The sequence below is a fragment of the Amborella trichopoda genome, chromosome 7 (genome assembly GCF_054954075.1).
Source record: "Amborella trichopoda isolate Santa Cruz 75 chromosome 7, AtrichopodaSantaCruz75HAP2 v2.0, whole genome shotgun sequence".
Taxonomy (NCBI): domain Eukaryota; kingdom Viridiplantae; phylum Streptophyta; class Magnoliopsida; order Amborellales; family Amborellaceae; genus Amborella; species Amborella trichopoda.
The window spans coordinates 2697901-2837998 of record NC_142342.1 but is presented as its reverse complement, the minus strand read 5'-3'; the positions used below and the strand labels follow the sequence as shown (position 1 = coordinate 2837998).

At 34.5% G+C, this 140098-nt stretch overlaps 6 protein-coding genes, 2 non-coding genes and 1 pseudogene across 26 annotated transcripts; 5 read left to right on the top strand and 4 right to left on the bottom strand.

Moving 5' to 3' along the window:
- The first annotated feature begins 15927 nt into the window (after positions 1-15927).
- Positions 15928-21387, top strand: LOC18447144 (NAC domain-containing protein 21/22). Its single transcript, XM_006857246.3, has 3 exons — positions 15928-16356; positions 16607-16872; positions 20883-21387. The coding sequence occupies exons 1-3, from the start codon at positions 16191-16193 to the stop codon at positions 21189-21191; spliced, it is 741 nt and encodes a 246-aa protein (XP_006857308.1). The 5' UTR covers positions 15928-16190; the 3' UTR covers positions 21192-21387.
- A 20343-nt stretch (positions 21388-41730) lies between these two features.
- PKDM7D (Transcription factor jumonji (jmj) family protein / zinc finger (C5HC2 type) family protein) lies at positions 41731-55712 on the top strand. Of its 2 annotated transcripts, none has more exons than XR_016059451.1 (13): positions 41731-42223; positions 47282-47375; positions 47501-47781; positions 48944-49015; positions 49112-49189; positions 49579-50100; positions 50414-50638; positions 50762-50923; positions 51267-51635; positions 52126-53608; positions 53783-53968; positions 54369-54560; positions 55080-55712. XR_016059451.1 is itself a non-coding variant. In XM_006857244.4 (13 exons), exons 3-13 carry the CDS (start codon positions 47506-47508, stop codon positions 55422-55424), a joined length of 3828 nt encoding a protein of 1275 aa, XP_006857306.3. In that variant the 5' UTR covers positions 41731-42223; positions 47282-47375; positions 47501-47505; the 3' UTR covers positions 55425-55712. The 2 variants fall into 2 exon arrangements, 1 of the variants encoding a protein (XP_006857306.3); XM_006857244.4 differs by having other exon boundaries at positions 53783-53886.
- Positions 55713-63637: 7925 nt separating this feature from the next.
- LOC18447141 (uncharacterized) lies at positions 63638-70574 on the top strand. Of its 9 annotated transcripts, none has more exons than XM_006857243.4 (6): positions 63638-64022; positions 65697-65901; positions 66279-66392; positions 69754-69824; positions 69911-69973; positions 70095-70574. In XM_006857243.4, exons 2-6 carry the CDS (start codon positions 65826-65828, stop codon positions 70365-70367), a joined length of 597 nt encoding a protein of 198 aa, XP_006857305.3. In that variant the 5' UTR covers positions 63638-64022; positions 65697-65825; the 3' UTR covers positions 70368-70574. The 9 variants fall into 9 exon arrangements, with proteins under 9 accessions (XP_006857305.3, XP_011628098.2, XP_088728375.1 ...); XM_011629796.3 differs by having other exon boundaries at positions 63701-64022; positions 65622-65901; XM_088872249.1 differs by having other exon boundaries at positions 63738-64022; positions 66279-66434.
- A 1206-nt stretch (positions 70575-71780) lies between these two features.
- Positions 71781-72520, top strand: LOC148781180 (putative xyloglucan glycosyltransferase 8 pseudogene; annotated as a pseudogene).
- Positions 72521-75192: 2672 nt separating this feature from the next.
- SYP81 (syntaxin of plants 81) lies at positions 75193-96842 on the bottom strand. 4 transcript variants are annotated; one of them, XR_016059449.1, is made up of 8 exons: positions 96754-96842; positions 96573-96664; positions 85760-85843; positions 85316-85420; positions 83009-83158; positions 79602-79810; positions 79353-79484; positions 75193-75537 (listed from the first exon to the last, which is right to left on the bottom strand). XR_016059449.1 is itself a non-coding variant. In XM_011629795.3 (8 exons), exons 2-8 carry the CDS (start codon positions 96648-96650, stop codon positions 75394-75396), a joined length of 933 nt encoding a protein of 310 aa, XP_011628097.1. In that variant the 5' UTR covers positions 96651-96664; positions 96754-96842; the 3' UTR covers positions 75193-75393. The 4 variants fall into 4 exon arrangements, 2 of the variants coding, with proteins under 2 accessions (XP_011628097.1, XP_088728373.1); XM_011629795.3 differs by having other exon boundaries at positions 79602-79841; XR_016059450.1 differs by lacking the exon at positions 75193-75537 and adding an exon at positions 77289-77655.
- LOC148781179 (small nucleolar RNA U19) lies at positions 88112-88204 on the bottom strand. The gene has a single exon (XR_016060056.1). It is a non-coding gene; the product is annotated as a small nucleolar RNA U19 (small nucleolar RNA).
- LOC148781178 (small nucleolar RNA U19) lies at positions 93070-93162 on the bottom strand. The gene has a single exon (XR_016060057.1). It is a non-coding gene; the product is annotated as a small nucleolar RNA U19 (small nucleolar RNA).
- An 11003-nt stretch (positions 96843-107845) lies between the features above and the next one.
- CDC5 (cell division cycle 5) lies at positions 107846-121248 on the top strand. The gene is made up of 4 exons (XM_006857239.4): positions 107846-108267; positions 109019-110746; positions 118077-118358; positions 120063-121248. The coding sequence occupies exons 1-4, from the start codon at positions 108091-108093 to the stop codon at positions 121131-121133; spliced, it is 3258 nt and encodes a 1085-aa protein (XP_006857301.2). The 5' UTR covers positions 107846-108090; the 3' UTR covers positions 121134-121248.
- A 1089-nt stretch (positions 121249-122337) lies between these two features.
- Positions 122338-128803, bottom strand: LOC18447136 (low-specificity L-threonine aldolase 1). Of its 7 annotated transcripts, none has more exons than XR_016059448.1 (10): positions 128629-128803; positions 127363-127821; positions 124909-125020; positions 124232-124282; positions 123917-123988; positions 123702-123844; positions 123183-123241; positions 123010-123107; positions 122657-122723; positions 122338-122554 (listed from the first exon to the last, which is right to left on the bottom strand). XR_016059448.1 is itself a non-coding variant. In XM_006857238.4 (10 exons), exons 2-10 carry the CDS (start codon positions 127803-127805, stop codon positions 122513-122515), a joined length of 1077 nt encoding a protein of 358 aa, XP_006857300.2. In that variant the 5' UTR covers positions 127806-127821; positions 128629-128803; the 3' UTR covers positions 122338-122512. The 7 variants fall into 7 exon arrangements, 6 of the variants coding, with proteins under 6 accessions (XP_006857300.2, XP_020530962.2, XP_011628096.2 ...); XM_006857238.4 differs by having other exon boundaries at positions 123702-123834; XM_020675303.2 differs by lacking the exon at positions 128629-128803 and adding an exon at positions 128527-128614 and having other exon boundaries at positions 123702-123834.
- Positions 128804-140098: the final 11295 nt, after the last annotated feature.

Here is a 140098-nt window from a genome sequence, read left to right as displayed (position 1 = left end):
CCCGAGTATGAACAAACAATGTGCCCATTACGGTCTTTTATCAATCCACCAAAGCTAGTTGAACCCGTGTTTCTGAAAAACTTCCATCAAAGTTCAATTTGTTTGAATTAGGAAGTAGTGGTGTCTAGATAACAGCAATTCGATTCAAAGTTCAATTTGTTTGAATTAGGAAGTAGTGGTGTTTAGATAGCAGCAATTCGATTCGATCTAGAAGCAAACAGACAAGTCGCCGCCGCAAAGATAAGTAATGATTTGGATTTTTGGGATGAATCTACAATCCTTGTGTCAAGAAAACCAATTCGCTGCCAAAGCAAGGATGAAATGTCCGTGCAGATCCTATCAAACTCCTTTTTATTTCTTTCCTTCCAAATACCACACAACACGATTACATCTCCAGATATTTGCGCCCACCTTTGAAATACCCGGTGTCATCCAATGGTCGTATCTCCTTGTATCTGTAGGGAAATGTTTAAGCATTGAGGAAAGAATGCTAGTTATATATATCTTATCTATATAATCTAATTCTATTCTAATTCTAATTTAATCTACGCAAAAGAAATACCTTAGGAGGCTTGTATTAGAATATTAGCTAAAACAAATGGAAAATGTTCCTATGCTTCCCCTACAGGATAGAAGTTCTATCCTCTCCCTACCTTCCAGCCGTCCAATTTTTATCAAGAGAGTCACTCACCATTTGATCTTAGATCCGACATCTCAAAGTATTTTATTTTTAGTTGTTTTTTATACAAATTGTATGAATATGAAATTTGGTATGTGTCAACTTCTCATTGGGGCGCACCTATAAAAAATATTAAAAATAATTTTTCGATTAAATATAATGATCAAAATACCCCTTAAAACTTTCAAGGGTATTTTGGTTATTTTATTTTATTGAAAATATCTTTCTTATATTTTTTCGCTAGTGCGAGTTTAATAGAGGAATGGACGTCCAAAATTTAGCATCAAAATAGTTTATAGAAAAAAATTAAAAATAAAATAGTGTAAGACGTGACATTGTGATTGAGGCAATCTTAGCCCTCCATTCAGAATGGATGGTTGGATAAGGGGGAGGATAGAACTTCGATGCTGTAGGGGTAGCATAAAAAGCTTGTCCAAAACAAATACCTCAACAGTTACATACTCCTTGGAGGTGTATGAAGAGGTGTGTGATCCCTAGGGTAAAAATGTGCATTGGAGTAGCTCAAATTTTAGGGATTGTCTTTATCTCCTTGAAATAAGGAAAAATACATAATGAGATTATTTAACTTTGACACAAATTGGTCACAATTAATCTTGACCATTGGTCATGAAATTGGGTGCATGCATTTATTCTATTGATCAAGCTCAAACTTCAGATTGGATAATTGTAAGTAATTGTGACCACCAATGTATCAAAAGTAGCCGGTCTTATTGTATGCAATCCCTTAAAACAATATTGACCACCCACATGATAGTCAAGAAAAACAAGTCCTAATATTGACAATATACTTTTTGGATAGTTAGATTTAAATATTTAGATATTAAAAAATTATATATTTTCTTAAATATATCTCTGGTCATTCTTAAGTGATCACTCAATTTTTTATCTAAAAAATACCTCACTGGGGAGTAATTCTACACTATGAATATGCGGGTGCATGTCATAAAGCAAACTTTTGACATTCCAGTAAATGCAATTTTATGGGTCGTACAATACACCAATAATTTTCATGCTATTTTTATGCTAAAAGACCATAACATCCTTTGATACATTGATGACATAGTTCATCAAATTGTTTGCACACACCACTTCCGGTGGTCAAATTAATATGTGAGCTTAAAAATAAAAAATTATTTATTGTAAAAGTGACTGGCCAAAATTGCTTTCATTAATAAAATTTGAATTTTGAATTTTAAAGTTGTATGTAATTTTAATAGCACCTTACAAAGAGAATAATGAAATATTAAATTTTCAGAGTTTCAAAAATTTTGTGATTAAATAACAATTGAAATCCAAATATAACAAAGTTTGCAATTATTTTATTAATAAATTGGGAATTAGTATTAGTTCAAATTAATTTTTAATTTTAATTTAATTTTTATATAAATTAAAATGGCCATGATCACATGAAAATTGTATTTTATACATTAAAAATAAAACAGAGCATTATTATGATTGTAGATTTGAAAATGATGTTTTCATTCAAAGGCATGATACATTACATTTTATACTAATAAAAATTCAAAGTATAGTTATTGAATTTATAAAGTAAATTGAAATATAAAATTAAAATTATTCTCATCAATAACATGTTAGACTATAAATCTTAATTGACCATTTGCACTTATAATACCACCTCGCAAATGGATCTTATAAATATTAGTTTTTTTTGTGTTTTAATAATCGTTTGTAATTCAAAATAGAATCATAATTAAAATGCAAAATAATTGTTGGTATGAAAATCAAATCTTTACTCAAACATTAAATCCTATACTTTTATACTAATAAAATTCGTAAAGCATCTCAATAAAATTAGTTTTCAAGTTAATATATTTAATAGACATGTAGATTTAAACTTATAGTTTTGAAACCCATATATAACTATGTAAAAGAATAACTACTTTTTTAAATTTATATGTTTAATAAAAATATAAAAGTAAACTTATTTAAAGACCAGTTATGGTAATGCAAATTTCAACCAATTATTTATGTGTAAAAATTCCAACCAATTTTAGTAACTGTTTTTGAAAACTCATCTTAAAACCAATATTTATGAGTGAAAAATTCAAGTAATTTTTGTTGTCAAATGTTTTGATATCTATCTATAAATTATATATATTAAATAATAATTAAGGGTAGGGCACACGACATTCATTTAAATGAGATACCTAATGACAGAGAGAAATTAGGGGAGGTTGATTGCAGGCGAAATTATGGGAGGTAGATTATAGGCATTCTATAAAGTTTTACCCAGTTTAGAGCGATATGTTAGGAGATTATGGTGGTTTATCTTCCCATTTTATAGGAGCTATGAAATTGATATTTCTAGTATACATGAATTAGAAAGATTAAATTTCTTATCTAAACATTTAAAATCATGTTGTATTATATGTATTGACACTCCCCAAAAAACTCGACAATTACTTTTTATCATCCGATATAAAATATGATAGCTTGGGTGTATTACAAAGTTCGAGAAAACATTTTTTGAACTTTGAGATTAATCAACGAAATAAATACAACCACCTAATTTCACATCCCATGGTCAAGATTAATTATGACCACCTTGTACCAAGGGTATATGATATCATTATATACTTTTCCAAAAATACTACCTATATTACAAAAAGGCTCACAAGTGTTAAATTTAAACATTGCGAGTCTTAAATGCATTTATGTTCTAATCTTTTTTTTCTTAAACTCTTTAATACCATTAATTACTTTCACTTTCCATAAGATGTACAATATGAAAGCAAATGGCCATTTTTTTTCAAGATTTATTTTAAATCGAGGCATTATTTTTTGGGGAAATATTCTCATACCGTCTATTTTTTGTTTTCATCTCTGAATAGACCCAATGATTTAAAATAGATATCTTAACCCCTTGACTAACTTTACTTATTTTTAACTATTTTTCTAGCTTTAACAAATATAAAAAAGACATGTTCATTCTAAACCCTTCATCTCTTTATGTGATATATTCTTCCCAAATTTCTCTCTTTCTCTCTCTTTCTTGATATTCTCCCAAACCCTTTCTCTCTCTGTATTTTCCCCCACTTTCTCTCTCTAGGTCTCTCGCTCTCTCTACCCCCTGTTTTTCGAAACCCCTCTCTCATTTTGGGTTCCAAAAACAGGTACAATTTACATACAATTAATCATCCATGCGAATAACATCCAACCAATCAATAAAAAAAATCCACAAAAATCAAGTAAATATATAAAGAAAAATAAACCATGGAGAGAGAGAGTGTGTGTAAAAATAGGGAGAGAGAGAGAGAGGTTTGGGAAAGGTTATGGAGAGAGCGGTTTAAGGTAAAATCACGTGAAGAGAGAGAATCTCATTTTGGGTTCCAAAAACAGGTACAATTTACATACAATTAATCATCCATGCGAATAACATCCAACCAATCAATACAAAAAATCCACAAAAATCAAGCAAATATATAAAGAAAAATAAACCATGGAGAGAGAGAGAGTGGAAAATTAGGGAGAGAGAGAGAGGTTTGGAAAAGGTTATGGAGAGAGAGGTTTAGGGCAAAATCACGTGAAGAGAAAGAAATGATGATATTTAGAGAAGATATATGTCTTTATTATATTTGCTTGGGGCAAAAACTTAGATTTACAGGAGATAAAGTTAGTTTAAGAGGTTAGAAGATGCAAGATTTATAATTTCTATGACGCAAGATATGTTTTGAAACCTTGGGTTTGGTGATATATAAAACTTAAAAATATGAGATATGAATATAATTTTCCTTATTATTTCTTAAATTTAATACCATTAATTACTTTTACTTTCCATAATATGTAGAATATGAAAGCAAAAGGTCATTTTTTTTCAAGATTTATTTTAACTTGAGGCATTATTTTTAAAAAGCTCAAAGAAAATACAATTTATTAGTATTAGTATTATTATTATTATTATTATTATTATTATTGAGTATAGCATATGACTGAGGAAGTTACATCCCCAAAATTTAGAGTCTAAAAAATACCCTTAAATTGGGTTTTGCCCCAAACAATTAGAAAACAGTATGCTCCCTTGGAAGCATGCACATACTTTGAGCAGGTTATTTTGTTGGTTCCGCCTCCCTTGAGGATCCATAATTTCACGGGACTATCACATTGACATTATTGATCACGGGTTTATTATGCATCACCTTGACTATCATGATAAGGAATTTTATTTAAAATAATAATAATAATAATTAATTTTTGACTTATAAAAATTCTCCATATTTACTTTTTTTTTTTTATATAAATTTAATTTCAATTTTCAAAAATAATAAATTCTTTGGAAAATTACGTAAAACCCCTTTCGCCGAGTTTCCTACACATTGGCCCCTCCATAATTTCTGTTCCCATCATAAACCCTGTTGCTTGTATTGACCCCGATTGAAATTTTTGATCATTTTGGATAAAAATATCATTCTCTATGAAATAAAAAATTATAGTTTCTATATAAGGTTGGCACTTTAAAATGTAGTACTAATGTGCACTTCTAAAATCTATCAAAAAATGTTGTTTTGATGTTGGAAAAATATCTAATTGATCATCTCGACATTGAGATGTATAGATATAGCGAAGAAATGATATTTCAAAGTCCTAAAAATAGTATATCTTACAACGTATTATCCAAACTGTCTAGTTTCAAGGTTCTCATGCATATATCAATCTGCTTGATTTGAACAGTCTTTAAATTTTAAAATTTTATAATTAAAGATAAAAATAGATTCAAGCACCATCCTAAAAATTTTCGACACTAAAATTACATCTCATGACAAAGTTTGGAGGCGCACTTTAATTTGACTGTTTAGAGTTGCAAGCTTGTACAAACCACACTAAAAATTATTAAGTTTAAGGCCGGTTTGACTCTTGGAGAGCCAAAGCAACATGGACTCCTGGAGCTTACCCCAAGGTTCAAGTAGCCTTAATTCTTTTTGTATTTGACAAGAGAGGGGTAATATGTTGTCCAAAATAATCTAAAAACTCCTCTGGGGGCAGCAAGGAATGCAGTACTAAAGTTATCTAGGGCGGTAATATGTTGTCCAAAATAATCTAAAAACTCATCTGGGAGCGGCAAGGAATGCAGTCCTAAAGTTATCTGGGGTTTTTTTATGTGTAGAAAATTCAAGATAGGTGGATTTATATAATTTTCCCTTAAGGTTGTTATGTCTCACTCTCTCCGTGCTTTATTGCTTTTTAGGTTTGCTCTTTCTCCCCCAACCTTCTCCAACCGTCCGAAATAAACTGTGATCAACTAGGACTCCGACACCTCACTGATATCTTTTGTTTGTTGGGTTTATATGGCATTTAAAAGCCTTATGAGTGTGTGTAAAATGAAATAATATAGTGGAACATAAATTCAATGGGAGTGCGTCCCTCATGGACCATACTAAGCAAACGATGTTTGTTGATACAAAACTATGTTTTGTATGGTCTAGGCCAGTCGGTTGGGAAAAACCCATGTTACTTGGGTATAGAATATCAACCGATAAGGGTTCTAATGGGTCACCCCTTGATGAGGTCGGAGTATGCCCGGATGAGTGAGCTGAAGGACTGTGCAACTCATGTGTGATGAAGGCTTACAAAGACGGGGGCCAAAGCCTTATCTATGTACCTTCACATGGCATGCATATTGATATACCGTTTTGATAGAACAATCCACCTTTCAGGATGAAGTGTATGCATGCGCGAGAGCATAGGAACTGTGGGCGCATCAAGTCTAGGTGACATTGACTCGTCTTTAGGGGATGACCTGAAATCCACAGACTGGGATTGCGACCCTTTGGCTCATCGGCCAAACTTTGGTGACCCGCAAATGAGCCCTTGCTTGCACTATGGGTCATGGGAAACATTGGGTCGGTTCATAAACAAGTATGGCCTGTAATATACAGTTGAAGGTGGAGTGCCCCATGATTGTTGATTTAATTCCTTAGCCATATGGATCAATTTCCCATCAAATTAATTTAATTATGTTTATTTTATGATAGAAATTATTTTAGAATTATTATTTGAATTGTTATGAACATCTGGATCTTTTATTTATGAATTTTGGATTTGTAAAATTAGACATATTGAATTTACAATGGTTTAAATATTCAAATAAATATTTTGAAATTATTTTTAAATATAAAATAAAATAAAATTTCATGGGAGCTCATTGTACATATGGGCCCGCCATGTTCTAAAAGGTGGAGCCCATGCATGCCTTCCTTGAAATGGCACGCCCTTCCTCTTACCACTTTCTATTTTATGTAAAGATTTTGTTTTGTAGTCCATGTGACCTTATGTTATGGTAATAGTCAATTGTGATATGTGGTCAAATGTGACTTGGAAATATATTGACCATATATTGACTAAATATTTAAGTAAATATTGACTTGATATATTGTTGAAAATTTTTGTAAAAGCATGAGAATGATTATGCTATTTTATGGTACGCATAATATTTTGATTGGTTTTAACTTGACTTAAATTTTATTGATGGGAAAATAGTTTGGGAAAGAGGGATAATGGTTTATGCACATTCCATAATGTTGATGGCCTATCCATAGAATGGATGGCTTAGTTCTCTCACCCCACAAGTCACCCTTGATAGACGGTCCACATTCAATCTCAATTAAAAGGCAAACTATGTGAAACTCTAAAAACCCTAAACTCAATTTTGTACTATAAATAGGGTTGTACCCCTCCATTCTCTACAAATCTCTCTTCTCTCTCTTTAAGGGGCACACCCCACTCTCTTGCCTCCCTCTCAAGATTTTCTCTCTCCTACCTCTCTCTCTAGAACCTCTCTCTCTCCTAGCCTATCTCTAAAGGGGCACAACGCAACCCTAGGTCACCTCCTAAGTCTCTCTCTCATCTTGAATAGCCTAAAGGTTGTGTAGTATAAGATATACCAAAATAAGTCTTGTGGTTAAGATCTAGGTCTCATCAATTCTATAAGGGCTCCATAGAATTAGTTTGGCTTAAACTTACTTTTCCGGTTGATATTGAAGCTACATCGTCGATCCCTCACCATCGGATGGTGGTGACTCGGTGTAGGGTGTAATAAGTCCGATTGAGGTAATCTCCGGCCCTCTCCATTTATTTCTTACAATTTAATCTTTATATTCTCAAGCATAAGAAGTGACATCAAGTTTTTTAAGATCTTGGATTTGTTAGTTTTATTTTATATGAATAAAGAATTATTGTAGTAAGACTATTTATTATGATCTTTGTCAAAAGAAAAAGAAAGAAAAGAAAATGGGTGAAAAGAAGAAAATAAAAATATATATTCCCCGACAAGATCACATTAGCCTTTCTTTCATTGTTGACATCTAGATATTTGATGGCCGGGAGAGTTATGGAGACCCAAATTTTAATGGGAAAGTTTTCTGTTTAGTATGATCAAGTGAGACACTAATCGTTTAATCTAGATCCGATGTTGCAGAGTATTGTATTTTTTATTTTTTCTATAAATTGTATAAATTTGAAAAGTACGTGCCATCATCATATGGGTAGAGTATCTTTTGCCACTTAATATCTCAGATCCTCTTGTCCCATGTCAGCTTAACATATTGGCTTTTACAAATATGATTCTAAGACTCTGAGTTGACAAAATTGTTACAAGACAAACAAGTCACTCCAGAAGATTCAATGGCAGATCTTAGATCACATGAAAAAGTCCCTAAGTTTGTTAGACATTTTGTTTCTCAATAATATCTTTGGTGGAAATTATACAATAAGACAATTTACTTTTTGGAGAAAGTAAGAAATCGCGCGAGCCATTAAATGTGAAATCAGATATATGGGGTGTTCCATTGAGTACATTTTAGGTTTGAGAAAAATTTCTTGAATTTTGTGCCTAGAAATGTGATATTCCTTGTTGTCCGATTACACATTTGATGGCCAGTATTTCAAAACTCAAGGATTCTAAACTAGAATAGTTCGGGACTTCTTGACAAGTATTGAGAATCGACCCTATCTCATCCTTAAAACTCCATTTTGTTTTTGCACCTTATTCATTGTTATTCAACCGCAACCCCCTTATTAGGTCTATGGAAGCTTTCTCCTTTCATTTTTTTTTTTTTTTTCTTTTTAATTTTGATTGGGTCAATTGCAAATCCAACTGGTCTGGATTATGAACTAGCCAATCCAAATCGGCATGAGTGAATGATCTACTCTACCGATGCATTATAAGACAATGGTTATGTGTGAGTGTAACGATCTTATACAAAAAATAAATAGATTATCTACAAAGAGACCATGTACATGGAGGTTACAATCATTTCTACTCATTAGATGTCAAATTGGGTGGTTTAGGATGAGCCACGAAATTCAATAATATTTCTTTTAGAAATTTGTGTCTATTTAATGATACTCTTATAACTACCTGTTTTGAAATTTAAGGGACAAGCGCGATTGTGACCTCCATATATAAAAGATAAATAGTTTCTTTTTAGACAATCCTAAAATAAACATCTTTACATTATAACATACTCTTCAACTTCTCTTTTTTTGCCACAAAGGCTCTTATTTCTTTCTATCTATTTTTAAATTCTAACTAAACAATATACAATAGTAATTTGTATGTGCTTCTTGGACCTGTGAGACCAGCATTGAATTGGGCTCCTTACATATATGAATTTTGTGTATTGCCTGGCTTCAAGAAGACATTGGCTTCTAGAAAATCCTGCCCATCTTGAATTTTATGCTTTCATAATTCATTATCAAATCTTTATTTCAACAATGAAATTTGGTAATATTGTTATAAAAAAAAAAAGAAGTATCAAATCTTTTTGGAAATTACAAGGCAGAAAACGATCGCCCTCTTCGATAAACGCATTTCTCTAAGAGTTTAGAACTCACATTTGCAAGACTTGCAAACAACAATTTCATACTATGTTAAGTAAGAAAACCATACCACCCCCAAATATTAACTTGAACTAATGAGCTAAAAAACAATAATATTATTATACTTGTATGAGCTATGGAACAAATGCATCATTATCCAAAACCTAAATAATTGGCCATCTTACCCAATGGTTGCCACCGTGGCAACTACGACAAAGGAAACGACACGTAACACCTCGTACGATACGCCACGTGTATTATGAATACAATTATTGGGTGCTCAAAACAATAAGTAAAAAAGTGTGAGAACATTCATAAAATTTATCAAAATTGACAAAAGTAACATTGTATTGTTTTGTGATGGATAGAAAATATTGCTACAGTATACTCTCTTATAGATCATGTCATGGGAGGGCATGATTTTTATTACTTATTAAAGGTCATAAACGAAGAGAATTTCTCTGGTGATTAATATTTCAATAGAGTTACTTTGAATAATAAATTGTCGGAATGGCCCTTAGACCTAAGGGATCAAAGTGGTAGGGTGCCATGACATCTAGAGCTCTATTTATATCAAGGACTGAGTTACTCTGTATCAAAAGTAAATGGTCTTATTGTATACAATCTCTCTTAATAATGGTCCAATTAAAGTAGTAGATGCATTAATGATCCAATTTACTTAGTACTTTTTAATAACTAATGAGGACATTTGTTTGAGATTGCATATATAAAATCATATAAATTTGGTATGAGGTCACAATCAATCTTAGCTAATAGATGAAAAATTCAAAAGGTTTCGATTTTGAATTTTGAACCTGACCAAATGGTACACCTCATCCGCTTCATTTTAGATCTATAAAAATTATATCAAAAGTAAATAGTCTCGTGTACTTGTTCAATTTTCCCCTTGATTCCATATATTATCTTTCTACATGATGATGATATTTAAAATTTGGAAGAAAATAATTAAAAAAAAAAATTCATGATATTGAAGGTAGTCTAATATTGCTCACGCAATTGACAAAAGAACTCCATCGGACATAATTGATGTACGAAGCGTGTGACTTGTAACATCGTTACCTTAAAGGTCCCACTCCTTTCGTATCCTTAGACGTGAAAATAAAATGAAATAAAAAAATAAAGTGAAATTTATAAAAAAAAAAACGTAGAAGAAATTATTTCAGTCTCTACTCATTTGCAACTATTTTAACTCAAGATCATGTTTATTTTTTATAGGCATTTTAAAATCCAATAAAAAAATATAGGTAAGATGTTAAATTATTCACCGTTTATGGGTAATTTAATAAATTTCCCTAAAATTAAACCAAAAGATTACATGGTTCCATAAGAGTAAATTGAACATTCACTCCCTCAGCTAGAATCCTACAAGGACATGTTATCCAAACTGGATCGTAGGGTGGGCAATAGGCCTAGTGGTCCAGTCCGGCCCAGATTTGTGTTTTCCCTTGAGTTTTCTGCTTTTTTTATATCTATTAAACCAGCCAGTCCTGGAGAAGTCAGGGCCTCTTCCACTTGATTTAGGCCCTGCTCAACCCTATAGGGACCTAGATCATACCTGGGCCAGGGATGGCTTGGCCCAGGACCAACTAGATGCCAGTCTCATTAGACAGTTCATGAAACTGGTGATGCATTTCGTTTAGTCAAAACCAATTAATGATAGGTCGAATCAATTGGACTAGATTAAAAAAAAAGAAAAAAGTTTATATAAGGATGCTACCTTATAATGTAGAACTACGGATGCCCCTAAAAAATCCATCAGAAAAAGGTAGTTTTAATGTTGAAAAACCCTTTGATTGATCATCTCGACATCGAGATGTATGACTATGAAAAATAAAAAGAATTTAAGTTTCAGAAATAGTGTATTTTACAACATATTATCAACACCGTCCATTTTCAAGATTTTCATATGTTTATAGATCTACTTGATTTTTTCCATTTTTGAAATTTAAAATTTTATAATTAAATATAAAAATGGATTTTGAGATAATCCTAAGAACATTTTACATCAAAATTATATACCATAATAAAATTTGAAGGTGCACCTTACCTCTACACCTACGAATGCATCTATATGGTAGTTTAAAAATATAAAACATGTTGTCCAAAAGTTACCTAATACTCTTTAGTTGGCTAAACCAGTCAAAATTTACTAAACATTAGTTTTTATCAGTTTTCAATCAAATGTAGCATTTTATTCCAATCAAACTAGCCAGGGCATCGGTTGGCCATCAGATAGGCCAAATCGAGCGATCCGGCCGGGTCTTGATAACTATGTTACCATATTTGAGGAATGGAACCTCCGTAAGCTAGCAACCCTTTGAGAAAGAAAAAAAAATCATCCATCACTCTTGTTTGTGCTTCATAAATATAATAACCTAAAATTGAACAAAGACCTCGAGATTTTTAACCATTGTATTTTAAATTTGAAGTAGTCACGGTTTTGGTTCTTTGTGATTCTAAAGTGAAGCTCTAAATTTTTATTGAAGAAAAAACTCCTAAATAGCTCTTTTGCCTGATAGCTTAAGTATACAAGGTGCTCCCTAAGGAGCAAGCCATGCAAAATGAAAAAAAGAAGAAAAATAGCCGAGCAATTGAGGAGAGATTGCAAAACAAAATGCCACCATCCATTCAGGAATATGACTTGACAAACAATCACAGGTTCCTCCCTAGTAAAATGGACTGCAATTAACTTGCAATCTTTACTCCTTTTGATGGAGATTATTGCATCTCTCTCTCGGATGAAATCTATTAACTTGCACCCTCTCTCACTTTGAAATTTATAAACATGCAATGTCTCTTTGCATATATCTTTTACTCTCTCTCTAGACTTACAGCATAAGTTTTTTCAGAGTAAATCAGTGGAGATGATGAGCCCTTTATCCAGTAATTTTTTTTTTTTTTTTTTTTTTTTTTTCAGAGAAGTTCACATGTGGTTACATGTACAAGCATTCACAACCCTTTCAAGGGGGATATGCTGCATGTGCTTGTGAACAGTTGTCTATGCTCTTTAGAGAGAGAGAGAGAGAGAGAGAAGGCATGTCTGTTTCAGGAAGGAAGAGACATAGAGACCATGGCTGAGGGACATCCACTTTATTATGTTGTTCTCTCTCTAGCAGAGGGAGAGACAGTGGTATACCTTAGGCCTTAGAATGGTAACCCTTTTCTTGTTCTAGAGAGAGTGTGATCCCTAACGCTATGGTGATGGTGAGTTGGCCGCTTTTGATAAAGGATAAGGTTTGTATAAGGTTGTCTCTGTAACATCTATAAAATTTATTTAGAGATGCCGTTTTTATGTCGAAAACTGTGGAAATCTCTTTTCATACCCACTTATAAAATTTAAAATTTCAAAAATTATATAGATCAAGTAAAGCAAGAAACATTTGAAATTCTTGAAAATTTAAAATTTTAAAAATTATATAGATCAAGTAAATCAAGAAACATTTGAAATTCTTGAAAATAGATGGTCTAGATAACTTGTTATAAAATACACTATTTTTTGGATTTGGAATTTTTTTATTTTATTTATGCTCATTCATCTCGATGTCAAGATAATCACTTGGCAGGTTCTCCTACACCGGAACAATCTCTTTTGTAAGACTTCTGAAATCCACCTTACTTCAACAGTATAAAATTGCAGCCGTATATAAACTTTTTCGTTTAATAATTAAACAGTGGAGAACTAATTAAATGCGTTTGTACCGTCATCAGGTGGCACTTTCACAGCATTCTTTATAACTCATGGCCTACTTTCCCATATATTTTTACTCTAAAAGATTCCATGTGTTTCACCTCCTCAAAAACTAAAATGAAATCCATAGGCGTGCACCTTTTTTAGTTTTAAAGGGCTAAAAGATAATAAATAAAAAAACTACAAGAGTCATCATCATCATCATTATTATTATTACTAATTTACTAATGTTGCTATTACTACTACTATAAATCATAGAAATAGAAAAATTGGTGATTATTATTATTACTATTGCTATAACTATATAGTTTATTTAGTTATTTATTTACTACTACTATTATCTATAAATGAAGGTAGAGAAGTCATAGTAAAAGTGAGTGTTATTTTTTCTTACGAAGGAAGCTAAAAGTCATAATTTACCATAAGATAACTATCATCTAAAAGAAGATGGAGAAATGCTAAAAATAGTAAAAGTGGGTGATATTTGTTTCTTACAAAGCAAGCTAAAAGTCATATTCTATCATCAGACAAGGAAGCGCGAAACAAGGAATGTTTCTTAAATTTTGTTATCCTTCCTTCGACCTACATCATCATGCATTAGGGTTAGATACCATTTCAAAGCTACAATCAATTACTATTCATGCGCATTAAAAAATAAATATATATTTTAAAAATAAAAAAAAATCACGGACATGAGCACGTGACACATGTCGCATGATTGGCGTAGTGTTGTCGAAGCTGACGGCTCTAACTCGGCATATTCTACTTACCAGAAAAATTCCCCGATCCATATAAAACTAAGAGATTGGCTATTAAGAGGCCATTTATTTTTATTATAATGAGGTCACAACTATTCCCACTCATTAGATGTCAAATTAGATGGTTTAGGGTGAGTCACAAAGTTTCATATTTTTTTTGGAACTTTTTGTCTATTTAATGACATCTTTTCAACTACCCATTTTGAAATTTAATAACAAATGTGATTATGACCTCCTTATATAAAAGATAAATGCATAGCAAATACGGGGTGATTATGACAATCCCTAAAGTTAATATGATTTATTGCATAGCAAATACAAGTTTTTGGCAAGTGAACTGAATCACGCATCCTCCCTAGTTTTTTAAGGATTTGAAGACCCAAAACACATTCCAAATTATCGTATTTCTGCCGCATGCCATGAATTTGTCATCCAAAAATAGTACAGGTCTCATGATATCTTAAAAATTGAGGAATATTATACATGTATTTCCATCACAAATCCAGATATTTAGACCTCCAAATATTGCAGATCTAATAATCTCTAAAGAATTGAGATGACCAATAAAAAAAATAGAAAATAGACCACTCCTAAATCCTTTAATTTTCTTCTTCAGATTTATAATTATTTTTTATTCCAAAATCCATCTCCAAAATGGGTTTTTGGGAAGGGATCCAATCCCTATCATTTATTAGAGTGACTACCTTTCATTATGAACAAGTGGTCCCATAACTTATGAAGGCCTAGATTTTCTTGCTATATATTATGACATTGCATTTAAACCATTAATTTGAGGACACACTCTAAATAGACTTTATTCTAAAAGTGGAGAAGTTTTTAATTGAATAGCACGCCACAATCGTCCCTTTGCAATTTAAGAGACTTCTACTAACTCTATAGAGGCCCTTATATGCCATTGGTTGGCCTTGGATCCACCCCCTCTATAAAAAGCCAAGCCAAGAAGAACAAGCAAAGGTACCCATCAAAACCTAAGTATATGGATATATAATTTCCGTTTAATATCTCTTATAATGGATGAAATTTAAAAAATGTCACACATTTAATACATTTTACACTCATTTCTCTTTTTGTGTGTGTATGTTTTTTTTTTTCTCAAAATACATATCTAGGAAATATTGGTTCTGGACCATTTTGATTTTTTGTAAAAAATCTAAATGGTTTGGATCTGGACCATTTTGATTTTTAGTAAAAAATCTAAATGGTTTGGAACTATGAGTGCCGGACCGCTTTGATTCAATGAGCGGTTGAGAAATAATAATTTTGGATCACTTTGATTCCTTATAATGAGCTATCTCAAACGGAGAGTTCCGGACGACTTCTATTTCTTTAGTCCCAAGCCACTTTGGATTCCTTACCGTTCTGGATCGCTTTAGTTCCGAACTAACACGCGAGTGTAAAATGTAACAAATAGAGGATATTATTGAATAGCGTTTGCAAACTTGGCTAGTTCCAGCTTGGAATCGGGCACTGGCTGATCTAGTTAATTCACAAAAAATATATAAAATTCCAAAAAAAAAAAGGATTTGTTTGAAATGTATTTTTGAATTTTTTTTATCATTTTAATAAAGATTGGAAAGCGTTTTGGACATCAACACTTACTTTTACATTTTGTCATTTTTTTTGTAAAATTTCAAATATACCTCTAGACAAATCGATTTTTTAAAATATATTTTTTTAACTACTTTTCAACTTCATTCGGATGTGGTTTGTTTAATCATGTTTTAAATATAATGTTTATATTTTTAAAAAAAAAAATTATATTTTTTATTATTTTAAAAAGTAAAAAAATACTTTTCAGACCGGCTAGGACCTAACCGGTTAGACCGGTTGAACCGCCCGATGTATTGGTTACTCAGACCCAGCCCTTGCCCGGTTTCTGAGGGCATTCAAATTTTTGAGCAATGTTATTGAATATCACAAAATTAGGATATTTTAACAAATTTCCCTAAAATTTGTCTTATAATTTATTATGTGACTATTATATTATCAAGATAGTCAGATGCATAGCAGTTATTTATAATTAAGAGCTATAATTCCTCAAATCTCAAACCTTAGTTAGTACTAGGAAGCAATCTTTGCTTTTACAACCTATATTTCTTTGGGGCTCTGCAGTTGAAAAGCGTCTTTTCTCTCTCTCTATTTCTACCTAGGAAGATTGGAGTAGACGATGAGTTTGAAGGGTATTGAGGGCAAGCTTCCTCCAGGGTTCAGGTTTTACCCTAGGGATGATGAGTTAGTGTGCTACTATTTGTGTAATAAGGTTGAGAAGTTGCCATCCTTGTGCACCATGGTTGAGGTTGATCTGCACAACTGTGAGCCATGGGAGTTGCCTGGTATGTTCTCTTACATGCCTGTTGCTCTCTCTCTCTCTCTCTCTCTTTCTCTCTCATTCATTTTAGAAGATTTTGAAAGTTTTTATTCATCATCATCTGCAATCACCATCATCGTTGTTCTCAGAGTTCTCTCTCTCTCTCTCTGAGTAACATGTATCACATAAAGTCATACATGCGACCCGAATAGGAACTAAAACAATTGACATGGCCGAATCGAAACATCATATATTACACTGCTTCTCTGTGATAGATGCTGCTGAATTGAGTCCAAAGGAGTGGTACTTCTTCACCATCCGTGATCGAAAATATGCGACCGGCTTCCGCATGAACCGGGCGACTTCAGCCGGATACTGGAAGGCCACTGGAAAGGACCGACCCGTGATTGAGGATGCAACACAGTCTCCAGTCGGGATGAGAAAAACGTTGGTTTTCTATCGAGGCCGAGCGCCGAATGGGTGCAAAACAGATTGGGTTATGCATGAGTTCCGGCTCGACAACTCAGAGTTCCCTCCTAAGGTTATTGCTAATAACCCTTTAACTAGATACATACATATATACATATGGGATTGTATACAATACGACCATTTGTCTTTGGTATAAGGAGGTCATAATTACTTATAACTATTTCGTGTAACTTATAACTTATTGGGGAATGATTTCATGCAAAGATTGTCTAATAGTATAATACAACCGCACCTCTAGAAAACTATGTTTTTGGCATTTGTATGACCCCAAATTTTGTTCACACATTCTTTTCATCCTCTTAATCATTCTTACGTAGAAAAAAAATTCAATTTGCACCCTAGATATGGTCAAAATTAGTACCCTCCAACAATGAATTTCAACAGTCCATTTGGTGAATTTCAAGATCTAGACAAATTCAAAATCACTTTTTTCTTTTTTAGCATTGTTAATTTAATGATGATAAAGCTATTTAAAAATTTTGGGAATAAAAAAATTCTTATTAGGACTATATCTAACCATGTCATAAAATGGACAGCTTATATTAATTGAGCTAGAAAAACACTTTCTGTGACATTTTTTTTCAAAATTTTCCTTCTTGTGATTGTTCTTTAGATTTAAAAGAATGTACATTTAAAAATTTGTATCAAACAAATGTCTCTAACATGGTATTTGAAGATAGTTGCATTATACTACTATACAACTGTTGCATTAAATCATTCCCCTATAACTATCTCATGTGATCACAAATTTTGAAAACATTTATTTTGAACTTTGAGCTTTGTCAATAAAATAAATGCAACCACTTAATTTCAAATCCAATAGTCAAGATCAATTGTGACCGTGTTGTACAAAAAGTAAATAGTCTCCTTATATACTTTCCCTATATATATATATACATTTAAGTTGTTTGTTTTTGTTAAGTACATATGTGCATAATTACATGGGAAATTTATGCGTGGACTTAAAACAAGATGTGCTACTATAAAGTGATCGATATTTTGAGTCATTTTATTGTAAAGTCTTAAATTTGCAACTTTTTTATTTATATTTTGCTTCAAGTTTGAAAGTCCAACTTTTGAACCACCTAAAATAACATAAAGGCCTTGTTTGAAATTTTCAAAAAGTTCAACTTTCAAACCATCTAAATACTTCAATATTTTTGCTTTTTGGGCAGTCAAGGAGTTGGGTTTTGAATTAGGGTTAAAATAGGACTAAAAAAATTGAAAATTTAGAACAATCACCCTAAAAAGGCCCAAATATGGATCAATTTATAAATCTGCATCTTATTTTGGGTCAGTATGTAAATATACCTAGATACATATATACATAAAGAAAAATAGTTTCATAGGGTTGTGGCCCTATTAAAATAAATAATGACTTACCTCATAACTCATCAAAAATCGTGATTCAAACATTGAAAAATGTTTACATTGATCATCTTGAATCGAACATTATGGTTGTGAAAAAAAAATTAGGATTTCAAGCTCTAAATATAATGTATATTGTAATAAATTATGTAGACAGCCCATTTCGATCTATTCGGCGTATACCAGTTATGCAACAGTAATGTGAGGGATGTATAAGACACTTGTAAAACTAAATAGTGGGCATTTATTAAATATAACGGTTATTAGGCAATAACGTAATATCCGTTTTGCCATGTTCTAACTATCCAAAATAACGGATGTTGTTGTGCTAACCATTTTTTCCGTTTGTTGGCGAAGAATGGCTTGTTTATATATTGTTTTTTAGGATTTAGATAAAGGAAAAGATAAAAAGCGACCACTTACTTTTCAGTCAAGGAGGTCAGAATTACTTATATTTGGCATATTTTGAATGGGGTGGTTGCAAGTGTATCATGATCGTACGGTGAACTTTGGACGGTGATAAGCGTAGGTGAAATCACTATTCTAACGGTTAAGAGTGATTGTAATTTTATTGGATATGTGTGATGTCGGTTTTATCCATTAGCTTTGTATTAATGTATGGTTAACAAAAGGTGTCAACCTTAAATAATCAAAGTATGGCCACTTTCAAACTCGGCTAGGAGATGTTCTAGAGCTAGAAATCCCTATAATGGCTTGAAAATTTATTTCATATCTAATTATAAAATTTAAATCTCCAAAACTAGTATGAATTAAATATATTATAAACTCTTAAAAATCTTGAAAATGAACAATCTAGATAATATGTTATAAGAAGCACTATTCTTAGGACTTGAACTCCTTTTTATTTCATATCCATCAATCCGAACTTGAATGATCAATCTGAGAGTCTTCCAGCATCATAGCAACCGTTTTTTATAGGTTTTTATGGTGCGACTTACCTTTGTAGAACAAGGTTAATGCCTTCTATAAATCTTTTTCTTTCAAATACATCACTACTTTTGTCATTGAAACCCACATTTTACATTTCTTATGTTACATACTAGAAACGGCCTTTGTGGCCATTATGTACCGTTGTAACGGACTTGGAAACCTCGATACTATGCCGATACAGATCCATCCATGGTTCAATGAACTCAAGCATAGAAATTCATATAATTGAATATGTGCACTCATGAAATTCATATGCATGTCCGAATATGCATGCAAGCATGATGCGGATTGTATAGAGCCGAGGCTCTAAACAATCACATTAGAGCCCACCTTCAATTAGTGTCAAGACATGTGGTTTCAACACTGGAAATATATGACTAGCCTTAAAATATATTTTTATATTTAATTATAAAATTCTAATTTTCAAAAATAGCGTAGATCAAGCAGATCTATGAAAACTTGAATAACTTAAAAACTGACTGTCCAAAACTTTGTTACAAGATGCACTATTTCCAAAACTTGAAATTCATTTTTTTTCTCAAGCCCATGCATCTTGATGTCAAGATGATCAATTTGAAGATATTTGAGCATCAAAACAATATCTTCTAGTGAAAGTTTTTAGGTAGGCTCTAATTTGATTGCTTAGAGCCTAGGCTCTATATAAACTTTTCCCCGTCAATAATTGGTTGCGACTTGTGAGATTTCAATTATTTGCCCTTGGTTCTCCTTGCCTAAACCCAATTATATCACATATTATATAGACCTATATATATTATTTTTCTATTTTTGGGGTCTTCTCAAATGCTTTTGTTTCATTGATCCATGCCTATTTAGCATGGACAGGTCTGTTTATGGTTTTTATGCATGTCGATGTATTGAAGAAATGATATTTATGACTGACGTTTTAGAAACTCAAATATTCTTAATTTATCTTTTTTTTTTAATCGTACAGTAAAAATACTTTATATCACTTAAAATCTCACAATTTTTTTTTCTTCGAATAGTGTCTTGTCTAAGAGCACAATTTTACAGTTGATGTTTCAAACACTTCTATCGATGTTGATGCTAACTCATGTAATTTAAGGGCTGCAAACCTCTAGGGACAATATTTTGGGTGTGCTTTTTTTGGGTAGAAAGTTTGATTTCAGTATAGGAAAGTATAGAATGAGACCATTTACTTTTGATATAAGGTGATTACAATTAATCGTGACCATTATATGTGAAATTAAATGATTGCAATTATTTCATTGATCATGCTTAAACTTCAAAACAAATTTTTTCAAGTTTTGGGGACACATCCAACCAATCAGATTTCATATCTGATGGTTGTAAGTAATTATGACCTGCATGTATCAAAAGTAAATAGTCTCATTGTATGCAATCCCTTATGTTTAATGGCTGCAAACCCTATCTAGGGTTTTGGGTCTTCTCTTTTTGAGGAGAAAGTTTCTCTTGGGTATTCTCAAAACTCAAATGCTTTTCTTTTGGTTATGAAAATTTCAATGCCCAAGGAATCGAGCTTGAGTAGTTAGCCGTTGTGGCTTCCATTTCTATTGACAATTTTAAAAACCACTAACTAATTCAACAACAAGTAGGAGCTTATCATCCCTACTTAATTACCCAAAAAGAGTTCAATTGCTGCCCCAAAAACAAAAACGAACCAGGAAGGCGCCTAAAAAACAGAAAATGAGACCATCCCTTGAAGTTCTTCTTCTTTTCTAACTGACTTTGCATTTGTGGCAGGAGGATTGGGTTCTATGCAAAGTGTTCCACAAAAATAGAGGAGAACATGTTAAAGTTAGCATGGATATGGGAAAGGGAAATGGACATATGGGTTGCCCTTGCATCCCTGGGTACTCTTATTCATCTCCAAATTTGGAGCAAGATCTGCTAAACCTAGATGGGTGTCACCAAGTCTCATGCTTCTCCAATCTCTCATGCCCACTAGAGGAAACTCCAAATACCCAGCTAAATTTAGCTGAGCTCCACTATAATTTCATGGAGTTTGCACAATTGGAAGACCCAATGCTATGCAATGAGATAGTCCCCTAAAATGGACGCAAATTCTAGTTCATAATATGGGTTTCTCTGAAACTACCAGTCCTGGCTTTAGTTAGAAATCATCTTCTATATTTTGGAGGCAAGATTGGCCTTTGTACATAAATTATTCAATTATTCTGAATTTGGTGTACATGATGCCTTGTTGTAATGAGGAAAAGAAAATAAGTGTTCATTTGTGTTAACAATATAGGAAATTGTAGAGAAGGAGAGATTCTTATGTGATATCTATCATCTCATCCATCTCATTGGAGAGAGAGAGAAAGAGAGTTTAGATCAGTGTTCGAAAAATTGAACCGGCCTCGGAAACGAGCCAATTGATTGGGAGGTTTTGAGTAACTGGTAAACCGGGCAGGTCTTGATTGGTCCAAAAAATTTAAAAAATATAAAAAAATCTAAAAAAATACGAAACTTATATTTAAAGTATTATTAAACAAAGCGTTGAAAATGAGTGAAAAAATGGGTTTTAAAAAATCGATTTGTGCCTAAACATATTTTTAAAAATTTTCAAAAAAATAGAAAAATGTAAAAATATGTAATCATGGTCAAAACACTTTCCAATCTTTGCCAAAATGATAAAAAGAAAAAAATTTAAAAATACATTGCAAACAAATGCCTTATATTTGGGGAGTTAATATAAATTTTCAATTTTTTTAAAAAAAAAAAACCTGCCGGGCCACCAAAAACCAAATTGGCTAGTGCCCGGTTTTGGTTTGACAGGCCGGTTCTGAGTTGGACCGGCTGAGTTTGCGAATTACTAGTTTAGATTGCCAATCTAGAATGAGAGAGAGAGAGAGAGAGAGAGAGAGAGCCCCTACTCAGAATCCTATACAAACCTTCACATCATTTTATGCTTTTCCATAATCGTGACCTTGTTTCAAGCCGAAGAAAACTACAAATATATCAGTTCCAATTGAGTTGTAATAGAGGGTTAAAGACTTGAGTCCTGTTGTTTAACTTTTAAACATTAATTTGAACTTTCTTCCTTGGGTAGTAAGAGGTTCAACACCTCAAAAATAGGTGTTGAAATAATGAGCAGCCTGTAGAATAATTAAAGGGTGCTGAAATAATGAGCAACCTGCAGCATAATTAAAGGGTATGGTTTCTATAAGGTTGTAACCTTAAACAATCCAATTACGGTGCACCTCCAAATTTTATGATGTAATTTTGGTGTAAAAAATTATTAGGATTATCTCAAAATCTATTTTCATATCTAACTACAAAATTTTAAATTTCAAAAATAGTTAAAATCACGTAGATCTATAAACATATGAAAACTTGAAAATAGACTTTTTAGATAATGTGTTGCAAGATACACTGTTTTTAAGATGTAATTTTTTATTTTTTTTTTCATATTTATATATTTCGATGTCGAGATAATCAATTAGAGAATTTTTCAATATTAAAATAACTTTTTCCGATGGATTTTTAAGGTGCATCCGTAATTCTACGTTTTAAGCTTTCAACCTTATATAAACTTTTTTCATAATTAAATGTTTAATTCCTTCTTCAAGCTTTGGTATAAACTTTCTCTTACCTCATTTCTAATTTGTGGATTACTTTCTAATTGGCTACTTTGGTATCCTTTGTTTCCTGTACTTCGTTTTCTTCCTTATTATTTATTTATTACTTTCTTGTCATGCTCAAGTTCATTTATTCTCCTTTGGGTCTCTATGATTTTCTAAAACTTATTTTTTATTTTTCATTTTTATTGTCTTTTTTCATTTAGTCATGGGTGGCAATGGACCTAAACCTAACCTCGGACACGAGGGGTAGACCCGATCAGGGTCTAGTTATGGGTCTAAAAATTGGTCCCAGCATGTTAGGTCCAAGTCCAAATCTTGGACCCCAAACACTATTCGAGTCCGGGTCCCTGTCCGATGGGGTCCAGTCAGGTTTGGGTCTGATAATATTTTTCAGGTCCCGATATATGAATGCATTTAAATATAATTAAATACATATATATTTTTATTTTTGGGTTGGATCCAATCGGGTCCAGGTCCCACACTATATTTTTGGGTCCAGGTTAAGGTCCGGTGAATTCAGATCCGCATCCGGGTCCGCCACTCCTAGATTTAGTGCTTTTGTTTTCTATATTTCTGAAATTTTTAGTTTTTGGATTGCCGTGCCTCTCTCTCTCTACCTCTCTCTCTCTCTCTCATGAAACTCTACATTGATAGGTGAGAAGTCCTTTCTAAAACGACCAAAGGTAGCTGGTAGATAGCTTTAACACAATTATTATTAATCTTATGTGGAAAGAATACAAGGAAAAAACAAGAAAGGGAAGTAGTGACAATAAGAATGTTTAATCTCATAAAGAAATTGCAAGTGAGAATTATGAGGAGCTGGGACCATAGTCACCTTATTTTCTATATAGTTTAAATATCATTCTATTATTCATGAATGTGATCTTCTTTTTTTTTCCTTTTTTTTTTTCTTTTTTTTCCGTTAATTCGAACTTGGGATGTTAGTGTTGCAATTTCAATTCTTTAAGCAATCATTCTGAACCCTAAAATGCATTGACAAATTAGGGATTATCTATAAAGAGACCATTTATCTTTTACACATAGAGGTCACAATCATTATTACTTATTTGATATCAAATTGGATAGCTTGGGGTAAGTCACGAAGTCCAAAAATTTTTTTTTTTTTTTTTTTTAACTTTGTGTATATTCAATGATACTCTTACAACCACCCACTTTGAAACTTAAGAGACTCGAACGATTGTAACCTCTATGTACAAAAGATAATGGTCACTTTGTAGACCATCTTTATCTGTTAAACCCTATGTAGGAGTATTCTTAGGACGCCAAATTTTGAAAATGGAACCTCCTCAACTGAGCACCAACTTCACAAAAAAACAGATATGATAATTGTCAAGTTGCTCCTAAAATTTAAAATAAAAAAATCTTCCGAAGTATGCCGTTTTCCACGAAGGAGAAGAGTGTAATGTGCTCCCATGGAGTATACTACACATGCTCCACTTTAAAATACCATCAAGTTAACTTATTTATTATGATTGTATACTATGCTCAATAAAGAGCATGCAGTAGTATGCTCCTAGCGACTGTGTACAGACCAGTAGACCATTATGGTACCTACATAGGGTATGTGATTGTCTACGGTTTCACTTATGGAAAAAGTTTATATGACGTTGTAACCTTAAAATATAGACGGAAAAGATTGTGTTAATGTTGAAAAATCTTCTAATTGATCGTCTCGATATCGAGATATAAGAATATGAAAAAACTCAGATTTTGAGTGCAAGAAATAGTGCATCTTGCAACACATTATCTAGACCGTCTGTTTTCAAAAAATTTATATGTTTATAGATCTACTTGATTTTAACTATTTTTTAAGTTTAAAATTTTATAATTTAATATGAAAATAGATTTTGAGATAATCCTAAGAAATTTTTACACCAAAATTATATATTATAATAAAATTTAGAGGTGCATCTTAATTGGATTGTTTAAGATTGCAACTTTATAGAAAGCACACCCTTCACTTATTCGTATTTCAAAGTTGTCAAAATGCCCTAGGTGATTCTAAATATCATTGGTTCTATGTGTGTACGAGTAGGTGTACGTGTGTGTGTGCATGTGCGTGTACGTGTGCGTGCTCATCTATATCTTAGCGCCTGCGTATTTGTCAGGAGTGTATGTTTTAACCCCGGTGTAAAAGGCTGATGTCATATCGGATATAGCAACTGATATGGCCCAGCATTTCACAATATCATGATGATTTACTTCGCCAAGAATGGGCTATATGGTCGAATATGTAAGAGAAAAGGCATAAGGATTATTTAACATTTTTATCTTTTTTTTTAAGTTAAATTATTTGGGAAAGCTTTGTATGTTCTCCTTACAACATAAAAGTTCTATCCTCCCTCTACTATCCAGCCATCTATTTTTTTTCAAGAGAGGTGCTCACCATTTGATCTTAGATCCGACGTCTCAAAGTATTTTATTTTTAGTTTTTTTAATACAATTTTTCTGTATATGAAATTTGGTACGTGCCATCTTTTCATTGGGGCACACCTATAAAAAATATTAACAATAATTTTTTGAAAAAAATTAATGACCAAAATACCCCTGACATTGAAAATAATTTTTTTATATTTTTCGTTAGTGCGAGTTTAATAGATGAATGGACGTCCAAAATTTGGTCTCAAAACAGTTTATAGAAAAAAATTGAAAATAAAAAAATGTAGAGACGTAACATTGTGATTGGGGCAATCTTCGCCCTCCATTAAAAAATGGATGGTTGGATAAGGGGGTAGGGGGAACATAAAAAACTTTCCCAATTTATTTAACATATAAAAAATCTAATGAAAATACACATGAGTTGGAATAGTTGGGAATGGGTGAAATGATAAATAGTTAAAAAATTAGGTATATTTTGATAAATTTCCTATAAAAGGCCGTAATTTTAAAGTATATTAGCTTATGCAAGACATGATGTAAAGTCCAACCGAATGAGATTCAAAAGTTTAAAATGAAGGATAAAATAATTTTTATGTATGTTATAGTTCCATCTATTTTGTTATTTCTAATAATATCACTTATTAATCTCAAACATATCACTCAATACTCCCTTCGTAATTTCCTCATTTTCAGAAGATGTGAATACCTATTCAACAAATAATAATAAAAAATGGCTTTTCAGAGAAAGGAAAATTGTTTCATAGGCTGAACTGCATTCTACATGTGTGGTCTAGATTGTGTAAAGCATTCATCTTAAAGATGGATGCAAGTAGGTGTTTCATTTTAAAACAATGGAAACTAACGGTTCAAATGTTTTCTTACTATAATCATTATCTCTAGTTTTTAAATTTTATTTATTTATTAATATTCGTGATCTCCATATTAGAGATTACATATCTTTAAAAATTAAGTCTTAAAATCCATTTCAAAAATAGATTTATTAAGAGTCCCGCATTTCTATATATGCGGGCTTGGCCGCATAGAAACCAGGTCCTAAGTTATGATACCGGATATTACTGTGGGAGAGGACGGTGGAGGGGCCATTAGCCATATTTAGGGTTGGCAATGGGCCGGGTCGTTTGGATATGAGGTTATGCCAGGGATGTCCCGGTTTCCCCGGCCCGTCCTCTTTTTTTGTTTTTCTTCATTTGTTTTTGGCCCGGCCCAAACCAATTGTTTATTAAAAGTAAAGTTTTACATAATGTCAATCTAGACATAAGTTGCTTAATCTAGATTGGTTTTTAGGGGACCGGTCCGGCTCCCTCAGTATATCAGCAACCGGACGGTTCCCGCTAGGAACCAGATCAATCAGTTATGTTAGGGAACCGGCTTATCCAGAGCCACATTTTTATTTTTTTCTATTTTTATTTTCTCAAATTTTTATTTCTATTAGCCGATTCTCTCGACAAATTTGTCGATCCAGATTGGCATTAAATCCTCAGAAGGACAGTTCACCTTGCTGATCTAGGTTTTTTAAACATTGCTTAAAACAAAGTAACTCTTTGAATAGGATTATATATGGTATATTTTAAAAGGATTATATACTATTAAAACTATTATTATTTTTAGTAATTGTGACCTTCTTGTACAAAAGATAAATACTCATATTATATACCTTTCTTTTTTAAAATATCCATATTTTATAGACGATCTTCTTTTTTAAGCAAAAATTTATATGAGGTGGCAACTTTACACTATAAAACTAATGGGCACCTCAAAATTTCACGAAAAACAAAAAAAAACAAAAGGTCACTCCATTGCTAGAAAACCTTTTAATTGATCACCTCAAGATATATAGATAAAAATAAATAAATAAATAAATGAAATATTTCAAGTCCTAAAAATAGTACATTTTATAATACATTTGACTGTGCATTATTAAGATGTCTTAGTATTTCTAAATCTGCTCAATTTACAATGTTTCAAATTTTGTAATTAGGGATGAAATGGATTTAGAGGTTTCAAATTGGGTGGCTACATTTATTTTATATACCAAAATCAAAGTTTAAAAGGAATTTTTTCGAACTTTGTAATACACCTAAGCTATCAGATTTCACATTGATGGTTATGAGAATTGTAACTTTCTTGTAACAAAAGTAAATTATCTCATCGTCTACAACCATTTTATATAAACCATGCCTTTTTTTAATTTACATAATGTAATGCAAAAATTTAAATAATTTTATTTCATGGGTCTTGTCAGTATTGGACAAAGCCAGCTTATTCGGGTCTTGACCTAGACCTAGTCTAGGTCAATCGAACCCAGACCAAACCCATGTTACAAAGAAAAGTGGTTACATGCTTGGGTCAACCCCATGGGTCGTCAGATCCACTATGTTGGGTTTCTATGACCATTAAAGGCCTTACGAGAGCATGTAATCAATATTTGATATAATAGAATATAAACTCAGTGGGAGTGTGGTCATTTGTGAACTATGATAGGAAAATGATATTTGCCGATACTCACATTTGGCTTGACGAGCTAGGCTAATCGAGTTGAAAAAACGATAAAATCGATGAGGGCTTATGGGTTATCTCTTGATGAGGTCGGAGTTGCTCAGGGGAGTGAGCCAAGGAACTAAGTAACCCTTGCGTATGATGGATGATTTCTAGAGACTAGAGTCTAAGCCTCATTACTAACCATAACACGACATGTGCATATGATAGTTGTATCGGGAAAGCAAACCACTATTAAGTGTGCAACATGCACATGTGCGAGAGATTATCCCCATGCACCATTGAGTTGTAGTTGTACCCAGTCTTGGTGACCATGGGTTCATCTCTAAGAGATAACATGTATTTTGATAACCTAATCATGAATCTCTGCAGTGGTCTGTGGGACATGGGAACTGCAGGGACAATTTGATAAAACAGATGTGGATTATAATCCACAGTAAAAGATGGAGTGCTTCAGAAATATTAATTCCTGGACTTAGAAGGATCTTATTCCCATCAATTTTATTTGGTTTTATTTATTTTGATGTTAATTAGTTTTTAGAATGATTATTTATATTTTTGTAAATCTCTGGATATTTTATTTTTTTAAAATGAATTTATAAAATAAAAAAATCATTTTTCAATATTTAAATAATTAGAAAAAAAAATTTATTTCCTAACTACTAAAAATCAATTTTCTTATTTTAAAAATTAATATAATAGATGAGGGCCCATGGGGGCCATGAAGACCTCATTGGGATATGCGTGGGGCCACTATGGGAACCCTAGTTGGCATGCCCCACTTAAAGTGGAGAATTCTCTTATGGAATTCTAAAGAGATTAGGATTTCTAGAAGTAATATAAATAAACAAGATATATCTTATGGAATCCTAAAGAGATTAGGACTTTTAATATGAATAGATATCAACAAAAAAGATCTATACAAAGATAAATACTTTTTATATTTTATTTTTGATGAAATAAAAATTTAAAAAACTAAAGGATAAAGTTCAGCAACATCATTTAAATCATGATGGCTTAGATCTCTTACCCCAAAGGTCTCCTATGATTAATTGGTCAGATCAATCTGCAAGAATGGTTAATTATGTCCTCCTGAAACGTCTATAAATAAAGGTCTCCTCACCTCTCATTTATCAAAAATTTCTCTCTAAACTCTCTAGGGTGGCACACTACTCTCTGAAAAGTTCTTCTCTCTCTCTCTCTCTCTTTCTTAAAAGTCTCATCTCTCTAAAGAGAGATAGTTGGAAATTATTTTCTCTCTTCCTTGAAGGTCTCATCTCTCCAAAGAGAGATAGGAGGCATGTCCCCATAAGAGACTATAAAGGTGGGCACACCCAACTCATAAAACTGCTTATAAATATAAGCCCACCCACGCATAAATTGCCTTATGGCTTTGAGGCTTGGCTCGATCAAATAGTTCTTACTCTCATATTTTTGTGCTTTCCCATATCAAATAGTTCTTACTCTCATATTTTTGTGCTTTCCCATATCAAATAGTTCTTACTCTCATATTTTTGTGCTTTCCCATATCAAATAGTTCTTACTCTCATATTTTTGTGCTTTCCTATATCAAATAGTTCTTACTCTCATATTTTTGTGCTTTTCCACATTTGGAAGAACCAAAATTGCCCATATTTGGAAGAACCAAGATTACCCATTGATGATATTCACTATTGATGATGTTCACCATTGGAGGAAGAAACTCGGTGTGGGGTGTACTAAGTTTGGTTGAGGTAATGTAGTAAGTCTGGTTGAGGTAATCTTCCGATATATGTGGGGTACTAAGTCTGGTTGAGGTAATGTAGTAAGTCTGGTTGATGTAATATTCCAATATCTTGTTTTATAGTTTTCAGTAATTTATTTTTTATTCCCATAAAGCATTGTGTTGGTTTTATTTAATAAAAGAAAGTTGTAAATAGATACAGCAAGTGAGAACTGATTCATTTATTTATTCTTTTCTTTTGAATTGAATTTATTGTAATTGGACCAGTGTAAGTGTTCTAGTCGATAAAAAAAAAAATTAAAATTAAAATTCGTATATACCGTGCTAGATCGCCTTTATCCGACTTTCACACTGGACCAAATTGAGTGGCCTAATTGGGTACCCTATATTTACCATTAGAATAGAGGTATTTTTCGTATTTATATACTTGATTAAATATTATTCTTTATTTAAAAAACAAATTTTAGGTTTTTAAATACCCAGATTTCATTATCTTTATGGGTATTGAACAGCCCAAAATTAATCTTTTCTGTCTATGTTGAACATGACCTTATTTGGCCACTTCAAATTTAAAGGGCACCCCACACTAAATGCATCTCAAATTACCTTGTTTTGTTGGAATGCATTATTTTAACTAGTTTTAATCAATGTCATTCTACGGACATAAGGATGTCTGATATTAGGCCATTAACCCTTGTTTATTTTTGAGTGATTAACAAATAGACCCTATTTTTTAAAAAATACAAAATGCTCTGTATATCGACAGAAATTACAAAGACGGTGGGTCAACAATTTTTTTTTTATTTTTCTAAAATTGCCCTTTGGTCTGATGATGAAATCTTTGGTCCGAATTTTAATTTTTTTTATTTTATTTTTTTCATTACTAGGGCAGTGCCTCAAACTTTAGGGTAGTGCCCCTACTAACAAAAAACTAAAATAAAAAAAAAAATTAAAATTAAAATTCAATTTCAATCTAAAAATATCCCTGAACCGAGGGGCAATTTTGAAAAAAATAAAAAAAGTGGGTTGACCTGAATTCTTTGTAATTTTCACTTATAATTTTATTCAGGCCAAATTATAGATTTTGTTAGAATAAAATACCCCCATTTCAATGTACATTTCCCACTTTCTCTCTCTAAACTGATACGGCATAAAATGTCTTGGACTGTCACAACTTGAATATAAAAGCCACTGTAGTACAAAATGTGCTAGAACTGCCAAATTACAAATTCTGCCATTCCAACACATTTGTTTATCATAAGCTAGTCCGACACATTTTGTGTCAAACTGACACTGTTTGGTAAAAAATTGATTTGTGGATCCGATACGTTTTTGTGCCGAAACAGCATATGTTGTTGGTCACATTTTGGGAACATGGATTAAAACAAAAGGGGTTATTTTATTAAAAAAAATTCAACTTTTTTTTTCTTAATTGGTGGGTGCAAAAATAAATAGCAATGGGAAAAATAACATAGTATTAAAAGCATTTTGTTTTTTCTTGGAACGAGGGGGTGGGGTGGGTTGGGTTTCCATGCAAAGTACAAATGGGGTATCTATAATTTGGAAAATTGTTTCATGTGGGCTGGACTACATTTCTATATGTGCGGTCTAAATAGTGTGAAGAGTCTATCTTAAAGATGGATGCAAGTAGGTGTGTCATCTAAAAGCAATGAAAACTAACGGTCCAAATGTTTTCTTACCAGAATTATTATTTTTAGTTTTTAAAATTTATTTATTTATCATATTCATGATCTCCATATTAGATATTATATGCCCTTAAAAATTAAGTCTTAAAATCCATCTCAAAAATAGATTTATTAAGAGGCTCGCATTTCTACATATGCGTGCTTGGACGCATAGAAACCGGGTCCCTATAATTTTCCCTTTTCCTTTTAAAAAGCCCTAAAATATACAAGGCTTTAGTCATTGCAATAAGTCCATTTGAACTTAACAATATTTCCTATTAGATCCCTCCATTTTGAATTTCCTAGATCCTTTGTTTTATGGAAAAAGTTTATATAAGGATGCAACCTTATAACGTAGAATTACGGATGCACCTAAAAAATCCATCAAAAAAGGTAGTTTTAATGTTGAAAAACCATTTGATTGATCATCTCGACTTCGAGATGTATGAGCATGAAAAATAAAAGGATTTTAAGTCTAAGAAATAGTGCATTTTACAACATATTATCTACACCGTCCATTTTCAAGATTTTCATATGTTTATAGATCTACTTGATTTTAACCATTTTTTAAATTTAAATTTTTATAATTAGATATAAAAATAGATTTTAAGATAATCTTAATGATATTTTACATCAAAATTATATACCATGATAAAATTTAAAGGTGCTCCTTACCTCTACAGCTACGCGGGCATCCATAGGCCAACTGCACCCTTGTTTTATTTATGTATAAATGCATGATTCACATTATATTGTTTAAGGTTCACAATCTTGGGTATGAGGTGTAACATTGTTGTGAAATTGTAGAGGGATGGTAATGAGGAGATTGAAAAAGAAAGTTGTGACCCTTAGACCTTAAAATGCCATGTATTTTGCCAAACGCCTCGACAACCTTTTACCTTGCACTACTCTAACATACTTTTCCATACAGTACTAGACCGATGCCAACATCAAATGATATTATTTTGGCCCATAAATGGCACACTACCTCAATTGTGACCCTAATTACAAGGTACCCTGACATGGGAAAATATCATTTACAGGATCATTAAAAGGCTCAAAAGATCACATTTACAATTGCAAGGTTTATTTTTAAAGTTTCCTTTAATAAAGTTACCTATTAAAAAAACTCATTCAATTTTGCTTTAAATTATCCATATTTAGGGTTGAGAACCCTGAACAATAAGGGGCAATAGTAGTTTTATTCTTTTAAGTGGCTCAAGCCAAATTATGAAGCTCAATTATGAACTATTTTTAATTTTGCAAGTTTGAGAACACAAAATGGCAAATTATGAAAAGGGAAAAGTTTATATAGAACCGAGGCTCTAAACAATCAAATTCGAGCCTACCTCAAAAATTTTATTAAAAGAGGTTGTTTTTATGCCCAAATATCCTCAAATTGATCATCTTGACATCAAGATGCATGAACAAGAGAAAAAAAAATGGATTTCAAGTTTTGAAAATAGTGTATTTTGTAACGCATTTTTGGACCGCAAATTCCCACGCTTCTATATAACTAACTCTGAACAACTATGGTATTTTGGTTATTTAATATTTTTATTTTCCCAACCCTGACTAACTATGTATTTCTAATTTAGTTCTAGCCACTTAAGTGGGCAAAATTTCCAAAATGAAACTAGTCCTTTTGAGTTCCCAAACTTATGGAGGTAGTTTGGAAGTTCTTGAATAAATCGAAGAGGTACCTTTATAGAATGAAACTTAAAAGTAAACCCTATTATAGTGATAAATGTCTAAGGACGTTAATCATTTTGTAAAATAGTTTGCGTCCTTAGCTGATATTTTTCTCTCACAAAAAAAAGGGTCCTTGAGTCGGCTATACATACATCAATCAAGGTTTTCGAGGGATTTAGAACCCAAAACACATCCCAAGTCATCTAAGTTACATAATTTCAGAGCTCTTAAAACCATGTAAATATGATGATCTTTGAAGAGTTGAATAATAGTTGTGAAAAAAAAGTAAAAAGTAACTCACTTTTATGTTAATTTTTTTTTTAGATTCTTGATTGTAGTAATCGAAATCCTCCAAGATGGAGACAGATTGTGAACTGGTGGATCACCGCAATGGGTGAGACCAGTTCCTAAGCCATTATGAAATGGTCATTCTCATGAATATAATAGTTGCTATTCGATGTTACCCCTGATGTTCAAAGATTGGCTCAAGCATGGGCTCGATCAAGTCTGAATGGACTCGGTCACCTTACAAAAAAGAAGAAAAAAAATAAAAAAAGCAACGTAGGAGACAGTAACTCGGCACATGCGTAAAGGAGAGAGCCTTGGGGACATGGCCAAAGAAAGAGAGAGCATGGGCCCTCCTTGGCCATTTCTCTCTCCCCCCATGGCCCCTTCTCTTTCTCCTCTTGGCCACATCCCTCTCTCCCCTCATGGCCACTTCTGTTTCTCCTCTTGGCCACATCCCTCTCTCCTCCCCTGACCACATCTCTCCCTCTCTCTTTGGGCCCTCTCTTTTTGGCAAGCGTGTGGGCCCACACACACACACACATATATATATATATATATATATATACACACACACACACGCACGTGCATAAAGGGTGTAATAGAGGGATCTATTGATTGAAAAATACTTGTGTCTATTTTAAAACAACAACATGGTTTTGTGGTTTCTCCGAAGTTATATTTTGTATGTATTTTGTATAGAGAGAAAGTTGTAGGTTTTACGTCTCACATTAAATAAGAGAGTTTTATGAGCAATATTTAAGAGTAGACATTCACATGCCTTATACTCTTAGCACAAAGGTGCTAGAGATGGTGCACGTGTGGAGAACACGAAGCGTGCGATGCACACAAACAAGTATGGATGTGAGGGGGTAGGCGCTTGATGGCACACTCAATATAGGACAGCCAACCGTCATCTAGTTGTTGATGAAATGGAGTCAAAAGTAGGCTGTAACGGTCAGCTATCAAGTGAGTTAAGGAGGTACATGCAACTTGTAGCTGCTAATGAGACAAGTAACTACCACTATAAGTGAGTTAAGGGGTTGCATATAACTTGTAATTATTGATGTTGCATGTAACCACCACTATAAATGAGTTAAGTAAGGGGTTGCATGAAAATTATTGTTATTGATGGTGCATATAACTACCACTATAGTAAATATGCAACCACCTGGTATTTCTATATAAAGGGGTATCTCTCCTATACGGAATGGGCACTTGATTTTGCATCTCTCTCAATACATCTTCTATATCAAATGACAATGAGCTCATCTCTCTTTCTCTACTCGTTTTTTCTCTCTTTCTCTCTCTAAACCTTCAAAAGATTTTGGTGTTTAGTGTGTGGGTTGTAAGCTCAGATGCATAGAGCTATGGAATATCAAAAGATACATCTTTGTTTTCTTGTATCTTGAAGACAAATGCCTTTAAACAAATAAAGTACGAATGTGACAAATATCATTTTAAGATAGGGCTCTTGTGTACCCAAAACAAAAAAGAATGAAACTTCGATTTTAAGAAATTGTGCCAACTTTTTACCCCTTTTTCAACCACTAATTTTCCAACATGGTTGGGATAGGGAGAGAGATGGAAACAAGCCGGGGCGGGCGATGGATTTCCACCCCCTTCTAGATAGAGGTAAAGAAAGGGAGTATATTATTGTCCACTATTAAAAGAGAGAAATGGAAAAAAAAGGGGCAGAAATCCACCAAACATAAGTACAAAGGTGCAACTCATGTACGATTTCTCCCATGACTAGAGACTCAAAGACGCTGGAGAGAGCAAAGAAGAGATGTAAAAAACGGGTAGATTCCTACACCCACCCATTTTAGAGAGAGAAATGAAATGAAGGGGATAGTGTCCCATTTAATTCTATTAACAATACTCGAATACAGTGTTTTAAAAATCGGCGGTTCGACTCGAAACACGCATGACCGTGCCGGTTTCAACCGAAAATCGGGAACCGCCGGTTCTCATCCGGTTCAGCCTCGTTCTAGAGTGGAACCGCCGGTTCCCATCCAGTTCAGCCCGGTTCACACACGTAACACATGACACGCACGTGCGAGCGTGCCCCATGCACACTCACACGCGCACACGTGTGTCCGAGCGCACGTGCGAGCGTGCCCCACGCACACTCACACGTGCACACGTGTGTCCGAGCGCACGTGTAAATGTACCTCAAGCACACTCACACGTGCACACGTGTGTCTAAGCGTACGTGCGAGCGTGCCCACGCACACTCACACGCACACACATGTGTCCAAACGCACATGCGAGGTTGCCTTAATATTTTTATACACATTTTATAATTCATATTGTATAGGTATTTATATACCAAATTTGAATACCCATCTTTCGATATGGGATAATTCCCAAACATCATTAAATGAAAACGAAATGTAAATATAGCCTATTAATCAGCAGTTTATAATTACATGTACTTAGATGGCTTGATGGTTATGACTTTGAATTTTTTACTTGTGGTTGGTATAAATATAAATATTTTTGTTGTGTATATAGTGGTTGGTATAAATATAAATATTTTTGTAAATAATATAAAAGACATAAAAAAATGAAAAATAAAAAATTTAATTTTTTATATAACCGTTAATTTTTGTTGTATATATTGGTATAATTATTTTTGTAAATAATATGAAAGGTATAAAAAAAATAAAAATAAAAAGTTTATTCTATTTGAAATCTCTATCTTTCTACTAACAATCTCTTTTACTAAATTTATTATAGAAACCTAAAAAAATAAATTTTTGAAAAATTGAAGTGTTATTTCAAAAATTTGTACGCATTTTATTATTTTTACATTGATAACCAAATCTTTTATTTTATTTATGAATTTTTACATTATAAATCATGTAATGTACTATTTTTCTTACAGTTGTCAATAATACATTTTAAATTAGATAATATTATAAAATATTTTTAATTTGTTATTATTTGTCTAATAAAATAATTATAAAATGTAAACTAATAATTATAATTTTAGTATATAATATTATAATTAGTGAGGTTGTAATAATTTTGGATTATAGTTAGTTAGGCTGTAATAGTTTGGGTTTTTTTAGCGGGTTAGGTTTTTTCGCCAAAACGAGATTTTAATGGCCATTCTTTCATTGATTAGTCTACTCTTTATAATAGTCCATATATAATTATATATTTTATCCATGATAATTCTATGATTTTTCTTTTATGTGATGCAAATTTAATAGTTAAAATAAATTTATACAAGAAAAGAACATCTCAATATTCACAAATTGATAAAAAAAAATGAAAGTTAATAATGTAGTACCCTCATTTTTTATTGGATTCCTAAAAACAACATTATAATGAATTTTAATAATTTTTTCGAATTTTTTTGAAGCTTTAATCCGACCGATTCAGTCAATTCCCGATCCGAATCGGTTTTTGAAGTGCCCGATCCGGGTCACTGATCCGGTTTTTAAACCATTGTTCGAATATGTTGGGGGTTTGTGCGGCCATTAAAGGTCTTATGAGAGCTTGTATGAAAATTCTATATAGTGAAATATAAACTCAATAGGAGTGTGGTCCTCTTGTGGACCATACTAGGCAAATACGATTTGCCAATACTCGGATTAGGCTCGACATGCTAGGCCAACCGAGTTTGGAAAAATCTAATGTACCTAGACATACAGATCTACTGAGAAGAGTTTAGTGGATTAGCCCTTGATGAGGTCGAAGTATATCTATAAGCGAGCCAAGTTACTGTATGACCCTTGCGTGTGATGAATAGCCTTTAGAGACAGGGCTAAAATATTATCGTTATATCATCACATAGCATGTATATAGATAGTCGTTTTGAGATTCGTCAATAAGGGTGAAGCATGTACATGTGCGAGAGATTACCCCTGTGCAACATAAAATGATGGGTACATCATGGTCTAGAGGACCATGATTTTTTTGTCTCTAGGGGAGAACCTGAAATCCATAAACTAGGATTGTGTTTCTTAGAATATTAGCTGACTTTGGTGGTCCAATCATGGGCCTCTGCAGTGAACTGTGGATCATGAGAACTGCTGGGTCAATTTGAGAAAGTTAGATGAATCGTAATTCATAGTTGAAGGTAGAGTGCTCCCGTATATTGATAAATTTCTAGATTTAACAGATCTAATTCCCATCAAAATTAATTAGTTTTAATCAATTTTATGGTATATGATTCTTAAAATGTTTATTTAATTTTTTTTTTAATCTTTTAATATTTTATTTTTATCGTTGGATTTATAAATTAAGAAAAATTAATTATTCAATGTTTTAAATAAAATATCATATTTAAATATTCTAAATACAAAATAAAATATTTTCTAAAATTATATGGGACCCTTCATAAATATAGTGACCCAATTTAGAATCTGTGGGATTGGGTGGCCCAATTTAGAACACATGGGATTTGGGTGGGCCCACCTATAATGACTAACTTGTTATCCAAGATTTTGTGATAGTTATCTGTTGTTTGTTGACTTATCTTTTTAGTATAGCCAACTTATGTGATAAGGTTGAATATTTGAAATATTTAGTAAATCTTTGAATCAAGATTTTTTGATCCAAGAAATAAGGATGGGATATATTAAAATAGAAAGTAAGATATATACTTTTTCATTATATTTATTAAATCTTTGAATATTGCTTGATCCAATAAATAAAGATTGGATATACTAAAATAGAAAGTAAGATATATATTTTCTTTATTTTGATTCGATAGGAATATATATAAAAAAGAGATGATAAGGTTGTAGCTCATCTTTTTTAATCTTGATGGTGGATCAAAGATATGGATGACTCAAATCTCTCACCCCACAAGTCTTCGTAGATCGACGATCAAGATTTGACCATACGAGCAAACCCCAAGGCTACGAGCAAAGGCTCTCCCACCTCATAAAATCTCTAGACCTATTCTCTCATCTCTGTAAGGGTTTATCTTATATCACACCCAAGTAATCTCTGCCAAGCCAAGGGGGCATGCTCAAGTCATCTCCCTCGTATCTAGGTGGCACGCCGAAGGTAATGTTAGCTTGTAGTGATTTGATTTTTTAGTAGCAAAGGAGAGAAGACTAATAGATATCTCCCTCTCTCTTTGACTTATCTCTTATCTCTCCAAAGATCGGGCTTGCGCAAGGCTAAGACATTGAGTCCTTAGGTAGTTGGTTTTAGATCGAGATCCAATGTCATTGAGACGGTTTTGCTATATGTAGGAGAATCAAAAGACCGATTATAGATCCCGAGCACCATAAAAAAGGGGAGACTCGGTGTGGGGTGTACTAAGCCCGGTGAGGTAATTTCTAGCAATTTTACTTTTTTAAATCTTTATTTGTAATTTGATCTTATTTTCCCATAAAACAATAAGCTAATGTTTTGATTTAAGGAATTGTATTCAATAGTGGTAGGAAGAGAGAACCGTGTTTCTTTTCTTTTATTATTTATTTATTTAAAGAATTATTTGTTTGTAATTGGACATTGTGAGTGGTCTTGAAAGTGTAAAAATAAAAAAAATAAGAAAAAATTTAATTTATATACAACATGATTGATCACATAGTCCAACTTTCATAATGAGTATGAACAATATTCACAAGAGTATTGTTTACCTCACCATGTACTTAAAGAGGTACATGGGAACTTGCCTTGACCATAGGCCGAGGCCGAATTAATCGGCTGATCGGGCTGAGTTCAAGCCAACTCGGTTGAGTTACTAAGCAATGGCTAACCCTCCTTGATTTAAGGGGTTATTAGTGTTAAATGACTATTATTTCCATTGTAACGGCTTCTTCTCAAGCTATTCTTAAATGAATAAATAAACTGAAAAATATACAACGGGTCCATTGCCCATCTACCAACCTCTATCCACCATTTTGAAATCTTTAAGAAAAGTTGAGGAGATCATGGCCACTAATACACACATCATAGTGATGGACGGTAGTGATGGCATGGTGCATGGGTCCCACACAATGGTGCCCCATTGTATTTCTATTTCAAAGGAGGAAACCTTTCCTTACTTTTGGAATTCAAGTTTGGTCACTCAACTGACCCTAATATAATTTCCTTGTAAACTTAAATTTTTCATACGAGTATAGTCTATGAAATGTCAAAGAAGTCTGATTGCCTAGAATAAATTAATTGGTCAAGGCTATTGTTGTTTAAAGGGAAATTTATCAAAACAGACTTAATTGGTCAACTATTTAACATTTTCTTGATTTTCGACTATTTCAACTCATGATTATGCGAGTTTTGATTGGCTTTTTTAATTTAAATAAAAAAATATGGTAAAATATTTAATAGTTCAACTTTTAGGTACATTTTGATAAGTTTCCCATACATCAATATTTTATGGCCAGTGTATTTTTCTACAAGGTATATTTATCAAGATGTACTTCTCTTATTAATTATTTATAAAATTTTACCCATTTCAACTTCTGACTCATGATCATGTGTATTTCGATGGTCATCTTGAAATTGCATAAAACTAGGAAAAGTGTTAAATAACTCATCTCTTCGATGTATTTTGATAAATTGCACTTTTTTTAAAAGGAATTATAAATAAGAAAGTTATTTGCCTCTAATAGTAGAAGATCACAATCATTCTTACCTATGAGGATAAAAAATTCGGTGGCCAAAAGAATATGCAATCATATAACTAAGGGTGTATCAAAATGTCCAACAAAAATTTTCTTGGACATTGAGCACGACCAATAGCTCACTTCCAATACCCTAACTTTCCGTCTAAAAGCGAGACATGACTATGACTTTTTTGGATTAAAAATAGGGATTGTATACAATGAGACCGTTTAACTTTGATACAAGGCGGTTACAATTCCTTACAACCATTTGATGTGAAATTTGATTGTTTAGATGTGTCACAAAGTATGAGAAACTTTATTTTGAAGTTTGAGCTTGGTCAATGGAATAATTGCAGCCACCCAATTTCACATCCAATTGTTAAGATTAATGTGAATAGCTTGTATCAAAGGTAAATAACCTCATTTTATACTTTCTCTTAAAATATTATGTACTTTTCCTTTTTATTTGAAATGGTAGTAAAAAATATCATACAGAACCTTGTCTAGAAAAAGTTTGTACAGATCTTCAGCCAAAAAAAAAGTGTCTGTACAGATATAATCCAAGGCCCAATAAATTTATTCATGCCTCTTATTTTGGAATTTGGAGCTAAATAATGGTTTTTTATTTTTTCTTTTAAAATCTATAATTATCGAGGTAGAAATGATAAATTTGTAGAATTCTTGGACACCTGTTTTCTGGACAGATTTGGAGGTGTTGTCAATTGCACTGCAACTTCACCCTTTTAATTCAAGACATATACTCGTGCTAGAACCCATAAAAGAAGATCATCATCCTAGAAAGAAATTGAGATATTTTAATCATATGTGGAATATTTGGAGGACACTTTATCATTCTTCTTTTAAAGATGGGGTGTGCGAGACATACAAGGAATATTTTGGACAGTGCTGGCAAGAGGCTAGTTGGTTTGACTCGGTCCCTAAAAAATTAGGGCTTGGGCCTCAAAATGTAGCATCAGGGATGGGCTGGGCCTAGGGCAGGGCTGCAATAGGGCCAATCCAAGCGGCCAAGCCTAGGCTTCTTTTTTTTTTTCCTTTTTTTCTTTTGTATACTTTTATTGTTTTTGCCTTGGCCTAGGCCTAGGCTAGGGCCCCAATGGCCATGTCAAGGGCGAGCTGTGATCAACCTGACCCTATAGGGACTAGGGCCAGTGCTGGCCAAGCCCATTGCCACCCCCGCTTGGAAGGCACTCAAATAGTTCTTATTTTTAAAAGGGTGCGGTTTGTATAGAGCCTAGGCTATAAACAATCAAATTAAAGCCTACTTTCAAATAGTACTGAGAAATGTGGTTTCAATATTGAAAATCATTGTGATAGCTTTAAAATATATTTTTATTTTTTTATATAAAATTTAAAGCTTAAAAAATAATGTAGATCGACCGATCTACAAAAACTTGAAAATCTTGAAAATTAACAGTCCAAAAATGCGTTACAAAATACACTATTTCCAAAACTTGAAATCAATTTTTTCTCGTGTCCATGCATCTTGATGTCGAGATAATCAATTTGAGGATATTTAGGCATCAAAACAACCTTATATATTGAAATTTTTGAGGTAGGTTTTAATTTGATTGTTTAGAGCCTAGGCTCTATAAAAACTTTTCCTTTTTTAAAATAGGGTATTTTGGTCATATGAAAAATACTTTGAGACCATCATTCTAGTTTTAAAGACAGGGTATTTTGTCATCTAAGGAATAATTTGGAGGGCACTCCTATCATTCTTCTTTCAAAGGTAGGGGTATTCTAGTCATATGAGGTAAATTTGATCATTCTTCTTGACTAAACTTAGAAGCCTAAATCCCCTAATCAAGAAAATATCATAAATGCATAGAAAGCAACACCACATTGCTTTTTTTGTTTGCCTGGACTCTAATTTTAGGGTACCCTACAAAGATAAAAAGGTACTCCAAACTCTTAACCCCATTATTCTTTTCTGCTACCCTTGTCTCTATCTTAGGGCTTAGGCTTTATTATCTTACAAAGAAAATTCAAAAATCATATAAAATTGCATAGACATTTTTATTTTTTGGGTAAGCATAAGAAAGAAATTTTTCCTTTGTATCAATTGACAATAATTTCGTATTATGTTACCCTCGGTTCTAAATCTAAAGGGTTCACATGAAACTATGAAAGGGTTTCTAACTTTTTATGACTTTCTTTTTTTTAGGCCTCTTTAATCATTAGTTTTCTTTTTTCTTTTCTTTTTTAAAAGAAGTTAGTTAAGTTTTTATCACTCAATCATTCTTTGTTTGTATCGGATAATTTTTCATAACAAATGAGATAAAAACCTTTCTCCTCTTTGTTGAACAAATTTAAACCTAGAGTTTTGCAGAAACCTCATGTTTGTTTCATCTTCTGAAACCTAGTTTTGTTTAATAAAGGGGAGTGGGGACTTGGAAAGCTGGTTAGAGTTAGATCTAAAGAGGGATTTTTTTTATCTTTTTTTTTTCTTCCCTGAATTTTCGGAATTTTCGTATTTTTTTATTTATTTAACGGGGGGATATTGGCGATTTTACTTAATTTTTGTATCATCTGTATGTCACAAAATCGAGCACATTTGTTGGCTGCACAAAAGGAGAAAAGGCGGACTTTGTAATTTGGGGTAAGATGACAACCCTAATTGTCTTCAATATATTGCGATTTCATTTCTTTCTTTTTATTTATCTGTATTTGTTTAAATTATATGGATGTATTTGTGTATGCTGTTTGATTTATTGTAATTTATTTTTATTTTGGTCTTAAGGTTTGGAGTATTTTTTATTTTTTTGGAATGTAATAATCATGCAAATATTATGTTAATTTAGGGTGAATTTTGACTGATGATCTGCATTTATTCATAACATATATTTTGGAAGTATATCTGCTGGAGATGGAGCCATGGACTATTAGGGCTTGGTGTTTGAAGTACAAAACTCAAGTATCAGGGTTGAGATTCACAATCTGAACAGAATTTAGCAAGTTCTTGTCAAAAACATTTGAATTTTGAAATTAGTTATTGGGAATCTACATAATATGGGAGGCTGGTTTCTTAGGTCTTCTAATGTATACATCTTCATGGCGTCGGGACTTTTAAACCTAACTCATTCTTAGTCTGTTTCATAATTCATGGTGGGTGACATGCAGCTTAGTTTGGGAAAGCAATCTAAAAAATATTTTAATCTATTTATTTGGTTTGTAAACTCTACCATGGTCCCAAGGCGGTCATGCCGCTCCCAAGACCAGAGAAAGGCGGAGAGTTGTGTTAGGTTGGCAGCTGTCATGAATCCCAATCCTATGTTGCATGCTCATGCTAGGGTGTTGGTTTGACTGGGGGCATGGCCCATGATAGAAGAGGATTCATATAGCCTACCCCAAATAGTTGGGATAAGGCTTGGATGATGATGATGAATTTGGTTTGTAAATTTTGTTTACAATTTGTGGTGGTTTCCTGTGAATTATAACAGTATTCTTTTCCAAACAAGTTGTTATCTAACTTGTGTGTATAATTTACATAATAAGATCAAGTTAAAATTGTCTCAATCTATTTATTGGTTTGTGAATTTGGTTCAACATGTGGGGATTTGCTATGAATTGGATGAAGATGTTTTTCCTCTCAATCTGTCCTGTAATTTGTCAGTAGTCAGTGTGAACTAGTGGGTTGCCTTATATTTAATTTAGGGCAATTTATGAAAACACACTTAACATTTGAACTATTTAATATTTTGCCCTAGGTTTATTTTCATAAATTCAAAACCCATTTTGATGTGTCATTTGATGACTATTTGAAATTTGATCAAAAGAATGATGGACAATTTCAAATTAGATAAGAAAAAAGGTATGGGCAAGTTGTTATATAGTTCAAGTCAAAGGTGTAGTTTGATAAATGTCCCTTTCATTTGTATAGTTTTGCGTTTCTCTATCGAATCGTAGTTAAACAACGTGAAATACTATGGGATTTATGGATACTTTTAGAATTGCATGCGTTTGGGTAGTTGTAGCTTCTTCTTTTTTCATTGGCCGGTATATTTGTTGTGTCACTGGAATGACTTCTCTTGCCAAAATATTGGAAGATTGGGTCAAGTTGGAAGATCGTAAACCATATTATGATCTAGAAAACGACATTCACCATTGATTGAATTTGGACTGTTCTTGTTAAGGAGTAGTTCCCGTTGTTAGTTATTTCTGTCAGTCATCCTCTTGGTCAGCATCTAGTTTTCTAGGCTAATTGAGGTGTTTTCCTAATGCATGGAGAGTTTCTTTTTTTGACAAAGGGAATATTATCAATCTAGATTCATTTTGTAGACAATTTTTATACCAGTTTGGGTAGTATGAAGTTAGATTTTAGAATGATGGATGGGGTTAGATATGTACATTTAAACTACTTTATTTTAGTTTTGATGATTCCGTTCAATGTATTTTATACATGTTTTCAATTCTAATTTTTTCTTGGTAATAGATAGGTAATAGTTAAAAGTTTATAATGTTGAGGGTTCTACCACAAATATTAGAACTAGCGGATTTTACGTGATGTGATCTTATTTGATTCCCTGAGATCGTCCATGTTTGTCTGCTCTTTAGATTCGGTTTCTCTATGCATTGCTCAAAAACAAAAAACAAAAAACAACAATTTTGATGTCAAATGATAAATGTTTCCTAAAAAGTTTATCAAAATTCATATGGGTGTTTCCTAGTTTGGTTGACATCTGAAATTAGAAAACCTGAATATTTATAAACAGTGTCCTTTATGAACTTGGTGTATCCCATTACATGCTGATGCAAACCCCTTCCAGAGGGCATAAATTTCACCTGGGTGTTCATTTGGGGTGATCCAAATGTCATTTTCAAGATCTGTTGAAAACCTAAAGTTACTATTTCTATGGTTTTATCCTGATTCGGCTGTTTCAGGCTTCAAATTTGGCTAGAGTCTTGATGACAAAATTAGTGGCAAACTTTTGGTTTAACTAGGTTGCAGCCTATGTGATTCACATGCAAGCACACAGAGAGAGGAGAGAGATATTACATTAGATAGATAGAGAGAGAGAAGTTGGGGGGGGAGGGCGGAGAAATTAATTGTAATAGATAAAATCTCTAATAATATATGTATATCTTTTCTCTCTCAACCTTCTAAATTTGATAGTTATCCAATTATTTGGGAGTTATGAAGTTTCTATATGTGGGATAAAGACAGATTTTTGTATAAGTGTCCTAAAATTGGAGTTGTCAAGAACAATATGGAGAGCTATGGTCAACCAATTAGGATACTTATTAGAGGGTTACCAAAAAGAGAAGGCAAAAGGGGTATCACATATTGACTTTAACATGTGGCACCTGGATTAAGTGTGTGACGGAGGGACAAACATACACACCACACTTTATAAAGTAGTATAAGGTTAGGTTTAAATCTTAACTCAGAGTTCTAAGACAATACTAAGATAGTTGTTTTGGGCATGACACAAAACTTGGTGGGGTCAATCCCGAAGTCGCCTGTTTGACTCGACTTGCTATGCCACCTAGGTGACCTATCCTCGACCTGCTTTTAAAACACTTGGACTGAATCTTATTGTTAAAAGAGGGTTTGATGTTTTATAGGAAATGCAATATTTACTACTCAGGTTCATAATTTGTGGCAAGTGCCGACATGTTTCTGCTATGTTTTGACGTCCTATTCTTTGGATACATTCTGAAGAGTAAATATCATTTTGTACACCATATTATGTTGGTTTTAAAAATTAATACCTGCTATTCGATATTAGGTTGTTTGTTTCTGACTAGTCTCTCTCTTTATCTATCTATGTTGGTTTTAAAAAAAAAATTTGACAAAGTTACACATAGGAATGGAACTTGAGACGTTAGGCTATGAAAACCCAGCCTCTACCGTCTCTTTATCTATCTATGTTGGTTTTAAAAATTAATATTTGATATTCCATATTAGGTTGTTTCCTTGTTACGTTCTCTCTCTCTCTCTCTCTCTCTCTCTCTCTCTCTCTCTCTCTCTCTCTCTCAGTTTTCTATAGTTAACACCCCATGAAATCCTATAGATTATACAAAGAATGTGAAGAATCAAAACTACTTTAGTTAACCTTTTCTTATTCCATGGCAGTAAAACAAAGAAGAGAATTTTTGCCAGTAAAAAGGATGTTGTTGATATTTTTATTAAATGACGAGGGTAATTATGAAGTGAAACTCTGGATACTTAATTAGTATAAATGCCTCTGTCTGCTAGTGAAAATATCAACACTAACCTTTTTATGACAAAATGCCCTTATTCACTTCATAGCCATGGAATTCAAAAAGGGGTGATTAAAGTAATTTTGATGGGTCAGCCCCTTTCTAAATGCAACCTATAGGATTTCATGTGTTGCTAACTGTAGAAAAACTGGTATGTGCTGGTTTGCGTGCACACACACAATGAGAGAAGGAGAGAGGGGTACAAACACATGCTCTCACATATATCTCACACACAAAAGTAACACACATGCAAACACATACACATGCATTCCTAGTCATTCAATGTGAGTTGATTCCTGGTCATCGGGTCCGGTGAACAAATATGTATGTCAAGCCTAGTGTGAGACGCGAGTTTTTCAACACTGATGTTGGTTTCCTTATTTTCTTTCAGCTTCCTAAGTTAGTTAGGGTCCTTTATGCTAAGTTGGCTTTCCTTTTTGTTATCAGAGTTTTGGTCAAATTGGGTTTACTTGCAGTCCAAGTACAATATGATTAGGAGTCCAAAGCTCTTATATATGCAAGGGGCCCCTGCCAGATAATGCTTTTTGTTTTTTTTGACAAGGTTACATAGGAATGGAACGTAAGACGTTGAGCTATGAAAGCCTAGCCTCTATCGTCTTGACCCAAGCCCGTTTCCTTAATTGATGAAATTGCTTCCTTGCAAGCTTTGATGGTGTTGATTCCATCTTCTTTGGGGTGCTTATCCAAACCCTATTTCTAGAATGGTGCCAATTCTATACTATGCTAGGTCCTTTTATCTTCATCCTAATCCTTCATTTGTATGGTTTTGATTCCTTACAAAGTTTAGGTCCTTTCTCTACCTGCGTTTCACGCCACCTTCTTTCAGAACTAATTCATCTTTAAACAAGTCATGCGGTAACCATTTCTTAAGACCTAGCATCCCCTGCTTCCTTTGCTTTGCACCTCTATGTTCATCTCAAATCCATCTGAAACTCTGTATCCATCCATGGCTCCAAGCAACCCTAAATCATAGATCATCTATCCACACCACCTCTAAGAAAAACACCCAAGTTGTAGATCAGCTATTAATGCCATCCCTAGCATCCCTCCAACCAACCACACTCAACCCTCCAGCCATACACACTAATACCTTTTCACCCTTCCCAAACCCTAACCCTATTTGAACAAAACTTTTCACGTAGTTAATCAAATTTTTGTAGTACCAAACCCCATATATACTTGTGTGGGATCATCCCTTTGTGTTTGAATGCTTGTGTGTTCAGTATGCATGATTTCGGTGTGTCTGTATATGTTCCAGCCTATCGTCATGATTTACCCTTTTTTTTATTTTTGATGCAGTCGTTTTTTATGCAGTCATGATACCCTTTTTTTCTATTTAAGAAATAAACATTTCATCAGTTTTCATTGTGGTCCTCTGTCCATCACATAGGAAGAGCTGAGGTTGATGTTTATTTCCTTTTATCATTACCAGTGCAGGTGAGCCTCTTAATGGTTCTTTGACATACTACCATCTTGGAGTTCTGCTTTGAAATTCTCTGGCCAATGTCGCAAGTTTTGCTTGTCAGGTAGTTCCCACTCTAAGCAGGGAGGTTTTCCTTGCCATGGTTTCAGCAGATGTGGATTTTAGAGTATTTCAGAATTTTAGATCAAACGATAGAGGCAATTTCTGTTTTATCTTTTTTCTTTACAGTGTTGATGGGGACAGTGTACACGGGAACTTTGTCTAGTGATGGAAAATCTCAGAGACCTTCATCGTCGTGTACTTCGTTTACTTTGAAGAGGATCCATGATCCAATGAGTTCGGTGCAATCGATGGATGCTTCTGCGTTACCACAGATACATATGGATGGTCAAAGCTGTGCTGATGATGATATTGACATTTCAAGGTCCCTTAGGCGCAGAACCTCGGTAAATTATGGGATGTTTGATGGGAGCTCAGGGGAAGAATCAGACACCGAGGAATTTATTAAGGTTTTTATCACATACCTAACAATTGTTTCATAAGCTATTTACAATCAATATTGTATGTTTGTTATTACCTAGGCATGCAATGAGCAACCAAATTCTATTCATAATTTCTAGGGCGAGTCTACCTAGTTTTAAAAAATGAAAAATAAAGGCAAAAAGGTAAAGTATATACAATATAGCTTTCACTTTGTGCAATGTCTTGGGTTCAATTCCTCAGCTGGCACTATTTTTTAACACCTGAAAAAAATAAAGAACAGGTTTGAAAAAGGAAGGCAGCATTTGTTGGCGGGATTTGAACCCCCACCATAAGTCAAAATGACTGTGTACACTACCAGTATGCCCTTTGACCGTATTTGAATTAGAAATGATACATTATTATAAATAACCAAAAAATATTGGCATACATCAAAACTCGCCTCTCCCATTTTGGTGAAGCTGAATAACTCGGCCGAGTTCGAGTGGACTCAGCTGAGTCCAGATACACTGACTACAACTGACCAATTTGTTTTGGAGTTAAGAAGTCTGAGTGGAATCAGCCGAGTCCAGATACACTAACTACAACTGACCAACATGTTTTGGAGTTAAATATACAACAATCCAATGAACTGTGATATACATATTGTCCATGAGGTCATCACTTTTTCCGTAAATAATGGATAGTGATTGGGAGAGATTGGACCCACCAAAATGAGACATTGCCCCAATGGTGGGTCGCACATCTCTGCCCATCATTTCATTGGACAAGGATGGGCCCAATGGAGTTTGTTTTACGATTAGCATGTGTGTTTTAGCAATCCTTGGCTGTGTTCTATGGGGAGACAAGTCTACGTTGCTTTGATTATTCCAATGCATATGCCCCTTTGTATGTGAGAGTGAGAGGACGGGGCCCTGCCATGGAACTGATCAGGTGTTTTTTCCTGAAGAATGATACTTTTGTAACTTTATTTTACTGGAGGTAATTGTGTAATATTTTGGAAACCACTTTTGGAAATTTCTTCCATAGAACACCTAACCCCTTTCTATGTAATATTTTCTGAACCAATGGCATTTAGCGCTTCACCCCTTCTATTTTTCATTCACTAGTTGTTTAAGTTAAGAAGGTTTGCACTTGAGGCCTTCTGGTGATATGAGAATTGCTCTTGTGACTTCACGTTTCTGAATGCAGGTACAATCTTCGCAAAGGTGTTTGCCGAAAGGGGTTACTCGAGGATGCATAAACTGCACTGACTGCCAAAAGGTTTAACTGATTTTAAGATCATATGTGTGCAAATGCCTCTTCTTTTTCTCAAAATATGTCTCAAAATGTAAAGTTATATTTGATGTCTTCGAACAGGTATCTGCTAGATGGCGTCCAGAAGAGGCACTAAGACCTATAATCGATGATGCTCCTGTTTTCTACCCAAGTGAAGAGGTCATTTTTATTACTTTTGAAGCACCAATCTAGAGTCAGAGTTAATAATTAAACTTACAAAAGTAGGAATGATTGTTAACAGAGGTTTAAACTAAATTCTTAGCTTTGAGCAATTTTTTTTTTTTTCAAAACATTGGATTAGTAAAGATTAAAATAACCGCGAAAATTTGGGCTGACTTTCCAAGTTATGAAATTTTTTTAAAAAAATTGTATTTAAATTTTGGAGAAGAAAATATATGGGATTACTATTGATTCTGTCCAGTGACTGATCCAAATTATGTACTTCTTTTATTTGGGAAATTGCTTATAGAGTGATTGATGTTTGTCAAATATACTTTGTTAGTGCAGTATTTTATTTCTGAAGAATTTTTCCTTTGCTTTCTCACCAGGAGTTTCAGGATACTGTTGCATACATTGCAAGCATACGTGAGAAGGCAGAAAGATATGGCATTTGCCGTATCGTTCCTCCTCCTTCATGGAAACCTCCCTGTCCCTTGAAAGAGAAGAACCTGTGGGAAAATTCTAAATTTGTCACTCGAGTCCAACGAATAGACAAGCTTCAAAACCGTGAACCTATGAAAAAAAGCCATATGAATTGTGGCAAGAGGAAACGTGGGAGAAGTTCGAAAATGGGGATGACCTTTGGGCCTAACAATTCAGACACATCGGCTGACCAACAACATGGATTTGGTGATGAGGGTAGATTTGGGTTTGAACCAGGTCCAGGCTTTACTCTGGATGCTTTTCAAAAGTATGCTACTGATTTCAAGAAGCAGTACTTTGGTATCCAAAATGGAGCTACAAATACAAGCCCTGGAGAGAGCGAACTTCAAAAGAGTTGGGAACCTTCAATGGAAAATATTGAAGGTGAATATTGGAGGATGGTTGAGAAACCAACTGAAGAGATTGAGGTAAACAAGAGAAATGCTATATACACAGAAAATAACTTGTTTTTGTTGTCTATGTCATTTGTATATGCTATAGGTGTGGTTTATTTATTTTGTTTGAAGTATTCTATTTTTCTATTAGTTTATTCTATAACATCATTATGTCATAAACATGTTGGAAACTTTTATTATATGGATTCCTATATTTTAAGGCCTCTGGGGTTGTCAAATGTTAATATTTGTGCCTATGCAGATCAGTACTTTATATCTGAAAGTCAATATGCACACATGAGTGCATTAAGTTCTTTGTGTCTTGACTGCATGCCATGTGTTTCAGGTGCTCTATGGGGCTGATATAGAAACTGAAGTTTTCGGAAGTGGATTTCCAAAGGCATCCTTGGCAACAGCAGATGCCGAATCTTGTCAATATGTGCAGTCAGGCTGGAACTTAAATAATTTCCCAAGGCTTTCGGGTTCTGTGCTCTCTTTTGAGAAGGATGATATTTCTGGTGTTTTAGTGCCTTGGTTATATGTAGGAATGTGCTTTTCATCATTTTGCTGGGTAGGTGGTGCCATATAATTGGTTATGAATGAGATCAATGCTTTGCAATTCCTGGATAGATAACTTTGTCGCTGCATCATGTTGCTCACACTTCTTTATTTTTGTGCACTTTAAATTTGTCAGCATGTTGAAGATCACCACTTCTATTCGTTGAACTATATGCATTGGGGTGCTCCAAAATTGTGGTATGGGGTCCCAGGAAATAGTGCCTTGCAGCTGGAGAAAGCCATGACGAAGCATTTACCACATTTATTTGAGGAACAACCCGACTTACTTCATAAACTTGTAAGTTCTCATTTGCCCACATTTTGAGGACGTGTGCATATGCATATATGAACACACATGTTTCTTTAAGTAAAGTATATAATTTAAAATACTAGTGACATCAATCATGGCCAGTGGCCTTTAACTCCCACAAAATAAGTATGGGGCATTTTTGTCAGTGCATTGTTCTTCCTCAAGAAAAATGCAAGGTATTAGGGCTGAAAACTGTACTCATTAGTGTATAAATTTTGAATTGCACACTTACACAGGTCCAACTAGTCACTGAACTTCGGTTGAGATCATGATTACTGTTTACCATGCCCATCTACCATGGCTTATTCAGTCATAATTCTTATTTCGACAGGTCACTCAATTGTCGCCTTCAATTTTGAAATCTGAGGGTGTTCCGGTTTATCGCTGTGTTCAACATGCTAGGGAGTTTGTCCTCACCTTTCCTCGAGCATATCATGCAGGGTTCAATAGTGGTTTCAATTGTGCAGAGGCTGTAAATGTGGCCCCAGTTGATTGGTTGCCTCATGGGCAGAATGCGGTTGAGCTTTATTGTGAGCAACACAGGAAGACATCAGTGTCCCATGACAAGCTGTTGTTGGGGGCAGCGAGAGAAGCTGTTAGGGCACATTGGGAACTTCAATTGTTAAGAAAAAACTCATTGGACAACTTGAAATGGAAAAGTGTTTGTGGAAAGGATGGAATATTAACCAACGCCCTTAAGGTATATGTCTTCATCTTTGTTCACCCTTGAGAATGAGAGTATTCATACATGCATTAACAAAGATAAAGTTTCTCATTTTGTACTATTCAGAATGAGAGTATTCAAATGCCTTCACACGTTTCATGCGAAAAAATTTCTTCCAGAAAGATCTTTGATTTGACTCAGTATTATTTTTGCCAGGTTTTGGTACTTGCTTTGGGAAACATTCCCCACAAATTATTATTCCGTTTGTGGTGGTAAATACTTCATGTGGATATAAATTGTTTGGTGTAATTATTCACCCATTTACATCCAAGTTGCACACTATATATTGATGATCCAAAAAGAAGAAAAAATGGAAGTCAGACACTATTGACTGGCATTTCTGTGTGTGTATGTGTGTGTGAGAGAGAGAGGCTTGATGGATAAGGGGATTGGAATCTATGCAACATTCCTTATATCTTAAAAATTGAATTTTTTTTTTTTGGTCGTTTTGTTTTTTTATGTGTAGGATCGTGTTGAGTTGGAACGTGTAAGGAGGGAATATCTTTGCAATACTTCACAAGGGAAGAAGATGGATGCCAACTTTGATGAGACAACCGAGCGAGAATGCTTTACTTGCTTTTATGATCTGCATCTCTCTGCCGCAGGATGTGAATGTTCTCCAGAACGTTTTGCATGCTTGAATCACGCAAAGCAACTATGCCAATGCCCTTGGGATAAGAAATTCTTCCTCTTCCGCTATGAAATGAATGAGTTAGGAATACTTGTGGATGCCTTAGTAGGGAAATTAAGTTCTATATACAGATGGGCAAACATGGATCTTGGCCTGTCCTTGAGCTCCTATGTAAATAAAGATGTCGAACCTCAAAAATCTAAACCGCAAACTACTTCAGAAGAAGCACAACATAAAGATGTATTGATCGTGAAAGATGAAAATTCTCTTTGTTCCCGTGGTAAGGGAGAAATTCCTGAAATAAAGAATGGACCATTGGTTTCAAGCTTGAGCTTACAAGAATCGAATACATCCTCTTCACCTCTAAGAGCAGGAGTAGAGAATCAAAACTCCAAGTCCGTAGAAAAGTGCTCAGGTGCAGATCAATCCTATGCAGAAGCCCCAGTTTGTGGGCCTTTACAGGAAAACTTATCACAACCGGTTGTGATGCGAAGCAATCTAGAGAACCCAGTTAGTAATGAAATAATGGTAAACAAAACTTCGTTCTCTAGGAAAGTTGATCTTATACTTATTGATGATGAGGGAGGAAGTGAAGAGCAAGATAGCTCACATATGGACTCAAAGAAGGTCCCCCCACCAATGAAGGTTGCAGAGCATTCTGAAAGGTTGATGCATTGTGACAATACTGTAGGTTCTACTGATTTTAAATGCAACCTAGTTGCTTATTCACCAGGAACTAATGCGTGCCCTATGATCAAAGAGGAAGTTGAATGGCTATATACTTGTATGCAAAAGCTGAATGGTTTATCACATCGAAAGAACATGGATTTTGGAGGCCAAATAAAAGATGGAATGTACAGGGAGAATGATTGTATGAAACCCAATCATAGTTACTCGTCTTTCCCACAGAAACTTGGCAGTGATCAAATTTCCTTTCAGTTTCCTCCTGAAAAGGATGCAGATGGATTTTCACCCATTAGAGAACCCAATTATAATTATAAAGTTGGCATGGGCGTTGGTGAAACATGCCCCCATATTCAGCCACCATATGTCTTTGCAAAATCAAATGAAGTCGGTAAACGTGAAGGTACGGCGTATAACATGTGTTCGAGACCTACAGATAATGGACCAAAGGCGCAATCTTCTGTTGGGCCAATCCCATCCTGTGTGATGGACGATTCAACAAGAAGTTCTGGCCAAAAGGGTCCTCGCATAGCTAAAGTGTTGAGGAGGAGCAATTACAACATTGAGCATTTGGATTATGGAGTTGTGCTACCTGGAGATTTATGGTGTTCTAGCCAAGCTATATTTCCTAATGGTGAGGGAATATTCAATTGTTTTGAGAACTTGATTGATGCATTATCCACTCCAAGTTTCACGCGAGGCCAATGTTGCCATGAAGTAAAGGTTTTTATTTGGCTGGAGCATGTTTGATGAATCTCAATACCTTCCATTTTTCATTGTTCTCTTGTTTCTCTTATGACTTTTGCAGGATTTAAAAGCCGAGTTAGATTTTTAAGTGTGTTGGATCCAACAGAAACGTGCTACTATGTTTCAGAAATTCTGGATGCGGGAACTGATGGGCCTTTATTTAGGGTTTGTAGCCTTCCAATCCTATGTAAATAAATACTCTGAGAAAGACAGAGATAATATTGGACAAATAACAGAGAGAGAGAAAGTAAGTACTGCTGAAAAAAATGAAGGATTTATGTACCTTATTGGCATTTTACTATGAGAGAGGGATTATAGTTGGAGAAATACGTGAAGGGTTTATAAACTATACTGATGTTAAGACTTATAAACAGTTTGGTAACAGCTCCTCAACCATCGAATGTCAATAATGGATGGTTGAGGTATCTTGTTCCACAGCTCAATGTCTGTCAATTTTTTTGATGGACTTGGTCAAAGTCAATCAAATTTTGGCAGACTTTGTGCAGAAGAATGAGGCGAGGTGCCTCAAGTATCCATCTTTGAGATTGGACGTTTTAAGCATACGATTTTAATGCCATTATACAATTTTATAATTGAAAGCTAGTAGTTAAATCGTTGTGTTCTTATTGGTCATTTCTTCGAATCAGGTTACAGTTGAGCACTGTCCAAGTGAGGCTTTCATACATACATCTCCTGGAAAATGCTGGGACATGGTGATAGAAAGACTGAATCAAGAGATTATGAAGCATAGAACCCTTGGGAAGACAAACCTCCCCCATTTACATCCTCCTATAAATGGACTAGACATGTTTGGCCTCTCCTTTCCAGCCATTGTTGAGGTTAGTGGGTTTAGCTGGTATTCATTGCTGAAGCAAATTCACTCTAGTGTTTTCTTTCTTTTGTGCTGGTGACGGATACAATGAAAATGTGGATTCACTGAGGAATGAAATTTATAGATAAGTTGACTAAGAAAAAGAAATTTATAGATAAATAGATACTAGTGAGGAAGAAATGAGCGAAGAGAATAATAACAGAATATTATCAATAAAAGTACCATGGATATTTAATATACTAGTGAGGAAGAAATGAGCAAAGAGAATAATAACAGAATATTATCAATAAAAGTACCATGGATACTCAATATAGATGAATCATCTGTTCGATAAAAAAATGACATAATGCCTTCACTATTAAGATTTCTATGAAATCCCCCTTGTACCACTGTGAAATCTTTAATATTTTAAAACTTTATGTTTGGAATGAACATACATATGTATGTGTCGCATGCAAGTGCATATGCGGGAGAGAGAGAGAGAGAGTCTCAATTGTTCTCTTATACTCTAGTTATTATCTGACAGGCCATAGAGGCACTTGACTATGATCGTGTGTCCAAAGCGTACTGGCGTTCAAGGTTACATAGGGACCAAGTTCCGGAAAGAGTAAAAGTCCCTGCCGTAGCTCCTAAACATTTAACCCCAATCTTAAACTACGAACCAAAGAAAGCAGTTAGGATTGATGTCAATAACCAAGGAGGCCTTAACCAGCCCTCAATGGATCCTGTTGAAATCATTTGTAGTAACTTGTTCAAGAAAGCCAACATGGAAGAACTACAGATGATGAAAAGCGTGCTTGCCAGCGAATTTCGAAGCCCGAAATGGAAGACTGCCTTTTTAGCTCTTATGAAAGAGATGAAGAGAAGATAGTGCAGTTCCGGTTGGTCACTTCAAGGTGATCATTTCACAGGGAAGCTGTCCTCATAATTTTTTGTCGTCTCAATAATTTTTTGTAACATGATTTTGTAAGTGGAGCATCATTATGCTTCTAGCTCATGTTCATAGCCTTCACCTTGTAAATTAGTTCTCTCTTATAATGAAATATCCATTGACAAAGAATAATTGAAGCAGCCATGATTGGATAACGTATACTATGCTGTTTTATTTGTGGAACAAGGACAGTTGCATAATTAAAGAAGCCATGTTTGGGGTTACTTATACTATCCTGTTCTATTACTGGAATAAGGAGAGCGTGGTTCATTTCTCTCTCTCTCTCTCCCATGTGTGTTGTGAAAGACTATGTTCATGGAGAGAAAACTGTCACCCATGTAACATAGACACGTGTGTTCTAAGTTTTTGTGTTTAGTTTTTTGTGCAGTGATAACCAAGAACGATATTATTGTGTTTTGTACTTTACACACCTAGTGATGTCATCTTAATTTTTCTCTTTGAAATCTCACTATAAAAAGTACTTAATGTCGTTTAAAGTTTCATCTCAGATGGGGTATGAATGTGTGTATCCTATATATCATTTTTGCTAACTTCTTGTATTTGTGTAGGACATGAAAAAGTTGAGTGGGTTAGAAAGTTGTGGGTGAGGCCAGGGAAAAATAATGGCTTGAAAACAACAAACAATTATAAAGAGAAAGTGTTCTATATGCCACTAGGCATAGTGAATTAGATCAGAATGAATGGTTAGGACCCTTCAGCCATAATATCATAAGTGAGCCCTGATTTGTCTAAATCTAGCGACGTAGAATATTTTATTTTTAATTTTTTTCGAACATGAAATTTAGTAGGTGTGATCATCTCAAATGGCGCACCTAAAAATATTAGAACATAATTTTCATACAAATAAAATGACTGAACTACCCTTAGAATATTCAAATGTGTTTTGGTCATTCTTTAAATATATTTTTAAATGTTTTTCATAAATAAGATTTCTATAGAAAAAATAAAAGGATGTGGTTTTTATAAGGTTGCAACCTTGAACAATCCAATTAAGGTGCACCTCCAAATTTTATCATAACATGTAATTTTGGTGAAAAAAATTCTCAAGATTATCTCAAAATCTATTTTCATATTTACGACTAAAATTTTAGACTCCAAAAATGGATAAAATCAAGTAGATCTATAAACATATGAAAATCATGAAATTGTACGGTCTAGATAATGTATTGTAAGATGTACTATTTTTTTGACTCAAATTTTTTATTTTTATTTTATATACATACATCTCAATGTTGAAATGATATATATATATATATAACGATCCTATGAGACCCTCCCACACCCATGTCTATAGGACCTTAAAGGATTACCATTAAATTTGGCACAGATCTTTAGAAAAGTCAAGTCCCACACCCATGTGATAACTTTTTTAGAGATATGTCAATTTAATGATGATCTTTTGGGGTCTTACACACATGGGTGTGGGAGGGTCTCATAGGATCATTACTCATATAGATATAGAGAAATGATCATATAGGACTCTCTTCCGCCCATGTGTGTAGGACCCCCAAAAGATCACCATTTACAGATCTCTAGAAAAGTCAAGTTCCACACCCATATGATAGCTTTTTTAGAGATGTGTGTCAAATTTAATGATGTTCCTTTGGGGTCCTACACACATGGGTGGGGGAGGGTCCTATAGGATCATTACTCATAGATATATATGATGGATTTTTGAGGTGGTTATTGCAACTTTATATAAATCATTTGGAAATTTACAAAAAAACTCCAAGATCACATTTTTTATGCAACTTACCCCAACCTAATTTTTTCTCACACTTTTTTTCCCAACATAAACTTTACAAGAATTTACAATACTGATATTCTTGAGATGTGACAATCAAAACATATGTACATCTCTTGATAGGACAAATTTACACTGACGAATTCTTACAAAGTAACAAAAAAAATGCTTAGACACAACTACAATATCTTCCAAAGTTGCCCTTGACGAGTACTCAAAATGAAGCCGCAGTTATCCTGAAAAATATTTACCATAGTTTGACGAGTTTGGCTACTCAGTAAGTGATCATCATAATCCTAAAAATAATCATGGTTGAAAGATATCAATATTTTCCAAAAGGAGATATATTAACAGAAATGCATCAGCAGTTTTACTTTCAATAAATGCATAATTAAGTATAATCTGAGTAATTGAAATGCTTATAACACTTTTAACGGCAGTACATAATTCAAATGATTTCACAAAATACCCTACTGGCGTCCCAAGTAGGTCACTTATATACCCCATCAGCGTCCTGATGGGTCCACTTAATCCCTATCGGCGTCTCAGATAGGTCCACTTAATCCCTGCAGGTCCATTTATACCTCACCGGCGTACCGGATGAGTCCACTTAATCCTTACCGGCGTCCCGGATATGTCCACTTATACCTCACCGGCGAACCGGATGAGTCCACTTGCATACTTAAATTATTTCTAAATCTCTTTAAACATTCGAAAGCAGCAATATCATGTACTCAACATATCACTGAAATCATTAATATGAATTTCACTAAAACCATTAATAACAATCACTTTCAATAACATTTCAAAATAACCAATCAAATATTTTGGGCTCAAATTTAGAAAGGTAGCAGTTCGTAAAGACATTTTAACATAATTGCCAATTTAATATGTATAGAAAAACTCTTATAGAAATTCAAGAATACGGAATTATCACAATTTATGGGATATCAATCCACAAATAAACATTTCACAACAATACTATAATCACTTGCATATAAAACTTACAATGTCTAAATATTCAAAACAGTAGAAAGAAATATCACAATTTTACTAAAAGCAGAAACATCACATTTATTTCTAATAATTTTACAGTATCTAAAATTTTCTAACATAGATAAAATATCACAATTTTTATTAAAAAGGTTATGTTTCAAAATAATGAGGTCGCGTGCGCATAAAATTTATCGCGCCTGAAATTCATGATAATAAGCAGAAATAATTATTTCATTTAATTTTAAAAAGAATGGATTATTTTTCAAGATAATAATGTCACTTACACACAAAACTTATAAAATAAAAATTCTGGACGGAAATATCACTATTTATTAAAAACAGACTATTTTTCAAGAAGACGATGTCACTTACCTAAAATATTTGAGAGGGAGCTTCCGATAAAAATTCGGCTAGGGAGAGGAGCTCACTGTGTTTCGACTAGAAAGGGAAAGATTTCAAAAGTTTTCTAGGGTGGGAGTCCTCGCCTCTCGTATTTAACTCTTACGACACTTTATTATAATATTTTATTAAGTGACTCCCCTTATATGCTTAAAGCCCACGTCCACTTGACGTGGCAAGGCAATAGCAAACAAAATAAACTTAATCAAAAGATTTTGAAAATAGTGATGGTCCCTAAGGACCATCATGCTCATATAGACCATCACTTATTAAGAGTTTTTTTTATTTTTTTTATTTTTATTTTTTATTTTTATTTATTTATTTATTTTTTAAAAAAAATTTAGAATTATTACATACCCCCTAGGGAAAAAATTCATTTTTTAGACAAAAATGTGTTTTCCATACACAAAAATCATTTTGGCCGAATTGATGGTGACTTTTGGACCCAAATAGCACATTGTCGAGCGCACTATCACATTGCCGGAGTGCACAAGTGCTAGACTGTCCTAAGACAACTACCAGACCAAAACTGAGTACTGTCGGACCACCTTTCCTTACTGCCGGACCGCATTTTACACAATGCTAGAGCCCTACTGCCGGATTGCAGTGTACTCATTGCCTTAGCCCTACTACCGAACCACATTTACACAAGTGCCAGACTGTCCTAAGATAACTACCCGACCGAAATTGAGTACTGTCGGACCACCTTTTCTTACTGTCGAACCGCAATTTACACAGTGCCGAATCCCTTTGTCCTAAAATAAAAGATAAAGACGGTTTGAATAACCTTCTAGTTCAATCAAAAAGATTTTACTTTACTCTCAAAATCAAGTGCTCTTGCAAGCCTGACCCTCCCGTGCCTCTCTCTCTCATCAACAAATCCTCCACACGCTATCTCTCTCTAGCCTCTCATCAGGTTTGTTCCCTTTCGCATTAGGGTTTCATCTCCATAACCAAGATGTCCATATTTGGAATTTCAATGCATGCTAATACAAACTATAGAACTGCGGTCGATCAAAACCCTAACTAATCGTGTAGGCTCTTTTCCTTTCTTTCTTTTATTAATTTTCTTTCCCAAATAAGTTCAGCAACAATAAGACTTGAACTCAAGACAACCATCTCACTTTTAGTATTTCAAGCTATGATTATGAAGCCAATCAATTGGCGGCCCGAAACCTATATGATAAAATGGTTGTCAACAATATACATTTTATGATAAAACTTTTAGGCTAATATACATTTTATGCTGAATTTGTTGCAACTCATCCAAACCGACGTAACCGGCAAATAAATTTTTCTTCTCATATCTTAATTGACATTCAAATGGTTTACCAACATAACAAAATAAGGCGATAATGTTTCTCAATTGAAGAGGAAAAAACTTGCAATTTTTTTCTATGTGATTTTTTTGTCTTTGACATAGCTATGGGAATTCGTGTTTCTCTTCTCTTTTTTTCTTTATTTTATTTATTTTTTTGCAAATTTATCTGAATTGTACAAGGTTTTATATATGGATGGCCCCTTAATCTTTGCATAATGGAGTCAGTTTTGTTAACCATCTTCTATAATGGGCATGTTCACTATTTGTAATCGTGGGTTTGCCTCTAATTTTTAAGGAGTATATAGTTTCCAACATCTAGATCATTAATATATATCATTAATATGTAAAAATAAATAAATTTTGAAAATTAAAAATAATAATTTGTATAGGAATATTTGGAGTATTGATTTTAAATTTTTTTTTTTTGGAGGGATCCCTATTACATCCATTTTTAAAATGGATGATTTATTCATCGAGAGACGCATGCATCCCCTATATAACACAATACCATTGCTCTCTCTTATCAGCAACCAGGCTCAAATAAAAGAAATTTATTATTCAAAAAAATTGTAAGTTTTTCAAGTATCAATTTAAAAAAAATAAAAAACCTCTTTTCTATTCTTATAAAGTTGTTTGAGTGTTAAAGTTTTTTTTCTCTCTACACTTCTCACTTACTGCAATCTCTTGTAATATCTTCTTCCTCTTCCCATCCTATTTCAATTTTTTGTCTCCACCTTTAAATCCCTTTTTGTTGATAATAACGGCATTGTACACAAGGAGACCATTTACCTTTGATATAAGAAAGTTACAATTATTTGCAACCTTTCGATGTGAAATTTAATAGCTTAGGTATGTCATAAAATTTGAGAATTTTTTTTTTGAAATTTGAGCTGGTCAATAGAATAAATACGATAATCCAATTTCACATCCAATGGTCTCATTGTATACTTTTTTGATAATAACACTAAAAACTATTGGCAGCACCAGAGGAGCTTCTTGTGGTGCTTCTTAATTTTTTTTTGAAGTCGAGCACTTTTATCTTATTTCCTTTGTTATCTAGGAAAATTACAAAAAAAAAAAAACCCAAGACTACATGTAACTTACCCCTAACCTAAAATACATTTTTTACGCAAATATCCCCCAACCAAATAAAAAATAAAAAAATGCCTAAACTACCTACCTTTAATTTTACCTTACTCATGCCTCTCGCTCCTCTATCCCACCAAAATAGGGGCTCCGACACTGTGTAAATGGGGTCCAGCAGTAGTGCTGTGGCACAGTGTAAAGTGCGGTCCGGCAGTAGAGCTCCGCCACTATGTAAAGTGCAGCCCAACAGTAGGGCTCTGGCACTGCGTAAGGGGCGGTGCGGTCAGGCAGTAGGGCTTCAACACTGTGTAAAGTGTCGTCTGTAATTGAAAAGGGCGGTCCAGCCAAAGGGAGGTCTAGTAATAGATGTTATTGGATTCTAGAGCTCCGACACTACGTAAGGGACAATCCGGCAGTACTAAGTTTCGGTCCGATAATTGTCTTAAGGCGGTTTGGCACTTGTGCGCTCCGGGTTATATGCTACTGCGTCCAAAAGTCAACATCAAATGTGCTAGGTCCAAAAGTTAAACATCAAATGTGACCAAAATGATTTTTGTGTACATGAAAGGCATTTCCGTTTAAAACAAAGGAACTATTTTTTTGGGGGTATTTGCATAGAAAGTTTATTTTAGAGAAAAAAGTGAGAGAAAATCCTTTTTGGGGGTAAGTTGTATACAAAGTCTGGTCTTGGGGGACTTTTGTAGGCTGTTCTTTTGATGGTCCTCAAAAGCTACCTTTGTACAGATTGTAGTATTGGTAGAGAGAGAAAGTTAGGTGTTGGGTTTGCAAGGTTTAAAGGCTTTTTGAGAGAGAAAGAGATGTAGCAGGGTGCCAAAGAGAGAAACTTGGATCTTAGGTTTAGAGAGAGGGAGTTGGGAGAAGTTGAAATTTAGAACAAGGGATAAAAGATAAATAAAATAAAAATAAACGGTCATGACAAAATTTAAAATGAGGAACTATTTCGTAATAGAAAACACATATTATCAGTTAACCTTGGGTTATTCCAGTACGGTACTAGTCATAAGCCGACTCTGTTCATGAGCCCATTTTGTAAAATGATTTCGTGCGCCCATGGGAGCATACTATCCATTTGCTCCTTCGGGAAAAATTCAAGTTAGGAAATTTTATAGATCCCAAATTTTAGAGATGTTATCTCTAGAACCTAATGACGAACCTTAAGGAAGTAAAAAAAACCTAAAAAAAGTAGCTTGTGCTGTCTATGCGCCCCAAAAAAAAAAAAAAAATCTAAGTGATCAAGTACCCCCTCTAATTTTTGGAGAGAAAAATCGAGATGTTAAAGAATTCAAAATACTTTGTTTTTTCAAAAAATAATTATGTATTTGAATTGAGATGGATCCCAAAAATTTTAGATGAAAAAAAAAACCTCCCTAATAGCTATTTTTCCAGAGGGAGTTATTTTACAGTATGCTCCCGCCTGAGCTTGCACAACTTTAAATTTTTAAGTATTGAACGCATTTACTGTATTCCTACTCCGTCAGGTAGAAAACTAACTTGGGAAGTTTATTTTTATCCAAAATTTTGGGAACAGTATTAAAAATAAAAGATTTTTAAGTATTGAGTTTTCTAACACATAGGTTGGACAGTTTCTATTAATTCTTGAGGCCTTATTTTTTGCAAGCCCATAGAAAGTATAATCTGAAAAATTATTTCATTGAGTATAATATATGGAGAATATAATCTGAAAAATTCTTTCATTGAGTATAACATATGAGTTGAACATGCTATATCCCAAAAATTTGAGGTCCAAGAAATGCTTTATATTTGGGTTTCACTCAAGGGAAACATTGTGCTCCCATGGAAACATGTTATTTTTTGTTTTATCTAAGGAATTTTTTTTTTTGAACGATATTTTTTTGTTTCATCTAAGTATTTATAGTTATGAACTTTATAATTCATATTTGGGGAATGATCTCATGTCAGGATGTCAATTTTATATAATTAAACCACACATTATGAAAACCATGTTTGTAGTATTTTTGTGACCCCAAAATTTGCACACACTTTCTTCAACTCAATAATCAATCTCAAAAAAATAAAATTCAATTTGCACCCTATATATATATATATATATATATATATATATATATATATATATATATATATATATATATATATATATATATATATATATATATATATATGCTCAGAATGAGTCCCTCTAACAAAGAATCTAAATCATCTATTATGAATTTAAAATCAATTTTCTCGTTTTAAACATTGGTTTTTTTTTTAAGTTCTCTTTTTTAACATTGTTAATTTAATAATAAATAAAACTATTTAAAAATTTTAAAAAAGAAAAAGATATTTCTAAAATTTAGATTTAACAATCTCACTAAAAGGGATGATCTAAGCTAAAAAAGTGTATATTTCATAATATATATATATATATATAAATAAAAAGACCATTTACTTCCCGTCTTAAATCACTTGTCAAAGAGAATTCCAATAGATGTGAATATGCCATTGAATAAACTCAAATTCAAAAGAATTTTCTCGAATTTTATGACGTACCCCAAAGTACACGATTTGCCATCTAATAGCGAGTAGTTTTGACATTACATTTTTGTAAAAAGGATAAATGGTCTAATAGCGTCCTTTAAAATGCTCCAAAATACTTTTGAAGATTATCATGTAAAAATGTACATAAAAACCCTAACCCTAGCGTATTGTTTGATAACCGTGTCCACTTGGAAAAATTAAACAGGAACCCGCCAAAACTTAACCTCCCTCCACCGCCTCTGTAAAACTCTCTCTCTCTTGAGAACTCTTTTCTCTCGCTCACTCTCTCTCCCTCTTCTGTCTCGCAACCACTCTCTCTCTCTCTCTCTCTCTCTCTCTCTCTCTCTCTCTCTTATATCTCTTTACCACTTTCTCTGAACTCAAGGTTCCGTTCGAAGCCGGAGCTCCATTTTTATCGGTCTCAAGCCCTACCGAGTTGACTGCAAGCCGGGTATGTTACAGTTGCTACTTTGGGGGATTTAGGGTTTGTTGTTGCTTAAATAGGGTTTGCACATAGATATGGTTTCTCAAATGGATTTTTTTGGGGATTTAGTGTTTATGGTTGCTGAAATGAGGGTCTTATTTTTTGGATTTAGGGTTTTTAGTTGCTCAAATGGCGAATTTTACATTTTATTCGGAACTAGGATTCATGGTTCCTCTTGATTATATTTCCTTGCAAGTATAGTTTAAGTTTTTTTCCTCTTAGTAGGGTTTTGAAGGATAGTTTTTTACTCTGTAAAATTTATTTACAAATTTTCTATATAAATCAACTTCACAGATTTTTCCCTTTCGTCTCTCTCTATATTTCTCAACTTCATTTGGAAAAAAGGAGCGAAAGAAAAACTCAGATTATTTTTATCATTTTATGATTTTGAATTTGAACATGTTTGGTTTGTTGTTAGATATTGATTAGCAGCCATATTATCATCTAAATCTATATGAAGATCATTTGTTTTGAACATCGCTTGATATACCCATCTAAACCAGATAAAAAGATCAGTTTTTATTTTAATCTAGTTATATTGGATTTTTTTCTCTCCGTTTGATCGAGCTTATCCTTACAAGTTTTTATTGTTGTCAGTGACTGAAAGTTTATCATGAATGTGGTCAACGACTGAAATTTTTAACTTGCATAGCTATAACTACTCAGAATGACGCGAAGATGTTCTATCCTCATACTATATTGGAAATTAGGATTATGTGCACAACATAACTGTGTTAGTAGATCATGATTTTCCCAGACGGTCCAAAAATGGAGAGCTGCAGCTTCATCACATTTAACTAACCATGCTTGTTCTAGCCTTCCTAGTGCAAGAAAACCAAAGCTCATCCATAAATACACCTAGCATCTAAAAAAAACCCAGACTATCAGATGCCAATTGTGAAATGATTTTTTAAAGAAACAAGAGCACCCAAAATAATGAGTATACTTTGCCAGTAAGAAGTCTGTGACACTATCAAACTGTACCTTGATGAATTTTGGAATGCCAAACAAACAATAATAAATAATGCAAGAATCTGAAAGTTTTACATAGATACAAACATTGGGTAAAGCATGTAGCTGAAGTATGCTCATCCACTAGATGCATTTGAGATCCACACCATAAGTTAAATCATTGACACCATGAAAGTATCGTCCTACATTCATTAATTAAGAAAGAAGTCTACCTTAGAACCTAAAAGATCATTTAAAAATAGTTAAACATGTTCTAAAATCAAGTATTAAAGTAGATGAAAACTTTAATTTACACTAAGGAGAAGTACATTTTATTGAAAGCCCATGTGATATTTTAGATTTTTAATATAAATGCAGGTGGATGTGGATGTTTATGTGGATGACAGTTTTTTTTCAATTAATGTTGGGTGTCTTCCACTCTTGAGTTACATAGATATACAAACAAATTTCAATCTCAACCGTACGTTTTATAAGAAATGCATTGGATGGATGTAACAAGAAATCTTATTCAGAATATGCATTTTGGACATCAAATCAATGAAATACATAATGAATAGTTAAGACATAGTTTTCAGCTTTCCCAATGCCAAACAGGGAAAAATACCAGCACCACAGTTTATCAAACGGGACTTCCAGCTTTCAGACTATCAACTTTTACTTTTCTCCCAGATTCCAAGAAAGTCAGCAGAAGGGATTTTCCAAGGAAACTGCAGAGAAGGTTGTCAAACACTACCTAAATCTGGTTTGGTGACTCTTTAGCGTCCATCACATGAACAGAGCAGTGATTGCCCAATTGAGATGCACAACGGAATGCCAATGGGGCCTACAAACAAAGATCTTTTGGACTTGGAGCAGCAGAAACCTTCTTTTCTAGGTTTTTCACCTTAACTTTCTCATTCCTTTCCTTGATCAACTATTTTTTTCTTTTAGATATATGTGAAAACCAAGCATGTAGAAGCTCTGCACTATTCAAAATTTTGTTTAGAGGGAGAAGAAACCCATATGTCAATATGAAGTGTGAAATCAAGCAGGTTGGAGCTTCTTGTATTTAAAAACTATTGTCTTCTTTTATATATTTCCCTAGTGGTAATGTTTTTTCAGAATCGAGCAAATTTCTTCATATGTATCTCTCTCTTTTTTGGCTAGAAGTGAGCATATTTGTTTGCTCCTTTTTGTTTTTTTTGTTCTAATTTTGTAATCTTTGAATTTATAGTGTGTAATAGATTGTTGCACGTCCTTAATGGATTGCAGAGTCAAAGTTATCATTTTGCTCCAATGAAACTACTTTGCCCATAAATAAGAAACAACCCAACAATGGAAGGTCTGGTACCAAACTTGTTACAGCTCCAGTTCCTTCAAGCCAAGGTAAACCTTTTGATTGGGTCCTCAGGTTCTTTTGTATCTCAGGTATTTATTATTTTGCCTCATTACCTAATCCAAATTCCTTTGTTCCAGTTTAGAGGCATTAATGCAATGAAATAGTTGTAATATATGGAATCTTGCATCTGTTTTTAGAATAAGCGTAGTTTCGCTTTTCTTTGAACTGATAAGGCATAGTATTGTTATGAGCAGTGTGCAAAAGACTCGGCTTGGGCTTGGGACTCAGCCCCTGCCTGAGACAAGCAACTTGGCTGAACTCATTGCCTTCCTGCATGAACCTATAAAGGGCTAAAAAATCCCCGCGCCCCCCCCCCCTCCCCCCCACACACACAAAAAAGAGAGTAAATATCCGTAAAAATTGATTGTATGTGTGCATTATTTATTGCATGTATGATGGAAAAAAGTGTATAGGAAATGGAATGTGGGAGAAATTGATATACGGATTGAAACAATACAAAAAGATCCAAAAAAAAGGAAAAATAAAAAATAGAGTATGTAATAAGAAAGTTTAACAAACGTATTTATCCATAAGTTTTTAGTGATTTAATGAAAGCTCTGTATACGAAACTTGCCTTGGCAAGGTGCCGAGGCGGAGTTACTCGGCCAAGTCCTAGTCCAAGTCGACTGGCCAATTTTTAAAACATTCGTTACGAGTAAATGTTGGGTTTGTGATGTAAATGCAGTATGATTCTTATTAGATGCTATATTTCTTGGAAGAAGCAGTTTATTGTATTTAAGGACTCAAGGAGTGTGTTCTTTTGTCTTATGATGGCTAATAGAGCATGCTTGTTACTGCATGATTGATCACTCCAGCTTTATATGTTGCCATTTTATCTGTTCAATAACATGACAATCCACTTCTAGAAGAAGAATATAGCACCTCAAAAGCATGACTAAGCCTCCAAAAGTAGGTGCTAAGGATTCATTGGCCGGTTGAGATAGCTTCAGTCACAATGTCACACCTACCTTCTATTGACATTTTAATTCCGAAAATGCATGTTAGGTTCCTCTTCTCACATAATCTCAACCTTGTATCCTTCACCCAATTCTTTAACTTTCCAAAATTTATGAAGTTCATTCCATTGTAAAGATTTCTTCAAGAGCTTCCATTGAGTCTGAAATGTATATTATTGACTCCTAAGTGTGAAGTTATGGCCAATGGATGCTCCAAACGTCTGGTTGGAATAAACTTTATATAAATGACAGGAGTCTTGTATACACATGTGAATCTTCTCTACGCTCCTCATCTGAAAAATACCTTATTTTCATTGCATCAAATATGTCCCCGAAAACAGTGCAGTTTCAACTCTTATACATGAAACCCAAATCTCTCACTTCCACAACCTCACTCACATTTATTTTGTTCTGCCTTGTTCTCACTTGGAACTAATCCCATTTGGCATGTGGCTCTCTTGGTTTGTCTCTTGAAAGGCAAAGGCATGTTAATTTTTCATTTTCAAATGGGAAGAAAGAGTATAAAGGATTTGTCAATTAGGATGACTATCCTCTCTTCTGAATGTCGGTCTCTCGAGTTGTTGACCAAATAACAGATAGGACAGTATTTTTTTAAAGTGATTACAGTATTTCATATTTCAACGTAATCACGATATTCAAAACAAGGAACTAAACAAATAGACTTTGTATAAAAGAAACAAAAAAATAAAAACCTGAACTAGTAAGCATGTGCATGCATGTGCTTGCATTTGTATAACAAACTTAATTGCCATTCGTTGGATGGGAACAGGAGATTGAGTGTCATTATGATACAAGAAGTATTGTGCTATGGCAATCTTGCATGCGTCTTTTTCTAACTAGGGGAATATCGGTCCATCTTTCTTTTGTAGTATACTAATTTTTTATATGTTGACTTATGTCTGCATGCTCTAGTCATATTCTTGTTTCCAATTTTTGGATAAGTTCCATTATCAAAAAGAATTTTATATTAGTGTATCACAATACTAATATATTCGTCAAAAGATTCTACGCCTCAACATGGGTATTTCCTTCATTTACCCCTGCGGGTAAAGCTCAATCTAGGAGTATTTCTAGGCCCTCTAATTTTGGAGTTGTAACCTCTTCAACCCAGCGACCAAGCGCACTCTGCATGTGATCGAAGAAAATAAAGTCCTACAGTTGAGCATTTGTTGAGCAGAGACCGTCCAATTTTTAACAGTCATGAATAAGTGTTTACGAACTTAGTTTCTTTTTTTTTTTTGTGAAAATAAATCATTTGGTGATTCTCATGTGGTTCCCAAATTTCAGATTGAAAACATCCTCCCAAGTAGCACTTTCACTCAGGGGACTAAGTAAACAGTATGCTCCTGTTGGAGCATACTATTTGCACTCTACATATCTGATTACACAAATATAGTGTAAGCCTCCCGCTCTATATCATTCTCGTTATTTGGTTGGAAGATGCTGTTTTAAATCTTTTCTGTCAATATTGATGCACGCACTGATCAAAATTTTGACTACCAATGCCCTTGCATTTGCTCTTGTTAGACTTGAAGTACAATACAACAGCAGTTCAGGGCTCCAATTATGCATCTTGGACTATATTAATCATATCTGTAGCCAACCATTTGCTGTTGCATAATCTTCTTTTTTCTAATGAAGTATTAGAGTTGAATACTTACTGAAAAGAACAAGAAAAAATCTGCTTAGAGTGAAACTTTTAGCCCCATCAGAATTTAAAAGTGCTATGTTTTCATACATTTAATCCATTATGTATGCCAAGTCTTTTTTTTATGCCACCTATGTTTCCCACTTTTTCCTTTACCTAATGTTTGTAAATTTCTAGTACCCAGGTCCTATCTAATAATTTGTTTATCCTCGTTAGGAGTTTTGTTTGCTATCGAAATCTCCCCAAGCTATAACAATAGATGCTACGTTCAACCTGCTATCAAGATCTTTGCATATGCACCATATATATATGTATATGCTGTGTATGTGTAGTCTCTACACAGTTTTCTTCCATCATGTTGATGCACTGGACTGGCTTCAGTCCTATGTATATGAACAACTTTGTGGGCTGTGTCTAGGCAAAAGAAAAAAAGAAAGGGACCAAATTCTCGAAAATTTATATGCTCAATTGGTCCGTTCTGATTGTGTTGCTTTTGTTAGTGCTGCACTTCCTATAATAATGTTACTTAGGCTTGAGCCTTGTGTTAGACACATGGGGCTTGTTTGATCAAGGATACATCCCTTGAAGTTTGTCCCGGAAAAACAAAGAAGGCTTACCTGCCCTTCCTTCCCCTGTTCTTGCACTTCCTGTTATGCATAACTTTTCCTTGGCAATTAGTTTCTTTGTATCCCTTCGCACAACTAACTTCACTAACTGGTGCAGTCCTTGGGAAAGTGAAGGATTTCTTGGGAATTATGGCGGAAGCAAACAAGAAGCTAGAGCTCAGTGTGCAGGTAAGAACACTGAAATGGGCCAAAGCCTAGATCTTTATTCAACTTTGATCATTTTATCCTTAATGATGTGTGTCATTTCCTTCCAGGAGACTCGTGCAGACCCCGACATCGAAGTGCTTACCGGCAAGGAACAACAATACATTGAGATGGTAATTAGCAAAATTTTGGGTTTATCAAGCAGTTCTAAATCGGTCAAAACAATGGACGAGAAAAAGGATTCTTGAATTGGGCAGGAGTCTCTTTTTATCTAACATTTTGATATCTATGTAGGACTTGGTTTTGGGTGTAGCTGATCTTTATACACCTGAAGCTGTAGCTGCAGCCGAATCTGCCCTTTCTGGTACTGCTCCGGCTTTTTCTGTGCATTCTGCTACTGCTAGTAGTAGTGGCAGTGGTACTAGTAGTAGCTCAGATGGAGACGACAGTGATAGCGATGAGAGTAGTGGATCACCTGATAAATGTGAGGAACCCACTTTGAGTGGTGATTTGTTGAAGAGACAAGACAAGCGAAAAAAGCGGCCGAAGATCACAGAGCTTCAGTGATGCACTTCTTTTTCGGTTTCTTAGTTGAAAATGTGTGGTGTTGTCCTGTTTAAAATATTTTGTAGCTATTTTTACGCAAATGACATGTTTCTTTTCAAATTCAAGTTGCTCATTTTGCTTTTAGATTAAATACATGTTAATTGTTTCAGTGTTTTTCTATTGCAATAATAACAGGAAGCATTGCCTCCAAGGTTTGAGGAGAACGAATATTGGCCTTTTGCCATTGCATATTTCGGTATTTAAAATTTTTCCATTATCTTGCACTTAATTAAGGTTTCAGCTACCATAGTTTTATCTAAAGGCTTGCCATATGAGGCATCACACATTGACCTAGGTTTTTCTCTATGAATTCCATTTCCTTCTCATAATATGTTCTTTGTATATATTTTATTTGTTGATTGTCTTTTTCCATTGCCTAATTTGGTATCTAGAATTGGGAATCCAATTTATCAAAGGGATTGTATACAATGAAACCATTTACCTTTGATACAAGGCGTTCACAATTACTTACCGCCATCTGATGTGAAATCTGATAGTTTGGGACTTTGGGTGTCTTAAAGTTCGCAAAAAATGCTTTTGAAGTTTGAGCTTGGTCAATAGAGAAAATGCAGCCACCCAATTTCATATATAATGGTCAAGATTAATTGTGACCACCTTGTATTAAAGATAAATGGTCTCTCATTTTATACTTTTCTTTTATCAAAATGCAGTTAACTCGTCCACTAAAGGCTTGTGATCGCAGAGCCTGGATTCTAATTAGGAAATAACCCTTTTAGAGAGATAATATAAGCTTCTTGTAAACACAAGAGGCTCTGTATTTTTAGCTGTGTTTTCCTTTCTTTGACTTAGCATACTTTTCGGAAAGAAAATGGGCTCAACTTTCATTTTTCTCGACAGGTCTCTTAGAAACAGACTCCTAGATCTCAATGATGCTTATCCACATGTATGTTAGAAAATCTTGAGAAAATAAATAATATATATATTACATTTAACAAAATCATTTACAAATGGATAAGCATAAATATAATTGATGAGATCCAAAGAAATAGGTGAGGCAACGTGGGGTCTCATGGCGATGCCAACAACCATACGGTTTACTTAGTGGTGGAGCTTGATTCAATGAAGTTTCTTTATCATAGCTAGGAGGGTTCTGCAAAGGTCTCTCTCTGTGATCAGATTTTGATTATGGAGGATCGAGAAGTTTAACTATTGATTTGGAAGCCTAGTGCTATTACATCAAATATGGATTGGGTTAGGGAATTTGGATCCCTCTTACTTGTGAAGCTGTGACTTTGATTACAAGCTAGAATATGATATGGAGTATATATTACAAAAAATAGCATTTTTTTTTTAAGAATATGCTCCAAAAGCAAGCATTGGGGTCAAGGACTAGAAGGGAGCTAACTTCAAGGAAGGGGCACATTAACAAATGAGTCTTTTGGTCATCTAATTGTAGAAGCAGCAAGACATTAAGAGAGCCGAAGTTTTAGGGACAAACCTTTCTCTCACCATGTTTGTCCCTGGGGCCGAGCTCCCAGTCTTGGTCATATGCTATGTCCGTGACTCCTTATTTTGATGTCACTTCTTAACATATTACCAGCTCCAAGATCCTTCCCTTTCATTGTCCCTTACCTTCTCTTTGGAAACTCAATGTCAGTTACATAATTCAATGCCATGATCTCTGGTCTTGTTCAATTGGGAAGCTCCTATGAATTGGTTGTGACCAAGAAGGTAGGAAGGTCATCAGAGTCTGACCTTTTAGCTCTCGTAGAGAGAGAAAGCAAGGATTTGAACCAGTCTCAAATTCATAGAGGGTCATCAAAAAGTGAGCTTTTAGAATTGAACAAATTGAATGAAGAAAAACAAAACGAACCAGTGAAGAAGAAGCTCAATAAGCAGTATAGGAAGGAGTTGGCTTTGGCTTTCTTACTCCTCACTGCCTCAGCAAGGAGCCTTTTGTCAGCCCAAGGTGTCAATTTGTACTTCTTGCTATTCCAAGGTGTGACTTTCCTACTTGTGGGTCTTGACCTTATTGGGGAGCATGAGCTGAGAAAGACCGGTTTTTAACGGTCACCCCATGTCTCAAAGATTTTGATTTTCTCTCTTTGAAAGTCTCGATAAGTTTGTTGGGTTGGAAGAAGAGTGAAGTATTTTTCTCAGAATACCCACTTCATTAGTCTATGTTGCTCCTTTGAGCAATGTAGATTGGGCCTTGAGCTCTTTTGGTCTTTGTTATATATAAGCATTCTTATCTGAATTCATGATAGGTATGGATAGAATCAGTCTTTAATTCTTGTTTGGGTGTGGCACCTTATTGGTGTTGCGATTGCACCTTATTGGTATTACAAAATGTTGTTGATGAGAGTAAAGAGATGTTTTATTTATTGAGCAATTCAATGGTGGGTAGGCTGGGTTCTCCTTCCCGACAGGTCATACTGCGGTGTAAGAGATCGTATATGTGAATTGAATTTTGTTGATTTTAAAACTATAGGTTCTGATCTCTCACTCTCTTTATAATTAAGCCTTTTATGTCTGAAGTCTGAACTGAATTCAGTTGGACTTCAATGACGTATGTATGTGCGCGTCTTGGTTTTGTTTTGTTGGTTATGTTACTACCTTCGTTTGGTCTCTCTCTCTTTGTTAACTGAACGAACAGAATTCGATTGTACTTCAAATTAAAGACTTTGCTCTTTGAGCTATGTGTTTTTAAACAATGCTCATACTCAGAGACGAATTGATAAGGGAGTGAGAGGGAAACAAATAGACGAGGGAGATAGGAATTTGAAATTGAAATGCTCATTACTTATTTTCCCCCTTTCTCATCTCTCTAATCTATGTTTCTTCTCTTCATCTCTCTCAAAAAATTTACTCTCTTTATTTATCCCTTCTCACACCCAAACACAGCACTCTTTAGAAACAAAAAGTTCTCTGTCGAAACCAAAAACTCTGCAAAAATCCGAAACTCACTCTTTGAAGGAATCCTAAAATGCTCTCTCATAAGTTACAAAATTCTTTAATTTAGGCTGGAAATTTGCACTTCAAATACCACAAATAAGAGAACCAGAAAAATTCAGGGAATTAATGGTAGAAATTTGAAAATAGAGAATGAATACATTACATCTCAGTGAATCCAATTCATGCGTAAAAGGCCAACCTCTTCCTCCTCTTTACAATTCAAAATTCCTAAATAAACTATATGGAGCCTACAATTCAAAATTCCTAAATAAACTATAAAGAACCAATTTTAGGCTCTGTTTAGTTTCCTAGAAATGGGTGTATATGCTAGAAATGGGTGTCTATTGTTTAGCATCCAAGAGAACCGGAAGATACCGATCCACTGTTTGGAGTGTATTAATATTATTTCATTATAATAATGTTATTAATATAATAATAATGTTATTAATATAATAATAATGTTATTGATATAACATTATAGTATAATATTGTAGCTAAAAACAGGTGATTTTAAGCAAGGTACTTAGGATAAAGTAAAAATAAAATTTTCAAACAATAGATAATTTATTGGGTAATTACAAAAAAATATCACCGTTCAATATTTTAAAAAATAATCAAATTCTCTGAAAACTACCTCTATACCCATTTTGTGATGGTTACAATATATAAATTACTTACAGGGTGCAGTTTGCATACTTGCATATGGACGCATCCGTAGGTGTAGAGGTAAGGGGACGCATCCGTAGGTGTAGAGGTAAGGTGCACCTAAAGTGCACCTTCAAATTTTAACGTGGTACATAATTTTGATGTAAAATGTTCTTAAGATTATTTCAAAATCTATTTTTATATCTAATTATAAAATTTTAAATTTCAAAAATGATTAAAATCAAGTAGATGTATAAACATATGAAAATCTTGAAAATGGCCGGCGTAGATAATATGTTGTAAAACACACTATTTCTGATACTTAAAATCTTTTTATTTTTCATAGTTATACATCTCGATATCAAGATGATCAATCAAAAGGTTTTTCAACATTAAAACTACCTTTTCCGATGGATTGTTTAAGGGCATCTGTAGTTCTACATTATTAGGTTGCATCTTTATATAAACTTTTTCCTTATTTATATATTATAAAAAGATGTGTACTCCCCCTATTTTGGTATTTGGCTCAAAATATTCACATCAATCTCCACGCAGAAACTAAAATCCTGCATCCAGGGCGCATCTAAGCTACGTAAATAGGCAGTATCCATGGAAATGCGCATCAAAAGACCCATTTCCATGGAACCAAACGGGTCCTCAGAGAGATCGTTAGAATAGGTAAGCCAAAGAGAATGATTCTTTGGGCTATGCAATCTCCAATTCAGGGTGTCAAGTTAGATTTCTGATAGTAGCTCAGTGGGTGATCCATGCCTTGCAGGTGTTGGTGGACTTGGTCAGGTATCATACTGGTTCTGCCTGGATTCAAGAACGCGTGGGGTTTCATCAGCTAATGAAGCTGAGATGCAACGATTCAGGACCGCGTGGGATCTCATCTGTTAATGAAGCCTAGATGCAATCTCTTTTGGACATCTCCGCTCTCAAGGTTGGTTATCATCAACAATGGTGTGAGATGTAACAGTGATTAAGCGTGACTCCTTGCATGTGATTAAATGGTGCAAAACAATAGGAAAGGTTTCATGGCATTTGAAGAGTTCATGGCTTCAAATACTGGATTTTTTTGTGAGAATCAATGCATTCTTTGGCATGTATTTCCATAAGCTCAATGAGGAGGCGGATGTATTGACTAAGCAGGGCGAAGGGAGGAGAGAGTTGTCGACGCTTTTCTAATTTATTTCTTGTCCTTCATTACTGCACTCTGTTCGGATTTTGATTCTACTAATATTTCATAGCTTTTTATTCCAATACACGAAAAACACACCGAAGGAAGGTTTGCTGCAATATAACTTATAATAGATGTCATTATAGGAAAGACCCGCCAGCTTGTGTAGATTCAACACCTTGTTTGAGGGAAAGGAATTTGATTTTTCTCTCACTATAAAATCTCTCTCTCTCTCTCTCTCTCTCTCTATTGGTACCAATCAAGAAATAGAAGGGCCAGAGGAAGGACAAGCAAAACGAGAAGAAGAAATGTTCTGCTACTGCTGTTCCTCTCTATGGCCTTTGATAACTCGGTGTTGCCCCTCTCCACATTATTTGTAGCTTCAACTGCCTAAGAACATTTAAAACAATATCAGTAAGTAAAGTGAAAAGTAACGATATGATCAAATTTAAGAGGGAAAAAAAATGTTAATAAATGGAAAAGAACACACTCTAATTTGGAAAAAAGAAGTGACATCTGCAAATGCAGATTATCAAATTTAGATATGTAAATCAATAGAAGAACAATTAATCTTTAATTAGCACAGAACTATGAGCTTCGCTTTCCTGAGCTCTCCCTTCGAAGAGGAATGCTACAACTGCTGAAACTGGTCCACTTTTAACTAGGTTGCGTGTTTTACCAGTTCTTACCTTAAACAACAGATGGTCACTCAATGCTATTAGATGGATGCATCAAGTTAATCTCCATTTGGAAATTGGTGGACATCATGGAGGGGATTCTTGAACTCTCCAATACTCCGGCACTTTCTGTTCACCATGTTCTCCAGTTTGTGAACTCAGAAAGTGCACGTCTTTTTGCTAAGAGCCCATGCTGGTCGAGAATCCGTTTCGTGCTGACCTAAACATGCATGTCTTGTTTCTTTGCACCTTGGGTACAATCGGCCATATACTCGGTAACTCTTATAACAAATTGTTATTGGAAAAGAGAGATAAAAGATGGAGAGGTATTAAACATCAATGACAACTAAAACTATTGGCTTAAAAGATGACAAGGGTAACGTTGCGGAACACATTGAACCATTTTACCCGAACCCAATACCAATATTCTTTCCTCCAATCAGGTACCCTCTAAACGTCCCTTGGTAGGAGAATATCCTAAATCTTTAGGTGAATATCCTAATTATTTAGGTCAGACTTCAAGAGTATTTATCTGAAAGAGAGATCATGTAAATACGATTAAGTTCTGCAATGCAATGTTACACCAGCATTGACACAGTATCAGTGTCTGATTATGTCGAGGCATTCTAGACATTGCCAGCACAGTGGCACGTTTATAACATAAAATAAGCATTAAATCAAGATATGTTTTATTAACTATATATTATATGAAACATTTTTTAAAGAAGTTCAATTAAAATAATTGTATTATATTACGTAATTTTTTATAAAGGTATATGCATATATTTTTTATGAACATATCATATGCCAATAAAGTGTGAACATAAAGTTCCTTAATAAATAATATATAATAAACCTTCCCATTTCTGCGTAACAGTATATTCAAACATAAAAGGTATAAATACAACAAAACATTGGGATATATAATAAAAGTACCAGCTTTTATAGGTTTATGACTATATTAATGATTAAAATTATATCTGAAATCAACAGCATGGTCAAGCATAGAAGTATTGAAGTGCCAAATGTGAGCTACATACCAACATGGCCAAATGAAATATTAGATAAAATAAAAAGAAAGGGCTATTAACCTCAAACAAACTCACCTTTGAAATACAGGACATTTTTCATGAAAATCCAAAAAGCTATTGTACTAATATCTATGTAATGTTTCAATTAACATGAAATGAAGAGCATTTGAGGAAACTGACAAAGGGCCAGAGGGGGGGCGGGAAGGGACTCGAATTTTTATTTTTACTTTTTTTTTGGGAAATGCTCAAAAGCCTACTCTAATTGGAACCCACTTTTAGCCTCCAAAAGCTTCATTCCTTATGCTAAACCTTGAATCACATCTAATCTTCAACCAAGATTTGTCGCCAAATGTCCTTCCAAACCTATGCCTTTGCCCCACCATCTTTGGCAAATGACAAAGCAATAAAAGGTAGCCATTGAAGGAAAAAAATATTAACAAAGCTAAGATCATTCAAATAAAATCTTGATAAAGTACAATTATCACCAATTAAAAACCCAAATGATTGAAAGTCAACCAACCGGATACTGGTCGATCAGTCTCTTATCTCAAATTGAAATATAAACAACAAAGAGCACACCCAACAATTTTCACTCCCATGACCATTGCATTGCCCCAAGGCCTATTTACATGTACACTAGACAACAGCAAGTCTTAATGATTGAATCTCCCCAATAGTTACAATTTTAATTTTAAGAGAGCTCTCTCCTGACATTGACATCTCTTCAGCTATGGTCTCCCTCCACTATGAGGTACCATCGTGTATGTTGTCCACGGATGACATAGTTTTGATCGATGAGACTAGAGGCAGCATCAACGCAAATTTAAAGGTTGGAGGGATAAGGTTTTGATGATGATGATGATGCATATTCTAAAAGTTTAATACACATATGATAAACATAAATTTTAAAGAAACATACTTCAGGTATTAAAGGCAGATACAGAACACTTTGATATATAATGGAATTTTAAAAGTGTTATAAAAATCTATCATAAATTATATCTTAGTATCAACATATGTCTTGCATTGTCGAAAGTGGTGAATCTTGGAAGCCAAACATGGTGAACCAAAAGACATGGGATGGTAAAATCAATGCTAAAAAATGCGGAGGCGGCTGCCTACGCGGGCCCCTCGTGACCGCTGGGGGGCGTGGGGGTATGGTATAATATAGATATAAGGGGCTGGAGTGAGGTACGTATACACATAAAAATAAAAGTGAAAAGTTAGAAAAAAGGAGGGTAAAGACCTATCAACTACCCTCTCCCTCTTGCTATAATATTTAACACTATCTAATATGTTAAATGTAATAGTAATGTAGTACTATAATATATTATTAATAATTTACTGATAATTTTAAGTAATAAATACACGTACAGCATCTGTTAGGAGGTGAGAGTTGGATCAAGTAGAAGGACTGAAAAGGGCAAGGGAGTAGGCCCAAAACAACATGGTTGGAAGTAGTCCGAAAAGATATGGGGACTTATGGCCTCACTAAGGATATGGCATTTAATAAAGCAGAAAGGAGAACTATGATTCATGTAGTTAACCCCAATTAATTGGGAAAGGGCTAAAATGATGATGATGAAGATGATGATGAAAAATATATATACCTTATAATGTAAGAAAGAAGGGAGAGGGCCAAGGTGCGAATCTTGGCCAAGGCACCTATGCTTAGGGTTCCAGCCTCGAGCACGCCTAGGCATTTTAAAGGGCCGATCTTTCGAAAATTGGGTAAAACTGATATAAACTACCATAATTTGCATCATTAAATGTCAAGGTTGCATTCTTATAGTGTTTGACCAATATTGAACGAGCCGTTTTTCCTCATTAAGACCCAATGCTGCTATGTCAAGTGAAAATCCAGGAAAATTGTAACTTTTTTGTAGTTAACATCCAAATAAGCTAAACTAACTCTATGGTACAATGCAACAAAACCAATGCAAAAAAAAACCATCCCATTTTACAATCATCAAAGTCCTTCATTTCGATGAAAATAATCTTTTTGACATTTTAGAAAGGAAATGTATCCAATAAGACCATACTTTTGGTATAAGGAAATCAAATCATTTTCGACAATTAGATGTTAAATCAAGTGGGTAGGGGTGTCATCAACTGGGCACAAATTCCAAAATATAACTTCTCAAATTATATGATACACTTTAAGTTGTTGGAGTTCCCATCTCATGGCTAAGAGTAATTGTGCCCTCCTTGTACCAAAAGCGAATAGTCTTATGACATACAATCCCTTTTGGAAATGTAGCATGTTGATCATAATATTTGAAGCATTTTGTTCACTGTTCAGAAACCATATTATAATGTCAAGTATTTTGGTATGCAGCAATCAATTGGGTCCTTATACCCAAAAACATTATATTGCTCTTTCTGAAGAAACAGATGTATATTGAAGAACATCAGCCACTCACACAAATGCATTGTCAACAAGGTAATGACATTATAAAAACATTAAGAGAACTGGTAAACAATGTGAAAAGATAACCTGTTCATATAGATGTTCTATCTGTTGGGCTTGTTGGAGAACATGCGTAGACATCAGGTGATTCAGAGCTGACATTTCAACCATCTTAGTCTCAGTTTCTTGAACTGCATCTAATAAAGAGGACAACTCTACCTGCAAAGGCACCAAGACATAAAGACACATCTTTAATTCCCTATAGCTAAAAAAAAATACAGGCATGACAGAAAGTTGAACCACCCATAATATTCCCCTAAAAAGAGGACAAATTACTTGAAGTGTCTGTGTCTCATCATCCAAAATTTGCTGCTTGATCCTAAGAGGTTCAGGTTGAAGTTCTTTCTCCTCCAGCTCAGAGACTTCTGGTCTGAAGCTGTGTGAAAGATTTGAATCAGGGACCTTATTTCGAAGTCGTCTGGGCATTGCTCTGTTAACAGCATCTTGGAATCGGATGGCTCTTAATTGGTCAAACTGAGCAGTCACTGCATGGAGACGTTCACTTAAAATCAAAACCTACATTTCAATAGAGATAGATTAGGTCGCATGAAGCTTTACAAACAATCTTCAAAACGCCTTAACACTGTTTCATGTAACGATGTACACTAGTTTTCCTATTGTCATGATTTTATGAGGACTTATTGCAATCAAACGCGTTCTTTCTTCAATAATCTAGTAAGCACATCAAACGCTTGGGCATTAGTTTTCCTAGTCACGATTTTATGAGGACTTATTGCAATCAAACGCTTTCCTTTTTCTTTTTCTTTTTCTTTTTTTTCAATAATCTAGTAAGCACATCAATCAAGCTTCAGAAATATTCAATCCTAAAGAAATCAAACAGGAATACTACAGATCATGAATGAGAAAGGATTATCAAGAATTCATAATTTTCCACACCGAAGCAACAATTCATAATTGTGCTTGGAAACAGAGGAATGCTAATTCAGGAAAATCTTTCTTGAACTATGCTTAGCAATTTCCCGGTAGCAAGGAATCTGATGCCTAACACAATAGAAGATATCCAAATTCCGAGTGTAAGTCTTCTATGGAAGATACGTTTTCTTTCACCATAGTTCGCCTCCAAACAATACCCTCTTGTTTTTTAGAAATGAACAGGTAACAAACTATAGAAGGATGTGCATTCTATTTGCATTTTCACAGTTCATTCTAAATATACGCACCCAGCAGTACTGGACTCCCAATCTTGATCATAAAAAATTTCCCATGTAATATGTTAATTTCTCAAATGGTTGTTAAAATGCAGATGCTGACGCACCCTTGAGGCACCCTTTGAAGCTTCAAAGCCTCCTGAGAGGACAATATGTTCTTTTATTAATTCCTCATTTCCTGAGAGGCTGAAAAACTCTTCAGTTTTGATGACAAACATAACTACTAAGGCATGCCCAGGAGGCATATTCTCAGAAATTACCCCTGAACACATTGGGCAAATCAATCATCATGGAACCTGGAATCAAAATTTTCTCAGCCAGCCTTGGGGATCTGGGTTTTCTTTCCCCTTTTCTTTTGGTTTTTTTCTTTTTGTTTGTTTTTTTTGGGTGCCGAGGGGTGCGGGGTGGTTATTACCGGTCAAAGAATTACTCAACACATATACAGAGTACTGTTGTTACATTGTGATTGTCTAGGTTTAAAATTAGGCCCTGCCTCTAAATGAGCCCCTAGCCAACTTAAGTACACACTAAATTTAAAATATGGTCCATAGGAGACACATATCGAGCTCAGACTTCCTTACATACCCAAAGATGGTGGCACTAATCAACTAGATTACAAATCAGAAAATAAATTTGCTGACATTTATGAAGCATTAAACGATTTGAAGAGACTCATTTCATGTCGATGTGAGCGTCAAATGATCCAACTAATTTTTTTTTAATCTAGAAAAAGAAATAAAAATTTGGTATTTCCCTGGGCTCTAGTAACAGTCCAAAATGAGTTGTTCACAGTCTTTAGAATTTGAAAGAGTGCCGCCTTGACTGCAAAGGTGTAGGCCTCATGATTGATGTGCCCCAAAGGCAACAGTACATGGCGAAGTGGGTGTGCGAATAAGAAGACGAAGAGGAAGAGGGGTGGGGCACTGAGGGAAAGAAGGGGCATGTGTAGGGAGGAGGAGAAGGAGGCCTTTATGTATTAATATATATGAGGGTGGCAACAAGGGAAAAAGAAGGACAGGAAGAGAAGAGGGGATGTGAAGCAGAAGGAGAAGGAAAAGAGTGTAGGATGAAGAAGCGGAAGAGGGGTGGTAGTGTGTAAGTAGTAGGAGGAGGAGGAAGAGCAGTAGAGAAGAAGAAGCAAGAGGAGGAGGAGGAGGAGGAAGAAGGGAAGGAAGAGGAGAAGGCGAAGGAGAAGCAAGGGAGGAGGAAAAGACTAAGAAGGCTACAGGGAAGTAGAAGCAGGAGAAGGAGAAGAAGCGGCAGCAGGAGGAAAATAACGAAGAGCAAGGAGAAGGGGAAGTAGAAGCAGGAGAAGGAGGTCGAAGAAGATGAGGAAACAGAAGCAATAGAGAAAACAAGAGATAAATAGCAAAGATAATTAAATTATAGGAGCAAGAGAATAAGTTAAACTGCATGAGGGAACAATAAGTGAATTCCATCCAAACATTTGCCTACACATGAAAAGCATGTGAAAGATAATTAAATTATCTTTGATAGATACAAGTACATGGTCTAAGAAGGGTGAGGACCTTAAATTTTCCCTTAACCCCTCATAAGCCTGGGTAAAGGAGATGGATTGTGTTAGGTAGGCAAGCTAATGTAAAACTCTGCCAAAACTTTCCATGAATCCTGAATATACGTTATCCGCACATATTAGGAGGTGCGAGTTGATTCAAGTGGAAGGCTCAAAAAGGACAAGGGATAAGCCCAAAAGGACATGGTTGAAAGTAGTCAGAAAAGATATGGGGACTTATGGCATCACTGAGGATATGGCCTTGGATAGAGTAGGATGGCAGATTAGGATTTTCAAGTAGCCGACCCCAAATAGTTGGGAAAGGGTTCTGATGATGAGACATGAGTACAACAATATCAAAACTAGGGTTAAGGGAAAGCACGATCTTCAATTAGACAGCGTTAACCCTTAAAAAGGATAACTAGTTTGGTCAACTTCCTGATTACCCTTACCCAAAAAGAAACTCAAGGACAAGAAGTTTGGGACTGGACCATCACATTAATTTCACCAATCCTGACTAGCCAAATGATATCAAGGACTCCCCAAAAGACATCCTTATAGCCACCTCTTGGGAAAACCATTTAGTATCCCCATGCCTTAGAAGCTCAAGACTAAATGCACATTCTAGGGTTAACATGCACAGGCATACACACAGACAGGCACATACTGAAAATGGCAGACTCATTTTCAACATTCTTTATTATGCATTTTCTTTAAAAAAATATTCTGTTCACCTAGACAAGATCTAGGTATATGAAAATTTTAGGTCCAACAAACCCCAACTTTTCAAAGTCGCTTACGCTACAATATAAGCCCATTAACTTATACAACATTTTTCCATATGTGTGTGTGTGCGTGTCGCAGCTCATTTTGAAGTAGGTCAATAATCATAATAGTAATTCATTTCTGATAAAAGAAAAGCATTTGTTCCATCAAAAAAAATCCCTAGAACAAGAATAACCCAAGAAGACAAACAATAGGAGAAAAGAGAAAAGTCATACCACGCCATGCCTATGAGCTATAATGTCTGCATGAGAGTTATCTTCTTGTATACTCAGCCATTTTCTTGATTTGACTTTATTATTTTCATTGTAGATGCTATTTCGGAGGCAATCAATCTGATCTTTGCATGTCTTTATAAATACACTAACCTGCAGAAAGTGGACTGGATAGATCAGATAGGGCGTTTGCAAGAACCGTACTAATAGAAAGGTTAAACATTCATCCATCAACAATTAAAACTAATAATAAGCTTATCATAAGACTATGACAAGAAAATAGTACTGTTGTTTTGCAAAATGAGCAAGCTAAGATCCTTTTCATTACCCTGAAATATTTGTTATACTAACCAAAGGTTAAAGAAGTAAGACAGAATAGAAAATTCATTAAGCAGAATGGACATCTCATATTGATGTGAACAGAAATCACATGATTAACTACAGAGTATCCCCTTCTCTATTAATACCATGATATAGCATTCAACAAAACAACACAAGGCTTCTGGATTTTGAATGTCCTCAAGAAGCAGCTCCAAATGCTAAGCATCTCACTCAGGATGAACAATTCAACAGTCCTCACCAATAGCGCAATTCTACTAATACCTAGAGGGGGAGATGGTAACTATTAGTCAATGCAACATGAAATTCCAAAATAGATCATTGTGCCTTCCAAAGAATCCACTGAGAGTAACAGTTGACAACATCAATAGCTCTGAGTTCCAAAAAGCCACTGTAGTGCTCCCTCAATACTCATATATTGAATCGTCATGTAAAATTCTATGTACCACTGTAGTGCTTCATCAATACTCATCTATTGAATCGTCATGTAAAATCCTATGCACCTGACTCCGCACTAATATCCTCCAATTTCTAAGACTTTCACCTCAGTGCTCCCCCATCATGTTTCCAAATTAAAGCTGATTTTCAAAGACCTGTGTCTTCCCCGTTTTGATCAAACTAAAAAACCATGACAAACAAGACTTGTATTTCATTTCAAGCCACTCTACAGACATGGCAAATCTCCCTTGCATGTGTTGATATAGGTAAATGCTGAATATCTGAGAGAACTCCCCCCAAAAAGGAATAAGGAACTACAGATGGTATGGAGATGATTACGTGATAGGTCTGTGCACTTGATTGATGACGTGAGTCCAATTCTATTTATTTTTTCAATAAGGTCATTCTAATTGTTGAAAATGAGAGTGCTAGGGCCTAGATTTTGTGTTGCATTTGTGTGTAGGAACTATGATCTAAAATCATGAAAAGACCATAAGCTTAAAAGCTCCACACTCTTTCTCATTGTGTTATAAGGGCAACAGGCAAAGATATCCATCACCATCTAACATCAAAAAAGATGGAATTAATTATACCCAAAATGACACTAAAGAAAAATGTGCTGTAATAGTTCTACAACTTTATATGCAGAATTTAAGTGCATGAGTTAGCTTGAGGAACCAGTCCCTCTTTTTATGGATAAGTTAGCAACTTCGCATGAGGATTCAGATGCCTACCCATCCACTAATGAAAAAAAATAACCTGTCCTAAAACAGAGGCCAAAGTACACCTCCACATCAGAGATACACTTGCCATGACATGCATGTGATGCCATTGCCATCTCACTGAAACAACATGCATATGTTGATGCGAATTCAAGATCAACAGAAATCAATGAAAGAGCTAAAAATGGGATTAATAATTGAGGGTGGAAGCCTCGGAGCCAAGCTTCATAACTTCCTCTGGTTAAACCAGGAAATCCCAAACAAATAATACGAAACTCTAACTCAAAACCCTACACAAAACCCATATTTATTGACTAGACTCACCTTAAACACCCTTAAACCTACTTTTAATTGAAGATTCCCAATGAAATTATAAGACGAAATGATTTGGATTCCCAAAAAAGAAAATAGCGACCCCCTAACATAAATAATTAAAATCTTAAACCCTAAAAAAGGAAACCAAAATTTAAACCCTGAAAAATCCAAAAATACATCACCATAGTATTTGAAAAATAATCAAAAATCCAAATCTTATCCTGGACCATATGGTCACCAGATCACAGGGAATAATAACTGTTTAAGAGAAAAGAAGACGATAAAGACAAACATAACTCTGTGTCTCTATTCATAAAAGACATTCCAGAAAGATCCACACTCCAATTCGCAATAATAAACAAGTGCATCCAGTGAAAAAGAGGTACACAGTAAACAAGACATTGTCTCTTAAGACAGCAAATTGAAAGATTCAGGGCTTAATAATATATAGATAAGGATGCTCTAGCAAGTTCATCAGATATATCAGCAAACTCACTTCATGCTCGATGCTATCCCGTTCTTGTTCAATTGTTCGATGCAGATCAACATAGTCCTTCCGATGCTTGACAATGAAACGTTCAAGTTCTGCAATGCTTTCAAGCTATGCAAATATAAAAATAAAAATAGAAATAGTGCATCTTGTAGAGCATTTTTTGACCGTCAATTTTTTAAGTTATTCAAGTTTTCATATATCTGCTCGATCTACACTATTTTTGAAGCTTTAAATTTTATAATTAAATATGAAAATATATTTTAAGGCTAGTCAAAGATTTCCCGTATTGAAATCGCATTTCTCGACACTATTTGAAGATGGGCTCTAATCCGATTGTTAAGAGCCTCGGCTCTATACAAACCGCACCCCTTAAGTATTAATAGTATTCAGTATATGGATAGAAATTATAACAACAGAACTTGAACAAGATAATAATGCGCAACATACTGTTTTGAGAGCTGCTTTAATAAAAGGCGACTTTTCACAAGGCCTCGGCAGTATTAAGGATGCTGATATGGCGGCCATCTGGGACTGCAAGAATGTAGCTTATCAATAAAAGAAAAACCAAACACACACACACACACACACAGTAAAAAGATATTGTCAGCCAGAATGTATACAGAACACTAAATGCCCAATAGTCCATATTCAATCTGGGCCACCTGGATGACCGCAGTAGCATGTTGGTGTTTGAATTTTTTCTTTTCCTCACAAGTAGGATTGACCTGAAATCTTGAGCATATGGACCTTACTTGGGAGCAACTAAATAATAATTTGCAATATAAAAAATGCCCAAAAAACACTCACACCTTATCAGGAATGTTGCAGGGCTATAGGCACGCCCACTTGCGATACACACACGGATTTCACGTCAATGTTCTTGTAATATATATATATATATACTAAAATCCAAACACTAAACAGCAACCATGACTATCTGATCAGCCTAGATTGGATCTGGTTCACGGATTCTATATGAGATTCTACACTACTATGGGAGCATTTTCTCCATTCAATCCCTACACCAAACTATTCAAGGATTACATGAGTACCCAATTTTGGGGATGTAACCTCATTAACCTCGAGACAAACCTCAAAAATTTATTAAAAAAAATGAAAAATTAAAAAATGAGAAGATCTTCATATGGGCCAGAAAGAATAATGCTTGAAGACCGAAGTGTGACCATCCAATTTTAGGACAGTCAGATCTAGCTGTTTAAGAACTCACAATCCAAATTTCTTACTTTCCGAATAATCATCTAGTGATTCTTAGGCAGAACTCAACATTTCAGATGGAAGTAAGTGCATAGTATATGCCATTCCACCCCCTCCCCAAACAATTCAGGCTTGCTTTAATCCAAAACGCACACCAAAATTAGTTTTCACGCCTGTCTGAGCCGAATGCTATCTAGGGTTTACACCAGATCTGGTTATTCTTGAAGCAAAGTGCCATAAACAAAATAGAAGAGGACCAAGTCACCTGTAAAAAGAAAAATGAGTAAAAAACCAGCTCAGATAGAGAGAGAGAAAGATGTAAGAGGCTGCTTCGGGGACATAAGATGGATCAAAGGTCCCCCTCAAAAAGGCCTCTCATGACGCCTCCTAATTGACTAGATAATATCTATAGAGATGACCGTTATCTGGCTACTCATGAGGTCATGAACCTAGGAGAAGAGGAAGAAGAACAAAGAGAACGCAAGACAAGAAATTGCCACAATGTAAAACTAGGGCTTGGAGGAGGATATCAGGGTATAGATAATAGGGCACCAAAGATCTTGGGCATGCCATCACTCTCCCTTCCCTGGCTACTCATGAGGCCACAGGAAGAAGTAAAGAAGTTCAAGGAAAACAAAGAATAAAGAAGAAATTGCTACAATGTAAAAATTAGAGATTGTAGTAGGACATCGAGATTTAGCTAATGGTACATTTGGAAATGACCTCACAGCTCTCTTTCTGCTTCTCCCATAGATGGTATCAAAGTATCTATAACATCCGCGGAAATCTATTTCTACCATATATGCATTTGTTTCATGGTAATACAATGACAGCTCCATCGAAAAACTATGTTAAGGGACATTGTATCACCACAAATTTTGCAAACACTCTTTCACCTCAAAACTCTTCTCAAAAAGAAAAAATTAAATTTGTGCTCTAGAGAAGGTCCAAAATGAGTCGTGCTCCAACAATGAATGTGCTCCATTCGGTAGACATAAAGATCTTGGCATTTAAGAACTCAAAATTATCATTGACAAAAAGATCTAGGCATTTAAGAACTAAGACATGAAGTATCAAACCAATATCATCTAAGGAAACATTACTAGTAATGGAGGGGATTTTACAGAGGGTATGGTTAGACGAAATACAAGAGAAAATAAATGAATGCATTGTTTTCAAATTATGATCCCCTAGCCCTCTGACACATCTCCTATTACCCTTAACGTCAAAATTATAATATAAAGTGTAAAGTTGTACAAATAACATAACTCTCTAGAAAGAAAAAACCAAAAAATTGCTAAATATTTATATTGTCCGAATAAATCTAAGGAAGAAGCTGTTCAATTTTGCTCCCTCCCCTCAAACAATTCGGGCTTGCTTCAATTCAAAAGCAAACAAAAATTAATTTGTGCCCCTGTCTGAGCCGAATGCTATTTAGGGATTCCACCACATCCGGTTATTCTTGAGGCAAAGTCCTATAAACAAATAATAGAGTGCCAAACCACCTGTAAAATGAAAAACAAGTTAAAAACCACACGACATATATGTGTGTGTGTGTGTATATATGGAGAGAGACAGAGAGAGAGATGCAAGAGGCTGCTTGGGGAACAGAAGATGGATCAAAGGTCCCCTCAAAAAGGCCTCTAATCAAAATATATGCCTCCTAATTGGCCAGATAATATCCATACAAATAACCATTATCTGGCTACTCATGAGGCCGTGAAACGAGAAGAGGAAGAATGAAAAGATGGTAAAGGAGAGCAAGAGAAAAGGAACAAAAATTGCTACAATGTAAAATGGGGGTTTAGAGGAGGATATCAAGGTTTAGATCATAGTTGTTGGGATTGGGAGCGGGAACGGTATCGGGATCGGGAGCGAGGGATCATGAAATGCTAGAAGATCCCTATGGTTGGGAACGCCGTCTGTACAATGCACATGTTAGGAATCGAGATTCCCAAATGTTAGGGATTGAGATTCCAAACCTTTCGGGGATCTTGATCCCAACTTTTTGGGGATCTCGTTACCACCCTTAAAGTGTATAATAACCTAGGATTATGTATACCCTTTAGAGTAGGGATCTCGTTATTGCTAGCAAGCAAGCAATAGTTGTGTTGCTAGTTGGCTCCAAAAAGAAAATTATCAGTTTGGTTATTGTTTTGGTCTTTAAGGTTGGGATCGAGATCCCTCGCAGCAGGAATAGGGATCTATATCAGTGGAGGTCGAGATTTAAAAATCCAGATCCCTGAGAGATCCATTCTGAGAGTAACAAAATCGAGATCCTAGAAGGGGATCGCCTACCAAAATAGGAGATCCCGATAACTATGATTTAGATAATGGTACACCCACGATTTTGGCCATGGCCTCACTGCTCTCTTTCCTGGCTACTCATGACACCACGAAGAAGAGGAAGAAGAGAAAAAGAAGGTTAAGGGAAATAAATAAAAATGAATTAATCGCTATAATGTAAAATTAGGGCTTGTAGAAGGATATCAGGGTTTAGATAATGGCGCACCCATGGTTTTCGCCATGGTCTCACTACTCTCTTTCTGTTGCTCCCATGGATGGATGCTATTTAAGTATCTAGGGTTAAAGTCTGGAGAAATCTATTTCGACCATATATGCACTTGTTACATGGTAATATAGTGGCATCACTCCATTGAAAAACTATGTTAAGGGTACTGTTATCACCCCAAATTTTACACACACTGTCACCTCAAAGATCAATCTCAAAAAGAAAAAAATTGAAGTTGTGCTCTAGAAAAGGTTCAACATGAATCATGTTCCAACAATGAATGTGTGTTGTCCATTTGATGGACATAAAGGTCTTGGCCTTCAAGAACCCAAAACATTTTTTTTTTTTTCTAAAATTGTGCATCTAATGACGATAAGGTTGAACTTAGACATGAAGTATCAAGCCATATCATCTAAGGAAACATTACTAATACTGGATGGGCTTTGATGTTGGGTATGGTTGGATGAAATACAAGAGAACATAAATGAATGTGTTGTTCTCAAACTATATTCCCTAAGCCCTTTGACACAGCTCCTATTGAACTTGCTTTTCGCCTCCACATTATAATATAAAGTTTATAAGTTGCACAAAAGCACATAATTCTTTAGAAAGAAAAGACTAGCGGGTTGCTAATAAAGATACATAGTTCCTCAGAATGGGAAATGATTTTCAGATGACGCTCTCAATGTAATCAACATCTATTGTGTCTAAGCCCTCTAGGATCTGTTAATTATTATAAAAAGGTTTGTTTCTTTGCTGATCCATTTGATGACAGTCATACTGCCTTCCTTAATCACTAATGAGATTCAATATATATAAATAAATATATAATATAAATATATGTATATGCATTTATTTCTTTACAAGGGATATAAAAGAGTGGTAACCATTTATATTAAAGTAAATCTAAGGAAAATGCTGTCAAATTTCTCTCCTTCCCCTGAAACAATTTGGGCTTGCTTCAATCCAAAAGCACTCAAAAATTAAAATCGTGCCACTGTCAGAGCAGAATGCCATCCAAGTTTTCCACCACATCCAGTTCTTCCTGAACAAAGCCCCATAAAATGAAAAACGAGTTAAAAACCACCTCTGAGAGAGAGAGAGAAGGAAGAGAAGAAGGACTTGGGGGGGAGGGGGAGGGGGAGGAGGAGGAGATATGTAGGAGGCTCCTTAGGGGACAGAAGATAGATCAAAGGTCCCCTCAAAAAGGCTTCTCAACAAAATTTATGCCTCCTAATTGGCCAGAAAATATCCATACAAATGACCACTATCTGGCTACTCATGAGGCCATGAAACAAAAAGTAGAGAAAGAACAAAAAGAAGGTAATGGAGAAAAGGGAAAAGGACAAGAAACTCCTAATATAAAATTAGGGTTTGAAGGAGGATATCAGGGTTTAGATAATTGTCCACCCTGGAGTTTGGCCATTGCCTTGCCGCTCTCTTTCCTAGCAACTCATGAGGCCACAAAGAAGTGAAGAAGAAGAAAGAGAAGGTCAAGGAAAACAAAGAAAAAAGACGGTATTACTATAATGTAAACTTAGCGTTTATAGGAGGATATTAAGGTTTAGATAATGCTGCACCCAGGATTTTGGCCATGGCCTCACTACTCTCTGTTTACCATTCCCATGGATGGATGTTAAGTATCTGGGGTTAAGGTCACAAAATCTATTTCTACCATATATGAAATTGTTTCATGGTATGACATCACCCCATCAAAAAACTATCTCAAGAGTATTTGTATCACCCCAAATTTTGCGCGCTTCCACCTAAAAGATCAATATCCAAACGAAAAAAATGAATAAGTGCCCTAGAAAAGGTCCAAAATGAGTCATGCTCAAACAATGACTGCATCTTGTCCATTAGGTTGACATAAAGATCTTGGACTTTAAGAACTCAAAAAAAATATTCTTTTCTAAAGTTGATAATCTGACGACAATAACTGCTGAACTCAGACATGAAGTATCAAACATATCATCTTAGGAAACATTACTAGTACTAGACGGGCTTTGATGTTTGGAATGGTTCGATGAAACAGAAGAGAACATAAATGAATGTGTTGCCCGCAAACTATGAACCACAAGCCCTTTGACACTACTACTATTGAAATTGCCTTTTTGCCTCAACATTATGTATTACGTAAAGTGTACAAGTCGTACAAAAGCACATAATTCTGCCTCCAAAGGGAAATGATTATAATTCATAAGTTGTACAAAAGCACATAATTCTCCCTCCGAAGGGGAAATGATTTTCAGACAATTCTCTCATATGTAATCAAGCTCTAAGCTCTCTAGGATATGCTAATTATAATAAAAATGTTAGCTTCATTCCTGATCTATTTGATGAAATTCAAACTGCCTTCATCAATCACAAATGATTTCATTTTTTGAAAAGAAAAGTAAAAGCGAAGTTGTAAACGCTTATATTGCCCGAATAAATCTAAGAAGAAGCTGGTAAATTTCGCTCCCTCCTCTCAAACAATTTGGGCTTGCTTCAATCCAAAAGCACAAAAAAATTAATTTGCGCCTCTGTCTGAGCCGAATGACATCTTGCGGTTTCCACCACATCCGGTTATTCTTGAGGCAAAGTCCCTTAAACAAAAATAAAAGAGGGCCAAGCCACCTGTAAAATGAGAAACGAGTTAAAAACCACCAGACAGAGAGAGAGATGTCATAGGCTGCTTGAGGGGACAAATGATGGATCAAAGGTCCCCTAAAAAAGGCCTCACATCAAAATTTATGCCTCCTAATTGGCCAGATAATATCCATATAAATGACCATTATTTGGCCTCTCATGAGGCCACAAAACCAGAAGAAGAGGAAAAAGAACAAAAAGAAGGTAAAGGTGAACAAGAGAAAAGGACAAAAAATTGCTATAATGTGGAGGAGGACATCAGGGTTTTGATAATGATGCACCCAGGATTTCAGCCATGGCCTCAATGCTCTCTTTCCTAGCAACTCATGAGACCACGAAGAAGAGGAAGATGAAGAAAAATAAGGTCGAAGGAAAACAAAGAAAAAATAGCTAACTTCTATAATGTAAAACAACAATTGGGTTTTTTAGGAGGATATCAAGGTTTAGATGATGGTGCATCCATGGTATTGGCAACGGTCTCAATACTGTCTTTCTACCACGCTACCATGGAGGGATGCCATTTTAATCTCATGGATTAAGGTCGCAGAAATCTATTTTCCATAAATGCACGACATCACTCCATCGAAAAACTACGTTAAGCATATTTACATCACCCTAAATTTTGCACACACTCTTTCCTCTCATTGATCAATCTCAAAAAGAAAAAAATTTAACCGGTGCCCTAGAAAAGGTCGAAACCAATATCCTCTAACAATGAATGCATGTTGTCCATATGGCGGACATAAAGATATCGCACTTTAAGAATTCAAACAAAAAAAATATATATATATATATATATATATTGCCTTAAATTGTTCATCTTATGATGATAAAGGCTAAACTTAAACATGAGGTATTAAACAATATCATCTTAGATAACATTACTAGTACTAGAGGGGCATTGATTTTGGGAATGGTTAGATCAAATACAAGATAAAAAAGTACATAGTTCCTCTGAAGGGGAAATGATTGTCAAATAATTCTCTCATGTGTAATCAACCTCTTCTATGTCTAAGCTCTCTAGGATCACTTAATTACGATCAAAGTTTTACCTATTCGCTGATCCATTTGATGAAATTCATACTGCCTTCCTCAATCACTAATGATTATTGTTTTTGTTTTACTTTTTTGAAAAGAAAAGTAAAAGCAAAGTTGTAAATGTCCAAATAAATCCAAGGAAGAAGCTGTGAAATTTCACTCCCTCCCCTCGAACAATTCAGGCTTCCTTCAGTCCAAAAGCACACAAAAATTAATTTGCGCCCCTGTCTGAGCCAAATGCTATCTAGGGTTTCCACCACATCTGGTTATTCTTGAGGCAAAGTCATAAACAAAAATAAAAGAGGGCCAAGTCACCCGTGAAATGAAAAACAAGTTAAAACCATCTGAGAGAGAAAGAAAGTGATGTAAGAGGCTGCTTGGGGAACATAAGATGGATCAAAGGTCCCCTCAAAAGGGCCTCTCATCAAAATTTAGGCCTCCTAATTGGCCAGATAATATCCATACAAATAACCATTATCTGGCTACTCATGAGGCCACGAGACTAGAAGAAGAGAAAGAAGAATGAAAAGAAGGCAAAGGAGAGTAAGAGAAAAGGAGAAGACATTGCTATAATGTAAAACAGGAATTTATACGAGGATTTCAGGTTTTAGATAGTGGTGCACCCACAATTTTGGCCATGGCCTCACAGCTCTCTTTCCTGGCAACTCATGAGGCCACGAAGAAGAGGAAGAAGAGAAACAGAAGATCAAGGGAAACAAAGAAAAAAGAAGAATTGCTATAATGTAAAATTAGGATTTGTAGAAAGATATCAAGGTTTAGATAATGGTGCACCCATGGTTTTGGCCATGGCTTCACTGCTCACTTTCTGTTGCTCCCATGGATGGATGCTAAGTATCTAGGGTTAAGGTCTGGATAAATCTATTTCTACCATATATGCAATTGTTTCAGGGTAATATAATGGCATCACTCCATCGAAAAACAATGTTAAGGGTATTTTTACCAACCCAAAATTTGCGCACACACTATTACCTAAAAGAACAATCTCAAAAAGGAAAATTTTGATTTTGTGCCTCATAAAAGGTCCAAAATGAGTCATGCCCCAACAATGAATGTGTGTTATACATTTGGTGGACTTGAAGACTTGGCCTTTGAGAACTCAAAAAATAAATACATTATATAGATATATATTTTTCCTAAAATTGTTTATCGGATGACGATAAAGACTGAACTTGGACATGCAGCATCAAACCATAACATCTTAGGAAACGTTATTAGTACTAGAGGAGCTTTGATGTTGAGTATGGTTAGATGAAATACAAGAGAACATAAACGAATGTGCTGTCCTCAACCTGCAATCCCTTAACCTTTTGACACAGCTCCTATTGAAACTGCCTATTGCCTCAACATTATAATATGACGTGTATAAGCACATAATTTTCTAGAAAGAAAAAAGTTGAAAATTGCAATTAAAAAATACATATTTCCTGAAAAGGGAATGATTTACAGTAAATTCTCGCCTATGCAATCAACCTCGACCATGTCTAAGCTCTCTCTAGGATATGTTAATTTCCATATAAAGGTTTTCTTCTTTGCTGATCCCTTCAATGACATTAATACTGCCTTCCTCAATCACTAATGATTGTATAATATTCAATTTGGGTCCTTGCGCTCATTGGCCGGACATATCAAAAGATAAATATAAACATTGCCATCAGTCAAATCCAAAATTGTCTACTTAAACATCACGACACAAAATTCCATCCATACCCCAACTTATTGCCATTGAGGCTATCAAAGGGCACTCTCAGGCTCTCAGTTAGCTGTTCCACCAGCACATAGTATAATGTACATGATTTTTTTCTTTCTCAGCACCTCCCTAAATGATGTGTGAGCGTAGGACAATTACAAAGGAAACTAAGGACAAATCTAATGCTACGGATAGGTGGGACAATAAGCGGATAATGCACTATTTGCAAAAGAGGATATGCATGTAAGCATGTCCATATATATCTGCTATTAGTAATTTTGCAAGATCAAAAACACATGATCAGTGTACCCTCTAATACAATATAATAAAGACAAAAGAAACACAAATATGGTACATTGTACAGCTGAGCAACTAAACAAAGAGTCATCGAATCATTCAAGCTGGGATTATCTGCTACAAGGCTAGCATAAGAATCAATCCAAGTAAGACCTTCTATTAGAAAATGGATAAGAGGCTCCTAGAGAAGAAAATGCAATAAGTAGAATGAGATGAGAGGTTGAAGAGCTTTCCAGAGGATATACTGAGCAATATATGTGTATTAGCAAAGCTAAAAATCGCCTCTAGGATATGATGATGAAGAAACTTCAGTAGAAACTTACATTTTACGTTGTAGAAAAGTAAATTCCTGTCTCAAGGAGGCAGGTTGACCCTCATTAGAGGCACACTTAACAATATCCCAGTCTATCACATGACCCCTTTCAGATTCCGACTGGTGTTGTACAACTACGCTCAAGAGAAATGGGAGGCATTTCCTTTCAAGAGGTAGCAGCATGATCCAAGGTGTAAGACAATAAACTAGTAAGATAGGAAGACTCAAGTAACCCTAACTTCCAGGGAGGTGTACAGAGTGAGCCCCCATGGATGCATAACAAGCCCTTTAGGCATTAGCCAAATGGCATTCAGATTAGGCAAAGAGGAAGGGCCTCTGTTGCCCAGACAGTTCAAGGGAAACCATGGTCAAGACACCATAGTCGGAATTGAATAACTGGGTAGGCAGAACAAAATATGTAAGGCACGGAGAGAGATCTGCTCTAAGGGAGTAAAGTGTAACATGGTGACAAGCATTAGGACGGAGGACAGTGATTAAGTTATTTTTGGCATGGCCTCATGCTAGTTCGAATTGGAATTTCTTATTGAGCATGTTTTAGGTGTGTTGGTTGATTGCAGAGTTGATGGCTGCCCTCTTGGGTCAATAGGGAAACACCAAGCTGCCTGAGAGGGGAGCCCACTTTGGAAGATGTGCCTTGTGGTATTCTGTTAAGGCAATTGACATTGGAAATATAACAAGAAACTCAACAGATTTTACATCTATGTAATGGCAAGCTTTTGGCCTAAAGGAATTCCTAACATATAGACAGTGGTGAAGGGATCATAGCACCAAAAGGATTTCTAAAGCTCTATATGACAAAATTTACCTTGGGAACCCAAGCCCAAAGGCAAGGCAAGTATGGTTAAAAATAGCCAGGGGAAAATCCTCTCTTTTGTCAAGCTGAGTGATTACCTGTGACAGAACTGAGGCTGAAGCAATATCCCCGTGATGGGTCAAGGCTTCTTCTTGAGCACTAAGCAGATTAGGGTACTGATAGCTCTTGAACATGTCATGAAATGTTAACAATAACTAAAAAAAATGACGTGCAACATTTGGGCAAAATTACCAGGAACTTCTCTAATGGGCCTTGGGCCTTGAACCATGGTTCAGCTAATAATACCAGTGATACAATAGAAATAGAAGTCAGAACTCAGAAGCATTTCTCTTTTAAGGTGATCACTTTCTACCATATTCTGATAATCAATTAAATTCACTCATAAGTTACGCAAAAACTAGAATAACGTATTTTTACAGTTCCCAACTGTAAAGAAGTTTATAGCATTTGACCTAAGCACACACTCATGTAAGTTTCAGACCATGAGCAGAATGAAGAAGAATGTCACAGTGGCAAGATGAAAATGCAGAAGAGGTAACAGAGTGATCAATCATAAAATTTTATTAGGGCAGCTCAATGAAAGCATGATTGGATTCAATAAATGAGATGGTATTTAACATCGATTGTCTAATAACTTATCAGCAAAAAGCACTAAATACAAACATAAGCGGCATCCAAAATTATTAACAAATGCTGGTTATAGGGATTAACCTCATTGTATCCCAGAGACAATGCGACATCATGTACGGTCTCCTTGTAAACTCTAGTGCGATCCTTGATTTTGGCCATAGCTTTATCACAACCTATAAAAAATATCACAAATATGCATAAGATACACACGACAATATTCATTCAACTGATTGAAATTGCAGAGACAATAACGCCATTATACCTGTGCTCCACAGGCACCGAAACTACCCTAAACGATGTCAAATGAAGTTGAATCATGAATTTGCCAAGAAACAATCTTAAACAGAATCCAATTGCTAGCTACTGAGCATAAAAATAGAGCCCAATCTTTCTCTGCAGTTCTAGGTTACCGCTGTTTCCTGCAAACAAAGATAGCAAATAAATATTAGAACTTTGTGAATGAGAAAATCTCAATAAAGTTTTACCCACATTCTTCGCTGTTAAATGTCATTGCATCCCGAATAAACAAGATTTTCTTCTCTGATCAAAACATGGAACTACTTTATCAAAGAACTAAAACATCATATCGAACAAACTTCACACTATTGATATCTAATCCAAATGATCTGACCACAAAAAAAAAAATGTGCCCTAAAAATTCAAATCATCAATCCCCAGCCCTAGTGTGGTAAGAGAAGGAAGACAAACAGGACCAAATGCAACCCCACAAAAATAGTGTGGCGTTTGATAACCAGTCTCCCTGGGAATCATCCCTGCTATTGAATCTAGGATAGGGTAAAAGCTGGAAACCCTGTTTGATAAATTGTGGTGGTGGTAATTTCACCTGTTGACAATGGGAAAGCTGGAAACTGCCTGTAATATTGTTAATTATGCATAAATGATGGGAAAGCTGGAAACTGCCCGTAATATTATTAATTATGTATTTCATTTATATGAAGTGCGAAATGCAGTTTTCTAATAAAATATTGTAATTAAATAACATTCCTTCCATTCATCCAATATAATACCAAACATATAAATAGATTCAAAGAATACTTTTGTGCTTGGAGATTTCATAAAAGAAATAAGTGCATCTACTTGTGAAAATGGCTTCTTCAACACAAATATATAGGATATTAAAAGAGGAAATGAGATTACGAAATAAAAATAAAATGATATGAATATAGCATTAGGATTTAGGAGCCCACGCCATTTTTTTCATTCCTAAATACTATGTTGGCTCCCTTACCCATGACCAAAGAAGGAATACTAACAAACTTATTCTTCATAAACTGAATGCAACAGAGCATTTCAACCCATAGTATTGTTGCAACATACCACTGATTTATAACATGGAAAAAATGACATAATTCAATAAACAACCATATGCTGGAGTTCAAATGACATAATTCGAATAAGTCTAGCCATACTATTAGATACACTCGAAGCTTCTAAGCTCTAATGGATCAAATGAACATAAGTCAAGAAACTACTATATGTTGGCTGAACTCCTGGCAAACAATGGCCTTTCAAGTTGATTTGAAGCAAGCTTTCTAGCAATTTCAGCAATTCAAACAAAATAATAATCCAGACATCATAAAAGATATCAAATGACAGTATGGATGCATCCAAGTGGTGATGAACACACAAACATGCAATACAGGAACATTCTCTAAACTTTTTTGGAGAGGGGGGTTGTTCAAAGTGAGAGAGATGCTCCATTAGTGAACAAGAAGAGAGGCCGTCAGAATGCGTTCTTTACCTCTTAACATTTTCTCTCCTTTTTTTTTGACAACCTTACGAAGAGTAAAACAATCTCTAAGCTTTCAACTTCAAATTAGCAAATCAACCATAGTCTTTCTAAACTCCAACACTCTTCTCTTCAATCATCTATTTAAAAGGTCCTGAATTTCTGTCTAACCCTCCCCTACAACAACGGTCTCTTCAATGGTCAGAGTAAGCAAGTCCTTGAATTTCTCTATCTACTGCAATAAAATCACACATCAATCTACAATCAACTAAGTCCTAGAGAGAAAAAAAAAACATATTACTGCCATACCAGGATCTATTGATAAACAGGGCCTTTCTCACTGTAACCAACTCTTTAATCAATCTAAAAAAACCCATAAAATCAAAACTGATTCTATGAAAAGTCAAATGAAGAAAAGGTTTGAGAGAGAACTGAATATTTGAGAGAGAACTGAAGATAGGAAAGATGTTGGAGTAGGGGAGGGTAGAGACAGGGAGAGAATGGAAGAAAAAAGACAGAGGAGAGAAGTGAAATAAACTTCTCATCCATTCCATTTTGAAGAAATGAGAACCATCCATTCCATTTTGAAAAAAAAAAGCATCCATTCCATTATGAATCAAGGAAATAAATCAGAATATACATGAATATTTTAAGCTTTGTTATGTACAGAACATCACCAAAAACCACCAAATAAATAGAGGAAATCCAAGCCACAATAGGAAAAAAAAAATCTTTATGGAGGGAGATTAGCGAGAGATGAAAGTTCCATATTGTACACCGAAATTTCGTGGCTCCCATTTCAAGCCACAAAATCAAGAACTAATGTAGCACTCTAGAATCGGCAAACTAGAATCACCAATACATAAATATATGAATCAAGGTTGCTGATTTTTTACATGCATTTGGGGCATCAATCAGATTATCTTGTTCACTAGTGCATAAAAAGAAATGGAGCAAAAAACCAGAAACATAATAAAATCAAGGAGATTTACAATAGATAAAAATGGGGAAAGCCCACAGGTTCCTCTAGCTCCTGCTCGCAGAGGGTGAGAGAGAAGGGAGGCTCCGATAAGAGGGAGATTGCGGAGAAGGGAAAGAAGAGCGGCTCGCTAGGGTTTTTGACGGGGTTAAAATAGGACGCAAGTTTTGAGAGAAGGAATTTGAGGAATATGGTGGAGAGAGAGAGAGAGGGGCACAAATATAAAAATATGCTAGATATGAAGTGATTGAAGTACCTTCTCAAGGAAGAAAGAGAATCATTTTTTTTTGCCCACACAAAGTTTTTAAGTTTAAAAACAAGGAAAAAGTATTTATTGGGCTGACTGAGCCTCTAAATAATCAAATCAGAGCCGAGCTCAAAAATTTCACTAGTCCTCAAATTGATTATCCTAACATAAAAAAATACGTACATAACAAAAAAAAATAGATTTCAAGTTTTGAAAATAGTGCATCTTGTATCGTATTTTTTACGGTTAATTTTTAATATTTTTAAATTTTCTTAAATTGCTCGATCTACACTATTTTTTAAGATTTAAATTTTACAATTAAAAATAAACTTATATTTTAAGACTATCACAAATATTTCCAATATTGAAATCACATTTCTTTACACCATTTGAAGGTATGCTCTAATTTGATTGTTTAGAGCCTCGACTCTATATAAACCGCACACATAAAAAAATTTGAAATACATACATACACAAAGATAGACTTGAGAAGCTTTAACACTCCCAAAAACAGAGAAAGAGAGAGATGAGGTGGTTGAATTACCTTGGCTACAAATATATATTTTTTAGTTATTTTATCCTACAAACCTGAAAACTTTACATAAAATATGAAAGGGGACAGTTTTGGGTTAGTGCTCCTCAGTACGAGGATGTCATCCTCGACCGCATTTTAATTTTTTTTTTTTTTTTCCGTTAGTAGGGGAGTGTCCAGGCAATCCGAGGTTAAAATCTTCAGACCGCCTTCTAGACTGAGCAAGCCTCAATTCCTGAGAAGTCCGAGGTAGTGCAGTCTAAGGATAGAGGCCACATATCGTTGTTTTTATCAAAAAATAAGAAAGAAAGAGCGGTCCGAAGATGTGGACCTCGGACTTCTCTCTGGACTGAGAGAACTCAGTTCCAGGGCAATCCAAAGTCTCCATCCTCTGACCACGCTTTATTTTAAAAAAAAACAGCAGTCTGAAAATGGGGACCTCAGACTGCTCTACTAGGGTTTTGATGTGTTCGCAGAGCGAACTGAGGATTCTAACTTCGGACTGCCTCGATACTGGCCTTAAAGCTGCTTCAGGCACTGCCCTACTAACAAAAGACTAAAATAAATAACTAAATAAAATGTGATGTAATGATATATTCCTCGGACCAAGGAGGGGTCAATTTTAAGAAAAATAAAAAAGTTGGTTGACTGACCTTCCTTGTAATTTTTTTCTACAATCGGATCATTTTGTATTTTAGGTAATTATTTACGGTCTGTATGTAATTTACTCTATTTTTTAATCATTTTTCTCGTAGTAAATTTAGGGCCATTTTCTTATAAATTATTATTTGAAAATTTCAAGGGCAATTTTGCATCAGCTCTTCCTAAATAGCCCTTATGTTTTGAATCTATCTACATAATTTATTTTTCCACTTTATTTTTTATATTTTTTTTCTTATTTCTTTATTTTTCATTCACTTTACAATTAAATTCAGTTAAATGATATAAAAAAACTGAACAAAAATAAAAAGAAAATAACTCTATCCTTTCTCACTCTTAAGAGTCACTACTATCTTTTTGATATAAAAAAACTGAACAAAACGACAAAAATAAATTTAAGAAATAAAAGCAGTGAACAAGAAAAAACAACATCATCGTATTATCACAAATAGTGTTTTAGTTGCACAATAGTGTGTTTATTCTTGGGCAATGAGTGTTGAATGAGGGTTATCGTCGAGTTAGATATGAAAAAAACATATGATAGAGTGGAATGGAAGGTTTTGATGGAGATTATGATTAGGATAGGGTTTGGTTCGAAGCGGAGGAAATGGCTTGAGGGTTGTCTATCCTCCGCCCATTTTTCGATTGATTCATGGGTTCCTTAAAGGTTTATTTAGGGCTACTAGAGAACTTCGTCAAGAAGATCCACTTTCTCCATTTTTGTTTACCCTCTCTGCGGAGTGCTTCAGCCTTTTGTTGTAAAATTTCGAAGAGAAAGGCGGCTTTCATGGATTTAAGGTTTCGCAAGATGGACCAAGTGTTACACATTTGCAATCGGCAGATGATATGCTCATTTTTTGCAAAGCATATTTGGTAGATGTTGGCAATATCAAACGGTTTCTGTATTATTGTGAGTTAGCTTTGAGTTTGAATGTCAATTTTTATAAAACTGGTTTGATTGGGATTGAGTATGATGAGAGCCTCTTGGAGACTTTAGCGGGTTATTTGGGTTGCTCAGTTGAATCCTTCACCTATCTTGGTATGCCTATCTCAAATACGAGCCTCCCAATTTCTATGTAGGATAAGGTTATTGAGAGAGTTCAGTCTAAGTTGGATTTGTGGAAGTCTAAGTATTTTTCAATTGGTGGTAGAGGGTGACCCTTATCAAGGCTTGCTTATCTAATTTGTCTGTCTGTATGACGTCCTTTCTAAAAAAATTACGAGGAGTGTGGCTAAGAGAATTGAGTATATGATGTATAACTTTTTATGGGGCTCTTATAATGAGAAAATGTAGCTTCATCAACTTCGTTAGGAGCACGTGTGTACCACGAAGGGACAAGGTGGATTGAGGATTAGGGGGGTGACTATGGTAAATACAGCCTTGTTATCAAAATGGTGGTGGAGAACCTTTCAGCACCAGGAGCAGCTGTGGGGCCAAGTTTTAATTACAAAATATGGTATTGATAGGCGACATAAATGTATTGGTTGTGGGAGACAAGGTCCAAATGCCTCTTTTTTATGGAAATATATTTTCGCTACGAAACAAATTATTCAAAGTAATGTACAGTGGGTTGGTCAAGGATATCGGATTTATTTTTGGCATTCTAAATTGATTGGGGACAATTTCTTGAAGACTTTGTTTCCATATTTGTTTGTTAGAGTGGTGTCACCTAATGCTAATGTCATTGATTTGTTGGAGAGATGGGGGAGCCAGGTGGTGTTTCATTTATAACCGTATACTGAACTCTTTAATTGATAAATTTCCTCCATTACTGCAAGGCTTGGATTCGATTTACATTTCAGATCATGGTTCCGATGAATTGGTGTGGGAGCCGAAAAATGATGACCAGATCTCTGCAGAGTCAGTTTATTGGATGCTCTTTAATAACCAATTGAGATGGACTGACCTTAATCTCCCTACTGTCTATAAATGGCCTATACCCCATAAAGTACAAGTGTTCATCTAACTAGGTCTTCCGGAAAATATTATTACTGTAGACAATCTCATTAAGTGAGGCAAGGTGTTACCCATTGTGTTTGATGTATAAGATTGATGTTGAGAGGGGCCCCACTTATTCATACATTGCTCTCTAGTAGCAAGAATTCGGAGCCGGTGTTTCTCTTTGTTGAATATGCAGTGGGTGATGCCTGCACATGTCTAAAATATTATCACTTAATTCTCCTTTATTAACATTCCAAAAGTAAAAAAAGTGATGTGGATCATTTAATGGGATGCAATTATTTGAGAAGTTTGGAAGGAGAAAAATCATATAATATTTTAAGGTTTATGATGCAAATAAAAAAAATCAGAGTTTTTTTATTTTGTATTTTATTGTATTGGGTGAGATGTGTTGAAGGGAGGAAGATTTAGATCGACTAAGTTCACTGGTTTTAGAAATATGGAAAAAAGGTTTAAAGTAAGATAAAGTCCAATGTGAAAAAGAGATAAATAAAGGGGAGTTTTGAATAGTTGTTACAATATTAGAGAGAGACGTGAGGAAATAGATTTTTTTTTTTTATGGGTCCCTTTAGTTATTTATTTATCTTATTTTGAGTTGTATTTAATGGGGAAGAGTATCTCTTTGTAAAACATAAAATGATAATTGAGTAAATTTGATATTGTGCAATGATATTTATGGAGTGGATTATCTTACAGACCTTGAGAGATGATATATTATTTCAAACTTTTATTTTATATTTTATATTGGTTGTTGTTAACTATCCTTGCATCAGTTGGTATCAAAACCCGAGATCCATGCTAATCACAAGATCTAGTTATGGAGCCTCTATATCAAATATTTGAGAGATTCAAAGAATACCTAGTAGAGCGTATGAGGAAATTTATAGCACAAAATCTAGTATATTTATTTCATTGCTGACAATCTGAGGAAGAGGATGAAGAACATGAATAAGGAACTATCAGTGTAAAACATGTTTAGTTTTTACAAAGGAAATGGTACGTGTGTGTTGCAACTCATGAAATAACATAATGTGAGCCTGAAGGATAAATCCAAATTCAGTTTGGTATTCTAGAGTTCGATATTTCAAACATCCACTACAAATCATGTTAGATATATTGTTTATGGAATATACTACAAAATGCCTATAGGCGAAAATGAACAATGACTTTCCCTATCCTCATCACCATCCAAACTTCATCGCACGGTCATAGTTATCCGGTAGTATTTTAAATTTATTTTATTTTTTTACTAATCAGAATGATCTGAAATTTTGAGCGTGTGTACATCTTAGTGAGGCGCACTTAATAAAATTATGAAAAAAATAATTTGTAAAATATAAATTGACAGAAATATCATCATAAATTTTCAGGGGTATTTTGGTTAATTTGTATTTTACAATTTTTTTTTCTTTTCATGTTTTTATTATGTGTACATCACTATGATATACGCACGCTCCAAATTTCAATTAGTTTAGGTTTGTGGAAAACAAAATGAAAAATTAAACACTACCAGATAACTGTGACTGTGCGATGAAGTTTGGATGGTGGCGAGGTTTGTTGAAATCACTGTTTATTTTTGCCTATAAGTTTTTCATGAATTATTTATTAAATAAAAGGCACGAGGTACATGGTAGGACTGCATGACCAACTTATATAAAGCTTCTAAAAGATTTGAGTTCTATAAACTCGATGTCTATCTTCTCCCCACTTGGGGAGAATGATGCAAAAAAAAGAGAACCAAAGTTTTTTTATTTTTGTATTTTTATATTTTATTGTATTGGGTGAGATGTGTTGAAGGGAAGAAGATTTACATTGACTAAGTTCGTTGGCCGTAGAGATATGAAAAAAAGGTTTACGGCAGGATAAAACCAAACGTGAAAGAGAGAATAACGGGGGGAGTTTAAAAGTTGTTACAATATTAAATAATGAGAAAAGAGAGAAAACAGGGAGACGACGATAGAAAAGAGAGGGGCGGAGAAAAGTACATAGCTCTTTAGAGAGAGAAAGAGTTTTTTTCTTTTTTTTTATAGGTTATTTTAGTTATGTTTTTATCTTATTTTGAGTTGTATTTAAAGGTGAAGAGTCCCTCATTGTAAAGCAGAGAATGAGAATTGAGTAACTTTGATATTGTGAAAATACATTTGTGGGGTGGATTCCCTTACAAACTTTGAGCGAGAGTATATTCTCTCAAACTTTTATTTTGTTTTTATTTTTTGAGTTGTTATTATTTCTTCTTGCATTAGTTTCTCTCTATCTTTTGATGGAAAATTGAGTAACATATTTCATACCTCATAGCGTTGGTTCTCAATTACTGAAGAAAGATAGGGTATCTAAATTTGATATACGGGTAAATCTCTCGCACTTGTTGTAAGTACTTCTATCTTAAATCTCCCCTATAATATTTCATCTATCTTACTCATCTCTTTCTCTTTTAATCTCTATCTCAAAATATCTTTTTAGGAAATACTCTTCCGTCATCTCTCACCATAAACCCTCACACCCTATCCCAAAAGCCTATCATGGTCCACCTTATCTGATGAGAAAACAGAGTATTTATTTATCCCTATCGAATTCATTTATTTACTGATCTCTCGCAATGATTTTTTAGCTCAAAAATTTTGTCCTAAGAGAAAAGTAGAAGGTACGATGTCTGTCTCTATCTTCATGTAGCATTTTTCAAATTGTAATATGATTTTTTTTACATATAGAAAATAAGTGGTATAATATCTCTCTCACAAGTCGTGAAACTCAATTAGATTGAAAAAACACTTAGGATTTAGATTATTGAATAGTTCTAATTTTTTATTATAAACTTGAACTTAATAATAAAATAGTAGTATACTTTTTAAATTGTAATATGATTTTTTTTACATATAGAAGAGGAAAACAAAACCACTAACGAATTGAAAAATATACTAAAAAAAACCACTAACGATTTCAAAAAATGGGTAGGGGCTCATCATCCCCACTGAAACACCCAAAAAAAAGGGAAAAAAAAAAATCATTTTTTCTTATTAGCATTTAACATCCATGGGATTTACCTTATCCGATAAAAATAACTTATAAAAAAAAAAAAAAAAATATTATAAGTTATTTTTACAGTATAAGGTAAAGCCCATGGAAAAAAAAGTTTTGTTTTTTTCTTTTTTTTTTTTATATTTCAGTAGGGATGATGATCGTTTTTTAAAATTGTTAGTGGTTTTTTAATGCATTAGGTGAGAATGGAAGCCTGGACGTTAGGTGGGGCACAAGTGATGTTACCACCATGACCCCAACCCCATTCTATTTTTTTTTTTCTTTCTTGATTATTTAGTTAGATTATATCCTTTTTGCTTCTATCTAAATTTCACCCTTAATGATTTTAACTACATTTTGTTATATTTTAGTTTTTTTATGAATATTTTAATATCATTAGTTCTTTGATGACAATAATAGCTTTCTCTTGCTATTTTCTTGGTGCATTATTGCCTTTTTTGAACTATTTATTATGAAATAAATTTTATGGGAAAATTTGAGATAGAAACAAAGTCGATTTATCATTTAACATAACAATCAAAAAGAAAAATAATCAATTTTTCAGTATTCAATATCAACAGGCTTACCTTATAAGATAAAAATAATAATTTATTATTATAATTATTAAAAAATATAATAATAATAATAATATTAAGGGAAAATTTAGTACACACTCCTAATTCCACATCTTATTTCACGGTAGACCCTCTTGCTATTTTCTTTCAAACGGCATAAAAAATCTCTCAAGTATTTCACCATACCCCCTCGCCTCTTCTCTCCCACGTTAATTCACTTTTGGCAGCAAAAACTACTCTCAACAATTTGTTTTATTCCATCTCAATACAAAAGCTTTTTTTAACCTATTGGAAATAAAAGTGTTGGAAATAAATGAGATGGAATAAAACAATTTGTTGGGGCTTGTTTTTGTGGCCAAAAGTGAATAAACTTGAGAGAAAAGAGATGAGGGGGTACGGTGAAATACTTGAGAGTTTTTTTATGCTGCTTGAAAATAAAATAAAAGGAGGGAAATCAGATAGGGAATCAGGGGCCTGTACGAAATTTTCCCTAATATTAATTATAGTTTTTATTCTTTAAAAGTTATTGTGACTATTTGAACAGTACATTAGTTTTTTAACGATAATACTATTTTTTTTAATGTGATTTAGCATATATAAAATTTGATTATTTGTTTTTTGAGATATCTGAATATATATAGTTTTCTAATTATGAGTTTTGAATTATTAGAAATTATTCATAACTGATGTGTTGTGATTCCATCTCCTCTAACTTCTTTTTACTATTTTCATTTGCACAATGTCCTTCTTGATTCTTCTATTTAAAACAACATTGAAAATCTGTTCATCACATTTAGTCTTTTTTTATGAAAATAATATATCTAAATTATTTATTCCATTCATGCTTTTTAAATAAATACATTAATTTCTCTCTACCTAAGGCCATGTTTTATCGAAATTTTGTTAGTGATAGATATATTTTAGTGATTAATATTAAATATCACGTACAATGCACGTGCATATTACTAATTTATTTAATATATGCAATATTTTTGAACACTCATTACGTATTGTTTTGTAATACAAAATTGATTGAGTAAAGTTATTTTTGTCATATGAGGGGTATGATGGATATTTCTATATCGCATTTTACTTGTAGTTAAGACTCGGCTTCATGTTGATCATCTCATGTTAATTACTCAAAATATATCTAGACAAAAAAATTACTACATGATGGGATAAAAGTATAAAGTGTCAAAAAAATATTGATTTTTTTGAGCACATTAAAGAAATATTTATACGTATGAGTACCCTAACATAACCCATTATTGAAACTCAAATAAACATTAACAATCTAATGCTAAATGAAAATGATGATGTAATTTGGTTTAACAACCTTCTTAATATGCATATTGTTTTATTTGAAGTCAGTCGCCATAGAGTGGTTGCACCCCCAGAATTTGAAAGTCCTAAAATTAATGGTAATTAGAGTTTCACCCATGGGATTGAGTCTAAATCATGCTCCTGCGGGAGCATATGATCTTTTTGCAAATTTTTATTTTCCTCTTGAATCCCCGAATTGTCCAACGATTAAAGGACCACAAACGATGGCATACTGGTAATTTTCCCTTCCATGGAAGGGTAGTCTCGTCATTTTTGCTTGGATAATATCAGAAAGCAAAAACCCCCGACTTTTGTACGCACAGAGACGAGCAAATTACAGTGGGAGCAGAGGGGCAAAGCGAACACTGGAGAAAACCAATCTCTCCTATCAATTTTTAGGGTTTTTGTTCCTGATAGCTTCTCAGAATTGTTGTGAAGGAGAAGAGGGCCTGATCATTGACCTCTCTAAGGGCTTTTTCTGCGTTGAAACGAGAGGATAAAGAGAGAGAAAACCCTAGAGAGAGAAACCCCAGTTAGGGTTTTACAAAATCAGGCAAGATGAGGATTATGATCAAGGGTGGTGTTTGGAAAAACACAGAGGATGAGATCCTCAAAGCTGCTGTTATGAAGTATGGAAAGAACCAGTGGGCTCGAATCTCTTCGTTACTGGTTAGGAAATCAGCTAAGCAATGTAAAGCTAGGTGGTATGAATGGCTTGATCCTTCCATTAAAAAGGTAGTTTCCTTCTCATTGATATGCTTTCTTTTGTTTAATTCTTATTTTTTATGATATTGGAACCCAGTTGAGGCAATTGTGATAGAGAAATCAGGATATTTTCTATGATTTGGTTTTTCCTGTGGCTTTTGTTAGGGCATCTTTTGATGGTTTTAGGGTATTATTGTCTTATTTTTTGCGATTTTTGGATTGGTTTTGTGTTTATGCTATGGTGGCTTTGTTATCTGCTACATGTTGGATTCGTTTTGTGTAGTGTTATGGTGGCTTTATTTTCTGTTACATAGTTATAGTGTTTTTTGGATTGGTTTTGTGTTAATGCTATGGTGGCTTTATTATCTGCTTCTTGTTGGATTGGTTTTGTGTAGTGTTATGGTGGCTTTATTTTCTGTTACATGTCATTTCTGTGTATTACGAAATTCCTCAATGCTGGTTGTTGGGGTTTACTTTATTATTATGGTATAATGATTTTCTGGTGAACCACATTTAGTGATTACAATGAGATTTGTAATTAGTTTACCTTGAAACCTAATCCTATTTATCAAAATTCCTAGGCAGTTTAAGAAACCAAGGTTTTAGCTCAATTTTAGCTAAACATCAGAATTCCCCTACAGTTTCACAAAGTTATTTTAAGGTTTTTCATTGATGTTGTTCTTAATGATTATGTACTTTTCGCTTCTTAGTTTGTGACGAAAAATGGAAATAGACAAACAGTAAAGTAGGGTTCTGATAGCTTGTTTTTCTTAATTTTCAGACTGAATGGACAAGAGAAGAGGATGAGAAGCTCCTTCACCTTGCCAAACTTATGCCCACACAGTGGAGAACCATTGCCCCAATCGTGGGCAGGACACCATCCCAGTGTTTGGAGCGATATGAGAAGCTCTTAGATGCAGCCTGTGTCAAAGACGAGAACTACGAACCATCTGATGACCCAAGAAAACTTCGCCCTGGTGAGATTGACCCCAACCCTGAGTCCAAGCCTGCTAGGCCTGACCCTGTTGACATGGATGAGGATGAGAAGGAAATGCTCTCTGAGGCCCGAGCACGCCTTGCAAATACTCGTGGAAAGAAGGCCAAGCGCAAGGCTCGAGAGAAGCAGCTCGAAGAGGCGAGGCGCCTCGCTTCGTTGCAAAAACGCCGAGAATTGAAGGCAGCAGGGATTGACGGGCGACAAAGGAAAAGAAAGAGAAAGGGGATTGACTACAATGCAGAGATACCCTTTGAGAAAAAGCCACCAGCTGGTTTTTTTGATGTCACAGATGAGGAAAGGCCGGTCGAGCAACCCAAGTTTCCGACCACTATTGAAGAGCTTGAGGGGAAGAGGAGGGTTGATATAGAGGCTCAGTTAAGGAAGCAGGATATTGCGAAGAATAAAATTGCCCAAAGACAAGATGCTCCATCTTCCATACTGCAAGTGAACAAGCTTAATGATCCTGAGGCAGTTAGGAAAAGGTCCAAACTCATGCTCCCACCTCCTCAAATCTCTGATCATGAGTTGGAGGAAATCGCGAAGATGGGTTATGCTAGTGACCTAGCTCTTGGGGATGAGGAGCTTGGGGAAACTAGTGGGGCTACTCGTGCTCTTCTTGCGAATTATGGGCAGACTCCAAGGCAGGGAATGACTCCATTGAGGACCCCACAGAGAACTCCTGGTGGAAAGGTTGATGCCATTATGATGGAGGCCGAGAACCTTGCGAGGCTTAGGGAGTCGCAGACCCCTTTATTGGGTGGTGAGAATCCGGATCTCCACCCCTCGGATTTCTCAGGTGTCACCCCTAAGAAAAGAGAGATGCAAACACCTAACCCTATCGCAACCCCCATGTCCACTCCTGGGGGAATGGGTCTCACTCCTCAGATTGGTATGACCCCATCAAGAGACAGTTATTCTTCTGGCATGACACCAAAACAAACCCCCCTTAGGGATGAGCTTCACATAAATGAAGATATGGATATGCTCGATGATGCCAAGCTTGAAAGAAGTAAGCAGGCTGAGTTGAGAAAGACTCTAAAATCTGGTTTGGTTAGTCTTCCTCAGCCCAAGAACGAGTATCAGATAGTTGTGCAAGCTTTGCCTGACGAGAATGACGAAGCTGAAGAGAAGATTGAGGAGGATATGTCTGATAGAATAGCTAGAGAAAAGGCTGAGGAAGAAGCACGACGTCAAGCATTACTTCGAAAAAGATCGAAAGTTTTGCAGAGGGGCCTCCCTCGACCTCCTAAGGCTGCAGTGGATCTTATCAAGAGTTCTTTGAGCAGGGTTGATGAGGACAAGAGCTCATTTGTCCCGACCATATTGATTGAGCAGGCCGATGAGTTAGTCAGAAAGGAGCTTCTTCTTTTACTCGAGCATGACAATGCAAAGTATCCCCTCGAGGAAAACTCAGAGAAGGAGAAGAAGAAGGGCGGCAAAGGCGCTGCTAACGGGAAATCTGCAGCACAAGTGCCTCTGATAGATGATTTTGAAGAAAACGAGTTGAAAGAGGTATGTCTATTGTTAGCTGGCTCTTTTTTTTAAAAAATAAAAATAAAATCTGATGAGTGTTTCTTCAATTCTTTCTTTTAGATGCTTGTTGTGGATTGGTTCCGCAAATTTATCAGCATTTATTATGACTTAGGAATCCGTCACAAAGTAGATGGGTGGTTCATACAGCATTACTTTCTGCAAAACAGATGTGGTATCTTGCATGTTGGTTCCTCTACCTGCATCTCCTTGCGTATTTCTTTTGAGAAGTATATCCTTTTGTTTATCACTATATTCTTGATCAGTCACCATTCTCAGAAAAAAAATCTTATTTATGAATATTTTCTTATTGGCTGAAGAATTGGTGATAATAGCATCTGCCTATGTTTCTGTGTGTTAGTAATTTTATCTGTGAGGTGACAACCCTTTCTCTAAAATGAATGCTTTTTTACTTATGATGAGTTTGTCATAATCACTTAAGTGATATAACAACTATAGACTAAAAAGATTTTGGGACATAACCAAAGATCTTTCAAGAGGGAGGAAGGGACGAAAAATTATTTATATTTCTCATTTGTTGTTACCGTGACAAGTTCAACATGTTTCTCAAGACTAGTATATTGTGAAGTGTATTTTATTGCAACTGCTTCTCTTACCTTTTGAATGCTGACGTCCATTTTCTATTAATCGTTATCAAGCCTTGGACCTTGCAAGGCTTGTTTGTGTGACCATTCTCTTTACATGCACTGTAATCAGATATCAGGATTTAGTTACTTTATGCAACTATTGAGCAGTGCTTTAAACCTCTCACTTGCTGTGAGACTTGGTCACTGCCCAGTGAGAGTTGGCTTGGTGAGGGCCGAGTTGAATCGCGGAGTGTTACTGGAGTCCAAGAAAAAGAGAATGAAGAAAATCCCAGACATTATGAAAACTGAAAAGAAAAATCATAAAAAAAAGAAAGTATATACAAAATGAAAAATGATGACAAATAAATAATAAGAACTACAGTTATCACAATTGATCCCCTTGTGTTGGTTTTCCTTTGAAATTCAGGGTTGGGCTTGCTTCATGCTTAGCAAAAGTTTGAATTTGTTAAAGGAAAAAAAAAAAAAGAACAAGAAAAAAAAAAAGAAACAATTAGTGGAGTAGGAGAAAACCTTCTAATATGACAAAATAATCCATCTTACAAAAGGTCCACTCGCAAGATCAAGATATATCTGGAAGGTGTAGAAGAAGCTAGGCTAAAGCGAGGGTTTGTAAGGTCCTTAAATAGAATTTCATTGGTATCATAGATCAAGGGTCAAATGGCTTCAGAATGCGGATAGAAACACTGGCTTCTTTGATAACCACCCCCCCCTCCCACACACACACACAAAACAAAAGGAAAGAAAAGAAAAGAAAAGAAAAGAAAAGAAAAGAAAAGAAAAAAGCACTGGCTTCTTTGATAAGATTATATGCTAAACACCATCCTCCAAATCAGGGATGATTCAGAGTGCCATGGCTATCTGTAAGGGCATCACAAGACATTTCCTAATGCTGTACACAACCCAAAACCATAATGACCCAGGATGGCTAAACTTCCCTACTTATAATTACCTAGTCATAAGGCTAAATGGCTTGGGAGACCCCCCTCGGTGAGGGGATCATTCTAGCAGTGAAGGAGCTGGGCAGAGAGCTCTGGACCCTAATGGCTTCCCAATCACCTTCCAAAAATTCTGGGATTTCCTTGCCCCTGATGCCCTTGTGGATCCGGGGGTTCTTGACAGCTTATGGGGTTTGGCATCAAGTGGAGAACTTGGATAAACAATTTTATTTACTCTCTATGGTTCTCGCCTCTGTAAATGGTACTAATGTTGTAAAAAACAATGGTCAGATTCACTTGGAGGCTTCGGTTTGGTCGGAAAAATGAAGCAATTCAGTGTGTCACCCAATCTGGAAGAAGACTTCAAATTTTTTGAAAATTTAATATAAATAAAGCATATATTTATGTATTAGAGTATATTTAAATTATAAAAAATTTAATAATAACAAATTCAAAACGTAAAAAATAAATTTTTTTTATTTATAAAAAGACAATTCTGTGCTTCGGCCGAAGAGGCTGAATCAGACCAAAACATGCCGAAGTGGATGCACTGGAGCTTCGCTTCGCTTCGGTCTAGGCCAAAAATCCGAAGACTTTGGCCTCTTCGGCTGAAGCAAAGAGAATTTCATAACATTGGTAAACTGCGTATTCAGCTGCCTAGACAATTCCTTATGACTGAGCCGCCCCATTGTTATTTTCTTTTTTTGGCGTTGGGGGGAGGGTGGGGCAAGTAATCTCTCTCTCTCTCACTCTCTCTCTCTCTCTCTCTCTCTCTCTCTCACGATGTCCCATAACCACCTATATATGTTATTTTTGGCTGCATTCTAACATGAACCAAGTAAAAGATCAACACATTACATTGTAGTATTGACCAATCAAGAATGACACCTTATGGTGTTAAAAAGTAACTGTACACTAAGTCATCTCTTCCCCTTCTTTGCCATCCATCCGTCCGTCCATCCTAATCTCTCTCTCTCGCACGATGTCCCTCATTTCCACTACATTTTTTTATAATATTTTTTTGGCTGAGTTGTAACATTGGCCAACTAAAAATCAACACATTACACTGCTTCTTTGTATTCATGTGCCGACTTTATTTTTTAATTTTATTTTTTATTCTTGTTTGTAGCATTGACCAATCCAGAATGACTCTCTATGGTGTAAAAAACTAGCCATGCAGTAAGTCATTCGCACCCCCACCCCCATTCCCCCATAAAAAAAGAAAGAAGCAAAACACCCAAAAAAATAAAATCCATCCATTTGTCCATCTACGTCTCTCTCTCTCACGATGTCTCACAGGACCTTTGCTTTTTTTTTTTGGCTGAGTTGTAACATCAACCAGTAAAGATCAACATATTACATTGCTTCTCTCTCCTCACATGTCAGCCTTTTCTTATTTTTATGACACCTTATATGTTAAAGAGTAAACTGTACATTTGATTTGTTCCTATACACTAAGTCATCTCTCTCTCTCTCTCTCTCTCTCTTCCTCCATCAATCAATCCGTCTCTCTCTCTCTCTCTTGGATGATTACTCACAAAACAAGTTTAAACAATAAATGTACAAACTTCTTTCATCTAAAGAAGAATGTTCTAAAGTGAAGCCAAATGAAAAGATGAAAAAGAAGAAGAAGATAGGGAAAAGAGGAAGTGCCTGCCTAGGGGTCTTTCCTGCCTGGGTGGGCGCCTAGGTTCATATCCGCCTGGGGCACCTACCTACACCCCTTCACTTTGGTGGTCACCCTTGACCTCATTGGCGACCCGCCTAGAGTGGCAAGGCAGGCAAACTTTCGAACAATGAATGGTACACCTAAAGGATTTTTTCCAGCCTTGAGAGGCCTTCATCAAGAGGATCCTCTCTCTCCTTTCCTTTTCTCTATCATGACTTAATGGTGTATGAACATGATTGTCTTCAAGGCTTTCATGCTTGTAGGGAAGGCCCTTCTATTTCCCACCTACAATACCCCTATGATATGCTGGTTTTTGGTGATGCTGACCCTGATTGGGTTGGACAAATTATGGCTGTTCTTCCATGGCGTCTAATTTGAATATGAGAAAGACCAAAATGTTTGGGGTTGGTGTAATGCTTGATTTTGAATCTGTGAAGGGTTGTAGCATGGACAGGCTCCCCAGCAAATAATTAGGGTTGCCCACCCTCTGTATTGGCAGGCCCCACAAAGCTTTGTGGGATGCCGTGGTGGAGAGATTCATCATTGGTTTGCTGCCTGGAAATGTTGTTTCCTCTTCTGGGAGAATGATCCTCATCAAGGTGAACCAGTCTTCCATATGTTGCTCTTTAGTATACTTCACCTCCTGTGTTTGATACTAGGTTTTCTGTGATCTGGGGTAGGCAGCAAGCATGAATTTCATTTGCTGTAATGGGAACAAGTTTGCAAATCCAAAGAGGGGTTTCTGGGTATTTGGAGCTTAAAAGCTGTCAACAGTGTCCTTTTAGTCAAATGGTGGTGGACCTAATGCTAATGCTTTGGAGAGCTATAGGGGATCATGGGCTTTCCTGGATTTTGTTTCAAGAATAAGATTTAGGGTCAGGTTTGGGGATAGAATAAGATTTAGAAAGAATTATGGGTCGTTGACCTACCATAGATTACATTCGCTTGAGGTGGATTAGCATGCGTTGGTGGATTGTTGTTATGAAATGCTGGGCAACCGGATAGTGTGGAGTCCTCGATTCTAAGAGAGATCTTAGAGAAGAGGAAGTAAAATCTCAACACACTTTTGGGTCTTCTTAACACCTTGTATGTCCCTAGGTATGGCAGGGATAACCATGGTATGGACCTTACCCATCTGGCTGTTTCTCAGTGTCGCCCAGTCCTTCCGCCCTGGATGTTCATTAAGAGTGGTTCTCCCCAGTGCCACAAAAAATTCTTTATATGGGTGATTCTTACATAAAAAGCGTGGTCTTGTGCTTTGTTGCAACTTGGATGTCTCTCATTACCTAATCACTGTATCATGTGCAAGAGCAAAAGATACAAGTAACCACCTGTTCCTTCATTGCTCTGAAGCAAGCAAAAATTGGTTGTTCATTCTGTGGCATTTAGGGCATCTGGTGTTTGTTTTGAGATAGGATATTGCACGTCGTGCTTACTTTCTCAGGTTCTAAACTTCTAATGATATAGTGAATTTGACCATGGTGGAAGGCCAGGTCCTATTGGAGGGCATTAAACTGTATGACCATAGCTGGTGCTATCCCCTCCTTTCTGAGGGGGACTCCCAAAATGTCCTAGCTTGGGCCTCGAAATGGTCCTCAATACCTTAGCGTTTTTAGCACATTTTCCCCAGATTTTTGGGCTTTGGATACTCAAGAAGCTGCATTAAACATGTTTCGTGGGAATATAATGCCGTAGCCACCACTTTGGCTAAGCAAGGCGCTCAGGTTCCCAATTGGTAGTCCATAGATACTAGTATGTTGCTGAAAGTTGAGGACATCAATCACCTTCTCCCTCACTTCTTTGCCCGTCCCAGTTTTGGTTTCTCGCAGCGTCTCATCCAAAGGTGCTTGCCAGACTCTTATAGGAGGTCCTATACCATTGCTAGGACCCGCTTGCTCCCCCTTCTCTGCCCTGGTTGCTGCTTCCACGTTTGCCAGTTTTTGTATAGAGATCATCGTAATGAGCTCTGTTTTTCGCCATCGTCTTTCTCATTTTCTTTTTTCTCTTGGTGCACTCTCTAAGTTCTGATTTTATTGAGTAAGTTGATTTTTCTGTGCAAACTGTAGCATTTTGTAGCCTGTTGTCTATTATATTAAGTATGCAATGTTCGTCTGAACTCTGACAGAGTCCAATTTAAGCAATATGGTGCTTGTTTATCTTTTAGAAAAGCACCCAAGCAGCTTATTTATATTTTGGTCTGAGTTAAGACTGTCAGTGGTTTGGATGCTTGAGTGGTTATGATTTATATCCTTTTTTATCTGAGGCAAGGTATCTCTTTATTTTATTAGTAATAGCTAGAATACAGGAAATACGACGGAAACCTCTAGAACGTCTGACATCTCACAAATCCCTAAGGTTAAAGCATTTATCTCCTATTATAAATTCATAAAATCTGGAAGCTTAAGCATGAAGATGGGTTTTTGTTTGATGTCATTGCTTTAGATTGGGATATGCTTTTGGGCTGTATTTGGTGTGCTCTTAGTTTCCCAGGGAAACTGTCATCAATCATGACCCTTACTACAAGTAAAATTCCATTAGTCATCATGGTCCTTCACTCTCTGAAGTTGATTCATCTTGTTTAGTTGTTCATACAGAATTTGTTACTGATTCAAAAGCTCTGTTTATTGAGAGCAATATAGATTTGAAAGAGATCTTGCACAAGGACTATGTACTTGTAAGGGGCAAGTTTACTTTGGGGATGTTCTGTTTCAACTATTTTATTATCAACATATCCTGCAACTGTTTAGGTTCGGGAGATGTGTGTCCCTTCATGGGTATTTAGTATGCCATGTTAGTTGAGTTTCAAAGTGCTAACTTTAAGAGAGAATTGGTTGTTGATTTTTGGAACACAAATGGATGTGCTATGGGTATGATTGTTGGATTTATAGATAAAAATGTTTGATAAAGCAATATATATTTAACTGTAGTTATGGCTGTCCAGAAAAGATCACACACAAAATAAAAGAAGAATACTTGATGCAGGCTGATTCCAAAGGCATAACTTTTCACTCATGTCCTTTTGGGATGATACAAACCTCAAATTGAAGATCTCTTTGAGATCTGCAACCCTTATCTCCATGGATTTTCTTTGTGCATATTGGGCTCCAAATCAAAGCCTTAAGTGTGATGAATCTATTTATGAATTCTAGGATTGATTGAGTTTAGGTTCAATGTGATTAGGAAAGTAAGAATCCTTTTTTTAATGTTCAGAAAGTTTCTTCTTTTGTAATTGGTAGTTGGAATTAGTTTGGGAGTGGAAAGAGGTATTAGTGATTACTAAAATTTAAAATCATCATATCCTAATTTATGCTTTTTGCTTGGCTTTTAGTAATGAGCATTTCGTTACCTATTGAAAACCATCCATGGTGTAGCTAAGATCTGAGACAAAGTGGTCTCTGCAACCATAGCAAGCCTCCAGATAAATGACTGGCTCGTTACTCATTATGATTCATTTTTCAGAGCAGATAACAGACTATCTCAGTCTCAGTGACTTGGGCGAGTCACGTGATTTGGTTGAGTCAACTGGTATTTGGAGTATCTTTTGGAGTTATCTGTATACATGCAATTTTTTTGTCTATTAATCCTGCATTAGCAGAATTTTGTGGATTTATGAGACAAGTATTTATGGAATTCTATACTATAGGACTGTTTGCCTTTGTTGCAAGAAGGTCAGAATCATTCAGGAATCGGGCTTGGATCAAGATGGCAGAGGTCGTTTTCATAGCACAATGCCTCAAGTTCCCATTCCTATTACTCTACGTCTTGGATTTTCTAGTGGTTTGGATGCTTATGAGAATATTTTTATAGTTTCTAGCATACAGAAAAACGGTGCTTATGAGGCACCTAGTTGATGAAGCATGTGTAATTTACTTATGAACACAGAAAATGAATCCAGAATCCAGATCAAACTGTTCATCCCTTTCTCCATTAGCCCAGACAGCTTAGTGTTCCTGCTAGTTATTATTGGAGAAATTGCTGTTATTGGCTTAAAGAATCAGAAGATATGTTAGATATTTGAGTGTCCGAAATTTATGGTTTGCTTCTGTCCTTTTATTTCCTTATTATATCTAATTGTATTATTTCTCTCTTTGTGAGGGCAGGCTAGTGCCCTGATCGAGGATGAGGCCTCTTTTCTCCGTGTCTCGATGGGGCATGAAGATGCCTCCATTGACGACTTTGCTGAGGCTCGTGATGCTTGCCAAGAAGATCTCATGTATTTTCCGTCTCGTAATAGCTATGGCCTCGCCAGTGTTGCCAATAACAATGAGAAGATTGCTGCTCTTCAAAATGAATTCGAGAACGTGAAGAACAAAATGGAGGGTGAGACGAGGAAAGCAGTTCGCCTTGAACAAAAGTTAAAGATTCTGACTCATGGGCATCAGGTATTGCATAAACCCATAATTGCTGCTCTTTTATCTCCAAACTCAATGCTTTGTAATCATTTGTCTGGTTTAGTCTATTTCACCTTTACATTTTGCAATAAGTTGGGTAGAACTTCTGTTTTATATATGTATATGTGTGTGTGTGTGGAGAGAGAGAGAGAGAGAAAGGGAAGGAAAAGGGGGTGGGGGGGGGGGGTGTGGGGGTGGGGGTGGGGGTGGGGGTGGGGTTGTGTGTGTGTGTGTGTGTGTGTGTGTGGGTGTGGTCTTTGCTGTCGCTACCCTTTAAGCTCAGTTCTTCCATGAGACAGAGAAGCTCAATTCTTCTAGCTTGTAGTCCTGATCGTGAGTTGCACTTATTTAGGTTCTTAACTAATTTGATTTGGTGCTTCTATGCCTCAATATTATTATAGCACTGTCAAAAGATATTGGGTTGAGACGGTATAAAATGATACATCATGGCCATAATAACATCATGATCTTCAGTTATTACTGTCCCATCAATGGTTTGGATGGTATTGGAGGGAGTGGGTCTCGCAAAAAATGTGATTTTATTTGTGTTTATGTGCAATACTTCCTCCAACACCATCCAACCCAAGAGTAGAAGGTGCTGTAATCCTGACGATTGTAATCATGACCATATGGATTACATTACATTTTTCCTTTCCTTTACAAGCATTACAGTGTTTAGGGAAATTTACAGATAATCCTGTTTTAGTTTTTTTATCCTGTTTTACTTTTAATATTTAAAAGTAGTCCAATATATTTCATATGTTACAATCAAGTCCTATTTTTGAGAATATAAAGAGTATTTGAATTTTCTTTCCTTTTTATATATTAGATTAAGCTCATTTTGGTAGGTCCATACTTTTTACCATCATAATCTTGATAAAAATTTAAAAATAATAATTTAAATGAATAAAATTACCAAACTACCCCTGAATTATCTGATGTATAGAAAAAGCTATAAAAATAAAATACTCTTTACATTCTCAAAAGTGGGACTTGATCGTAAAATATGAAATATGTTGGACTGTTTAAATATCAAAACAAAACATGATTTTGATGTAAATTTCCCAAATGTTTATCACTTCTCCATTCAAAGGTTATATCATTCCCAAAGTAACTTTTCTTCCATGTAGGCCCTGATGATTTCAGTTAATTCATATGAGTAATTCTATCTCATCTTTTATCACTGGCAAAAGGTTTTTTTTTTTCCCATATATGTGTATGGTTTTTTGTGCATGTTGACGTACTAAGGACTCAATATCCATGTTTGATACTTTAGGACCTGAATGCTTCTTAACCATTGTCCCTCATCCTGCTGATTTACCCTCCCCAAAGAAGAAGAAAAAAAAAATTATTCTTAACTATTCTCATAAAATATGCTTCTTAACTATTCTCGTGGAAATCTGGGTATTGAAGTACATAACGTCATCTCAAATCCCACCTCCACTCATCTTTATTTGATATATGGGGTCTTGTCTGAAGAGATAATTTTGAGATTGGTATTTTGACTCTACTATTTGTGTCAGACTTTGAGGTATATGCCGTGTCTATGTAACTTAGAGTTGTTAGTATCCATCCACGACTCTTCTTTCTTGTCAGTTGGTCTTTGAGATTGTATCCATTTCAGTGGGCTATTCTATTCCCAAGTTTGAAATAGTTATCAATAGTTGTTTCCTTTTTCCTTCTTTTCCTACACAGATGAGAGCAGGGAAACTGTGGTCCAAAATTGAGGTCATTTTTAAACAGATGGACACAGCTGGAACTGAACTTGAATGCTTCAAGGTTTTACATGACCAAGAGCAGCAAGCTTCAAGAAAAAGGATTAGAGAACTACAAGAAGCAGTCAACAAACAAAAAGATCTTGAAAAGCATTTGCAACATCGTTATAGTAACCTGTTAGCGAAGCTGGAATCGATTCAAAGGAAAATGGAAGAGGCCAGGATAAAGAAAAGGCAAATGCAGGAAGAGGTTAGTGTAAAGAATGAAGAGGTTCAGGCGTTGGAAATTGCTCCTGCCAAGGAGGATCAAACTGAGACCATGGAGACTGAGGAGCCACTTAGGGTTTCAGAGAGCGAAACCCTAATAGATAATGAAGATGCTGGAGTTGCAGTAGCAGAGACTGTGGCCATGCAAACTGAGACCATGGAGACTGAGGAGCCACTTAGGGTTTCAGAGAGCAAAACCCTAATAGATAATGAAGACACCACTGGAGTAGCAGTACAAGAGACTGTGGCCATGGATAGTGAGAGTGAACCACTTGGGGTTGCAGCAACAGAAATTCTAAAAGATAACCAGGCACCAAAAGACATGCCTGGAATTCAAGTAACAGAGACCATTGACATGGATTCTGAGACCAAACCACTTGGTGTTTCAGGAAGCGAAACCCTAACAGATAACCAGGCACCAGAAGACGTGGCTGGAATTGAAGTAGCAGAGAACGTTGCCATGGATTCTAAGACTGAGCCACCGGTTTCAGCAAGTGAAGTTCTAGGAGATGACCAGTTTCCAAAAGACATGGCTGGAGTTGAAGTAGCAGAGACTGAGACCATGGATTGTAAGACTGAGCCACTCGGGGTCTCAGTGAGCGAAACTCTTACTGATAACGCCCGAGCTGATAACAAGGTGCCAAAAAGCATGGCTGTAATTGAAGTGGCTGATAATGCCCTAGCTGATAACGAGGCTCCGAAAGGCATGGCTGGAATTGAAGTGGCGGAAACCGTGGCGATGGATTCTAGCGATCAGAGTGCCTTGTCGGCAACTGAGTGTTAAGTCTCTCTCTCTCGCTATCTCTTTGTTGTATCTTTAGAACCAGGATAACTCTTGGTTTTTTATAATTCTCGAGAGACTGTTAATGTCATGTCCTATTTTTTGGTTGTGGTTTAAATGTTTTTCTTTCTTTTATCCTTTGTTTTGTTTGTCTTTTGGGGAAGCTTTTTATGTTCTCCCTACAACATATAAGTTCTATCCTCCCTCTACCATCCTGCTATCAATTTTTGATCAAGAGAGCCACTTACCGTTTGAATCTCAAAGTATATTATTTTAGTTTTTTTAATACAATTTTCTGAGTATGAAATTTGGTACATGCCATTTTCTCATTGGGGCACACCTATAAAAAATATTAATAATAATTTTTCGATAAAAAATAACAACCAAAATACCCCTTGAAACTTTCAAGGGTAGTTTGATCATTTTAATTTATCAAAAATATTTTTTTTATATTTTTTGTTAGTGCGAGTTTAATAGAGGAATGTTTAAAATTTGGTGTCAAAATAGTTTATAGAAAACAAAATTAAAAATAAAATAGTATGCAGATGTAACATTGTGATTGGGGCAATCTTAACCCCTCCATTAAAAAATAGAGGGTTGAATAAAAGGGAGGATAGAACTTCTACATTGTAGAGGGAATTTAGAAAGCTTTCCCCTTGTCTTTTTACCTATCACCCCTCATTGTTTTGTTGGAAATTCTCTTTTGTTTGTCTTTTTACCCATCATTGTTTTGCTGGAAATTCTGTTTACCATAACATCTCGGAAGCCTTTGTATGTGTGTGACAGAGAGCGCTCTTCTAAATAGTCTGCAGTTAAGTTTAGGTCACGGTTTCTATGCGGCCGGCCCGCATATGGGCTTAGCAATAAATACATTTTTTAAATATAATTTGATCCTAATTTTTAGATAATATATAATATTTAACATGGAAATCATGAATATGAAAAAAAAAATATATTTAAAAACTAGAAATAATAATTATAATAAAAAAATGTTTAGACAGTTAGTTATACTTGTTTTTAAATGGACCACCTATTTGCCTCCATCTTTAAGATGGATACTTTATACCTCTGGATCGCATATTGTAGAAATGCGGTCCAGTCGCATGAAACAATTTTCCTTAAGTTTCTTGTATAAGGACTCGAATTCCGTTAAAAACCCAACCTTTGACAGATCAAACCCGAGAGGGGGACAGCATACGAATCAGTATTTATCTGGGACGGCAAAGCTGCAACAAGCAGAAATGAAATAGACTCACTACAGTGTTTGTAATTAATCTGTAACATTGACCATTTACTCAAGATTTCATCCAAGATATAGGCACTGAATATTTGTATAAACATTCTCTTGGGTGAATGATTATTCCAAGGCCTTTCCCAATGCTTCATATCTCAAGCCTTTCAGCTTCAAGCTCCATCACAGCTTGCTGCACAAATTATGAAAGAATATGTTTGTTACGATGGCATAGATAAATTCTCTTTTATTAAGTAAACAAAGTATCAATGAGAGAGAGAGAGAGAGAGAGTACCGTTATGTATGACAGGGTGTACTGGACATCACTGAATGAGATTTGATGATGCAAAACAATCCTAATACTGCAACAATCAGTTGTCACATGTTACATATTTTTGCCGTTAAATGTGAGTTGCAAATTACATAGTGAAGTTGAATCTGATTGGGAGTTGAATAGCGTGGGGTACTCAAACTGGGCAATCCACTGTCATGATCAATGGTGGAGGTCAGCTGCTGTTCGATGAATTGGACTTGGAACAGGACAGCGGCTCATCTCCATCGTCCATTTGCAATTGTAAATCAGCAAAATCAGGAGAGAGAGAGAGAGAGAGAGAGAGAGAGAGAGAGAGAGAGAGAGCAAAAACATGCCTGCATGAACTTATGGGCAGCACGAGTATGCCACGATCATTCAGAACCTGTGAAAATTTTTCTGCAGTAACCCTTTTGTCTGTAATCTCGAAAAACACCTGCGTAAAAGAGAATTTTTAGAACAAAGATCGCTCTGTTTAAGATAGAAGGCTCCAAAGCTAACCGGCACTTACGAGGTTCGTCTCGACTGAAGCTAAGTCCACTTTTAGTCCCTTGACGTGGTTCAAGCCATCTGCAAAGCTAAAGGGAATCACATCGGGTACTAATTCATTTTATAAGGCTATTTGACTCTGCCATCTCAGCCAAGAAGATCATAACTTGTTAATTTTACTTGCACATATGTAAGTTATAAGCCGTGTAATCAATATGCCGGGACTCGCCTCAGCTAAGGAACTCCCCCCTAGGTGAGGAGGTGAGTTACTCAGCCAAGTCCTGCATAGGGCCAAAAGGCCTTAAAAATATTTAAAAAAAGGAAAAAAATTGAAAAAGTTCAAAAATGAAAATGTAGTAGAAGTAAAATGAAACTTCAAACAACTTTAAAAAGTTATAGTAAGCTTTGTATGATGCATACTTTCTGCAAACCACCAACGCTTCTTAATTTTCGTGTCGCTAATTGAATTTCATCGTAACAATGAAAGTGATCTCATGGATGAAGAATAGCCATAGTTCACAGTTATCAGAAACCACTATACCTGCTAAGATCTTTGCTTTCTGATGATCTTCTTCAAGCTTTGGAACAATATCTCGCAACGCAACGAGAGCAGCAGCACACAATATCCCGACTTGTCTCATTGCACCGCCAAGAGTTTTCCTCAGCCTCTTTGCCTATCAATCGCTTTGTACAATTGCGTTGATATTATATTTAGCATCTAAGTGCACTACACAATTGAATATAAACCAGTAATACCTTTGTGATGAAGTTTTTCGACCCTATAATTACTGATCCAACTGGAGCTCCCAAACCTTTTGATAAGCACACCTAATTTATGCATAAAATGAAGGGAGAATTTTACATTGCAGAGTGGTTCTGTTGCATAAACCAAGAAATATAAAGTAATAGACGAAATTTCTGCATAAGAAAATTTACAAAACAATAAGAATGGTTAAAGTTTATTCTAAATATTAAAAGAAAGTCAAAAAGTGCATCATATGAAGTACCATCATATTAGCTGAAATTTAAAGTGAAAAGATTTCAGCGAAGAAGCACTAGATTAGCTCATACCGAAACTGAATCAGCAGCTTGAACAAGTCTAGCCACAGGAACCCCCAGAGCCTAGCAAATGAACATCATTAGTGTCAGAAATAATCTATTCTGAGTACAAATGCCCAAAATTGTGTATCATATACTTGAAGAATGGTCGCATAGAACAATCTGGAAGAGAAAATTGTAAAAATCCTACTAGGTTATCTCAAATATTTCACTGGTTGCAAACAGAGGAGAAGCAAATGGTCCAATTCTTAGTACAGAAAAGATCCAAACAATGCCGTAAATAAATAAGGACCATCAAATCGACACATGGCTGCAGAATCGAAAATTTTAATTATCAACAGAAAAAAGATAAACCAAAAGCTAAACTCCAATTTGTTGTTAAGACTTACATTTAGTGACTGCGATTCACCTTTGAAAGTAGGCCAATGAGGAATGAGGTTAAAAAGCTTAAACAAGTCAAGACATTCTAATGTTTATAAATAAGTGGAGAAGATGAGAACATGAGAGAAATAATAGCCAAAAGAAAAATGAGACAGCTAAAAAGAACTCTCAAGGGAAAAGCAGCATACTAAGGATCTGAAAGAATTGGCAATAAAAATATCATTATCATATCTGGTCGCACCAAAACTCACTCAAAGCTCTGTATGAAACTTAAAAAATCCAGACATCAGTAATGAAGTATCACTCACAACTGATGCATTGAAAATGCGTGCTCCATCAATGTGTAACTTTAATCCATGTTTTTTGGCCAGTTCACCAACTTTATCAGTGTATTCAACTGAAAGGCATCTACCACCGGTGCTGCAGTGTTGCAATCAAATATTAAATAGCAGAGGTGCAACCACGGCAATGCTAAAAAATTATTCCAAGTCATACAAACTAGAGAAACAGTTGTAGAATTGATCTAACAAGGTAACATAATCGGAATGTGTTATTTCATTAGAGTAAAAGCTGCAAAACATGCATGAAGGACGCCAAAATCATAGTGAAGGCACGAATTTGGCCAATCCAAATTAAATAGGTTCAAAATAACCACTTAGATGGGTAATCTTGATCCAAATATACTAACCAGGCCTGCAAGAGAGAGTCTTTTAAGACAGGAAAATTCATTTTTCATGTCAAATGCATTATTATGCATCCTAAAAAGCCCATCATCAAGCAACCATTCTTGAAGTCATCCTTGTTGAATAATGGAAAATGTGGCAAGCACATATCTCTCCATCAAAGAACCAAGTCTTTTTGATATGGAAAAAGATTATATAGAGCAAGAGGCTCTAAACAATCAAATTAGATCTCACCTCAAAAATTTCACTAGAAAATGTTGTTTTGATGGTCAAGTATCCTCAAATTGATCATCTCGACATCAAGATGCATGGACATGCGAAAAAAATGGACTTCAAGTTTTGTAAATAGTGCATCTTGTAATGCATTTTGGACCGTTAATTTTCACTATTTTCAAGTTTCATAGATCTGCTCGATCTACAATATTTTTGGAGCTTTAAATTTTATAATTAGAAATGAAAAAATATTTTTAGGCTATCACGAAGATTTCCAGTATTGAAACCACATTTCTTGATACTATTTGAAGGTGGGCTTTACTTTGATTGTTTAGAGCCTCGGCTCTATACAAATCGCACCCTTTTGATATAGGTCCCTTTTTATCAGAAATATATATATCATTACTCTGGTGTTTTTTTAATATTTTAATAACAGAAATTAGCAAAAATGAAAGAACTATCTTCATAATTGGCAAACATTGCTAGATACTCAATTGCAAGAGAACCATTAAAGAGCATCAGCAAAGGATCCAAGAAACTAGCTTGTTCACGCAAATGAGAACTCAAATGCGAGGAAGGTATCCATCCTTCAATGTTTGCAGTAAAATCTAAGTTTTAAATTTTTTATTTTTCAAAAATTTGAAAAAGTAGTCACATAAAGGAGTCACATTCTAATGGACCCAGCATCTTTTTGTTGTGATTTGATCAAGAAATACGCTGTTTCTAACAAATACCAAAACCTGAAGAAAAACAAGAATATACCATTATGGAGGCTCTCACAGAAATCTGAAGACCATATACAGTTTCGGACGCAAATTAATAATAATTGAAGTATATGAGAGCAAAAGCCCAAAAGCCAAATCACCAGATTGGAATACAAGGATCCCATCTACCCCACAACCAGAAAAGAGTGGATCTTGTGATACCCAATTCCAGAATCTTAAAACACCTCTAGGTCCATAAATATCTATATTGAAGAGCACACATAATCATAATTAGATTGAATCTTCTTCACATGATGAAAAGCGCACAAAACCAAATTAATTCAAATGATATTCACAATATTTTCCCCCTGCCCACAAGAGGTTAACTCGGTTAATTCAAATGGTATTCACAATATTTTATTATCATGGTCTCATTGGTAATCCCGAGTATGCAACATCGATCGAACTGAGACCATGTCATTTTCATTAAGAAAAATCAGAAAAGTAAGCTAATGGAGCCTTACTGAGCACCAGATCATGATTTGAGAACAAAGTGAATATATTCGGTTGAATCCTTCGTCTCTATACATTGATGTCAAAAAAGAAAAAGAAAAAATCAAACTGCTAAGAAGCCAGATAAAATAATGGGCAATATAAAATTGGTCAGAAGACCAGAATGCAAAGAAATTTGGCTTAACATTAGATACATTGATTTGGCATTTGAAGTTTACTTTTACAAAAAGTGGCATTCAGAAATTCAGGTGATTTCAGCTTAGAGCCTTAGACACAATACAAGAGTTGCTAATTAATCACAGGTTACTGAAGAAATTCATTGTAAAAGATTGAAAGCACGCTCAGCATAAACATTGCAAAAGGTCAGCAAATTCTAAAATCACAATTACAGAAAGGAAAACCCAATCAAATCGTTATTTCTTCTCTTTTCTTTATTTCTGATGGGTTTCTAGAGAAATCATCAAACACTAAAATAATTGCCTATCAAACAGTAATAATCTTCAAATCCAATTGGACACATAGCACCACAAGAATACACCATCCATTAGAAAAAATAAATACACCATCCATTAGAAAAAATAAGAGCATATAAGAACTCCAAAATTTAATTACCTAAAATTCAGCCATCAAACCAGAAGAGAAAACATACTTAGCCTGTGTATTCTCCAAGCAAATAAGCCGTGTAGTCGGATAATACATGGCCTCTGTAGGATCCCTGATTGCAGCTTCAATAAGATTGATATCCATGGTTCCATCCGAATTGTTCGGAACTGTTCTTGAATGAGCACATCCAATTGTCGAAATCCCTCCATTCTCTAAAAGATGAATATGGCTTTGATCTCCCAAAATCACTTCACTTCCTCTAATCTCACAGTGAACCATAATACTAATAAGATTACTCATTGTACCAGAAGGCACAAAAAGGGCTGCTTCTTTACCCACAATTCTTGCCACTTCGGTTTCGAGCTTCTGAGCTGTTGGGTCAAAACCCAAAACATCATCATCGACCTCTGCGTTAGCCATGGCTGCTATCATAGCTTCAGTTGGCTTTGTGACTGTATCAGACCTTAAATCTACTATTCTCCTCACCATGATCGCAAAATACCACCTAATTTGGCAAATTTCAATGAAAGTAAGAAAAAAGAAAGAAAACTTTGAATAAGATGTAAGATTCAAACAAGGAAGCTCTTGATATCAACTAAGAAAATATAGTCAAATTTTGATATTGTTTTGAAACTCAAAAAATAACTCCAATATGAATTATAACTGAGAAGAAAATAAAACTTGCTTTTATTGCTTCTTATCTGGCTAATTTTTCATATAAAATTCAAAAAATGCATGAATATTTTATCAAATTACAGAGATCTTCTACAAATAGTAAAAACTCATGGTAGAACCAGAAAACATGCAAAAAGAAACTTGGCCAAAAAGCATTGCAATCTTCACAACTAATCTCAAAAAAAAAAAAAAAAATCCACAAAGAGATGGTATGAATTATAATAGAAATAAATGAAAACCACCAATGAGCAGTTGATATTTCAGTCAATGAATAAGAAAATTGCTGAGAAAAGAAACCAGAGCAAACATATTTATAGGAAATATTTTATAATGAGAGGGTCTAAGACCCTGAAACAGATATAATTTCCTAAAAAGAGCTTATTTTTTACCTACACTGTCTTTTGACAGAGAACTCAAAGCAATGGCAATACTTTTTACCAGATAATCCCTAGGTTAAGACTTAAAAATAACAGGACAATGGCTGAACATTCCAAAAATTCAAAGGAAAAGAAAGCAAATTGAATAATTACTTAACCAATTATATAAAATAAGCCATGAATTAACTTAACAAAAGATAATAATAATAATGCCTTGAACTCAAAATTGTTTGTCTTCAATCCAAGCCCCAAAGACTAACCTTTATATCAACCTCTACTTCCTAAGAATCAATGGAAATCTAGGTATCTTATAGAACTAAAATAGAGTTTCCCCTTTTCTTTCTCAATAAATCCCTATAAGTAGAAAAAAACACGTCTCTGCAACTTTAAAACGTCGAATTAGTTTTTACGAGGACCAAACGCGCGAAAATGAGTGAATAAATGAACCTGGATTATAGGATACGTACGAGGTTTTAAGGGCAAAATGGTCTTTTTGCATATTTAAAAGTGGAAATAGTTTATATGAGGTGTCTAATTTTATAATATTGAAGGGTGCTGTTCGCATGCAGATGCACCTGTAGGTGTAGAGGTAAGGTGCACCTTCAAAAGTTTATCATGGTATATAATTTTGAAAATTTATTTTTACATCTAATTATCAAATTTTAAATTTAAAAAATGACTAAAAATCGAGTAGATCTATAAACATATGAAACTCTTGAAAATGGACGGTGTTGATAATATGTTGTAAAATGCACTATTTCTGAAGCTTAAAATCTTTTTATTTTTCATGGTCATACATCTTGATATGGAGATGATCAATCAAAGGGTTTTTCAACATTAAAACTACCTTTACCGATAGACCTTTGAAGTACATCCGTAGTTACATCCTCATATAAACTTTTTTTTTTGAAAAAAGTAAGGCTTATCTAGAAAAACCTTTATGGAAAAATATCTTTATAAAATATTGAAAATAGAGATTGAGGCGTTGATAAAAGTACCAATGAGCCTCATGAAAAAGTCCCAGAATCCATTCTCACAAAATGGTTGGGGCCTAAATGATTACTGACTTACCTCCTAACTTACAAAAAAAAAAAAAAAAACCTTTAAAATTAATCATCTTAACGTTGAGAAGTACGGATATAAAAAAAAATAAAAAATTTAAATCATAAAAATAATACATCTTATAATATAATAACTAAAATATCTGTTTCAAATATATATATATATATATATATATATATATATATATATATATATATATACTAGTTGTAGACCTTTAAATTTATAATTAAGAGTAGCTTTCCAGCACTGAAGCTGCATCTTTCAGCATAATTTTGAAGTATGCCTTCCTTTGATTATTCAAGGATGATGCCTTGTACCAATCTCACCTTTCAAAATTAGGATGTTATTTTAAGGGGTGTGGTTAATATATAAGGTGTCCACCTTAAACGATGAAATAAAATGGGTAGATCCTTCATTTATTCTTTTCTCCCAGGAGATATGGTCCATTTGGTGTTCTAAGCCAGGGTTCAAGGAATTATCTTCAGAAAAATATAATAATGTTTCACAGCGATGGGCCCTTAGTTCATGGGAGGTCAGGGTGGCAGAGCCCCAATGTGTTCACATGTTGATTGCAAAATGTATAAAGAAGTATGCCATTTACATCATGTGGATACTAAAATGGTTCATAAATATCTTTCTAACGGTTCAAATTATGAGATGAAAAATGAATAATTACAATTACAATTGTTTTATTACTTTTAAGTTTTATATAAAAGTGAATTAATTTGAAATTTTAGACGTGTATATTTGTTAGTCAATTGAACTTATAAAAATATTTAAAAATTAAGAATAAATTTACCAAATTGATTTTAAAACGATCATAACTATTTTTGACAATTTATTTTTGGAAACTTCATCAAAATACATATAAGAGATGAAGTATTTAACATCGTACCCATTTGCAATTATTGTTAACTCAAGATTATAGGTATTTTTATGGGCATTTCAAATTTAAATAAAAAGATATGGGTAAGGTTGTTAAATTGTTTTTGTCTTATGGATAATTTGATAAATTTCTACTCATTTATATTGAGTTAATTTTTAGATTTTTTTGGGTACGTGTAATTTCACATGTCAATCCAATAATTAAAAAGTAAAAAATTAAGGCACTACATATAATTATGGTCATCCATTTTTTTTCTTCGAATCCGAACCGTTGGAGTGTGCATCGCCAAGTATGTAGACGTACCGAGATAAATTATTTTGAGCCCGTAAAAGGGTTAAGGTTATTTCACAAAAGTTATCACCATCAAATCAACTGATGGGTGGTGATTGATAGCGATTGGAAGGTACCCCTATATAGTTGATTGTATATCTATATTTATCACCATCACATAGCTATTATAAAAAAGGGTAAGGTTATTTCCCCGTTTTTGAGAGCATAGATTACTTAGGACACCGTTTCTATGCGGCCAGCTTACATATTGTAGAAATATGGGCTTGCCAATAAATATATTTTTTAAATATAATTTGATTTTAAGTTTTAGAGAATATATAATCATGGAGATCATAAATATGAATTTTTTTTGAAAACTAAAAATAGTAGTTATATTAAAAAAACATTTGGACAATTAGTTACACTTGTTTTTAAATGGACCACCTGATTGCATCCATCTTTAAGATGGATGCTTTATACCACTGGACCGGGTATTGTAGAAATGCGGTCCAGTCCGCATGAAACAATTTTCCAATTGTATATTCATTTTGTTTCTTTTTATATAGGAAAAAGTTCATATAGAGCTCGGGCTCTAAACAATCAAATTAGAGTTCACCTTCAAAAAGTGTCAAGAAATGTGGTTTTAACACCGGAAATCTTTGTGATAGCCTTAAAATATATTTTCATCTCTAATTATAAAATTTAACGATTAAAAAATAGTGTAGATCAAGCAGATTTATGAAAACTTAAAAATCCTGGAAATTGACGGTCCAAAAATGCGTTATAAGATACACTATTTCCAAAACTTGAAATCTTTTTTTTTTTTCATGTCCAAATATCTTGAGGTTGAGATGATCAATTTGAGGATATTTTAGCATCAAAACAACATCTTCTAGTGAAATGTTTAAGGTGCACTCTAATTTGAGAGTTTAGAGCTTCAGTTCTATATAAATTTTTTCTTTTATTTTTGTACATAGACGTCATAATCAATTGTTTCTTAAATTTCAAAATGGGTGGTTGTAAAAGTGCCGTTGAATAGACACAAAGTTCCAAAAAATAAATCTTCATGTCTATGCATCTTGAGGTCGAGATGATCAATTTGAGGATATTTTACATCAAAACAACCTCTTCTAGTGAAATATTTGGGGTATGCTCTAATTTGATTGTTTAGAGCTTCGACTTTATATAAATTTTTTCTTTTATCTTTAGTACATAGAGGTCACAATAAATCTTGTCATTTAAATTTCAAAATGGGTTGTTGTAAGAATATCATTGAATGGGCACAAAGTTAAAAAAAAAATTATCTATTTTTGTGATTCATTCCAAGCCATCCAATTTAACATCTAATATGAATGGAAATGATTGTGATATCCGTATACAAAAAATAGATGGTTTTTTGTTAAAATAATAATAATAATAATAATAAAAAACATGAGACAACAAGTTGAGAGATGGGGTGAGAAGAAATTTGAGCCAAGGAAACAAAAGGGCAAAGAAAATTGGAGAACATGGGAAGAGAGAGAATTTTGGCTAAGAAGGAAGGAAGAAAAAAAAAAAAAAAAAAAAAAAGTTAAAATAATAGAGAGAGAGAACTATTTAGAGAGAGAAAGGAAAAACAGGTAAGATCCCAAGAATCTTGTGGAAGTAGAGGATGAATCTTTCTGAAAAGGTTTGTCCCTTTTTAGGGGCGGCAGGTTGTTGTATTCACATTCTCAACCAACGTAAAGGAGTGAACTTAGGACTCAAGACAAAGGCGATGATAAGTGGTCTTTACACGTCACGTCACTTTGATGGAGCTTCTTGTGGTGGTTTTGTGCTCTAATTATTTCGGACCTTCGCCAACAAAAATAGTGGTAAAATTCATTGATCTAACATTTTACATAGGGTTTTCTTTTCCCTTTGTATTGAGGGATGGTTTTTGTTCACCGGTATACAGAAAAATGGTATGGAAAAATTTATATACAGCCGTGGCTCTAAACAATCAAATTAGAGCCTATCTCAAAAATTTCATTAAAAGAGGTTGTTTTGATGCTCAATTATCATCAAGTTGATCATCTCGACATCAAGATGCATTGACATGAGATAAAAATAGATTTCAAGTTTTGGAAATCTTACATCTTGTAATGTATTTTTGGACAGTCAATTTTCGATATTTTTAAGTTTTCATAAATCTGCTCGATCTACACTATTTTTGATGCTTTAAATTTTATAATTAAAGATAAAAATATATTTTAAGGCTATCAAAAAAAATTTCAGAATTGAAACCACATTTCTCGACACTATTTGAAGGTAGGTTCTACTTTGATTGTTTTGAGACTCGACTCCATACAACCTACACCCAAATGATATTGATACGAGTTATATATATATATATATATATATATATATATATATATATATATATGTAAAATTGACTATAAGGAGATTATTTACCTTTTGTATAAGAAAGTTACAATTATTCCTACTCATTACATGTCAAATTGGATGGCTTGGGGTAAGCCACTAAGTCCGAGAAAAATCAATGACACTCTTACAACTACCCATTTTGAAATCTAAAGGAGAACAATGATTGTGACCTTCTTGTACAAAAAGTAAACAGTCTCTTTATAGATAATCTCTATATTTATACAATTATTTTAATAAAATATTTTATATAATGTAATTTTAATTGGTTAATAATCTCGAGTACCACAACTGAGAAAACTTGGAAAATTTAAAAATGAGATTGTCTACAAAGAGATAATTTATCTTTTTTATATGGAAGTCACAATTATTCTTGTCCCTTAAATTTCAAAATGGGTGGTTGTAAAAATGCCATTGAACATACATAAAGTTCCAAAAAAAAAATTCTCTTACTTTATGACTCACCCTAAGCCATCTAATTTAGTATCTAATTAGAGCCTAGGCTCTAAACAATCAAATTAGAGCCTACCTTCAAAATAGTGTAGAGAAATGTGGTTTCAATACCGGAAATCTTTGTGATAGCTTTAAAATATATTTTTGTCTTTATTTATAAAGTGTAAAGCTTCAAAAATAGTGTCGATCAACAGATCTATGAACAGTTGAAAATTTTGAAAATTGACGGTCAAAGAATACGTTACAAAATATATTATTTCCAACACTTAAAATCCATTTTTTTCTCTGTCCATGTATCTTGATGTCGAGATGATCAATTTGAGGATACTTGAGCATCAAAACAACCTCTTCTTGTGAAATTTTTGATGTAGGTTCAAATTTGATTGTTTAGAGCCTCGGCTCTATATAAACTTTTCCCAATGATAAATGGTCTCTTTGACAATCCCTTAGAAAAAATATTTTTATTTATATTTTTTTTTATTACAGTGCACCGTTCATTTGAATTCTCCATAGATCATTAGTCTATGCTATTTTTGAGTAGCAAACTCATGTTTCTAAAGCCCAAATGCATATAAATTGACTTGAAATGTGTTCTCAGATCTTGAATCTATTTCCAAGATATATCTTTAGTAGGGGATCGCATTTGAATTGAATAAGATGTCATTTAAGCTTGTCCCTTTTTATTGAGTGATACCCTTTTGTGAGACCGCAATCTTACATAATTGGTATGACTGCACCTGAAAATTCGATTTAAAAAATCAAATCCTATGTAAAAAAGCTTTGCGAGTTTCAGTTTTGGGTGCAGTTTGCATACGGATGCATATGTAGATGTAGAGGTAAGGTGAACATTCAAATTGTATCATGGTAAATAATTTTGATGTAAAATGTTTTTAGGATTATCTCAAAATCTATTTTTATATCTAATTATAAAATTTTAAATTTAAAAAATGGTTAAAATCAAATAGATCTATAAACATGTTAAAATCTTGAAAATGGATGGTGTAAAATATGTTGTAAAATGCACTATTTTTGAGACTTAAAATCCTTTTATTTTTCATGGACATACATCTCGATGTCGAGATGATCAATCAAAGGGTTTTCAACATTAAAACTACCTTTTCCGATGGATTTTTGAGGGCATCCGTAGCTCTATATTATAAGGTTGCATCTTATATAAACTTTTTCCTTCAGTTTTATATCTGATTAAGAATGTGAGGCTCCACAAATAATATCGATCTAGCAAATCTGTGAACACTTGAAATTGATAGTATAGAAAAAATAATGCAATGATTATTTGTAGAGAAAATTACATAAAAATCCGTTATACTTTGCGTTATTACCGATATACCAAATAGTTTCCGTTATTACATGTATGTCCGTTTTTTACTTTTTATAAAGTAATTTTAAAAAAAAAACCACTTTACCCTTTTTCGGATGTTGAACATCCGAATTGGTGGGATTTTCGAATGTTCATCATCCAAAAATAGGCCTAAAGTTAAATGTTAAATTTCCTATTTTCGGATGCTGAACATCCAAAATTAAGGAATTTTTGGATGATCAACATCTGAAAGTACCCTGATAGTTTAACGTTAAGTATAGTATTTTTGGATGTTGAACATCTGAATTTAAGAGATTTTCGGATGTTCAACATCCGAAAACAGAGAAGACGAATGTTTGTTTAATATCAGGGTATTTTCGGATGTTGAACATCGGAAGATCTCTTAAATTTGGATGTTCAACATCCGAAAATGTTATACTCAACGTTCAACAATCGTGATATTTTCAGTGTTGAACATTCGAAAATCTCTTAATTTCAGATGTTCAATATCCAAAAATAAAAAAATTAATATTAACTTTCGGCCTATTTTCCGATGTTGAACATCCGAAAAAGGGTAAAGTGGTTTTTTTAAAAAAATTGCGTTATAAAAGGTAAAAAAGGACATATATGTAATAACAGAAACTATTTGATATATCCGTAATAACGCACAATATAACATATTTTTATGTAATTTTTCCTTATTTTTAAGACTCAAAATCGTTATTTTCATCACTTGTCAAGGTGGGAATAATTGATACACACTTTTTCTAGTGTTGAGACTTTGTTTTCAATGAAAGTTGAGGTGCAGCAGTATAAAGATAAAATAATTCCCCCCCTATTGCGATAAGATGTATTTAAGACATGTTGGTCTGCGTGAAATATTTTTCAAGAGATATTTTCAAGTGAAAAATTCTTTTATATGGTTAGGTGTAGCAATATTTTCACATTAATTGATTTTATTGCATCTTTACATACCAATTCATATATAAGTGATGTGAAAATATTCCTACATCTAATTATAGGTAGAATATTTTTACTTGAAAACATCTCTAAAATAAATAATTTCACACGAGCCAAAGGTGCTTGTGTTCTCTCCATCTAAAGATGGCTTTGATGGGTTTAAAGGCCATATGTTTGGTAGTAGGCTAGTAGGGAAAATAACCTAGCAAATGTACATGTAGATAGAAGAGACGCATTATCGTTAAAATGATCAAACCACCTTGAAAACTGAGTGAGGTGGTTAAAACAATAATTTACAAATGAAGTGGTTACTTTTTGCAGGCTCTTTCTTCTAGGTACCCCATTGAGAGTTTCCTTTATAAATGTCCTAAGTTGTTTCTGATTTACAACTCTAAATAGTTAAGGTCTTATGGTAATTTAATCCACTTAAGTAGCATGACCAAATAATTGAAATATCTTTTTTGGTTTCAAATCTGGAACATGTTTTTTCATTAACAAAAAAACAAGAAATTTTTATTTTGGTTCAGAGCTGGAACTAATGTATACATTTTGGCAATTGGGGCCCCGCTTAAGTCACTTGAGCTAAAAGACATGAATACCACTATTTGTTTTGGGTTATAAACCAAAGCATGTCCTTTTTATGGATTCCAAATCTGGATAAACTCTTGTTCATTATAAAAGATTTATTCAAGATTTAGAATACATATCAAGCAAAAATATTCAATTCATTTAGCTTGAGTAACTTAAGTGGCCAAATTACCGAAGTGCCATCACTTTTTGTAGGGTTCAAAACCCTAACTAGAAGCAGTTTGGCATTTTGTATTAAGTACCCAAGTAAATGTTGTTTTAAAAAGTAACCATTTTTTTATTTAATTAGTTGATTTAAACACCTCATTGATATTTGTAGGTGGTTTGGCCGATGTTGATCATTATTATGGAATATTCTTAGTCATGAGGGCCGTCAATTTCATGGCGATGTTGAGAGATGTGACCTCTCGATTAACATGACATGGCTTGACTAGTTGGTCCCAATCTATCTCCATCACCTTTCATGCTTCGATTTGATGATGCTGGCTTCATTATTGTGCGCTAATACTATACTCTTCCATGATCCATACAACAAATAATTATAATTTTTAAGGGAGATTTATCAAAATACACACAAGAGATCAACTATTTAATATTTTGCTTATTTTAATTTCATTTTAAAATACCCATTTAAATACGCATGACCATGACTTGGAATAGTTGAAAGAGGTTAGGTTGTTAAATTGTTGAAAAAGTTAGATGTTCAAAAATTTCAAGATAGATATGCTCGATATACACTATTTTTTAACTTTAAATTTTATAATTAGAGATGAAAATAAATTTTCAGGTGGGTCATAAAGATTTTTGATACTGAAATAACATATTTTTATACTATTTGAAGGTGCGCCTTAATTTGATTGTTTAAGGCCTCATCTTTATATAAACTTTTTCCTTTTATAAATGTCCATTTGTCCAATATAATTAGGACGGCTATTATATAACAGTGCAATGCCATTTTGTCTGATTTTTTAATTGATCAATGAAAGATAATGAAAATAAAGGTTGTTATTTAGACGATGCAAAATTGTTTTATTTACAAATATGGTACCTGAAGTACCATACCGAACTCTATTAAAGTTTGTTTTCAAGAGCAGGTCGGATACTCTAAGTACCAAGTTGTCATTTCAAAAAATTTATCAATCCGACACTTCAAGTGCTTGATCAACTCCAAACTAAAAATAAATCAAAACAAAATGAAAAGAGGAGCCAAAGGATATATATCCCCTAATCCCCACCCTTCATATTCCCTTATTTTTTTTTTCACACACTTCCTCTATGTCCCATGTGAATGGGATAGATGTCCAACTAGATCACACATAGGCAACCAATAAATCATCAAGACGTCAGCATTTATCCAAGATAGAAGAAGCTTGGACTCTTTTATTTGACAGCTAGACTGGTTCACATAATATACCTATTCAAGATGCTCAAAACTCTATTATGTCAATAATCGATGAGAAGAATTTTGTCAGCGCCAATGTCATCCAAAGCCGATTGGCTACCAAATTGGTGAAAGGACCGGTCCTCTCGAAATTGGTTTGACTGTCGGTTCAATTAGTTAATTAATTTTTTATAAATAAAAATATAATAATTTAAAAATATAAAATATAAAAAGCTCAACTTATTTAACAAACTTGGCGAGTCTGACTTGATAAAACTTGTCAAATGTTGGTCTCAATTGGTTTTTGATCGGACCTGATTTTTCTTCAGACCTGAGTAGCCAAGGCACTTGTTGGCATTCCCACCAGTCGAACTAGGTTTTCTAGTTCGGTCTCCATAACTATGGTCTAAGCATACAGGTCATCTAAAAGTTTGGATAATCATTGGGGCAAAAGCCTTCCAAACGAACCAAAGGTCAATCGAGCACTTTGAGTGTGAGATAGATATTATTAGAGAGAAGTCGGTTCGGTAGTTGAAGGGCCAGACTGACTTCTCCGAAAAAAATAAAAAATAAAAATAAATCAATTTTGTGGTTCAACATTTTTAGGGATATTTTGAAAAAAAAGTTAGACAAAAAAGGGGACACCAATATAAAATTTATAAATACCGGGGTTATTTTTAATATAGAAAATAATATATTTTTGTAAATTGCCCACCCGTTTAACAACCATTATTATAAAGGAAGGGTTTTCTTATGAGCCATGCCTATTGCTGTGGCTTGTTTCTAATCAACTTTAATCAAACTAAGGTGCGTCCAAATACAGGAACCTTGCCATCTTTGGTCCATTCACTTGTATTTTATTTTGGGAATTATTGTGTATACATTTGTATGCATATTGCTACTAGTCATATCTATGGTCTAAGGGTATTAAAAAAAAAACAGAGACAAAAGATAAGGTTGAGGGATAAAAAAAAAGAAAAGAAAGAAAGGAAAATTGACTTCATCCAATTTTTCATCTTTTGGTTTCATCTAATAGGAGCTATAGATTTAAAAAATTTGATTTAGTTCTCCTAGAGCAATCAAAATTTTTTTCAAAATTATATTTTCTTGAGAGAAAATATATCAAAATCGGAGGAGAATAGAAGGAAATGTTAGAGCTAAATTAATATTTGATATTAGAGATATTTGGTTTTGATTCAAAAATTTTTGTGTGGGCTTTAGTAGATCAATGTGATAGAGATTTTTGGTTTTGATTCAAATTTTTTGTGAGGCCTTTAATAGATTGATGTTATAGGAGCATTTTCGGACAAATTTGGCATAATTTGATGAAACAATGATCGAGAAATAAGAGATTTTGATCTCACTGAAAAAATTGCCAAAGTTTGGAGTCTATATTTATTCTATTTTGTTTTTTGATAAAAAAAAAAGTTGTATAGATAGGAAATACAGCTCAAAAGCCAACGGTTTATTACTTTTTTTTGGTATTTTCATATGAAGAGATCACAGAGAAGACTGAAAGTTGTTGATTAAGGTTTCATAAACAAAAAAATGAAATAAATAGTTGTATATATTTTTTTAAACTATCAAATTTTAGGGGGACTCCAATCAGTTTCTTCTCAATTTGAAGCCAACTCAAGCGATTTTGAATTGGATTGACAAGATTTGCGGCACTGATAGATTTACTAAATTTGGTATCTTGTATTGTGATGTATGTGTTAGAATCTGCTTACCATTGAAGATTTTAATGACAAAGTTCACAGTGATGGAAAGATTCAATTGCTCCATGCAAATCTTCATGGCTTATATGTTTCCATAGGTATATGAATGTAAACTTCCAATCAGAATAATATTGCATCTGTTTAAAAAGTGAATGAAGACAATCCAATTTGGATGGTCAAATCTTTGTGTTGAGAAACTAAAAATTCAATTTTTTTTTTTTAAATAAATCATCGGGTGGTATTAAAGTGCATCCCAAATTTTAGATATGTAGATCGAGAAAACACTCTTAATAGGTTTTCTTTTTCAAAAAAGAATAAAGAAAAAAAGAGAACACTCTCAATAGGCTTTCTACCAAACAAGTTACTAATGTGATCCCACAGGAGCACACCACTTGTGCCATTCAAATATTCAATTTCTATTTGCATCAAGAATCTAGGACCCCAAATTAGGTTATAGAAAATTTAGAAAAGGTTGCTGGACCTCATCAGTTTTGGAAAATTCGCTTATTAGGGTAAAATTCAGCTTTTTGTTTTTTTCAAACTCTGGGTCTTATTATTATTATTTTTTAGAAATATTAGGCGCTTTTCATTGAGGTAATGAAGAGGTTACAAGACTCTGGGTCTTTGTTAATTGGTTTGATAATTTTAAGGAATTGATTCTGGGTCTTTGTTAATTGGTTTAATAAGTATT

Excerpts from the sequence above, each read along its gene's own strand:
- LOC18447144 (XM_006857246.3), top strand. The coding sequence starts at position 16,191 with ATGAGTTTGAAGGGTATTGAGGGCAAGCTTCCTCCAGGGTTCAGGTTT. Across the intron at positions 16,357-16,606 it reads TGAGCCATGGGAGTTGCCTG|ATGCTGCTGAATTGAGTCCA; the intron begins GTATGTTCTCTT and ends TCTCTGTGATAG. Across the intron at positions 16,873-20,882 it reads ACTCAGAGTTCCCTCCTAAG|GAGGATTGGGTTCTATGCAA; the intron begins GTTATTGCTAAT and ends CATTTGTGGCAG.
- PKDM7D (XM_006857244.4), top strand. The coding sequence starts at position 47,506 with ATGGGGACAGTGTACACGGGAACTTTGTCTAGTGATGGAAAATCTCAG. Across the intron at positions 53,609-53,782 it reads CCAAGCTATATTTCCTAATG|GATTTAAAAGCCGAGTTAGA; the intron begins GTGAGGGAATAT and ends TGACTTTTGCAG. Across the intron at positions 54,561-55,079 it reads CCTTTCCAGCCATTGTTGAG|GCCATAGAGGCACTTGACTA; the intron begins GTTAGTGGGTTT and ends ATTATCTGACAG.
- LOC18447141 (XM_088872249.1), top strand. The coding sequence starts at position 65,826 with ATGCACAACGGAATGCCAATGGGGCCTACAAACAAAGATCTTTTGGAC. Across the intron at positions 69,825-69,910 it reads AGCTAGAGCTCAGTGTGCAG|GAGACTCGTGCAGACCCCGA; the intron begins GTAAGAACACTG and ends ATTTCCTTCCAG. Across the intron at positions 69,974-70,094 it reads AACAACAATACATTGAGATG|GACTTGGTTTTGGGTGTAGC; the intron begins GTAATTAGCAAA and ends ATATCTATGTAG.
- SYP81 (XM_011629795.3), bottom strand. The coding sequence starts at position 96,650 with ATGGCCAAAATCAAGGATCGCACTAGAGTTTACAAGGAGACCGTACAT. Across the intron at positions 83,159-85,315 it reads GGGATAGCATCGAGCATGAA|GTTAGTGTATTTATAAAGAC; the intron begins GTGAGTTTGCTG and ends CACTTTCTGCAG. Across the intron at positions 79,485-79,601 it reads ATGAGACACAGACACTTCAA|GTAGAGTTGTCCTCTTTATT; the intron begins GTAATTTGTCCT and ends GTGCCTTTGCAG.
- CDC5 (XM_006857239.4), top strand. The coding sequence starts at position 108,091 with ATGAGGATTATGATCAAGGGTGGTGTTTGGAAAAACACAGAGGATGAG. Across the intron at positions 108,268-109,018 it reads TTGATCCTTCCATTAAAAAG|ACTGAATGGACAAGAGAAGA; the intron begins GTAGTTTCCTTC and ends CTTAATTTTCAG. Across the intron at positions 118,359-120,062 it reads TTCTGACTCATGGGCATCAG|ATGAGAGCAGGGAAACTGTG; the intron begins GTATTGCATAAA and ends TTTCCTACACAG.
- LOC18447136 (XM_006857238.4), bottom strand. The coding sequence starts at position 127,805 with ATGGTGAGGAGAATAGTAGATTTAAGGTCTGATACAGTCACAAAGCCA. Across the intron at positions 125,021-127,362 it reads TTGGAGAATACACAGGCTAA|CACCGGTGGTAGATGCCTTT; the intron begins GTATGTTTTCTC and ends GCAACACTGCAG. Across the intron at positions 123,108-123,182 it reads CTTCAGTCGAGACGAACCTC|GTGTTTTTCGAGATTACAGA; the intron begins GTAAGTGCCGGT and ends TCTTTTACGCAG.